This window comes from Numida meleagris, chromosome Z (assembly GCF_002078875.1).
Source record: "Numida meleagris isolate 19003 breed g44 Domestic line chromosome Z, NumMel1.0, whole genome shotgun sequence".
Taxonomy (NCBI): Eukaryota; Metazoa; Chordata; class Aves; order Galliformes; family Numididae; genus Numida; species Numida meleagris.
In genome coordinates, this window is record NC_034438.1 from 3,889,714 (window position 1) to 4,033,892 (window position 144,179).

At 37.5% G+C, this 144,179-nt stretch overlaps 2 long non-coding RNA genes across 5 annotated transcripts; one reads left to right on the forward strand and one right to left on the reverse strand.

Moving 5' to 3' along the window:
• Window positions 25,782-71,040, forward strand: LOC110390302. 4 transcript variants are annotated; one of them, XR_002433678.1, is made up of 11 exons: window positions 25,782-26,044; window positions 33,940-34,004; window positions 53,985-54,077; window positions 58,935-59,067; window positions 59,507-59,611; window positions 59,814-59,869; window positions 60,300-61,084; window positions 61,704-61,871; window positions 63,234-63,337; window positions 63,463-63,661; window positions 66,213-71,040. It is a non-coding gene; the product is annotated as an uncharacterized LOC110390302 (long non-coding RNA). The 4 variants fall into 4 exon arrangements; XR_002433680.1 differs by lacking the exon at window positions 59,814-59,869 and having other exon boundaries at window positions 66,213-71,039; XR_002433677.1 differs by having other exon boundaries at window positions 59,507-61,084.
• On the reverse strand, window positions 101,223-112,181 carry LOC110390152. The gene is made up of 2 exons (XR_002433601.1): window positions 111,952-112,181; window positions 101,223-106,482 (listed from the first exon to the last, which is right to left on the reverse strand). It is a non-coding gene; the product is annotated as an uncharacterized LOC110390152 (long non-coding RNA).

A 144,179-nucleotide genomic window follows, 5' to 3' on the forward strand; every position in this document is an offset into this window, starting at 1 on the left:
TGCCGTTCTAAGTCTAAAACAAAGGATTGCCCCACGGGTGTTAGAAACTTTCCTTTCCACACATCTCACCATATTGCATTCAGCTGCTGAGAAAATGAGAAAAGGATTAGGTCCACGACATCATGAGTTGCATCAATTAATTTGACTGTCATTGTTAGTTGACTGACATTTGATTTCCTACAGGACTCTGCATTTCACCTTTTCTAGGAAGAAACAAAGCCAAGAACACTGATATTTATTTTTTCTCCCTATAAACTATAGTTGGCATGACCTTTATTGGTTTACAGTTTTACCCTTACAGGCATGAGTTTCACCTATACAAACTTTAAGAAGTGAAAAGATGGAAATGTTACACTATTGCATCTATTAGTTGTGATCTAGTCCCTCCATTGCTGTACTGGAGAAAATTAGTGTCATGGTGATGAAATCCAGCTATATCACAATTTCAAGTGATGCAAGAGTAGCCATGGCAACAAGGTATTCCCTTCCAGTAAATGCCTGTAATGGTGCTTTTAAGATTGTACATCAAAGCCAAACCATACCATTGAATCACCCTGGAGCAAGTACTGACTTCAAAGTGAAAAGGTCAGAACAATAGGTTATTCACAAACAGAGAATAATTCTTTTCCAATTTACAATTTTTTTCTTAGGGATATGCTCCAAGATAAAAGTGGGAACAATATAGTGGATGGAGCACTTAGCTGTCTACTCTGAGGTTGCTGTAGCACCCCCTACACTCTCCTGACTTTTTACATGTCTGCTACTGCTCTCCATAGGCATGATGTTCACTGCTGTCCCTTTGAGCTCTACAACAGTCTGTGATTCAGGCTGACAAGAGAGAAGGAGATTTACAGAAATAAGAGGGATCTAGGGCAGATGGTCTGTTTTTTGCTTGTTTGGTTGGTTGTTTTTTTCTAGTCTGGCTAGTTATTCTACTAGCTTTATTGTGAAATGTTAACACTAAGTTAAGAGACTAGCTGTTGAAAAGGCTGTTGAAGGAAAATATATAGGAGACAACTGCTTCTAAAAACCAGACAAGCAAACAAAACACAACCTGTCTGAGGAACATTAGTGTCTTGCAAAGAATGATGAGCTAATTGCTAATTCTGCAACCCCAAAAGTGCAAGGTGAAAAAGAATTCCATCTTAGAGATGGGTTTTTCTTTTTATATCATTAACACAGTAGTGAAGCCTGTTACCTTTCCTGAAAATGAAGTTCCACATTTCTCATTTTAAAAATGATTTCTGTTAAGTATCACAGCAGAAGTTATTCTTTTTTCTCTTTCTTTTTTTTTTTTCCTGTAATATCTTATTTTCAAACTGACATCTTTATAATCCATTACACCTTATCGTGTGATGGTTGTAATGACTAGGACAGGACACTGGTGCTTCAGAGGATTCTAATTAACAATAACCATGGTGAGTCTAATTAACTCACAACAAGAAATATTTGGCTGAATTCTTGAAATGGCTTACTAAGAGATCATGGGTTTTTATGATTGAATTCCTTATGTCAGACACTTTAAATACAGTCTTTTTTTACACGTGTTTATATTTCTTTGTCTATATGTATATACACTTGTGAAAACAAACCATAATTCAGAGATGGAAGCATACAAGTAATGAGAGGATTTCACAGTTAGCTTTTTACATCCTGAGACATCAGTTATGAGTTTGTTTCCAAGATTTGGAAACTTCATGTCAACTGTTGACAAATTTACTAGGTTTGAAAAACTTAGGATAACTTAATAGTTTTCCAGACTACTGGATTATTTTTGTTTCTTTTCCATTTGTTATTGGAAGAAATTTACCAAGACACTAACCGTGTCTTAGTAAAGCCTTTGTTTTCTTTCTTTGCTTGAATCATTAAGATCAGTGAAGAGATAGTAGGAGTTTTGGTGTATGTTTGCAGGGGAAATAAGTAGAAGATCACACAAAGAAAAGAAAGATAATAGCAACAAGTCGGCATGAACTAAAATTTGAATCTTATGTCTTTAAATAATGAAGGAAAAAGAATACATTAGAATTATGTGTCTTTAACCTATGAATCTGAGACAGAATTTCTTAACAACTAAATCACCTATAGTTTCAGAGGGTCTCCAAAGCCAGACTTCTAGAGGCCAACACCCGCTAGCTAAAACTACAGTGAGAAATAAATGCTAAGATTCAGATTTTCACTGATCCTGTCAAGTAGCTGAAGTCTTTCCCCTCAGCCCTTTACAGTGATAAATTTTTTTCTTTTCAGTTCCAGCCTCTAGACTCTCCTTGCCATAGCCTATCTTCTGCAAAGATCTCACACACATGCTGAAAGCTTAGTTTAGAGTGAGGTTTGCATTCATTGCTGATTAATTCTATCAGATTTCTGTGGAGTTTTTCTTGCATGTGTGTGTTTTTCTTAATCAGAGGAGATGAGGATACAATTGATTTTTTCAGAAGGTTAATACCTCATACTGCTTAGTCACCAGACTTTTTTAAAATAAAATATAAAATTAAAGAAATCATGTTCAATTTCAACTATTTAACCAACCTTTTTCAAGATGGCAAATTATATAATTAGAAGATAAACACTGTTGAGAAGACAAACATTAATCTTCATAAAAGCTTTCACTCAAAGGAAATCATGTGCTATTCAGTATTACTTCAAATTGTAGTCTTTTTATCCTTATAAAGGTCAATAACTGTAGTCCAATAATTGTATACTTGTACTGCTGTTTGTCTGGTTCTCATTTGAGAAATGAGATTTAATTAGGATTCCATGTGTAATCCGTTTGTTTCATGGAAAAACTGACAAGCACAGGATCTGACATTCAAAGCAAGATCAATACATTCGTAGAACATTTAAACATCTCAGGTAATATCACAGGACCGAAGTAATCTGTGTTACGTGCAAAGCTCTAATTAGGGATGCAAGAGGAGTACGAATTGTATTTCTTCATTATTTAGTCTGCACTTTACTTTTCTGCTCATACAAGGCTATTGATTAAATGTTCATGTCTCTTATATTTCCCCCCCCCTCCAATCATGAGAAATGAGAGTTAAGAGGGATGAAATATTTTCATTACCTGTCAGGTATAAAAGGTACTCAAGGTCAGATGCAGGAGAAGCAAGGAAATGGAAAGACTTGGTTTGCACAGTGTTGAGCGGTGATTTTTTTTTTTTCAGGAAATATCCCCGAATTTCTGTCAAAGGGATATTAATACTATTCTCATCTGTTTTTAGAGTTTTAGATTTGCTGACCTCATAATATCTGAATCTAAAAGTTTCTTCAGCCCCTGCAAAGAATTCACAGGACCAAACACTGACAGTTCATTAAAAAGCCCAGATACCTCACCCTCAGTAGAGAACTATTCATTCCAGAAGGACAATTCATGAACTAAAATATAATCCAGCACTGAATTGAAAGGCTGACAGATTACAAAACATTATCTTGTCCACCTTTCTTCTTTAACAAGGGAACTTGCTAAGCTTCTTAAATTCATCCAGTGCTGGAATCCTATTCAATAACCTCTGTGGAACTGCAGTGATTAATTTGTTATTAAAAAGAATTTTCTTATATCGCCTTTCTGAAGTTCAAACCTCTTATATCTTGACTGTTCTAACTTGGAGGTAGAGCCCATATTGTTCCATTTCTCTCTGCTGCATTTATTAATGTATCCAAAGCCAATTATCCTGTTCTTATCAAATACTTGTTGGAAAGTGGCTCTTGGTCCTGGGTTCATCTCCTTTCAGAATCTAATTGAAATCTCTATGTCAGAGATCTGGTTGCCAAGTTAAGGTGGGTAGACTAATCCACAAAACTTCCCAGTGTTAAGTGGAATTAATCACGTTACACAGGATGACTCTAGGCCTAAGTGTTTTGTTTTAGAAGGCTTTATACCATGTGGCAATAAAATTCTGAAGAGATGGAGATAGGGAAAAAAGAAAGTACATAGGTCATCCGATTGTCTGCAGCGGAAAGTCAAGAAATGAACAAGTAAGCCCTGATGCATCTTAAATAATTTTGAAGAGGTCAGATATCAACCTTACAGCTAAAACCATTTATTTCAAAAGGCACTGAATGGCTGTTTCAGAGGGAAGAATTGAAGAGAAGGATAAAGACACTGCTAGCAATAGATGAGAGAAATAGCTAAGCTCCTTTCATCAGACTTTCACAGGTTTAAAAGGCTGAAGTCTTATAGTTAACTAGGAAGAGCACCAAGAACAGCACCAAAACAAAACTGATCCTTCTGCTGCTGTTCTCTGGTAAACATGTTTATGCCCAAAACAAAAAATATAAGGCAATTCTGGAGTTTAGGTGTTAAAGACTTTAGTTAGTAACCATTACCTAGATATCTTCCCTGATCTGAGATAACCTAGGCAGTGCCATCTGATCTGCCGTTGTTTCTGCAGGTGTGTACAGTCTCCTTTAGGTCCTGTGTAATATCTGCCAGTGCCATGTGGATGTTTCGGATACTTCAGGTTATCTCAAATAATGCTAGGCCTTCCTGAGTGAGGACGACTGAAAGAAATCCAAAGTCAGTAAAATTCTGCATACTTTCAGAAATGGCCAAATGTGAGTCAAAAGCCATTGCTTTGCTTGAAATTGAATTAATTTTCTTCATAGAGGTTTGCATGATGCTGTGTTTTGGATTTTTTGTGAAAACAGTACTGCTAACACAGGATGTTTTGGTTATTGCAGAACAGTGCTTACACAGAGCCAAGGCTTTTTCTGTTTCTCATGTTGTCCTGACAGCAAGGAACCAAGGGTGCACAAGATGTTGGGAGGGGACGCAGGTAGGACAGAGAGACAGACTGACCAGTGGGGGATATTCCATACCAACTCATTTCATACTCAGCAGTAAAAGCTAGGAGAATGGAGGGGAATGGAGGAGATATTCAAAGCAGCTATGTTTGTCTTCTCAAGAAACTATGATGAACCCTGCTTTCCTGGAAGTGGGTTAAACATTTGCCTGCTGATGGGGAATAATGAAATCTGTGTTTTGCTTCATTCCTGTGTGCAGCTTTCGTTTTATCAAGCAAATGATATTTACCTGAACCCATGAATTCTCACATTCTTACCTTTCTGATTCGCTCCCTCATACATCTGGGGAGAGTAATGCTGAGCTTTCTGCCAGGGTTAAACCACAGAAGTCCCTTTTGATGACCATCACAGGGCATAAAGGGTTGAAATGATGTCAGATTTGATCAGAGTGTGGAGAGTGCTAGGCAAAGTGTATATATGTTATAGCTGTTTATCTGCTAATTGGCAAACTCCTGTGCTTTTCATGGGGCTTGCTTGCCTTTAGAGTCCAGTGCTTGTTAGAATATGGAACACAGTGACAGAGGGACAGCAGCGATGCCCTGGCTGTGTGCCAGCTCAGGCTCATGGCCATGGCTGTTATCAAAATGTTCCCAGGCACAGCAAAGCAAGATGATAAGGAGCAGAGCAAACAGCAGAAGCAAAAGCAGCCAGTAAGAAGCACTGGACTTTAAAATACATGTCAGGCAATTCATTTGCTGCTTCCCGTCAGCAGACAGATTGTTCAGCCACATCCAGGAAAGCAAGGCTCATCACACACAACAGTTCCTTACAAAGACAAATACCATCATTCTGAACATCCCCTTTCTCCTTCTTTCCCCTATGTTTTATTGTTGAGCATGATTCCTTATGGTATGTAATATCATTTGGCCAGTCTGCGTCAGCTGTCCTGGTTGTGCTGCTTCCCAAATCCTCACTGTCAGGGCAGCAAAAGAAGCATAAAAGCCCTTGGCTCTTTGTAATAACTGCTCTGCAACTAAACTAAAATGTTGGTGTGTTATCAACATGCTTCACCAAAATCCAAAACATAGGATCATACTAGTCTCTATGAAGAAAATTACCTCTATCCCAGCCAAAACTTTGATAGCCAGATAGATACAGAAAGAACCAATCACAAAATAATTCAAAATACATCAGTGTAACATTAGAACAAGGATAGCTGTCTATAGCTTGCAGCAAGGAAAGCCTTTTTGAGAATAAATAGTCATTGTTTCTTTGGGGGTTTCCGCATGGTAGTGGAGGCACAGCTAACAGGACCAGACATGAGGCTTCACATGAATACACAGAAGTATGTTTGGACTTAGGAACACAATGTGTGCTATGAAACAGGTGTCTTTATGTACATCATAATGCTATTTTAAGATATGAAATCCTACATAGATTAATGTGGCCTAGTTCTTCAAGCCTTCTTTTAAAATTCAGAAATATTCCTAAAAAATATATTTTCACCTTGAAAATCCAATTTCCTTGAATTTCATTTAGTTTCCCAATGACTTTCAACAAACATATCATGGATGTTAATGTAATTGCTACATGCATATCTACTATTATACAGGTTCAGTGGGAAAAATCTTCTTGCTAAGCTACTTGTGAAGTACCCTGTACACCAACATTCTACTTCAACAACATTTTTTTTTTCCTAATTGGACTCCCATAAAAATAATAAACGCAAAGTACTTTCATCATTTATAACAATGTTAAATACAAGTATTTATATTTCTATATTTCTATGCTTTCTATACTATCATTGATCTTGCATTCTTTTGCTTTCATTCCAAATGTGAGAAAGATGATAAAGTGTACAGCTGAAATTTTCTTTAATGTGTTTAAAGAAAGTATCTTTAATAGCAATGTATTTAAGGAAAATGCAATATATAAAAAAGGTGTTCTAACAAAAGAGGCCTCAGAAAAAGACATTTTTTCTTCCAAGATAACTGGGCTAAAGGTGATAAAGGCTGCTATTTTTTCAAAGAAAATAAGAAAAGAAATAACACTAAGATTTCTCTTGCTAGCAGAAGTAATATTTAATAATAAGCATCAGAAAATGTGGAGTTTTAGGGGTTTGATTTTAGTGATTTTTTTTTATTTTTTATTTTTTTATTTTTTGTATGAGAAGAAATAATATAAAAATGAACATTATGCAACAGCCTTCTGCAATATATTTCCTGATAATGGAAATAAGGCTGGCCTATTCACTGAGGTTATACACTGAAGTGTTCTGTACTGTATTTAAAATTACTGAGTCTTTCAGAAGTAAGCTAATGCAATGCATATAGTCATTCATGTTCTGCTAACCATTAAACTAAATAGAAAACTATTTCATGCATGATTTCATTCAGCTAGATGCAATAGTAGACCCGAAGAGTTCATGGATAATAGCGGAAGTGAAAAAACAAGCAAGCACAAAACAAAACTGTCCTTGTGTTGTGTGTCATTTCCATGTGATTTCAAATTGTAGAATTATAGAATCACAAAGGTTGGAAAAGACATCCAAGATCACCTAGTCCAACCATCCATTTACCACCAGTATTTCTCCATGCCTTATTAGAGGTCATTATGGACACCCTACTCACGTGTGTTAAAAATTATCATGAAAGACAGAACTAGCTGCTAACACTACAATTGTTTGCCACCCTGTTGGGAAGAAAGAAGCAGGTTAAAAGTGACTACTGAATTAGGATCCTTAACCATTTCTTGTGGTAAATTCTTCAGGTTTCTTCAAGGTTCTTCAAAAACATTAGATTGTAGCATCTGGTCAGGCTCCAAAGCCCTGTAACAAATGACAAAATTTACCTGAAATTAGCTGTCATAATATGTATATATATATTTTCCCCCGACAATATTAAACTGCCTTAAATGTTTGACTTCTCCTTGGTCGCTGCTGTATCTCCCCACTAGTTGTCTCATAAGGGGAAATAAATAGGTTTCTTGAGATATTTTTTGCATTTTGAGCTCTGCTGGAGCTATTCCAGTGAATTCACTTTGTAAAAATAGAATATTTAAATGTTTTAAAATTAAGGAAAGGTAATGTAGCAGATAGGGCAGCACGTAACTCACCAGGTCAACAGTCAGAAATTCTTCTGGATGATGAACTGTGGGTTTTAGTGACAAATGAGCTATGGTATGTCTCTTTCTGCTATCAATACTCAGATTAATAGTTTATAGTAAGGCTAAATAAGGCCGTGTGAATTGCATAAGCAATTATGTAACTCTGAAGGCTTAGGAAGAGTCAACTGGGCCTGGAGAGTTTAGTGAAAATTTTGCCATACCAATTATGTCTTTATTTTCAGGCAAGAAAGTGAGTCAAATCCGTATGTTGCAACTGCTCTAAATACACTCAAGAAATGATTTATCTGTCTATGTTGCACATTGTGGCTGCAATTTTAAAAGCACAAATAATTTTTCTGTTTTTTCATTCAAGTAAATGATACTGATATTCAATAACAGAATCTTGAGATCAACTTTTTATTATAACACAAATCATCTCAGAAAAGGAATTTTAAAGTATATTGTGGTGAACACATAACAAGAGAATACATAATACTTTAATGCATTATACCTATTATGACGTTATTGGTAAGCTTCAATGTCAACACTTGTAAACCTAGAATATGCCAGAAAGTGCTTCAACAGACCATGTTACATAAAAAAAAACTACATAAATACATAATCCAGGAAGTTGTGAGAGCTCTTCTGTAAACTATTAGGTTTCTAAAATTTGTTATAGAGCACTTCAAATTTATTTTTAATTATTTATTCATTATTGTTTAATTATTTATTTTTTTGGTGTTAGTGCAGAGTAAGGCTGTTAACTGTATTCCGTACTAGAGTGCAACAACAGACATGGATAAGGCTGAGGTACTGAACTAGTTCATTGCCACAGTCTTCACTGGCAGTCAGACTTCTCATGTCTCTCAAGTCCCAGACATTTAGACAGATGTTAGGGGAGCAAAATCTCTTCCACTATTACAGAAGAGAAGGTTTGAGATCACCTGGTAAGACTGAATATGTACAAGTCTACAGGGCTAAATGACATGTATTAGTGAATGAACTGGCTAATGTGGTTGCCAAGTCACTTTCATCATATTTGAAAAGTTGTGTCTGCCAGGTGAAGTCCCTGGTGATTGGAACAAAAGGAAACAGCATTCCCATTTTTCAGAAAAGGAGAAAGAAATGCCTGTGGAACTAGAGACCAGTGAGCCTCATGTCTCTGTCTGGGAAGGTCAAGGAAGCTATACTAAGGCACATACAAGACAAGTAGGTAATGCACGACAGCAAGGATGGCAGATCATGCCTGACCAGTCTGGTGGCCTTCTATAATGAAATGACATAATTGGTGGACAAAGGAAGAGCAATTGATGGACTTCTACAAGGTCTTTGACATGGTCCCACACCATATCCTTATCTCTAAATTGGAAACGTGGTTTTCAAGGGTGGTCTATTCAGTGGATAAATAATTGGTTGGATAATCACAGCCAGAGTATTGCTGTCAATGAATCTCTGGCCGCGTAGGGGCTGGTCACGAATGGTGTTCCTCAGGGGTCCATGTTGCAATGCTCTTTAATGTCTTCATCAACTACACAGACAGTGACATCGAGTGCACCCTGAACAAGTCTGTAGATGACACCAAGCTGAGTGGTGTGATCGATATGACAGAAGAATGGAATGCCATCCAGAAGGACGTGGACAAGCTTGAAAAGCTGGCCCACTTGAATATAGTGTTCAATGTTTAATGCCAAGGTGTAACACGTGGGTTTGGGCAACCCCAGACTGGAAGAAGAACATCTTGAGAGCAGTACTGTGGTGAAGGACCTGGAGGTTCAGGTGAATGAAAAGTTTCACATGAGTCAACAGTGTCTGCTCGCAGCCCAGAAGACAGAGAGTATCCTGAGCTGCATCAATAGAGGGGTGGCAGAAGTTGCAAAGGAGGTGATTGTCTCTACTCTGCCCTTGTGAGGCCCCATCTGGAGCACTGCATCCAGATCTGGGATCCCTAGCACAAGAAAGATCTGGAACTGCTGGAATGGGTCCAGGAAAAGTCCATGAAGATGATTAGAAGGTTGGAGCACATCTTCTGTAAAGAAAAGTAGAGGGAGTTGGACTTGTTCATCTTGGAGAAGAGAAGGCTTTGGGGGAACCTTATTGACTTGCGAAAGCTTATAAGCAGGAGGAAGACCAAATTTTACATGGTCCAATAGTGATAGGACAAGAGCGAATGACATTTAGGTTAGAAATTATGAGAAAATTCTTTATTCAGAGGCTGGTGGAAGAATGAACAGATAGTCTAATGTTATGAATGCCCCATCCACTGTTCCATTATTCTGTGATTCTAAGATTCTGTATATTTTTCAACAAACAACATTTTTACTGATGAAGATCTATGTCAATTCATTCCTTACACTTTAAGGACTTTTCTAGTGATAAAGTTCTACCTAGATTATCTCTCATATATTCCCCTCGACACTGGAATGGAAACAGCCTTAAAGAAACAATGCCTAATGCATCTCTGGCATGGTGTTAGAAGATTGTGTTGCTGACATTTGACAGCATCTTTTATCTTTGCTTTTCTTTTTAACTTATGATATACTTAACATATTTACAATAGAAATATTTCTATTCCCTTTCCAGTTCTTGGCACAGCATGTCTTCATCTTACTGAATTCATATCTTACTGAGGCTCTTATTTCCTCTTTTGCAATATTAACAAAACATTTGAGTATGACTCTCATACTACTTTCATGCACTTTACAAAGTAACCGGACAATATAACAGAGCAATTGTACTAAATATAACCCAACAAATTAGAGAAGAATATGGTCAGATGGCTTAGAGATTCTACTGGAATTAGGATAACAAGATGGTGTTAATTATTTTTTTTCTGGAGAGGTTAATCTACAAACAAATGACTATGAAAAGGAAGAAAATATTCAATATTTGGCTTTCAGGGAGTTTTCAGAGTATGTATGAGCTGACACTGGAAAATCACTAGGTGATAGACAGTGATGAAGACAATAAGGCAAGAAGATAGATAGTAAAGTCTATTGAAAAGTAACATGTAGAGTTGAATTAGTCTTGCAGCACTTCTTGCACTGTTTATGGATATGCATAGGAATGGTATAAGAATGAAAGATACTTAGTTCCTCTAGGTTGATAAAGCAATGTGCACTGAAAAAGGAGGAAGACTGGACAGGTAGTGCATTTAAGGATCATGTATAAATTCTAGTACCTGCCTACAAAGAAGTACCACTTCTAAAAATACATTAGTCCTTTTTAAGGAAATGAAGATGTTCTAGAAATCAGTGGGAGCAGGAGACAAGAAGCTAGGTTCTGAGCAGGTACAGATATCTTTAAATCTCCCTCTGTGAGTGGTTTCTTCACTTGGAAACCAGGTAGATTCAGGTAAAAAAAAATGTGCTTTCCACTTCACTTGTACAAATATCATTTGATGCACAGCAAGATTATTTATCCTCTGCTAAATTAGTCTCAATCATTGGTGAATTTTCTGATTCTGTGCCTCCTCCCCTTTTTTACCTAGCCACAACATCTGTCTATCATTAAAAGACCCAAGGCAACTACTTTGTTATTTGATTTTGCTTTGTATGGAAGCTTGAAACAGTTATTCTCAATCCTTTTAGGGAAAAAAGGATACCTTTTATACAAAAGAGCAATTTGTTGACTGAAATCTTAATAATATACTCCAAACTATTTTTAATCAATATATATAAATAATCAAAATAATTTGATTATTTCAGCAAGAAAGGAATAATATTGTATAAACAGGCTCGATGTGAACAATACTACTAAAATTAACATCCACAAATTTCTAGGATTTACCTTTTTTTTTTTTTTTCCCATCATGCTCACCCTTCCACTGAATCTTGGTTTCTTGACCTTGATAGCTTCAGTATAGGGAAGAGATATGATGAGTAGTAGCATAGAATAATAGAATCATAGAATGTCTTGGGTTGGAAGGGACCCCAAGGATCATTGCGTTCCAAAATCCTGCCACAAGCAGGGTTGCCAACTTCCAGATCTGGTGCTAGATCAAAATGCCCAGGGCCCCATCCAACAAAAGCAGCCTGGCCCCTCACTTTGGAAAACAGTATTTACACATTATATCCAAAATTACTATCTATATTTGAGTGTATTACTTTTCATTACATTTAAACTTGGTCTTTCATTGTTCCAGTTCTGACATTGTTTAACCAGCCATCAGTGATATGTTCACTGCATGGGATCTCCACTGCCAGCTAGCATTCATCTCTGATCATCCCATTCTAGTATCTCTCTACATTACTGTTTTGCCAGAGGATGGAGTCAGTACAAAGTTCACAGATACAAGATAAAGAAGTAAATTTATCCTTACATAAGTTTTAAGCAGTGAGATAAGAGGTGAAATGGCACAGCAGGAATAATACAGAACAAGGCAATGCCCCTAACCATTACTACATGAGGATAGTGGCAGTGACTAAGAAAGATACATCACAAATTACCCTAATAATTTACCGTCACCCAGATCCGCAGTCACTGGGGAGCTCTGGTTGCAGAGCCTTTCTTGGCAACTGGGAGGTCCTATGCAGTGTGTCCTCTCATAGGTGAGGTCTCCAACTTCGGAACAAGAGGGTCCAGCTTTTATACTGTTGAATAAACAAGTTTAGGTGACAATTAGGTGGAAACATCTGGTTTCATTCTCCCTTTGGATTCCACCTCAAGCCTAGCCAGGGCTCAAGGAGGAAACAAGGAAGTTTGTGTGCAAGTAGGCCTTGACACTATGCTTCTAAACAAGGAAAGGCCAATACATTCTCACAATGCTTTATCTAAGCTACATCACTTGCTAATGAGATGTTTTGTCCAAGATGCATATTATGTCAATGATCATACATATTTCATTAATGATCAGATACTAATGATATATAATGTTGGGTTGTGAGATTCATTTAGAAGTCAGCTTTGGTTCGAGGCCTACTGTTCAGGCCTTAGTACTTCAATTACATGCTGTAACCCCACTCCATCAGATCCTGTGCCATTATATCATATCTGTATCACTACACATTACATCATAACATTGTAAATATCATAAATATACTGACAGATACAGAATAGCTGTCTTCTGCATCTTTCAACTTAAAAACTATTTATGTACTGTGAAAACATAAGTAGGGCAAAACAAATTGGCCACAGTGACCTATTTTTTTTTGGGGGGGGGGGGGGGGGGGGGGGCGGGGGGAGTTGTTCTAGCTAAAGAAACTAAGACAAAATGAGTCTTACAAGCCTTATTTCTGAGACACTGCAAACTCAGTGCAAAGCTCTGTTTCACTCAGAGCAATGACACTATTGTATTACATCACTGGGCTATAAATCAATACTCCTAAAAACTTCATGAACTACTTCATCAGGTCTAGCTTTCAGTAAGATAGCACCAAAATCTGCAGCTTAAAATTTTATTTTTAAAATTATCTCTGAAATCAATGTGTGAAATGCTGAGAAAACTCCATCCGTCAGAAGACAGGAAGGAGATACTAAAGCCACATAATCCAGTCTCCTGAACTGAAGTGAATCCAACTATTCCATGGTCAGTTCTTCCTGGGGCAGATTATTTCTTCTCTGGACATCTCCACTGAATGTGATTGCCTGCAGTATTTCCCTCCAGGTTTTGTCTAGAGATTCCTTGTCCCAGGCAACTTTGCTCAAATAGCTGTTGCCCTCAGGGACACTGTGAGGAGAAAATTATTAACACTCGTAAAACATTATGGTGATGTAATGAGAAAAGCTAGATAAAGGTATTACCAAAAAAATAAAAAATAAAAATCAAGAAGGATTCATTATCGGGGCTGCGGAATCAGCCTTTTAGAACACATTTATTTCCCTGAGTTATTCAACAGTGAAAATTACCACTTTATAATCAGTTCTTAGACTGTCAATTGAGAAGTTAAATGCTTTAGGGGTACTATCATAACTAATCGGTGAATCATTTATTTACAAATAGTTTTCTCCTCTCAAGCAGCTGCAGTGTTGATTGATTTGAGGCTCTCCATCAGACAGTGAGATAAAACTACTTTCATTATATGTTGCTCCAAAGCCCACTGAAGTCAATGAATCTGTTAATTGACTTTCTTGGTCCTTGGAATAGACTCTATTTCTGTAATTTCTAAAAGCTGTCCAGAAATACTGTTTCCAAATTTGCCTCTATTAGACATTTACAAGAAAGGAGATAAATGCCGAGAAACTTTTCAGTTTCTCATTGTACATGAATCCACCCGAGACATAATATTGGCTGGGGAATACTGAAGACATAAATGGAGATGAAAACTTGTACATCTGGAGGGGAAAAGGAAGAACATATCCAGTGTGAATTACTAAGAATGTAACAGAAAATAACTTGGTGAAGCTGAGGGACAAAATAAATTTTAATGAAAAAATATAGAGCCCTAGTCAGTGAAATGGATTGGCAAAATTGACAAAGAGGACACCCACATAAGGAATACTTAATTTTTAAATAATTCCTCTTTTACTGATTTAATGATCACATAAATGATTTTTTTCCTCTAATTTCTCTGCTTTGAACTATATTTTATTCTCATCTTCTAAGGTTATTACTATTTCGTTATTATTTTGGGGGCTTTGTTTCCCCTTTTTTTTTTCTGATTTTTTTTGGATTTTTATGTATGAAATGGGGACTTTCCAGTATAGATGACTACTTGATAGTTAACTCATTGAATCATGAAAGGTATTTACAGAATAGGACAACGAGATGAGGAAGAAAAATAATGAAGCTTAATCCTGGTACAGATTAAGTTTATAAATGTTATAGAACTTTATAGATAACATGCACAATTTTTATTTATTAAAAGATATTCTTTAAATACTTGCTTTACGTATATGAACAATTTTAACATGTTAGATCTTGAGGGCATGTTTTACAACCAAATTTTCCCTCTTCTTTCTTTGTGCATATATAGTATGCTTTGAGATATTACACAACTCTAGGTATTGCCTTACTTTTTGAAATTAAACCTTTTATTTTCAATGTTATTAGCAGGCAAGATTAACCTTCTCCAACACTATATAGCTGATAGTTGAAGCCTGCAATTATTTCTAGGTATGGAAGAAACTAATTCTATGAGGTACCTTGTAACTTATCAGTCATTCTGCTCGTATGACCAGCAGAACTGTACCTCAATTTCTTCAAATACTTCAAATGAGAAGGATTTTCACTTGTAACTTGATGGAATGATATATGTGCTGCAGAGATGACAAATTTCTGGCTTGGTCTTGGTGACTATTAATAATAAAGCATAAGGTATCGGGAACATTAGGTGCTTATTAGTCCCAGGATTCTAAGATCCAGCTTTATTAGCTCCTACTGGTGATCAATACTAATTCTGCTATTACCTAATTTCAGCAGTGCCACAGATGGCTCCCATCTGACATTTTCCGATATGCAGCTGGGTGAGCTGTTTACTCAGAGGAAGTTTATTAATCATAAACTATTCCGAGCAGTTTCAGTTTTGCCTTTAGTTGGTCATGTCTAAACCTTACTGAATTTATAAGAGATGAGCTGTGTAACTGAGGAAAAACTGAGGAAAAAAAATTCATTAATAACGTCTTTAATAGTTTCTTCCTAATGAGGGAGGACTGAAAAGGGGGCAGAACGCGTCAATCAAAACACCTGTATTTTGACGTTAGATAGATCAAATAAAGTGAATTACAGTGAAACGGCATATCATCTGGATCTGGGTTATGAGCTCTTGACCAAGAATGTTCTCTCAACCAGGTGGGATGTCCTGGAGAAGTAAAGTCCCCTGTCTCTTTTCAAAGAAGCTATTCAGTTATTAGGTAGGCCAGACACACTTTAGAATGTCTGAGGATCTCTCACTGTTGTATTCCATCAAATGATTTATTCATAATCATTTGTTCATATCTTAATATTCTGGAATATATGTAATATATTGGAGATTTGCTATATATATATGTATACACATATGTATATACATATATACATATGTGCATATGTGCATATGTATATGTATAAATATGTATATATATACACATACATTTATATACATATTTATATGTTTACACACATATACATATATATGTGTGTGTAGAGACATATACATATGGATATATACATATAAATTTATGTATAGGTGACATATATATGTATATAGAATCATAGAATCATAGAATGGCCTGGGTTGAAAAGGACCTCAAGGTTCATCTAGTTTCAACCCCCCTACTGAGTGCAGGGTCACCAACCACTAGACCAGGCTGCCCAGAGCCACGTCCAGCCTGGCCTTGAATGCCTCCAGGGACAGAGCATCCACAGCCTCCTTGGGCAACCTGTTCCAGCGCATCACCACCCTCTGAGTGAAAAACTTCATCCTAATATCTAACATAAATCTCCCCTGTCTCAGTTTAAAACCATTCCCCCTTGTCCTATCACTATCAACCCATGTAAACAGTCATTCCTCCTCCTGTTTATATGCTCCCTTCAGATACTGGAAGGCCACGATGAGGTATATAGATACATGTATATAGATATACACATGTATATATTACATATATCTCATACATATAAAGCATACATCTCATATGTATGTATATATCCTCTGCAATTTTTTAGAGACACATGCAAAATTACTTCTCATATTTCATCTTTTTATTGCATAGAAATTCAAATATTCTCATCTCAAAGTCAAGTATAAATTTAACTGAAATAACTGTAGCTATGTGCATCCAAAAAAAGTACTTAACAAAAGTTTTGTGTTTAGCACTCAGTAATTATGAAATTATTATGCATTTGGTATTGCTATTATGCTGCTGTTTGTTGCTATATTATTGCTTTTAATCAGTTAATGCTGGAAGCTGTAACTTCAAAGATCTTCTGAACTGGAGAAGACTTTTCAGCATCTCAAGAAAAATATATCCCAAAGTTCTGTGCTCAGCTCTTACATTGGCTGTATTTGTACATAAGATTTGTCACAAATGTCAGTGAACTATCTAATATGTAAACTCATACTTAAGTAGGAAAAATAATGCTCTGAAACACTGACTTTGTGTTCACTTCATCTGCGGTTGTCCAGGTCCTAATTTGAGATTATACTTAAATACACTGGAAATTTGATCGCAAAGTGTCCCCAGGTAAGAAGGGCTGAGTATACATGGCATTTTTGCACAATCTTAAGTACCCTCTAGAGTGGTCAAACTCCATCCATTGGTTAAAAGAATAGTGACCATCATCTGAAGCTAAGATTTTCCTTGAAGTATTTTAAAATCTTAAATGAATTACTGGGACAATGCTTTGGAAACCACTCCTGGCAACAGAGAATTGCAGATAGGTAAGCTTTCTTTGTTGTTAGAAAGCAAGAGATTGAGGATGCTCTTATGTAAAGCACCTAAACAATCCTCATCAGAGACCTATCTGTTATGGTAAATTGATCATATACATCATATACTCATCCCTCTGTAGTTAGAAAAAAGAGAAGTATTTCTAGGATACAATTCATCAAGCTAGAGACAAGATGATTGGTCCATTTGTTATCTGTCTTTAAAAAAAAAAAAAAAAAAAGACTACCTGTATAATTTACATGAAAAAATTATGAAAAAATTAGACTAATACTCTAAAATCTATAAAGCTGAAATAAATTCCCCTTAAGCTGGAATGAATTTTTTATGTAGCAGGTTAATTTTTTTTCTTTTGTTTCTAAGAATGGAAGCATAACTGTTGTATTATACAACTATGTGAGGTATTAAGAAACCGGATTAAAAAGTTCATTGCTTTCCCTTATGAATACTCATTTATCTGTCTCCAGTTATTTCCTCTTATTTGCTATACTTTAGATTCTCAAAGGCAATATGTTTATTTGCCTTTTGTTTATTAAATTGTTATCATAATTCAGTTATGACTTTAAAAGTTCCATGGTGTCATCATCACCATCATCAAATAATGATACCTCTAGAAATCAGTCTGAAATTTTTTATATTGACTCTTTTATTATTTAGTAATTAAAACTAAATCCATGCATTTAGTTGTGATAATGTATTCATATATCATGCATTTTCAGTATACTATGTAGAATGTACTATCTTTTCACCTGATAAGGGTGATAAAGACCGTGAATAGATGTTGTGAAAGACCGGTATGACTGAAGGGAAACATTTCTGAATTCTAGGTGGGGAGGAGGTTTTAGTGAAAAAGCACCCATTTCATGCTTTCTCTGGCAGCCTACATCACTTTTTTCTCCCTAATGCTATAACACTCCTGAGTAGATCTCTGACACAATGACTGCATTAACCACTGGTGGAATAAACAGCTATTATTGGACCATGTTCCTGTATTTGACAAGGGGCAGCTATAACTCTGTGTGTGCATTTCACCTACAGCCCTTATGAAAGTGCTCATCTGTATTCAGTGAGGCTGAGAGCCAGGCAAGGATGCATTCAGACTCCGTCCGATGCATGTCACAATGGCAGCACCTAGGAAATGCATTAATATTTATGGAAAAGGAACAAAGAAATCAAGGCATCACTGCCTGCCTTTCTCAATATATTCTTTTTATAAATTTAATTTTGGAGCAACTTTTGGAGGGATAGACACTACGACAGTTACAGCTAGACAGAAAAGCATGTGTTTAATGTTCAATTGTAATTGAGAATCTTGATGCTGATTTCTGCTCAGTGAGATTGTGATTTTCTCCACCTTTTTGAATTTAACATTTTTTTTTTAAATTGCTTGCCACGGAAAAGACATTTAATAAGCAGTTTCTTCTCATTGGCTGTCTCTGACTTTTCCTTCTTTGAGAAGTGCAAGGATCCCCTCTTCTTCCTGAAGTCCAAAGATTTACTACTCAGTATTGCAACAACAATGTCTATATGAATGAAGTACCTTCTTCACACATGAAACCGTTGTCTGTGAAACAGATTTGTTACCTGGTGTACCAACTCCCACACACCCAGGGGAGCCTTGGTGCTGGTAGAAATTTCCACAAATCAAACACAACAATGCAAATTTCTTCAAACTATTTATAAATTAAATTCACCTGTACTCTGCCTATTTAATACAGAAGAAACACCTACTACATGCATATTCATAAGGTTAAGCAATCATGATACGCCTTCCCATTTTCTCTACTTTCTCTGGCCATCTGCACTGGTGTGAGATTGTACAGAGGTATTACGTGAACTTCAGTGGCCATTTTGAGTGAAGTACCCTTCCTGCTTTTATCCATATATGATCACATGTCACCCAAGAGCCAGCTGGACAATTCTCATCTTGTCAGCTATCCAAGAAAAACTGTCTTTGATTAATTTGATAAGACCAATGGCCAAGACATATATTCATTAGTATAAACTGTACTTGATCAAAGGATTCTATATTTATGTTCATTAAACACAAAAAATGCCCCCTGCTAAAGCAGGTACCCTACAATAGGTTGCACAGGTAAGTGTCCAAATCAGTCTTGAGTATCTCCATAGAAAGAGATTCTACAGCCTCACTGGGCAGCGTGTTCCAGTGCCCCATCAACATTACCGAAAATAAGTTCTTTCACATGTTTGTATGGAACTTCCTATGTTTAAGTTTTAGGCTATTGCTTCTTGTGCTATTGCTACGCTCCACCAAGAAGAGCTTGGCCTCATCCATTTGCATCCCATCTTCCTTTAGATATTTATAAACAAAAATGTACAAATTCTTCTTGAAAATTTATCAGTACTGATCCAAAATCTACAACACTGTGTTTCACCTACAGGGTAAAAGGACAGAAAGAAAAACAAAAAAATAATTCTCAACCCCTCTTGCATATAACACATCTGAATGAGTAATAGTTCAGCAATTCACTGGGATTCTTTTTTTTTTATTTCTCCTAATTGTTTTCCAGAAATGCCTTGAAAACTAAAGGAAAAAGCAAACCAGCTGGTATTTACAAAGAGAAGCTACACGGCACACTGGGAGTTACTGGTAAGGATCGTAAAGTCTTGATCTCTTCAGATGCTCAGAACCAGATTTTCTTTGTTAAAATACACTCTGTCATTGGTGTCTTCTGATCCTAACGTCTGCTCAGTTGTCCTTTCATTTTGCTGTCTTCAATTAAATATAAAACTTTTCAGTGGCTGGATCTTATTTGCCCCCAGAGCTCTGCTGAAAGCTGACTCATGTTGTTTCCAAAAAAAACACCTCAAAGAGAGAGCAAAAATCCACCTGTAGACAAATGTTTTATCTATGGACAGTACTCCATGAATTCTACCTCAAATTTCCTAGCAACACATGAATAAGAAATTCAGTAACAAAACTGTCAGCAGTAATTTAATATTCAATGAGTCCAGGATGAAAACTAGGTTCATCTTCTTTCTGAGGATGCTAGCTCAATGCTTTAACATATTTTCAGCTTTCTTCCATAAAGATAAGTCTTTCCCAAGATTAGTTTCTGTGTGTAATTTGGGAAAATAAGAAAGTAAGAAATCAGTAGCACAGTCTTCATGATGGTTTAATTCTTCATTATTTAAACATCAACATAATATTACTTTTTCTATAAAAATATTACAAATACAGCAAATCATCAATGTGCCTCCACATGCTTGTTAGATATCTTTGGGCAATGGTCATTTAACTTGTTTATTACATTAAATTTCTTTCTCCATTTTTTCCTGATGCAAGGTAGTAAACATTCCAAAATTTAGTATCAAAACAAGCCTATTTTAATTTGCAAAGCTAGGCACTGGAAGAAGGAGCTTAATAATAAAACTAAAAGCTAGTTAATTGCTTTACTTGACTTTCTTTCTGCAGCAATAAACTCGAAACATTCATGAGCGTTGCATTTACTCCAGCTCTGTGGTAAACATTATTGGTTATTGGTGGTAGGTGGATGGTTGGACTGGATGATCTTGTAGGTCTTTTCCAACCTAGCTAATTCTATGAATCTATGATTCTATGAAACAGAAATATTATATTTACCAGAAAAGTTACACATTTTCTTCCATGGAGATCAGTGTTTGAATTGAGTCTGGCAAAAGTCAGCAAAAAAAAGAATGACTCGATAGCAGTAACTAATAGATACATGGGTAAAATAAGTTCAGTGATAAGTTGGGTTCAGTTAAATGTTGAATAAGCTGGAATCCACATCAGAAAACCATTGCATGTTTGACACTTTTGATAGCACATACACCAAAGAGATATTGAAGGTTAACTGAGTACAGAAAGTGAACAGACTTCTCAATATACTGTCCTCTAGTTAAAGGTTGACATGCTCTGGTGAAAACAAAGACAAGTATCTACCATACTGATGTGCGTCTTATGTTAGATGATAACCACAGTTTAAAGCCCAGATATATTAGCATTATAAATATTTTATTAATATTATATAATACACAGTCATGTATGTAATTAATGTATATAACTCAGTATTAATATATTGTGTTGGTATTGCATTATAATAATTACTGTTATCATTAATATTATATTAATAATGTATCACGTTAGTAACATTTGATAGAGAAAAATCAGACAGGCCTTCACCTTCCACTGGTTTTAGCAGACAAGAAGGTGACAATCATCCAGAAATGTTTCCTCAAAAGCAAAGAAAGCCAGCAGTTTCCTGGGCTGTATGAGGGAGAGAAGTACCAGAGCAGAAAGAGAGTTGGAACTTCCCCTCTACTCAGTAGTGGAGAGAGACATTCAAGGTCTTGTGTTGAGTGCTGGAGTCTCCCAGAAGAAAGAAATATAGACACATTAGAGTGAGTCCAGTGAAATCCCACAAAGGTGATGAAGGGACTGGAGCATCTGGATGCATGAGGAGAGGCTGCAAGAGCTGGAGCTGATCAACGTGAAGAAGAGAAGGCTCAGGGGATCTTATCAGTGTGTCTAAACACCTGAAGAAGACACCACAAAGAAGACAGTGGTGCTCTGTGACGGTATAACAAGCCATGAGCAGCAAGTTAAGCTGAATAAATTTTATTTAAATGTAGATGTAAACACATACTTTTTTTTAGTATGAAGATGGACAAACATTGGCATAGGTTGCCCAGAGTCTTTGTGAAGCTATTCAAAATCCGACTGGGCATGGCCTTGAGCAGCCTACTCTTTGTGAATCTGCTAGAGCAGGGGTTGCACTAGGTGGTCATTAGAGGTCCTTCAAGCCCCTGCCAGTGTGGGAAATCAGACTTGCATCTTCAGATACTCTGTCCTGATGGTTTTGTGGTTTTGGAAACACAGAAAATTGTTGATGGAGAAACAAACATGAAAAAGATGTGGTGAAATAATGTTTGTCCTTGTTTCTAGTTGCAGCATGTATTTTGAGGGGATTTGATGGTCAGGAAGTCAGCCAAGTGTTTCTTAGAGCGCTCACAATGAGAGTCCTGCAAGCTTAATCTGAAGACCCTTCTTCAGAAAAATGATTAAAAAATAAATCGGAAAAACGCAACTCAAAGTTAAGAAAATCCTATTGGCAGGGTAGTTTCTTGTTCTTTATATTTGCTTTTTTAAGACAAAAGATTGCAGAAATACATAAATATGGAAAAGTGAGGTTATAAAAGGTAGCATTCAGGTGCCTAAAGGAGGGTGTACACTGCTGTTTTGAGTGAGTGAAAAATTTACCTTGGCCATCAGCTGCTGCTCCAGAGGAACTCATGGTGTCTCATGATTCTTTGTTATACCTGTCATAGCCATGCAAATGTCTTGAGTGGTACAGAGTATCTCAAACAATCCAAAGCACACATTTAGGCAATCTGATTGAGATTCAGCTCAGTGGACAGGCTTCTCAAATTCTATAACAGATCCATAGAAATGCCTTGTTCTTCTTCTTTTTTTTTTTTTTTTTTACTGTGGAATTTTGTTGTTGTTGTTGCTTTTGTTTTTTACTGTGGCCTGGAAACAGTTTGCTTTCTGAATACACATTTACTGAAAATTTTACACTATTTTGCATAATAGATCATGAAAATAGTCTCTGTAACACAGCATTATGCTTTAAATATTCTCAGATCTCCTCTTCTGCTAGTAATACTCATTTGACTATGTTCTTGATAAGTGAATTAATATCAAATAGATGATCTGTGTAACATGAAAACACACTCATACACGTTCCCGGGTTTCGGCACCACTTGAAAACACATTCATTCATACGTTCCCGGGTTTCGGCACCACTTGAAAACACACTCATACACGTTCCCGGGTTTCGGCACCACTTGAAAACACACTCATACACGTTCCCGGGTTTCGGCACCACTTGAAAACACACTCACACACACACACAGACACACACACAATAGCAGCAAGAAAAGCTTTTTTTTTTTATTCAAAGGTATAGCATTACTTTTATAATACTTGTTATCCACTATTGCCATCTAAAGCTTACTCCCTTAATGCTGATTGGATATTTTTGCTGAGGCATGTAGCAGTGAAGCATGAAGCAGTATTTTCCATCTACTGACATATCAAAAGGTAGCTTATCGGATCATCTTAGTTTGCCATTTTCCCTGCGTCACGGGTACATTCTTTGGTCAACTTGTCCCTATTCCTTTGGGGAGGGGGCCTTTCTCGTTACACCTCGTATCCTCGCAACCGCCTAATTACAACAGTAACAGGACATGACAGCATTTTTAAATAGGAAGAAAGGAAAGCAAATAAAGACCATAAAGACCAAGCTTCTCCCACCCTTCATACTCAATTCCTGATCCTAAGATTTAGGGTTATTTCTTTAAATCTGTTTGGAGAAATCACTCCTGGGGAGGGCATCTTTATTGTAGGGATCATTAGATTGAAAAGAAGCATATGAAAAGTAGGGAATTTGTATTTCAGTCACAAAATGGATCAAAGAAAACTTTCCTAGGGCAAGGTGTTGTTGTCTAGATTGTCCTGAAGAGAGGAAAATCATTACAGTGGGTTATCTGTAACAGTGGTTCTCAACCTTTCTATCAGCTTTACATACCCCAAGGCGGAAATATAATATGACTGATTATGATTAGTACACATGTATACAACGACCCATTTTTCTGCTGATATTTTTGCATGTTCTATACGTTTGGTAGGTTCTGTTTTTGTTTTTGTTTTTGTTTTTTCCTAAAAACAGACCCACCACACATGTATACACACACTGTCGTGGTTTCATGATTTTCGGTTATTGGTACTCCACATCATAACATCATGTAGTGAATGTACCTGGTTCTCAGAAGAGAAGGACTACTACATTCCCCTCCTCTGTTTCCATTTTCCAGCCGGAGGGAAAAGATAAAAGCTCGCAGTATAAAAACTTGCAGATCACGAGACCTCGTCCCTTTTTCCACCGTCTCTCGTCTTGGCAGCACCTCGCTCTCCAGCCGTCTTATTGTCGGTAGTAGAGTAAGGCCTACCTTAATTTTGGGACATTCTCTCTCTCTGTATTGGATTTACCAGCTTAAATTGTAATTATATTGTATTATAGTGTGTTGTTTTGCATTCCGATATCTTATTTAGTAAATTGGTTTGTTTCTCCTCAGATTGTTGCCACTGTTCTTTGCTCTCAGGGCCATCTCCTTACCTTTTTCCCCTTTTCCCGGGACGTGGGCCCGTGGGTCCCCTGTCCCCTTTGTCACGGAATCGGGCCGAACACCCATAAACCGTTGACACACACTCAGCTTCAAAACAATAATTCATTATTATTATATTAATTATAAAATTATTAGTTATAATAATAATAATAATGTTGTTTGTTCTTTTCACTGTGACTCAACAAATACAAGAAAGGCATATACTCTGCTTGGAGAAATATGTGACAGGTGATTAATTCCGTATCTCTTTGTCTGCTGCTGCTCATTGGAGCTTCTCAAAGGTTGCCCATTTAAGATATTTCTTCTGGAAAAACACTGATCCTTTCAGAATGAATTGTCCCTAGATGTGATATGACTGATGAAAAGATATCCTTTAATTGTATTAACTTGAAGTTCTCTGGACACTACCTACATATATACTACACCATAACAGAGAAGTATTTGCATGTTTCCCCAACCCCTGCGGCATCCTGCACCTTTACAGAGCCCCATGGACAAGAAAGCACACTTCACACTATGGACAGGATCATCTCCAGTGCCTTGCTTATCATGGCAGAAATATCAGAGTTCATAGAGCTGTATTTAATACCAAAAGCAAGTACCATACCTGAAGACTTTTCCAGAACATGACTCAGTGCTACCCCCACAACACAAATTCTAGTAAGAACCATCTCTTCATGCACAGGATGCAGTACTTAATTTCTTAACATTTTATTTCATTTACCCTCAACTCTAAAGCTAGAAGATATTGATGGTCATGTTATGATTTCTTTGAAAGCATACACCAGCCTGTCACTACAGTTGGCATGAAAGGGTAGGAATCACATGCAATAAATGCATGTCTTCTAGTCCTATTTAAATATTTACTGATGATCTAGATGAGGGGATTGAATCATAGAATGGTTTGGGTTAGAAGGGATCTTTAAGATCATCTAGTTCCAACCCCCCAGTTATAGGCAGGGACACCTCCATCTAGAACATGTTGCTCAAAGCCCCATCCAGCCTGGCCTTGAGTGCCTCCAGGGTGGAAGCATCTACAACCCCTCTGGGCAAACTGTTCCAGTGTCTCACCACTCTCATACTAAAGAATTTCTTCCTAATATCTAGTCTAAATCTACTGTCTTCCAATTTAATGCCATTTCCCCTCATCCTGTTGCTATCTGCCCTTACAAAAAGTCCCTCCCCACCTTTCCTGTATGCCCCTTCAGGTACTGGAAGGCTGCTATAAGGTCTCCTCGGAGCCTTCTCTTCTCCAGGCTGAAGGATCCCATTCATCAAATCCATTTGTTTTTTTTTTTTTTTTTTCCAATTTGGTGACCAGGATGTCATGCAAGACAGTGTTAAATGTTTTCCACAAGTCCAGGTCGATGATGTCAGTTGCTCACAGTTAAGTGCACTGTCAGTAAGTTTGCAGGCAATGCCAAGCTGGGAGTAGTACTGATCTGCCTGAGAGCAGGAAAGATTAAGGAGGAATCTGGATAAGCTGGATCAATGGGCTGAGGCCAACAGTATGAGTTTCAAAAAGATCAAACGGCAGGTCCTTTGGTCACAACAAGCCCAAGCAATGCCACAGGCTTGGGGCAGAGTGACTGGCAAGCTGCATGGAGAAAAAGGATCTGGGGATGTTAGTTGACAGCTGCCTGAACTTGAGCCAGCAGTGAGCCCAGGTGGCCAAGAAGTCCAATGGCATCCTGGCTTGTATCAGAAACAGCATAGCTAAGAGAACTAGGTAAGTGACCATCCCTCTGTACTCAGAAATGGTGAGGACACACCTCGAGTAAAGTATTCAGTACTAAAAAAGGCATTAAGGCCTTGGAGAATGTCCAAATAAGTGCAGCAACACTGGTGAAGTATCTGGAGCACAAGTGGCTGAGGAAACTGGGATTATTTAGTGTGGAAAAGAGGAGGCTTAGGGCTAACCTTATTTCTTCCCAAAACTGCCTGAAAGGAGGTTGTAGAAAGGTGGGGAGTTGGTCTTCTGGGTAACTGGCAATAGGACAACATGTAACAGCCTTAAATGGTGCTAGAGGAGGTTCAGGTTGGATATTAGGAAAAATTTATTCTCAGAAAGAGTGGTCAGGCATTCAAACAGGATGCCCAGGTGTGAGTCACTGTCACTGCAGGTGTTCAAGAAACATGGAGATGTGGCACTTAGGGACATGGTTTAGTGGGCATGGTGGTGACAGGTTGACTATTGGACTAGATGATCTTGGAGGTCTTTTCCAACATTAATGATTCTATGATTCTAAGACAGGAAAGAGGAAATCTTGTTTCTTATTTTCCATCCTATTCATCAGGATTTGTGTGGGATTGCAACAAATCATTTCTCCTTTCTTATTTTTATCATAATAGAGATGTTAATACTTTCCCCACAGTCACAGTATAAAGATACTATCTATAGAATCCTTTTAGAGCTGTGGCTGGAAGTCAGGAGATTGTACTGAATACACTTTCTATGATCTATTATTATGACATTTGTTAAAGGTGTGCTGGTTCACACTCCAGAAAAAAATTCCTTTCTCAAATGATCATTAAAATGAGAGGCAAAGAAAAGTGAAGAATATTTCAATTTCCAGACCAAAATTAGAATGTTCTTCAGCAAAAATACTTAAATCTTTAAAACTAAGTTATATTAATTGAATTTTAAATATAAAACATATAGAGGGCTTAATACAATAAAGAGTAGATATCTGTGTTCTGCAGATATCTGATGTATAAAAGATGTCATGATTTGTTAGAGTATATATCTCTAAAAACAGAAAAGTTTTTCTGGTGACTAACCTGCCACGGTTTTCATTTTTCTTTGTTGCTTTTTACATGTTTTTGCTCTGTTTGTTTAGTTAGTTGTTTGCTTGTTTGGTTGGTTGGTTGGATTGGTTCTGGTTTGTTTGGTTGTTGTTTGGTTGATTGTCTGGTTTGTTTGGGTCCATGCTGTAAGCTCCATTTTGGAGGATGGATGTCTGAATGTGTTTTTTTCCATATGTAAGAACAGCACATTGAACCATGCAACTCTGTCATAAACTCATAGAATGATTTGGGTTAGAAGGGACATTTAATTTCAACTAGTTCCAACCCCCTTTTATAGGCAGGGACACCTCCATCTAGAACATGTTGCTCAAAGGCCCAGCCAGCCTGGCCTTGGGTGCCTCCAGGGTGGAAGCATCTACAACCTCTCTGGGCAAACTGTTCCAGTGTCTCACCACCCTCACACTAAAGAATTTCTTCCTGATATCTGCTCTAAATCTACCCTGTTCCAGTTAAAACCATTTCCCCTCATCCTGTTGCTATCTGCCCTTACAAAAAGTCCCTACTCACCTTTCATGCAGGCCCCTTTCAGGTACTAGAAGGCCATTATAAAGTCCTCCAGGAGCCTTCTCCATGCCGAAGAGCCCCAGCTCTTTCAGCCTGTCCTCATAGAGGATGTGCTCCAGCCCTCTGATAATCTTCAAGGCCCTCCTCTGGACCTGCTCCAACAGCTCCATGTCCTTCTTGTGTTGGGGGCCCTAGAACTGGATGTAGAACTCTAGGTGGGGTCTCGCGAGAGCAGGTGAGGTCTCATGAGAGACCTTGTCTTTGGTAGGGTCTTCTAAACCTGTACAGTATATTATAATGTAAGCAAAATGCTATGTTAACTGCGTTTCCAAATACATACAGACAGATTTTTTACGTGATAAAATCTTGTAATTGTTATTATATCACTAAAATATCCAGATTTGTTATTCCAGAACCAGCTGCTTTATGCTGTGGATTAGAGAGACCATTACTAAAGCTGTGCTTAAAATACCTCTTTCTTTCTGTCATATGAATCCCCTTTAGAGCTTTGCTATCTTGGAGACAAAAAAAAAAGCAGAATGAAATGAAGTTTCCATTACAGCATGCTGTGGGAGACCTCAGTTCATTGGGATTCCAGATTCTACACACTTCTGCACTTCCCCTGGAAGTAAGACAGCTGTGCATGACCATAGAGGCACAGCAGATGCTGAATGCTGATTGTCAAACCCTAGTGGCTATTTTAATTGCCCCTTTCTACCAGTTTGAGACATTGCAATGGTATGAAAGCAACAGAGGTTGCTGTCACTCAAGATCTCTGAACCTACTGTTCTGTCTGAAAATAAAAATGGATGTAATGAAAAAGAAAAGAAACTTCCACAGGTTCCTGACAAGCTCATAAGCAAAATGTAACAGGGAATAAGAAGAGGAGGGGGGATTTCTGGCTCGGCAGTGGATTTGAGTTTATACCTGAAAGTTTCATAAGGCAGCTACGAGTGTTTTATGAGAGATAAGATCTTCAAGAGTCAGGTTACAGCATGATGGACTTTGACATTTTGTAAAACCATAAAACGTGTCAGTAGCTTTAACAAGCACGAATGCTTTGACCTCCTGAGGTTTCTGTCCGATTTAGCCATAGCAACTGTTCAATTCACACAATTAATGGTTACATCCAGTCAAGGGAGGGAGGGAAAAGGGTGACAAGAAACATCGCCATAACACCAAGAAAGAATTTCTTTTTTTCTGCTCTGTCTCCCTCATCAGAGATGCTCCCCTCTCCACTCCATTCTTCACTGTACATCAGATATTTCTGTAGCACTAATTTTCCCTTCACATATATATTGTAGGCCTCATATATTTCTAGGCCTCATATCCAATAATTGTGCCTTAATAGGATAATGCCAAGAAAGTCTGATCCTTTGGCAAAAGAATCATGAAGTTATTTTGCAGACATTTTATTTTATATTTTCCATCTATTACACAAATTCCTTATTAATCTGGTTGGTTTGTTACTTCTTCTGTTTTGAGGATGACACTGCTGATATCGGTAATTTAGGGACTGTGGCTTTTCTCTAAAGATAAAAGGTTGCTTTATCACCTTTCATTTCAAAAAAGCCAGAATAAACACATGGGGAATATAACCTCTCCTTGGAGGATGAATCTTTTTAGTTACTAGAAGAAAGGCGCCAGTTTACAGGCAGCAATACAGGGTGAAATCATCTCCTTTCCTCACGTTGCTACAATACAGATGAAGCATTATAAAGCAGTAGGAGTCATTTATTGCCATCCTTCATGTGTACATTTTCTCATGATGGGAAAAGGAGAGGAAAATTCTCTTCAACACACCTCACAAATATCGGTTTTGAGAAAGAGCCGAATGATCAGACAGCAATGTGTGTTGCAAAGGCAGCTCCAAACTGCGCAGCAGCATTCAGCTTTGCATATGTTCAGTTACATGGGAAGAAAATTCAGATCTCACCCAGGAATCAAGCACTTTTTTACTTCTCTGCTGCCACTACATGATACCATGCATTTGTCCCAGATTTGTGGGATTTAGAACAATCATTACAACTTCAGTGTACTGTCAGTGAATATTTCCTCCTAGGCTTTTATCTTCAGTTTATTAAGAGGGTGGGAGAGATGGAGGTGCAGCCATTACATCTCATGTACAATGACAATACATTGTCATTTTTCATGGGCATGCACTTTTGATGGCTGCTGGAGATCTTTTTGACCCATTCTAGCTGTTTGTTCATAGAGGATCTAGAAATAGGGATTCATTTTTTGAAATGAACAAATACTAGGATACACATTACTATGCCTTTTTGAAAAGTTCATATTAACTGTATGTTGTACCTCTACAATAAAAGTGTAGATGTTGAAGTATTTCTAAGGCTTCCTAATGGAGGGGAAATGTGGCTGAAAACAATGTCTATACAGCTCTGAATAAATAAGTAGAAAGTTATTTATGTAATAACAAGGTCAAACAATCTACAGAATACTACTTTATTTTCACCTTTGAAACATTTTATTCTTAGGGAGAAAGTCACATTAAGAGAATGACGAGAATAAGAGTATACAGGGCAGCAATAAACTCTCTTATCCTCATGGATAACTTTCTCTCAATAAACTCTCCACATTATCTACTTCCATACCTTGTACTTTAAGACAAAACAGATACAAGACAATCTTTACACAAATATCACAAATACACCTAAATGTGCACTAAAACTCAGTTAACAGTTCATCTAATGGTTTCCATCTCTACAGAGAACGTGATTTGGGGAAAGATTTCATTTCTTCAAATACACTCAGGTGGTATCAAGAGGTTAGTTGACTCTTGCATTCAGACAGTCATTGCAAGAAGATAAATTTTCTTTCTTAGAAGAAAATACCTTTCCTGTAGGTATTCATAACAGTTCTATTTTCTCAAAGTAAAAGTGGGAGAAATTCTTTTTTCCTTCCAGTACCTCACTGATCAGGAAATCTACCGAGTGCCATGGAGTAATGTTTGTCAATTTCTCATAAACTTGTATAAATATAACATGAATAAAACTGAAGAACAAATGTTGAAAACTGAAATCCCTGCATTTCATCAATCTTTGTCTATCACAAAGAAATTTATGTCATTCTTCTCAGAGCTGGTAAACCATTTCAAAAGATAACATAGATAACTACAATGATACCTGAAAATAGTAGTTCTTTTTACTTTTTCATTATAGAAATTGGCATATATTCTTTACTAGTTCACACTATTCTAAAAGACAAGATCCAGACATATGCATAAGTTAATAATATATTTTATCTCTGTAACAGTTCCCATACAAAGTATATAAACTAGAAATGTTGGGAGTTAGAGAATAAGCTTTTCCATACCCTCACAAGGGAAGTAAGTATCAGAGTGTTTGTCGTACAGATAGGGAAATTATGTCATGAAGGATATAAGGGCTGTATTTTGGGGATTTAAATTGCTTTGCGTCACTTTTCATCCAACACTTTCCACAAGCCCTTTGTATTAGGTTTTAGAAGCTCTACAATTTCTTTATTAATTAGCATAGAGACATAACTGGTGTTTATATTTTCTGAATGTATCTCAGATTATTTCCATAAAGCAATGAGAAGAATCTGAGATATAATTTGACAAAAATTATGCTTTTAATGAGTGACACTCCTACCAAAATATGTTCTGTTTAGAAACATATAACAATCCCTGAATAATAAAAGTATGGTAAAGATTTTGTAGTGCAAGCCAACTTGTATACTTGTCTCAGGTCAGTATTTATTTTACACTCCCCTCTTTCTTTCTCAGAATTTGTATCATGCCTGTTTACATCTCTTTTCACTGACAGCAGAGGTACATGCTGATCCCAGGCATGAATTTTTCCTTCCAGGTTTACAAATAAAAAAAAAAGTAATTAGCTTTGTTGATGTTCTTCCTCTCATCTGAGATTAATCTCACCTGACTTTAGCCATTAAAAAATTAGTCATTTAATTAAGGCAGTCATCTAAATTTCATCTCTAATGAAAGGAAAGAACAATCCATCTCACCCTTCTTAAATATCTGTTTTAGGGTGGGATGAATTCCTCTGTGGTTGAACCTTGCTCTCTCCTATGACTGTGGAGATAGTTTAAATAGCAGGCTATGCTTAGAAACGCATAGTTTAACCTGAGCAGAATAGAATTAGAGAAGAAAAAAGGCTAGTTGCATGCTTTTTGTTGTTTTTTGTTTGTTTGTATTTTTAAAGATTTTTCTTCATTGTGCTATCTGCTGTATGAGCACAGAGACAGAATCTATCACTTAACCTTTGGTGCACAAATACAAAAAACACTAATTATTCAGAAAGGAAGAAATCACTATGCTGTGCACATGTGTGTCATTCAGGAGTAAACCAGTTTTGTATTTTGAATTTCAAAGACCCAGGAAAAATGTTGTCATAGTATTGTCAACTGATGTTTAAATGAAAGAGATTTCTTCCTTTTCTGCTGCTTTATGGACAGGAAAGGAAGTAATTGTCAGAGAGAGGAAAAAAAAAAAAATTGGATTTTTTCTCATCTTTACTTGCTTTGTTCTTTAAAATCCACCATTCTTTCAACCTTCCAGTGACTTTCTGAAGGCCACACATTTAACATGAATTCCAATGAAACTGCACAATATTATTAATAAAGGATAAGTCACTGTTTTGATTACTAGGAACATACGCATGTTCTGACATTTGGAGTCAGCTATTTGGGTTTGTCATTCAAGTTTATATACACCCACAAACTGCAGCACTTCAGTTACAGACCATGAGAACAATAGAGGGGAAAAGAGATAACACTTTCATACAAAGCTTTAATTAATGTTAAGCTAGTGTTGGCCTATAGGAAATGTCAAGTTCCGCTGGATAAATCAGGACTGCTTCTTGGTTTTGCAACACATCATGTTCTGTGTTCAATAAGATGCCAGTTTTTTTATTTTGCCTGTCATTTATATGCAGTGTTTTTCATGTGGTCTTAGAATAAGGTGCCAAAGTTGTCTGGATCTCTGACTTCACGTGATGATTAATAATTCATTAGCCTAGCAAAATATTTGCTCCTTCTATTACTGTTGGGGTTATGAAATTAAATGTATATAACTGAAAAATACAGTAATTATACAGGAAATAAATTTATCTCTGATCTTCCCTTCCCCGTTTTCATTAAGGCAGATTTTTAGTTATAAGATCAGCTCTTGAATTTCAAAACACATGCAAAAAGGACATCACCAAACTTGCTTGACTCTGCCTTGTCTGTCTCTCTAAGCTTAAAATCCCATTACTGCATAAGCCGAAGTCCTATTCACCACTGCTATATCACAGCTTTATATCACAACAGCTCCATTGACTTCAACAGTTATTTTGTGGTATGCATCACAAGCTTTCATAACATTTTCATTGTTGTTCAATTATGTTAGGTCATAACTTGTATGTAAAAACATAAAGAGAAGTGGAGTTTGATCATGTGTCCTCCTTTCTTTTTCTTCCTTATCTTTTTAAACTGCCCCAGGATCATCCTTTTGTGATAAAACATCTGCTAAGGAGCTGGGCAGCACTGGCTGTAGAAGCCTAGGCAGAAGTGTGCAAGAAACACTGAAACTCAGTATTCTGTCCTGCTTTTTCACTTTCACTCACATCCTTACTATTTTTTACAGGATAAGTTTATTTATACAATCCCATCAAGCAGTTCCCAACTTGCCCTCTAACGTGAAAATTTTTTCTCTGTTTGGGACACTAACACTTCTAGTTCCAGCTGTTTGGAAAGTTGGGGGAATAATCAATCCTTTGGTTCAGCATCTAGCCACAAAATGTTAAGCTTCATGAGAACAAAAAATGGTTTTTGACAGACCCCAAATATTTGTTCTTGTTTATTTCCTTTGTTTTTGTTGTTGTTTTTTTTTCAACTGGAAAAACTGAAAATAGTTTCTGATCTAAGGAAAAGCTTCATTCTGTTGAATACATATAACTTATTTCTAATTTATATTACAAAACTTTTTTTTGTAAGCAAGCAACTGCATATGATAGGGAAGAATTAGAATTATTGATCATGAAAAAAGATTTAAGAAAATTACTTTCCTATTTTTTCTCTTGTACTTTTCAAAGTATGTGTAAAAATTGACTCATAATTTTATCCTTCTTCAAACCGTCACAAAAGTAGTAGTTAAATATTTTTAAGAGGACTACTTCTATTATTTTGACTTTAGATTTCTCTTCTATGATAACCAGATCCTATTGTCCTAAACTTCAGAATAGTGTAATTGCAGATGGAATTATCAGAACTTCTTACTCTATTGACATTTTTCTATATCTATTAGATTTACCTTGTTGATTTTCCTCCTAGGCATTGTTTTATGTGGAGTGTTGAAGACAGAAGATTGTTCTAGATGACGTGCTACTCATCATGAGGTGAGCTCATCATCGTGTTATGTTATTATCTAACATTAATGAGCATGGATGACAAGGAGGATTAGGGTTGGGAGTACGGATACCTTTGTTACAGTCAGAAGACAATCAGTGAGATAATTAGATTGTAAGAGTAACACATCATTAATGCAATATAATGGGACAGATCTAAATTTGTTGCACCAGTGGTAAATCCAGAATAACCCTGTTAATATTAGGTACAGTTGTTTGCATATGTTATACATTGATTTAACTGAGGTTTGATGCTAGCTCATTAAGTGATACATTTTTCACTCAAATAATTTGTACAGGCAAACTGTGGTGATCAGCCTCAGCTTGAATGCCACTATATATTAACAGTTTTAAGACATGCAAATGAATCTCTGACCGGATGCCAAAGATCTCCTAATCAGAATTACATGGAATCTCCCAACTAAATTCAAGGTTCCTTAAGGACAATAGATTCTACTGAGTTATCATCATCATCCAGGGGCAAATCAGTATATTGAAATTAATCAAAACAGAGAATAATATGTTACGTAACTGCAAGCAGGTTTGTTTATTCATTTTATTTTCTATTTGTATGAACAACATAGAAAACATAATTTTAAAGTGGGACAGATTTTAAAGGAAAACAATGAAACTGGGCTCTGGAGTAACGTATTCATCATATTATTTGTAATGGTCTGTTATCAGTTAATGCATGCTAAGGGAAGTTGTGATGAAGCAAGGCACATCACTTTAGATGAGTCACCCTCTCCTGATGTTTGTCTTTCATCTGACAACAGAGAGACTCCAGACACTTGACTTAGCATAAACAACCATCTACTAGACACATGTGTTAGGTATAATGATTTCTAACTGTCATATGATATGTGAAGAGTCAATCTGGCCACGTGTGGCCAGGTGCATCGCTTTGTGAGCAGTCATTTCTTTCAAGCTGTTCAGACTGACAGGGTTAGATGAGGCTATTCTGAGTTCAGTCTCTTTAGGTTGTCTCTGTAAGGGTGAAGTCTACAATTTGCTTGCTGGAGCAAACAAACAGAAAGGTCAGCAATTTATCTTCAAAACAGTGGGACTGAATGCAAAGTGCCTCCTGGCCTGTCCTACTGTCAAAGCACGTTTTTCAGCTAAAGGTTTTTATTAGAGTGCTAGTTAAGATTTATTATTAGAGAGATAACTTACAGCATTCCCTTAAGCATATCAGAGCATAAATGTTGGCAACAGTATTCCTGTGTACACCCCAGAAGTATTCTGGGCTGATGTAAACCAAAGTAGATGTAAACCATAGATGTAAACCAAATGATGATGATTTATTGATATCAAGATTGATTCAAAGACCATTTAAATTAACAGAGAAACTTAGTTGATTTCTTCTGGTCTGAAACAGGCCCCTGAATAGTGTCCACACTGATAACACCCAGTGGCTCATCTCAATATCAGATTCAAAGATAACAGGAAATGTTGCCCTGCATCACAAAGGACTGCAGAGGTGAATTCATGAACGTGTGCTAGATGTTTGGTTACTACAGAGGTGAGCAACACAGAAAAGTCTAATAAGATTTTATGAATGGTGTGATATAAATAAAGGGAAAATAATTTGTGTTATAAAAAGGCTGAGGTATGATGACTGCACTTCCCCACCAATGTACTGAAAGAATCAATGTTTATGGGGAAAAAATTATTCAAGACTAGAATATTAAGGACTATTTTATAATGCAGTCACAAGAAGAAGAACAATTAGCAGTGCATGGGAGACTTTACAGCATTCCTGACTTCTCAGTGCTTATGTTTCCAGTTCAAGGAACATGCCTTAAGTCCAGGGTTTTTTAATTGAAAATTGATGATTTCTCAGAAGCTGAGATTTTGTCATTTTTTCCTTGTTTAGGTTCAGTGCCACCTCTCTCCTTTATCTTGAAATACGAGAAGCTTTGGAAGCTGTGCTAGTTTGAAGGATTCTGTGATTCATAGTGTACTTTTGTCCTAGAGTTTTTCTGTCCTTGCACATGTAACTATAAACCTTTCTGTACTTCCATTACCTGTTATTTTCCTCTTTTGGTAATTTTGTTGGTCATGAAAGCTCTGCAGCATTTAATGGGGTTCTTAATTTGCGTCACACAGATGATAAAATATATTTCTTCTGTTGCGTTTTCCCACTGTCTATTTCCCATTTCAGATTTCTGCATAGTTTTCCTTTCTACTTTTTTCCTTTTTTTAAAATTTTTTCTCCCTTTCCTTTTTTTTTAATAATCTTTCACTTTCTTCCACTTTTCACTGTTTAGCTATAAATCAAAATTCTCTCCTTTGAATCCTTTCCTATTTCTAAAGCAAGATTTTTTTTCCTTTTTAGTAAGCTATGTGATTTCTTGTTCCTGTTTTCCTAACTCAGCTTCTGGATTTCTAATTGCTATTGCTTCAAGCATCTTGACAGCTGTTTGACAATGGTATCTACTTTTACTTACACCTCAAGCATTGTGATAAGCCATAAAGAAAGCTTGGTTTCTCCAGAGAAAAATCATTCTTGCATCTCAAGTTAAATTTGCAGGTCTAACATGACACACAGAAACCAGAAATGAAGCTTTCTCATTATTATTTAACCATGGCAATCATCTTTGCTTTTTTATCTGTGAAGTCACACACTGAGTGTTTGCTTTTTGTTTAGAAACACAATATCAATTCCAATATCATAACGTGCAATTTTCTTTCCCTTTGAGAAAATAATATAAATTCATATGTTTACACTATAGGTCTGATTTTGGTATCAGTTATGTAAAGATGGACCATTCTATAGGCCCCACATGCTGCAGCTTAACAAAATAAATATTCAGTTAAGAAATTTTAAAGACTTCATTTTGTACTGGTTTATCAGTCTTACATCAGACCTCCAAAAGTTTGAATTTTGAGTGGGTACAAAAATTAAATAGTCTTCTCCTACTGCTCTTTTGCCATGAACCTAAACTTGTATTATAGCTTAAAAGTAATAAATAAATTACATAAGTAAGTAAATAATATATAGACTATTATCCAGCTGTGAAGATGGCAAGAACTGACGAACTTCATGCTTTCATTAACAGGTAGTCCCCAAATTAAAATGTTAGGCTGTAGACTGCCTGTTTTATCTTCATTAGTTAGGCTGTGAGAAGGTTTTTGAACCAAACAAAAAACGTTTTTTTTTTTTCCTCCAGTCTTTTTCAGAACTGGAGGAGTTCAGCCTTCAAGCCAAGCATTACACCTTTGTGCTTTCTCTCCCACGTTGCTCATGTCCACATCTCTGACTTGAATTGCTTCCAAATAGGCTGATAAATTTACAACTGCTATTACAGATCTTGTAACGTAGGTTAAACCTGTGTTTACAGCTCAATAATTTGGTTGGGTCTTTACATGAGCAATGATACAGATTGTCTCTCTTTTTATTTGCCAGTAAAAGCAGGGAAGGGAAGCTACAAAACCTTCTACTGCAGCCTTGCTGCTGTACTGCAGTGAGTCTTATGAGCCAGAACCACTCTGTGGCTGCAGCCCTGGTGTAATTAGTTGTTAGCAGTTGTAAGAACTGGCAGAGGAAGTACACAACCAGTAGGTAGGGCAGGAAAAGGCAACTGAGTCACCTTTCAGTGTTTAAATTATCTGGTCATTTTCACTGCTTAAAACAAGTGAACAGCACGTGTAATCTGTCTGTTTCCCTTTCTAATCCTGGGGATAATAAGTACTAAGGATATTCTCAGTAGATCAGTCATTTTGCTACTGTATGAGATGAACTGGATGACCCTTGAAATCTCCAGGCTAGTGAATTAGACAAAGAAGTAAATCACAGAAATCATATTAGGCCATTTTCCTCCCTACCTTTGTGCCACTCTGTGTATGAGAGGAGAAAAGAAAGATAAATATTCCAAGAAATTTAGAAGTTGAAACGCAGAGAACTGAACACAGCTTATAGGTACTGTAATATACAGAGATAAGAACAGTAAGTTATTGCATCTGGATGCTGATCCTAGCTCAGATTTAGTTTGTTGCCTTTGATTTTTTGTGAATTTGCTCTGACATGAAAGAGACCATTTGAGATTTGATCTTTATTGTGCCTCTGTCAATAGTGTTCGAGAATCCCAGCTGTGGGCCAAGACCCTATTACAAGAATTGCTGTACAAACATAAAAACAAACAGATTTATGTCATCTTATATTCAAATCAAGCGAGCTAATTGATTGGTGGGTTGTATCTGAGCCAAAAATTGGTGTGGTTTTTTATTGCTGTTGTTTTTGTTCTTCAGGTCATGATCATGAGAACATGTACGGTATCAGAGTATCTATTTCAACCAGAGGAAAAAAAAAAAGGCAAAAAGAATGCTACTGAAAGCATTGATTTTTTTGTCTATTTATTTCACTTATTTTCTTATTTATGGAGGATATCAACCTGGAATGATTAGAAGTTAAAACATTGTCACCGTTAATCACTATTGTTCGGCAATTTTTTTAAAGAGGTAATTAAATAATTACTGCCAGGTTTTATGAGCTAGGATACCTCTCTTTTGTAAAATCTTGCAAACTCACTTAGTAACATTTGGTAATGTCACAGTTTGCACATAATTTTATGGTGGATTTTTTTCTTCGTGAAAAAAACAAGCTCAAGCAAGGCCTTTCATTATGACTTCAATAATGCAAAATCAGCAAAGCTTTCATGTGTCTTGATTGGTGATAGCCATTGATGAAATAGGAAGAGACAATTTTTTTCAGATGGACACCCACATAGACGCAAGTTGGCGCAGCTAAGCAGCATGTCCATGTAAATTTAAGTCTCAGACAGAAAAGACAGAACAGGGAGGAGGGGTATCAACACCTATTAAATTTGGGCAGGGACAGAAAGAGTGGCCTCTGCTGACTGACAGCCAAGGTTATGTGGCTGAACAATAATTTGAAGGCTTGAATTATTCATGTCCAATTCAAGGTAAAAGGGTTTAACCTGGTGATATCATCTTGTTGCAGTATTTCACTAGGGCAAAAAATGCTGTTCTTACTCCTGACTTCTTTGTTTTACCAGCTTTCATGTCTTATATATGAAAATAGAGGAAGGATAGCCACTAGTTTTTAGATAAAAAAAAAAAATGTGTCTACATGAGGATCCTAGAGAAAGTTGCCATTTAAAATAAAATAAATAAAAATTCAAGAAAAAAACAGCTTGCACAAATTTGTCAATGTAGTCCTAAAGCAGAACATCATTCACACTTTTCTTCCACCATAACCTGCTCACCAGAGCTGTTCCTTTCCTGCATACCTCTTAAAGTAAATAGGGAGAGATAATTATACCACTGCAATTTTGGTCTTTATTTGAAAATAAAGATGAAAAACCCACTGCAGACATATTTGTGTGCTAACAAGAAATAAAACACTATCACTTTATAGTCATGTGTCCTACTTTTAGCTATAACTTCCTAGTTAGGTTTTCCATGTCATTCCCTGAGTATAATAAAGGATTTAGAACTACACAAAATCATCACAAAGATAATTCCTATGGAAAGGATTGACAAAACAATGCAACTCGAACATAAGTTCACATACAGATAAAAATACCATTTGGAAAGTACAATCATAGTCAAGATTCACTTTTTTTTTGTTCGCAGAAAACAATTTATTGATGAATCAGTTTAGCTTAGGACAATATTCATTCACTTCTAATTCCAGTTAAACAGACCTGAAAGTACATATTTAACTATAAGCCCTCATGGAATGTGAGTATTAAGGAAAAACTGAAGATTTCTTACTCAGCCTTCCTCTTCCTAAACTGGAGTGCATTTAAGTTGTTGTTTTATGTGTGGGGGGTTTTTTTGGTGACAAAAAACTTAACAATTCTATACATCCCACAGGCCATAGTATTTTCTATTAGTAATGTCACAGGATTGTTGATATCTTTAAAGAAAGGATCAATTGTAAGACATATCATTTTAGATTCTTTATACAAAACCTCTGATCTTACTAGTACTCCAGGGGAATTTGTGATGCCTCGAGGAGTTGAGACAAGGACACGGTTTGTGATCCTGGGTCGGTGGTGATTTACAGCGGTCATCAACCCTCATTTCCTTTCATCTATTTTATTAAGATAAATATTTCCTAGGACCACCTTTAAGACCTCATTTTAATTCAGCCACACAGGCTTCTTGATTTTGCTTCACAGATTCAGACTTCGTACCAAGTCACTTGCATCATCACCTGCTACTTTCCATAATCTATGCAGAGATGCTCCTCCACCTCCCTGCACATGAAGTGTAACTACGAAAGATCTATTCAGGAAGTTACTTTTCTTAAGTGCTTTACTCTCTCAATGACATCTCCTGTGGGAATTTCAAAGTAATTACCTGTAGTTATTAATCAGTGTTTCTTAGTGTTTACTCCCTTCTTCCAAAGAGTAGCTACCAATTCACCATATGACTGCAGTGCCATGTAGGAGTCTTCAGCTTAACAATAACTGGGGAATGGCTACCTGTTTCAGCGAGCCTTCCAATCCTTTGGATTGAAGGCATAAGAAGAAATAATGGTTATTAATTATTTTTAGGACAATAGTCCTTCTTAAAAATCAGTCTGTGCTTTTGGAGACAGATCTGAAGGATGTTGGAGGGGGGGAATGCTTTTTTTTAAAAAAAAAGATAAAAATTTCAGCTTAACCAGAAATACTCCTTTTCTTAAAAGCTTGGAGATATTCAAGTGATTTGGAATAGCACATTATGGCCATGCAAACACCTATTCTGTGTAATTTCCTTGTTTTATTTGTGTAGAAAACAACAGAGATACTTTCAGAAAACAATTCCTATTGAACAATAAAAGCAATCAGAAAATCAAATATCAGCTTGACTTTCAAGAACCCAAGAGCCTTCTTAGGCATACAGTGTATCTCACATGAATTTCCATAACTGACTGATCTTTTCCATAAATCAAAGTGAGGGGTGCATTCTTCAAATTGGGCAGAAACTGAAATACTGTGAGAGAAACCCCAGAGTAGTAAACACTTTCTAGACATTATCACCCAAGAAAATAAACTCTGTTCTGTATAAAAATAATATCCCCCTGGAAACATAGCAAGCAGAGGAAATCTAATCTGAATGCAAAATCCTACAATGGAGTAAATGCTGTACACAATGACTGCCCTGAAAAGGAACGTATATTTTCCAACCTTCATGTGGGACTAAGTTTAGAAACAACTAGTCTATTTTTTGCTCTCTTCATCCAAAGATAGTTTCACAGTTTTCACTCTTTTATCGTCTCCTTGGGGCATTTTAGCTACTTCTGTGTCATGTAATCCATCACTCACTAAATAATTAATTTACTCAAACAAGCAAGATCTCTTGGGGCTTAGGGTTTCTGAGGCAGGAAGGATGACAGCTGATGTGCTGTTTAAGAAGGAAACGGGAAGAAAAAAAAAGTTTCAGCGCTATGTTATTTCCTTGAATTTTTGTTTTACTTGTTACTCACTTTGCAATCATTAAACTTCTTTCTTGGTTAACTTTCTTTTCCACAAGGCAGATTAGATTTCATTCCTTTGGTATTATTTTAATAAGTAGGGTTGAGAAACTAGCCTGCGTTAATCAATGTGTATGTGAGGCCATTGAGAACCAAGTCCAACTCCCTTTATAATCAATCTCAGGATCATGGAAGAAGGAATATGTTGTTACTAAGGAGATATTTTTTCTCATTTTACTAGTGGCTTTTAGCTGTGCGTCTTTATCACCAGGCTTAAAGAGACCAACCAGAATATGAAGCATGGATAACATAGGTGAAAACATGGAGAAGGTTGCACAGGGACTGGCGTATCTATGTAGAGGAATACAGGCTGTCTGAAGGAATCCACTTATAAAATTGTTTTTTATAAGTATTTTTATATGTAAGTACGTATATACATTGATAAATACGTATATCTGTAAATACATGTACTTTAAAAAATAAATTACTGCAGTTGTTTATAATGAAACAACAAAGGCAACTAAGGAGTATATATATATGTGTGTGTATGTAAATGTGCATACACGTCAATATGTTTATGCATGTATAAATGTATATATCTTGTTGAGTTATTTAGGACAGTGTTTTCCTCAAAAAAAAAAAAAAAATCTTACTGTCAAGCTTAGCTTTTTAGCATCTATAAAAAGTACAATACCATATAGCTCCTACTCCTAACTTGTTAATGAATGACAAGCCCACCTCAAAGCTTCTCACCAGAAACAAACGTCAGCACCATTCCCTCATGGGCTACTCATGTGTTCTATGACCCTCTTTTATATTCTGTTCAGTCTTAATTTGGATCTAATGGTTATCCAATAATTAATCTCTCATGTCTGGTTACTCTTAATAAAAAAGGGTTAATTTACAATTGAACATTTTCCATCTGACACATCCAGCTTCCTTTACCTTTAATGTTTGTAATAGCTCAGATTAAGGGGATGTTTTCATACTGTTTCTAAAATGATCTCAATTCATACCCGTTTGGATAGATTCTTTTTTGTAAATTTTCTGGAGGGGATCTGAAAACTAAGGAGCTTTTATTTTGCATTGTTTTTTTGTGTTTTTTTTTTTTTTTTCGTGGAATGCCAGCCCTATGTGAAGACTTTTCAATGTGTGAGATTTATAGGTGAGTACTGAGAGCTTTGCTTCTTTTATAATGCCTTGACTTTTACAAGTAAGTCACAGAAAATTTCAAACATTTCACTTGCAACTGAATAAATGTAATTGGATATTTTTAAAAAATTCAAAGAGAATTTAGCTCCACCTAGAATTTTCTTCAGACTTTTTGAAAATGGTAATTGTTTGGTGTAGCAAATTCAAAGTTCAGGGTGAAACCATATATGTTAGATTTCTGAAGCTTAAGGCATCTGAACCAGCAAAAGGCTCAGAGGTCAATGATCAAAGTCTTGAGAACTCAAGTGTTTTCCTCCTTGATTCTGCTGGTGAGATGTGCTTTATCCTTGATTCTGAAGAATTGTTCAGGGAGGAATAGATGGATCCTAAATATCACAAACCTGTTGTGCATTTGGTGTTGGCAACAGGGGTATGGTTTTCGTGATCATGGGACCTTATTTGGGGGCTGAGGACTGAGACAAAAAATTCAGGCAAAAACAGTTCTGACAATAGGCTGAATAAATTTGTAATGAGAATTTAAAACTGTAAACAATAGGGAAGTGAGGAGGTCATGGATTATCTTGGCAAGAAAAGGTGGTAAGATAGTATACACAAGAGATCTCCTAATGAACCAGGCAGGGCTGAAAAGGGTGCACTTCAAATTTATGTTAGTAAGGAAGTTCCTGCAAGACTGCAATTTGGGAAAAGATGTTCATACTTCTCATATTTTCCCTGAGAAATCAAGGTGCATGATTACAGTAGCGGCAAAATTCCCAAGGACTTCCAAGTGAGATATATCAGACTTTTAATCTGTCTCTCTTGATAATTTTTCTTATGTTTCTCCTTCCTCTTCAGTAACTATTTACAGATTCCTCCTTTCTTCCTTGGGATGCTTTAAAATTTTTTTCACTTTATTTCTTTTTGAAGTGAGCTAAGCAATACTTTCTTCCTGCTTAGTTAAGATGGATTTGATAATGCTATGAGTCTAATATGAAACCAGCCTTTCTAATTGCTAATATACATTGAGAAGTGAGATGACCCTTTGTAAGGAATAAGATGACCTTGAAGGGTTTGTCAATAAGAATGTGCTGATGAAAAACTATGCATACAGTCAGATGTTATCAGGTAAATCAGATAAAAGTCTTTCAGCTCCTGAGAATAGATGAGAATGTCATGTGTTGAGGATAGCAACACCAAACTTTTGGCCATAACTTTAAGCAGGGAATCAGGTAAATAATACTTGAACAGTTTTTCCAGATAATATTTTCCTGCTGATCAAAAGAAATGAGCCAGTTAAATTAGCTCAGCATTCACTTGCTGAACATCCATATGAAAATAATTTTAGAAATCTCAGAAAGAAAATGTAGAAGAATAGTTGTTTGCTCAGTGGACCAGATGTGATGTCTGCAGGACTGATCTCATCCTAATGAAGTCTTTGGTATCACTGCTGAAGCACAGTGTTATTTGACATGTGTAAATTAATCAAATTCTCCCCTAAAAGAAAATCTTCTCCAAAGCAGTGGTATTTTCATGAAAAGCTTAGAGCAGCACAAGGTTGATATAAAGGTTTTCATTTTTGCTGTCTTTGCTGCATCTGTTCAGTGGATCAGTAAGGAGCAGCATTTTATTTTGCTGAGGGCCAAGTGTCTTTCAGGATAGAAATTCAACTTGTACTAAAATACGGAGCAAGTATATTATAAAGAGCTAAAAAATAAAGAATTAAAAAGTAAAAATACCACGACGAATCATAGAGGGGAAAAGGTGACAATGACATAGAATATTCCTATAATATTTTAGATAGTCTGTATTTACATAGTCCTAGAATGCATTAGATTATGTTTTCTAGGCCAAAGAGTAGCTCAAATGTCAGAGAAATGTTTCCTTGGAAGAAGTGATGAGACTGTTAATTCAGTCATTTGAAGCAAATGGACAAAAAGCCGACTTTGTCTCATTACCGAGCTGAATTGCCTGTAAAATTCATCTAACTAACTAATTTAGGAGGAAGTTAATAAAGTGTTTTTTGTTTGTTTTTGTGGTTTTTTTTATTTTAATTATAAAATAATTGGATTTTTCAGAATCTTTGAAATAAAAAGTACCAATATAGTATTACAGTGGGAATTGAAGTTATATTCAGCTGTGGCTGCACTGTTGTTAAACCTGGTGTGTGATTAGAAAACTATAATAAATGTACTTAAAAGGAGAAGCATTTATTTTCTTTGCTCTGCACAATAATTTAATGTGTTTAACTCCTATGAACAGATTTTCAGCTGGTATAAACTAAGTTCTGTTTATATCCACATAGTTATGATAGCTGATACTATTTAATGAGCTAGCCAGAAAATTTTGATCAGAGATTTTCAGCTTGCTCAATGGAAGCATTTTTGTCCATCTCATAAAACAATGATACTCAAAAAATCAAAAATAACTAAGATACGGGAACACTTACATTGTGAGTTTACCTGTCATTAGCTACGTTACAACTTTACAAGTCATTATTTACTACAGCTTTGGACTGTGGCAGTTGTCACTTTAAGAAAACTAAATCTGTGATTTGTGAGTGTGAAGTATCTCAATTTTTAAAAATTAATCTAGATGTTCTTTTTCATCTGTATGCTATCTACAATTTGCAATATTTTATTTCGTAAAGGTGAAAATATCTACTTTAAGGCTGATTCAAGAATGGCATGACAATGATACTTCTGATATACACTCACATGAGAATTGAAGTTGTCTAACTGAAGCCATCAGAACTCTTGCTGATGTAGCTAGATTTACCAGAATGAATTTTAATTATCATCTATTTTGCTTAGGAGGTGGAAATACTCACTACAAAGACAAGAATTCCCATTTGATATTATTGAGAATAATAGCTCCTCACATGAATAATGATTCCAGGTTAAGGTAGTTTTGAATTTCAAGCTCCTTTGGGGCCCAGTGCCATCAAATATGATATATCTTTGGTGTTCCTTGTAGATAAGCCTATTCAATATTATAGATCCCAAGAAAATCCTCTATCTAAATCAAGGCCCAATACTCCGCCAAACTATGCATATTCTTCTGTTGCCTTTTAAGCTTCCTAACCAAAGTGCTAACAGATGAGGCTTTTGTTCCACTGATATCAGCAGGGTACATGTAAGTCTTCCTGAATTCAAATATTCATTAAAAATTCAGTCTCCATGTTCAACAGATTTAGGAAACACACATTGAAATACTTTATTTACATAGTTCAACGTGTCAGAATTTAAGTTCCTACTTTGATACAGGTTTAAAGTCAGTGAGAAGTAACTTTTACTTACTTATTCAAACAAGAAATAAAGCATATTCAGGTTTTCTACCAAGTCTGTGATATGCAGCATTAATGTCAAGAGTGAATGTTGTGATGTACAATGAGTATATCCACATTCCCTGCTCTCCCCTCAGTCTTAATGCCATGTTTCAGATTTGATAGCTCTCTTACATTTATCACTGGGGACAGTGATTCTTAGGTTCTACAGCAGAACTAAATCTGTGTGCTAGTAGAACCTCGTCTACACTGGATATTCACAACCATAAATTATATGACATTCAGTGCTGACCTATAGAGCACTCTAACAAAAAGATGTAGGCATTGATCCACTGTCTCTCAGAACTGGGGAAGCACTGTTGGGGAAAAAAAAAAAAAAAAGAGTAAGGTAGCATTAATGAAGCCAGACCTTATTATTCTGCTTCAAATTTTTCTGCCGTCTATCAGTCAGAATTTACTAGCTTCCCTAAACAGGAGAGCTCTAGCATGATCTCTTTTCATTCTGGTCACTTCCTCTCTGGAAACGTACAAATGTACCTACTTGATCCTCTTCCACGGCCCTCTCCCTGCCTGGATATTTTGTTGTAATTAAACAGCATGTTAAAAATTTAGTACTTGAGAGAGGGACAGTTAGTCAGAAATCTATTGAGACCACACAAACCTCAGCTCCCCAGAAGTTAGACTGAAAGAAAAATTTAAAAAATGAATGTGGTTAATATGGACAGAAAGACATAAAAGGATTACAAGGTCATGGAGGCAATTCCAGCTTCTTGCATCACTTGCACATGGCACAGGAAAACTACAAACAAGGAGAACTATATAGTGAAACAGAATTATCTGCATTGCTTTCATGCTTGAGATTATCGCTATTATTATTTTTGTCCTTTGCATGATCTTTTAATATATGGCCATTAACTAAAGCAGCAAAGGGGAATAGAGATATTTTTGTTTCACAATTACATTGGAATGTTGTTTTGCTAATTAGTTTGCAGAAGCTGTCATGCTGGTCGATATTCACTTCTCTGCTGAAGACAGCATTATTGTCTGATTTATGTTTTGACTCATCCCCTTGTCCCCTTACATTAATTGTCTGCTGTTGATAGTCATTTAACTAAATGTGTCTGGGGAAACAGGGTGAATAACAGTAATGTGGAAGACAAGGATTATAACCATTGTCTTTAAAGAAAAAAAGATTTTATGCATTCAAAAAAAGATGAGACAAATATTCTCTACAAAAAAAAAAAAACCCTTCTGGCCTCTGGGACACCTCAAGCTTTTCATGATAGATCACATAAGACTTTATAAAAACATATATATAAGTACATACACAAACACATGTAATTATATAGAGAGAGGGATATAAACATAAATATATATTTAAATATATATGTACATGTGTAATTATACATATGCACATACATAGTTTGAGAGATGTTAAATTATGTAGAGAGATTTGGAGAAAAAAGCCTTGTCTTGATTTGTTTTCTTATGCATTTAGAGAAAAAGAAAAGTGAATTTCAGTCTTAGAGAGTGACAGAGGGAACTTACTTCGTTTATTTTCCTTACAAGAAGGGTGGATCTAGGAAATTTGTTCAAGAAAACAGGAATTATGGACGAGGCTCTTCAGTATTTCTACATTAATTATAATGCTCAAGCAGATTGTTTTGGGCTTCTAATCTTGCCTTCTGTTCTCTATACTAGTTTGAAATCTGTTTTTAAGGCACTTAAACTCACAGTGGATAAACATTCAATATGTTCAACAATTAGACTTCACTGGGCCAAGAATATGCATGGCCCTTCAGAAGTCTTCAAACACTTAGATCTGCAAAGTCAGCTGGACAGATCCAGAGAAATTCTAACAAAATCTTTAACAAGGATATAAACAGTGTACAGCACACCTCTAATTAACACGTTTTTTTCTCTTTTCAGTAGTAGGAAAGCCAAAAAAGTGCAAGAATTGAAATTAATTTAATCATCTGTTATTCTTACTTAAATTGAATCAATATTCAAATTTGTTTTAGAACACCGGCCCTTTGACTCCTATGTGGAAATTTATTCTAAGTCATACAGTTTCTTTGGTAACCCCATTTTGTCTTTGTTTTTTGTGTGCATATCTGCTCCTTAGTTCATCCTTTACCTTTGACTCTCCTCTTCTGCTGTAAGTTGTGATGGAGATAGGCTGATAGCTCTGAAACTTGCATTTCTTACAGCCCGTGTTAGACAGAATGGTTGGTCCTGATAAAGCCTGTGCCATTAAAAATCCTCTGTGGTATTTCAGCCCCTTTGTTGGTGTGCAGAGAAAATACTAAGAACTTTACTGATTTAAATCAATTGATGTTTTAACCTGGGAGTTAACATGAAGAGGAAAAAGAAATTTCACCAGTGAAATGAATATTTTAATAAGAAAAGTTCATTACAGGCTAAACAGAAAATGTTCAAATTTTAAATGCATCTTTCAGAGCTACGCTCCAGTTCTAAATGTTGTGAGGAAGAGGCTAAGTGCTTCAATCACGGATTATTTGTCTTTTTTTTTTCCCTTGATAACTGAAAATGGACTTAAACACCAAAACAGAGCTGCAGTTTTCTAACCATAGTTCCCATCAAAAATTATGAGCTTCTTACTTAAAACTAACTATTTGCCACCAAGTACGCAGAACACCAACTCTTTCCACAGATTAATACATATATTACTTATCATAAGTGGCCTTTGCCATTGACATGCACGCATACCAAGCTTCACATATACAAATGAATATAATGCAAGGTGACATCCTTACCGAGTTAGGAAGTTGGCTCTTCAGGAGTTGTAGAAATGTATAAAATGCTCAAAAATTACTTAAAAAGTCACCCGGACAGAGCTGGTAAGAAAGGAGACTTTGGTTTAGGTGTTCGGTTGCACCAAGTGCCTTGAACCTTCTTGTAGGGATAAGGTAAGTACCTGTACAATATTCTCACAGGCAGATATCTTTTATAACAAGTGTCTGAGTTGCAAGAAGAAAATGAAAGTCTTTGTAGTATTAGAGGTGCTGACAGAGAGAAAGATACGTTGTTTAATAATCATATTCCAGCAGAGAACAACACTGAGAAGAAGGCATCTTGGTCCTTGGTGACCCAAAAAACAGGGCTCCATTTCAGACCCTGCCCTTCAGCTTCACTACCAAAACCACATATGATCTTCTTATAGCTATAGACGCCCACGACACCCATGACCAAGATCTACAAGAAGAAACCATACTGGTAGCCTGCTGTAGATATCATAAAAAGAAGCACCACGTGGTTGTGGTGGGTGATTCCCTGTTAAAGGCACTGAGGCTCCCCTCTGCCTGCTCGGCAGGGCGTCTCAGTGGGTTTGCTGTCTCCTGGGAGCCAAGATCCAGGCCTTTGCTGGGAGGGTGCCACAGCTTGTCAAGAACATGGATTGATGTCTGCTGCTGCTCTTTTATGTGAGCATGAAAGACACTGGCTCCAACCTTGTTCACCATCCTTGTCAGTGACATGAATGAAGGAACAGAATGCATCCCAAGCTAGTTTGTTGATGATATAAAGCTAGGAGGAGTGACTACACACCAGAAGGCTGTGTTGACATTCACCCAGACGTGGACAGGGTGAAGAGCTGGAGAGGAACCTGATGAGGTTCAGCAAGGGCAAGTGTATAGTCCTATATCTAGGGAGGAATAACCACATTAATCAGTTCAGGATAGAGGAGGTCCTCCTACAGTGGAGGACCTGAGTGTCCTTGTGGACAACAGGTTGGTCACCAGCCAGCAGTGTGCACTGGTGGCCAAGAAGGCCAGTGGTACTCTGGGGTGCATTAAAAAGAGCGTGGCCAGCACGTCAAGGGAGGTGATCCTCCACCGCTCTGCCCAGGTGAGGCCACATCTGGAGTACAATGTCCAGTTGTGAGTTCCATGTTCAAGAAAGACAGGGAACATCTAGAGAAAATCCAGTAGACAGCTATGAAGATGATGAAGGGCCTGGAGCATCTCTCTTATGAGGAAAGTCTGAGAGACCTGGAACTGTTCAGCCTGAAGAAGAGGAGACTGACAAGAGGGGATCTTATTATTGCTAATAAGTATCTGAAGAGTCAGAGACAAGTGATGAGGCCAGACTCTTTTTGGTGGTGTGCAGCAACAGAACAAAGGGCAGTGGGCATAAACTGGAACACAGAAAGTATCATCTGATCAGGAGAAAGAACTTCTTTACTGTGAAGTTGACAGAGCTCTGGAACATGTTGCCCAGAGATGCTGTTGTACATTCTCCTCCAGATATATTCAAAATTTCCTTGGATGTTTTCCTGTGCAACCTAATGGAGAGAAACTGCTTTAGCAGGCGGGATTGGACTAGATGATCTCCAGAGACTCCTTCCAACTGTTACAATTCTGTGATTCCGTGATTCTGTGAAGAATAGACTAGATTACTGACCATCAAACTTCTTAGATAATACATTCCATCTGTAAAAAATGTTTCTTAGGACAAACTCAATAGTATTTATAAAGCATAAGCACACAATACTGAAATTCCAATATTTTCTTCCTGCACTTCCATAGAATGTTGTTAGGATATGTAGGGAGAAAACTAGAAAGACAAAAGTCTAGCTTGAACTCAACCTGACCAGTTATGCTCAGGATATTCTACCCCCTGACCTGGAAGTTTGAGCAGAATAAACGCCCCATGATTCAGGAGGAATCAGAGACCTGCTACTCCATCTGCTTAGCCACAAGTTCATGGGGCCAGAGCGTTTAGAGGGAGCTGGCTGAGGTGATAGCCAAGCTGCTTTCCTTTATCTATCAGTGTTCCTGGTCAGTCAAAGAGGTCTCAGAGGACTGGAGGCTTGCCAATAAAGGCTAGGGATTTTAATGCCTTCTTTACATCTGTCTTTAAAAGTCAGATCAGTTATCTTCAGGGTACTCTACTCCCTGACCTGAAAGTCTTGGATGGGGAGAAGAATAAAACTCCCATCATTCAGGTAGAAACTATTAGAGACCTACTATCCCACCTGGATTGCCAAGTCTGTGGGGCCAGATGAGATCCACCTGAGGGTGCTGAGGGATCTGGCAGAGGTGATAGCCAAGCCTCTTTCCGCCATCTGTCAGCGCCCCTGTCAAGAGTGGCTGGAAGACTGTATAGAGGAAATGGACCTGGAGGAATTGGTTGGTGCTTGGCTTAACATGAGCTGGCAGTGTGCCCAGGTAGCCAAGAAAGCCAATGGCATCCTGGCTTGTATCAGAAATAGTGTTGTCAGCAGGAGCAGGGAAGTGATCGCTCCTCTGTACTCAGCACTGGTGAGGCCACACCTTGAGTACTGTGTTAATTTTTGGGCCCCTCACTGCAAAGAAGACACTGAAGCCCTGGAGCATGCTCAGAGAAGGGTAAAAAAGCTGGTGAGGGGTCTGGAGCACCAATCTCATGAGGAGCAGCTGAGGGAACTGTGATTGTTTAGTCTGGAGAAGAGGAGGCTTAGGGGTGACCTTATTGCTCTCTACAGCTACCTGAAAGAAGGTTGTGGTAAGGGGGGAGTTGGCCTCTTCTCCCATGTAACTAGCGACAGGACTAGAGGGAATGGCCTCATGTTGTGTCAGGGGAGATTCAGGCTGGACATTAGGAAATACTTCTTCTCCAAGAGAGTGGTCAGACATTAGAACAGGCTGCCCAGGGAGGTGGTGGAGTCACCGTTCCTGGAGGTGTTCATGAAACATTTTTATGTTGTACTGAGGGACATGGTTTAGTGGGGAAATATTGGTGATAGGTGAACAGTTGGACTGGATGATCTTGGAGATCTTTTCCAACCTTCATGATTCTATGATTCGATGAAGCGCAAGTCCTCCCTGATAAACCTGATCTCCTTCTGTGATTGAGTGCTCCTCCTGATGGATGAGGAAAAGGTAATTCATGTAGTCTACCTAGACTTCAGCAAAGCCTTTGACACTCTCTCCCCACAGTATTCTCCAGGAGAAGCTATAGTCCTTTGGCTTAGACAGGTATGGTCTTCGCTGAGTAAAGAACTGGCTAGAGGGCCAGGTGTTGAGAGTGGTGGTGAACGGAGTTAAACCCAGCTGGCAGCCAGACACAAAAGGTGGACAGTTGGCCTAGATCATTTTGGAGATCTTCTCCAATCTTGGTGATTCTATAATTCTGTAATTCCGCGACTGTCTTGTATGGAGTCCAGGATGCATGGATCCTGCTTTGGAGACCACTGGAGTAGACAAAAGATATTTTTAAGAACTTCTCAGAAAGTAGGAAAGGGATCCACTGGGTACTGGAGACAAGATTGCTGGCACTGTTCATACTCAGGCAGGCAGGCAGGCAGGCAGGAAGGAAGGAAGGAAGGGAGGAAAAGGAGAAAATTTTTTAGAAGTAACTTATGTTGGGCATGTCAGGAGGTCACGTCACCGTCTCTCACAGGGTGAGATAGGTAACATATCCTGTTGCAACCCTAGAAGAAAGAAACAGTTCTCCTTACTGTTTGCCTGCATGAATATCCTGTCATCTTTTTTTTTCCCTCCAAGAACTGTATGAGAACAGCTGGTGTCCTTCTTTTGGGACATAAGAGGCTTCTGTTGTTCTGGACACAGAGTTCAAGTCAGTAGCTATTAATAAAATAGTTTAAATAAATTATTGTCTTTCACACATACATTTAGTATATGTATATTTACTTTCACATATATATACATAATATATGTGTGTCTATACATATGTGTATATATATGTGTATATATATGTATATATTTGTATATATATATGTGTGTGTATATATACATAAATATGAAGAAGTTGGAATATTTGTGCTTTGTTTTTGTTGTTGTAGAAAAAATAGTTCTTTCTTTCAGTCCTCATGGACCTGGCTGGTCAAAACTGACCTGGGGAATGTTAATCCAGTTTGTGTTTGTTGCATGTATTATAGTCCTTATCGAATTGACAGAGAAGCCCAGACGATTTTTTTCCTCTTCAGTATGGAGGATTTGTTGTGAATAAGAATGAACCTCTACTTTGCTGATAAATACAAAAGCATGACCTATAAGAATTTTTATCTCTCTCCTTTCATTTTATTGACAAACTCTGGGATATGCATCCCATCTGCTATGAGACAGGAATTTGCATAAGGCAGAGGGCACAGAATAATGCTTTCCTTTCTTCTATTCCTACAAACTAAATGTCTGCAAATAAGCTCACAAACCCTGCTATGATCCAGAGAGGTGATCAAAGAGAGGAAAGATAATGGCTCAACTATAGAACATCCTTGGCCTTATACAGACTTGTGGAGTGAGGGTCTTATTCTTATTCATTTTCGTTTTGTTTTGTGTTTTTTTTATTTTTTTCCAGGCAAGAATATGCAGCCAGATTTTATTTGCTTGATATAAGAAGTTAACATCAAACTGCAAACTTACTGAATGTAGGAGTATAGCTTTCATCTTAAATACACATTATTTATCCCTTATGTAAGCCTTTATATATTTAAACATTATCTACAAACAGCTCCTAAAAATTGCTGAATAATTTAGAGGGACTTTATTAACAATTTTCTGTAAAAATGTAACAGAATTTCATAATAAAATCAAAACAAACAAGAATAACCACAATGACAACAAAACCAGCCCATTTATAGTATAGACTATAGAATTTAGTAGCAAATTAAACTTTATTGATCATTTTATCCCTTTATAAAACTCTTCACAGATTTAAAAAACAAATATCACTCTTCTTCACTTCATTTGAAACTCTATTTTATTATTATTATTATTTAATTTTTTATTGCTTTTATTATTAACAAAATATGCCTTAAAGTATGCATGAAAAGAACAAAGGGAATGCCTTTGCTTAAACTAAACAGATTAGTCACTGTGAAAAATTACGATGGACATGTAGTGAACTATAACCTTGTTAAAGGATTTTTAAATGAAAAAAAATTGCAGTAGGATTTTAATTCTATTACATTCTGTGGTTTTGCAATTATATATATAATTCAAGAGCCACACTCTCATTTACATTAAAGGTTTTCTTTTGACATCCCACAGTGATATATTAAAGATTTTCCATCTAACCCTGATATAAAACATATTAACTTCAGATGAAAATCAGATTAAAAATATTTAAATTTGTCTTCCTACAGGACCCTACAATGAGAAAATTGTTATAAAAACCCTACAAGATTTTTCTGTGCAGAGGAGAGGCATATCTGTTACTAACATTTCACGGAACAGAGGTCAGTGTGGTCCTACTGACAACATTGCCTTAGACAATATGTCAGGATTGATTTCAAATATTCTATCATTGCTTTTAATGAACTTTGTCTCATCTTATGGTTAATCACCCTAAAATACGTTATGGTAATCATCTCTAGAGTCCAAAACCTAAATTCAGATGACCATAGTGTGTGTGTTCATGAATGAGCTAAATAAATTATAAGTCAGTGGAATAATTCAAGATGTACAGAAAGTCAAAACTGTTCTGCTTCTCTACAAATATCAGTAAAAAACTTAGAGCACATATTCCCCATGTATGTATATTTATTTATAAATTACATACATATACTACTGTACTAATATATTATGAACAATACAGAAATGTACAAAAAAAAATAGAAGGAAAAAAAATTAGAAAGCTGAAACAAACACTTTCTTATTGTTATTACTTTATTTATCATCAGTAAAAAAAATTCCTTTCCCACTCCAATGTATTGTCTTGCACATCTCTAGGAATGCATGCAACCCAGTTTCAAGACCATTTGTATAGAGAAATGTGTCAGACCTCCAGCTGCTGATTTACAGCAGTGCGAGCCACACAAATGTCATGCCTAATGTATGCAAGCTCCAGGCAGGTCAGTTGGATAGTTACATGTGCCTACTGTGTTACTGAGAAAAAAAATCCTAGTTTGAGCCTTTTTGACAAATTGACGGAGTGTTTTGTAGGTTTTCTATTTATTTATTTTTGGATATCTAAAATATTTCTTTTCAGTGTTTTAAGCCTTTTCCTTCCCACCAAAAAAAAAAAAAATGAGAGAAAGGAAAGATGAGATGTGGGATCACTACATGTTGCCAGTAAAATCTGAATGTGCTTCTGGTGTCTATAAGTAGCAATCCTTTTGTGATACCACACCATGGGGAGGTTAGCAAAAAAGCAGAGATGAACAGCGTCTAGACCTACGCACATCCACATAGCCTCTGATCAGGCAGCTATGTACGACTGTACCTTGGTCAAGAATGTAATTCACCTTCCAATAGTGAGACACGACATGAGTTTTTATCAACTTTTTACAAAGATGAAGGGTTACACTGCTGTTATCATCAAGGTCATACCATGAGAGTTTTAGCTCAAATCTGCAGGTGTACATTCTTCTCTTTGTGAAGAGAAGAATGATGGAATCATTAGGGGAAAAAAAATACAAACCAACAAAAGCTTAAAAATAGAGCAAATCTCATACAGAATTTATATCTAAACTACATCAAACACTGACGGAGGTAAGGAGAGGGAAGGAATAACACCTGCCTGTCTGTGGACATTTGTACTGTAAAATTCTGAGGCTTGATTCTAACTCTTAGGGATTTCCAGCCCTTTGTGTTGTTATTTGCTCTGGAAATGGGCTTCAACCACAAAGAAAGACAACAGTTCTGTGAAGCAGCTGAATCCTTTACAAAAAAAAAAAAAAAAAAGAAAAAAAAAAGAAAAAGAAAAGAAAAAAGAAAAGAAAAAAAAAACAAGGAAAAAAAGCCTTTTCCAAGCTCAGACAGTTTTTCTCCCTGCTATAGTGCTGATCAGCTGAAAAAGCAATGATAGGGCACTTTATCTAAAAATGCCTATTTACTCTCAGTAATTAACCCCTAATTCAGAAGCTGGACAGATAAAGATAATCAAAGTGTAAAACACCTGGTGTAATTGGAGCTTAAAAATGTCTTCTACCATCTGTATATTTTGCAGTATATGCATTTTCTTTCATCTCCGTGCCACAAATCCTTGCTCAAAGGAGTCATTTGTCTGCATGAAAAGCTGTGGATAAATCTCTCTTTTTTTCTCTCCCCTTAAAGCATTTTTTTTTAAGGCTCTCCATGCTTATGCTGGTTTTCTTATGGAGATGGAACTTACAGCACAATTTCAGAGCTTGAAATACTAGGATTTTCTCCCATAATTGTACTTAATATCTTTCAATGAAAATAAAGTTTAGACAAAGAAATCAGCCAAAGTTTTTATGTGATTTCAAAAAAGATAAATTCCCATCCCAAATCAGTGGAAAACAGAGAATGGTTCAAAGCAAATATATAAAAGGTTTGTTTTCAGAGGAATTAATCCATTGTTTCTATTTAGCTGTTAAGCAAAATGTTCAGATCAACCTGCAGAGCAATAATTCCATCTTTCATATTAGCTTCTCCAGTTCTTATCCAGTGTTTCCTGACAAACACCGTATGGTGATGACAGCAGGGACAAGTGTAGCTGGCAACATGTGTGTTGTTTCCATTAGTGCACTATGGTGACTTCACTGAGAGAAGAAAATAGGAATTGTTTTTGTCCAGGAGTTGGATGCAGTCAAAGGATCATGAAACATTGGTGCTTGGTAAAGAAATACCGTGTTAACAGGTATAAGAAGTAAAGAGTTAAATCCATACAGCCAGTTAGGTGTAAAACAGTAAGTGCCACACTTGCAATGAAGTGAAATAGGATTTAAAAGCCTAAGTATCTTTGGAGGTCTCTGACCAACCTGCCAGTCTCATCTGTCTGTCCCCGGTCTCAAGTCCTTGTCCCTGGTCTTGCAGAACAAAGCAGAAAGTCATACAGCTTGCACAATGTCACTGGAGGGAAAGTAGTAATACAGGATCAGATGAGACCTGGATCACTGAATCCATCCTATACCCATAAGAAATGAGACAAATTCTATTTCAGAAGAGACAACAGAATAGTAGTGCTTTCTCCTCCGTCTGAAACTAAAAGTCACAAAAGAGTTGCTGTCATCCAAATCAAAGAAAAAAAAAATAATGACTATTTTCCTCCAATTGATTTAAGTGTTATGAGTGATTTAGCATCTTAATTGTCTCGTTCTACAGTATATAGAAACGATGCACATTGGAAAACTTGGCAGTGGTCTGCATCTCATTACGAGCACCTCTGGCTGATTTATCAGCTTGAAAATGTGTTTTAATCTGCATAAAAATGGAGTCTGCAAACTGATTTGGATTAAACAGGTCTGACTGTAATTCCTTTTGGTATCCTCATTTGAACAGCACATCAATCATGATGACCTCTTTTGATAATAATGTTACCATAATATCTAATTTCATATTAATTCTATTGTAATTTAGTGGGCATTCATTCTAACAGTAATTCCTATGGAATTACATCTGACATCCCCATGAGTACCAAAATAACTCAACATGATAAATGTTATTACATCGAATACCAAAGCAGGCAATAATGATTTGCCATTTATAATAAAATGTTACCCGCAAACCATTAGTGGACATTACTGCCTGGTGTTAAAGATGTTCCTGTGTAAATCTGTTCACATCCAACTTCATCCAGAATGCCTCCCCTTTGTGCCAACATGAGCTTGAGGAGAGTTGCTCAGACACCCAATTTCTGGACTCGGGATACATATGATTTATCATCAGCTACTGAACACATTCAGTCAGCAATCTCACTGAATCTCACCAGCCAAACCTCAGCAGCCTGTCAATGAGAAAATCCTGAAAGAGCACAGAGAGGGTTTTCAGCAGTGGTTGTGCCAAGACTTTCTGATATCCTCGTCCCTCATTAATGTTAAATTAGTCCCTCCATGTAATAATAAGAGGCACTCTTCTCCTCATGGGCTCTGCCAGTCTATTAAGGCACAGATATGAACTCTTATACATTGCTCCATACATATATAAATGTATATCTTTATATTCACTCAAAGCCCATATATCTCAGTTGATATATATAGCTTAGAAAGGCAGAGGAATGTATGATGGTGTTTGCCAGGACAATCTTACAGAACAAATGAGACATAATTTGTTCTCTGGTTTTAGACATACCATCATTCTTGAAGAAATAAGGCTGGCCAGAACAGAGTACAGGTATCCTTCACTTGTCTGGATGAGAGCCCCAGGCCATTGGGAGTCACTTCCAGGGTTCACAACCACAACATGAGAACAGAATTATATAGAAACTGGTGCCTCGGGCTTTCTACAGCTCAATGCCTGCTATTTCTGGAAAAGCTTCTTGTGAGACTCACCGCAACTTCACAAGGAAGAAGTTTTACAGATTTATATATCAGAAATCTCTGTGCACTTTTTAGCTGGAAGCATTGATAGACCTGATAATTAATATATGGATGTGCTGAGAGGAAAATGAAGAATGCCACATGTATTTTGTCTATTCCTACTGAAAGAGGAGAAATTAAGCCTAAAATTCAGATGAAACATGTTTCCCTCTGCTACCAGTGCCACCCATGAGAAATGCTCCAGTAAGCTTCAAGCACTTGTGAGGTTTTTCCCCAACACAGTGCTCAACCAAGGTATAATAGCAGAGATTTGCAAGCATAAGTCTCCAAGAGTTCCTACAATCATCAGTGTGTTCCCTCAGGATCACCATCAAGACAGTAATTGCTCCAAGGATAGAAAGCAAAAAAACATGTTTTATTTCTTCTATGACAATCAGTGATCAGTCTATTCCAGGATATTCTGCACATTTAGCTTACTGACTGAGAAGCTCCTGTTTGTCCAGAACCACAACTACAACTTGAGCATTCCTTTTGTTGCAGTTTTTCTGGAAGCAGAATATCAGTGAGGATGAACTTAAGAACAGGCTGTTCCTTCTCATTTCCTGCCTGTACAAGTCTATTTTTGTGCACACTCTAGGTATACGGAACTACTTTTGTAGAAAGTGAATTTGGTAGGAAACTGGAAAAAGTATTTGTTTTCCCCCTCCTTTAGATAGACATGGTCTTCTTATAGACTCATTACTCCATATAAAAGGGAGTTGCGTTCTCCAAGCAGCAACTATCATAATCACCTTAAGGAATGGTCTATTCATAAAGTAATTAAATGTCACTCTTTGTTATCTGATTATTTTATTATATTTTATTTGTTTTCAGAAATCTCTTCCTGAATGTGATTGAGGAGCTTCATCCTGGAATTTTTTCAGAACTACATGAATAATTTACAACAGCAAAAACACCACCACCACCAACAACAACAACAACAACAAAATCCACAAGGATCATTCAAGTAAGCAAACACGCAGCTTTCTGCCCTTTCTTCCTTACAGATGGATTTCCCTCCACTGTCACATTCTTATTCTGTTGAGCATTTTTGGAACAGGCTTGTTCAAAAAATAGATGAGTTATGCAATATTTGTTAGCTTCAACCCTTTTGAAGAAACGAATGTCATTAGTATGAACTCTGTAATAGAACTTGCTTCTCAGTAATGGTCATAAGGATGCTAATGTGTTCTGGATAGCACAGGGACTGCTATCCAGAGAGAATGATCACAAACACAAAAAGCATGAAAGCTTTGATGCCTGAAAAAGATAGGAGAGAATAGTTTCATCTCAAGTCTTAAAAGGGAGATGACTGTGTATTCCAAGCTGTATACCCCTAAAAGGAGAGATTAAAACAAAAACAAAACAACAACATCAAACTCATTATTCATTCTTTTTCTTAATAGAAACTTTTATTCCGTTAAAAAAGTAGTAAAGGGACAAGGTCCCTGGAGGAACGCAACACGGAGCACTGAAGAGACAGAAGACAGTACACCAGTATGGCATTAAAGGTATTCCAACCTTAAATAGTCTCAGCTGGAGCCTGGTAACTGACACCACATTTGAGGAAAAACTGTGTGCCGTGTACGCTGACTGAACTCATACATTCATCAACAGTCATGAACAAGGGGAAACTTGTGCTAGTCTCCTGTTTCATGCTGATACAACATACAGGATCTTTATGGTATTTCTTCCTGTTTTCAAACCAAACAGGTCAGATTCCTCCAAGCATTTTATCCATTCCTTCAGTCCCTCTGACATAAAACCAGGTCAGTAAAAAAAAAAAAAAAAAAATCTCAAATGCTGGCAATAATGTAATCAGACACAATATTCCACAGCCAAACAAGTACCACTAAAAAACAAGGCAGAATGGAATATCTTTATTATAATTTCATAATACTCTATAATCCAAAGACACTCTGGAGCTCCTTATTAGACGACAATCCAGCACAAACCCCAGATCTCTTTATATTCAATACGGAAAGTCTTCCAATCAGTAAATGTAGCTTAAAAAATTATTTTCTATGTGCAAAGCTGTATATTTCATCTTATTAAAACAATGATTTTTTTTCCCCAGATAGTCTGTAGAAATACTACGTCCATTCTATTTTCTGCCATTCATCCATCTCATTTCTTTTGTGTGTTCTGCAAACTCAAGTAGTAATTCTAAATATGTATATTTCATTTATTAATAAATAGGTTACTTGGAAGATGGTCAGTCCCACAGGCAACATTCATGATTTTGGACACTGCAAAGAAAAAAACAATTCTCAAGTTGAGCCAATAACTTTGATCAGACTGAAAAGGACAGAGAAGGCTTGGAAGTGGATTGAAAACTCCAACCTGTGAATGTATTTTGGCACGGCACTGGCATGATTTTTTATTCTGTATAGCTCAAGGTTGAGTTTTGTGCTTAGGCTTGCCAATTGCTTTCATATGAACATAGGTAGTAAATGTGAACTGTTAACTGTTACATTCTCCTCAAGCTATCTTCAGGTCTTTCTCACAGTGGTGTTCTTCACTAGTTATATGAACCTAAGCAATGTTAGTTTTAAATTAGCAAACTAATTTATAATTCAACTGTAAAACATGCAATTTAATAAATATAGGCCAGTCAGTCAGTTCTTTGCAACATTTTCGCCATAGAGATAGGATTTATTTTCTGTGCACCTATAGTGTACAACCTGTTCTTGTTATCAATAGTTTAAAATAGTAGCAGACTATAATTACAGCAAGTCTTCAGAAAGGAACAAGCCCTACTCTTGCTACCCTTGAGCACCAACATACACCAAATTAAACATTACTAACTCATTAAAATTCTTTTTATTTTTCTGGATAAAAGTAACTCTGAAAGACCTCTTGACAAAACAGGGCAATTGTAATTGATAAATTAGTACAGGAAATTACTAACACTAGTGTGGTAATAGGAAATGACTCACGGCTTGATGATCACACCATTTCAGAACTCACTAAGTAAATTAAAGGTAAGGTAGTAGCTTCCCACAAGAAGTTTTTTACTTTTCCTGTCAATTTTAAGCACAAATTGGGGGGGGGGGGGGGGGAGACAATAGCAGTAAAGTTTCCACTGTGTGCATGCTGGTAACTCTTGAAATAAAAATTCTCATTATATCAAATGCAGGGCATCATGATACTATACCGATGTCTGCTGACTAAAGATCCTGACAAATGTCCTATCATACTTAATTGATATAGAATTGATAAGCACATTGGGACTTGCAGCTACTGTATTAGAAGCAAAGAATCACATGTAAACAAAAATTGGGGTTATTACTATTATTTAAGAGCTTGTTTATTTTGTTCAATAAAGACACAGAAAAAGTATCTATAAAGGTCTCTATCTATACAACAGTATATGTAAGTATTACTTTATCTTATTTGCCCTTGCAAAGGTGAGATTTAGTCCAATAAGTTGATAGCAGTCCCATTAATTTACTCTGTGTATCTATACAAAGAGAATTGTCATCTAAATACCTTACAGTATACATGGATTTTTATAAAATATCTTCTGACACGAGTGTTAGATTGTTGGCTTTGTTGTGTGTATTTATGTACTTTGTTCTGTTTTTTGATTTTCTTGTTTAGGGCTTTGATGTTTTCATTACAAACACTGGAATACTGTTTTCCACACCATGAGGATTTCTCAGATTTTAAAAAAGCCTTTGGCTGGACAGCAGCTATCAAGATTCATGGAAGACAGAAAACAAGCACCTAAGAGATGGTGACAAAGAAATAATATGAAAAACAAGTGATGTAAGCCTAGATAGCACTTTCACTTATTTTAGGAGAATCATTCATTTTACGTAGTATTGCTGTCTCTGTTTTGGAATTTTGCTTGTTGGTTTGTTTACTTATATCTAATGCTTGTTAAAATCTGAGTCTTTTGCGTAAGTCTGGCAGCAGCACAGGCTCTGCCATCCAGCTGAGATGAATGCGGCATGAGCTACTTCCTATAAATTAAGCTCTCTTGATTAGTTAATCTGTAATAACAGGCTTGGGATGAAAAATAAAATATTCTGCCTGAAACATCCCTATTTCACAGCCAAGTGACACAGTTCTTGCCCACCGCTATAAAACCACATACACAAGGAAACTGTAAATAGCCACCACAGTGACCGGAGAGAGCCAGAAAGCAGGCTGACATCAAGGAATATTCTCATGAATCAAAGTGCTGTGCTTACTTCATAACAGTCTGGAGGTGCTATGGATTTGCTTGTCCTCAAATATTTGAACTATCTGCTAGTATTTATAAAGATGAGTGCATGTTCCCAAAATGTCCTGAAATGTAACATGATAGATTATCCTCCTGAGAGATCATACTGCAAGTGAGATATTAGCATGTATTTATCTTTTCCACATGGGCATTCTACCACTGTGAAAATTCTGCATAGCTGTGTCTGCCCCTTACAATGTGTTCATACAGCATGGAGCACAGTGGGATCTTGATCTTTGCTAGGACATCTTGGCATGAAAACAATGGACATAATTAATGCAGTATCATTTTATTATCCCCCGTTCATAACGTCAGTGTCTGAAATGGAGAGAAAGGAAGAAAAAAATAATAAAGACATTTATCTTGTTAGTCTCCCCTGAGTCACAGTAAGTTTTGAAAATATCATTTGACGCCTTGCTGTGGTTTAACCCAGCAGGTGGCTGAGCTCCACACAGTTGTTTGCTCACTTCCCCTCCTTCCCAGTGGGATGAGGGAGAGAATTGAAAATTAAAAAAAAAAAAAAAAAAAAGGAGTAGAACTCATGGGCTGAGATAAAACTATTTACTAAGATAAAGTATAATAATTAGGACAATAAGTATTATATATATATAAATGTATATAACAAATGATGCACAATCAATTGCTCACCACCTCCCTACCACTGCCCAGCTAGCTCCCTGAGCAATGGAAGAGGGAGAAATTAACTCCCACCCACTTCAAAACTCCTTTCACTTGATGTCATGCAGTATGGAATATCCCTTTGTTCACTTTAAGTCAGCTGTCCCAATCCTGTTCCCTCCCAGCTCCTTGGGCTCTTTGCTGAGAATGGCCTTGGCTCTGTACAACACTGCTCATCAGAAATTATAAACATTGGTGTGTTATCAACATTGTTTTTCTCCTAGAACCAAAACATAGCATCGTGCCAGACACTGTGAAGAAAACAATTCTGTACCAGCTGAAACTAAAACAAGCCTCCAGTTTCAGATGAATTAGTCACACCATTCTGGTAATTATATCTCACATTTCTTTAAGCTATCCATTTGCTGCCTCCCCAAAACAAACAAACAAACAAAAAAAAAAAAAAAAAAACAGGATTTTTCTTGCTTATCTTGAACTTTTGCATTCTCTAAGGGTATGCTTCACTCAAGCTACCAAGACCACCTGAAGCAGAAGATAACACTGAAGGCGTGAAAATAGCAGATTTCTGTTCAACCCTAACTTCAGGGGATAAGAAGCAAAGCCTACCTATCTTCTCATTCACCATCATCCCAGAAAAATACCAAGTACAGGATATTTCTTAGTTGTTTCTGCAGTAAGCTCCGTGCTACAGGTGAGCAAAGTGAAAAAAGAGGGATGGCCCATGGTTTACTTTCTATTTCTATACTGATAAGTTAAACAAGCCCAAAATTGTTCTCTTGCTGAGACCATCCATAAGGGGCCCTCCACTTCCTTTACTCTCCAACAGTAAAGTCTAAAATGTCTGCTGGAGATTGTCACTAGTTTGAGTTAAGTTGTAGGCTGTACCCACAGGTTGTTCAGGAGAGTATGGGTCACACCAAGAGTTCCTTCTACCATTTAGTAGTACAGATAATAGCGGGGCCCTTCCCACTCCCCATGCAATGTACTGGCTGGTACAAGTGCAGCAACTGAGGGTAATTCACATTTAAATTAACAAATTTTGGAACATTCAAAAAGCAAGCGAACTTCCAGGCAAAAATTCTGAAGCCTTAAACTTTAATTCTGAAAAATAACTCTCCATTTTCCCTCACTCCCTCTCTTCTGCATATTGCAAAGCATGTAATAGCATAAACAGAAATCAAATCTTTCTTTTACTAAAGGGACTACCATTCTGCCTGTGAACCATGCCTTTCCAAATGCACTACCATTTGCACTCTGGCAGACAGATCTACTCTGTGTGGAGGTGGTGGCAGTGTGTCCTTAAAATATCCTTTAGACCAGAAAATAAATTCTGCCGGTGTCTGCTGCATTTCTGCCACCATAGCCACAAGCTCTTTTGCAAACGAAACATGCTTGCTGCCATTCCTTCACATCTGTAACATTTAACTTTAATGCCTCTGCCCCTGAGGAGCTGCAGGGTAGCATTTCAATTCACTATCCATGGATTTGTCCTAAAGAATTAGAGACATGTCAGCTTATCAGTTGTGACCTTTTCTATTAACATTGTCTTCAGGTTGACTTGGCAGCACACAAGGAAAATAAATCTTGTTACCCAAACCTAGTCTGGCTTGCCAGAATAGTGCAGCTGTGGCTCAAATTTGCTAATTTTTTAAATTGAAAACATTGCTATGACTACTTAAAATTTATTAGGTAGAACAATCCCTTCAAATGGGCAGAGGAGGAAAGCAATGGAAGATAAACCATTAAAATAGATATGAAGTGTGTGTGTTGTGGGGGGAAGGGGAGATTGTGGCAAAGCCTGGAAAGTAGCTTTGTTTAGCTATTTACAGCCTGGTCTGACACCCTACAGATAACGCACAGTCACCATGTAAATTATATGACCTTTTCATGTTGTAATCTTTGGGAGATCTTAGCAGACACACTTTCAGGCAAGCTGCATGGGCCTTATTTATCACTACCCCCACACTTTTTCAACCTCCTTCGATGCTGTGTTGCTTTAACGATAAAGGAATGAGAAAAAGCATAGTGATTTCACAAAGCAATAACACGGATAAGTCATCTGGCATTTACTTGTCCTGGAACTGCATATCTTATGCTTCCCACTACTTCAATACTCCATGGCTTCTCATCACAGTGTAATGCATATAGTGCCTTCTCCAGGATACTCCCCATTATCACATAAGGACATTAAGGACTTGGCACAGGTGGTTAAACATCTAATAGTTTCTGTGACACACAAGGGTGTTTGAGATATCTACATCAAACTTGCATATTTGACATAGGATCTATGGAAGGGGCTGTTCAGGAGTCCACAATGTGCTTACCAACCATAAACAAGATGGTATTTAGGCAAATGAATTGGGCCTCTATAGTGGGATTCAGCGGCAGATTCATACATTTAATTGTCTGGATTGAATTACGTTCTAAGCTCCAATTTTAGCCAATGAATGCCAATTTAATGCATGCTGTAAAAAAAAACAAGGAGGGCCTCCTTGAAGCAGGGACTGATTTCCTCCCCAAGTTCTTCTGGAAGTAGGAAATACACTGCACAGGTCTACTCTGACTGTAGTGATAGCTTAGATACTCAACATATAATTAGGACACTTAAAAATTGATTAGAATCTCATACTTGAAAATTACAGATAATCACAACAACAACAGAAAAGAAGTAGGAATGGCTGTTTCATTTCTACCTTGGTTTAGTGGAGGAAACGATATTTTTTCTTATAGTATCTAGATATCATTTTCTGTGATGCTGGCCAAATTTTCTTCTCTAAGGTAATACTTTTTTATCTCATTTGTGCTCTCTCAGTATGCTTGTATGTACAAACGTTTGGTCTCATCTGTTGCAATTATGCCCTATTACAACTATAAAGCATCATAATGAATGTATCAGGAAGACACAGAACATTAAAAATTTAAAATTTAAATTATGCTAAATTATGCCAAAATTTAAATTACGCTAAAGCAGAAATAACTGAGTAGTTGGTCCATGCTGGAAAATATTTCTGAGCAAGTCTGTTTCCAAGATAAACAAAGCAGACTTGTTCTGAAATAAGTATACTTACAAAAACATTTGCACAGTGGTAAGTAAATCAATTTGAAAATATTTTCTGTTAATATATTTTTGATAACAACAATTAAAAATATACATTTCTATCATAACAAAAAATAAAAATATAATGTGATCTAGGAATTCTTCTGATTAATTTTATTTCTTTCACTTTATTTCTATATTTCAGAAAGAGATGTTCATACAATCACAGACTCAAAATGGCTTGGGTTGGAAGGGACTTCAAGAATCATCAAGATCCAAAATCCTGCTGCTGGCAGGGTTGTAAACTGCTGGATCAAGTCCTAGATCAGATTGCCGAGGGCCCCATCCAACCTGACCTTTCTGTGCAACCTGCTCCGGCACCTCACCACTTCTCTGCAAAAAACTTCCCCCTGGCATCTAATCTAAATCTCTCCTCCTTTACTTTAAAACCATTCCCTCTTGTCCTGTAACTATCTATCCATGTAAAAAAGTTGATTTCCCCCCTGTTTATCATCTCCCTTTAAATACTGGAAGGCCACAATGAGGTCTCCTTGCAGCTTTCTCTTCTCCAGCGCACACTATTAGCTCATGTTAAATTTTTCATCTACTCACATCCCAATGTCCTTCTCAGGAGGGCTGCTCTCAAGGAGTTCTTCTCCCAGTCTGTATACATATCTGACCCAATTGCAAAATCTTGCACTTCATTTTGTTGAACTTCACTAGTTTTACAAGGGCCCACCTTTCAAGTTCATCAAGGTCTCCCTGGATGGCATCCCCTCCTTCTGCCGTACCAACCACACCACTCAGCTTGGTGTCATCAGCAAACTTGCTGAGGGTGCTCTCAATCTCATAATCTCTGTCATAAATAAAGATGTTAGAGTTTTAAAACAGTCACCTGGGGGGCACCACTCATTATTGGCCTTCACCTGATCATAGTGCCATTCACCACAACCCTCTGCCTGTTACCTTCCAGCCAATTCCTTATCCAACAGTCCACGATTCAAATCCACATCTCTCCAATTTAGAGGTAAGGATGTAAAGAAGGATCATGTCAAAGGCCTTGCAGAAGTCCAGGTAGATGACATCAGCTGTCTTCCTTCCCTTTGTCCACCAATGCTGTCACTCAATCATAGAAGGCCACAAGGTTGTTCAGGCACAGTCTTCCCTCGGTGAAGCCATGCTGCCTGTCTTGGATCATCTGCTCATCCCTCATGTGTCTTAACATGCCTTCCAGGAAGATTTGTTCCATGACCTTCTCAAACACAGAGACAAGGATCACTGACCTGTAGTTCCCCAGGTCCTCCTTCCTCCCTTTCTTACAAATGGGAGTGAAGGGTTTGTTTTTTTTTTTCAGTCACTGGGGACTTCACCTGACAGCAAATATTATGGAGAGCAGCTTGGCAACTACATTCGCTAGCTCCCTTAGGACCTTGAGATGTATGTTGTCCATCCCTATATTCTTGTACACATTAAGTCTCATGAGGCAATCTCAGACTTGCTCTGCCCTTACAGTGGGGGGCATTTTGCTTCCCCAGTTCACACCAAGAGGTTTAGGGATGTGAGTTTCAAGGATGTGAGAAATACAAGAATCCTGTCTGCCATTGAAGACTGATGCAAAGAACTCACTGAGTACTTCAGTCTTCACCATATCTGTTGTAGCCAGTTCTCCTTTCTCATTTATCAGAGGAGGTACACTCTGGCCAGTCTCCTTTGACCTATCTAACTATAGAACTCCTTATTGTTGTTGTTGTTGTTCTTTTAATATCCTTTGATGCAGTCAGTTCCATCTGTGCCTTGGCTTCCTAATCTCATCTCCGCATGTCTGGACAACATCCTTGTATTCTCCCCAGGTCACACATCCTTGTTTCCACGGTCTGCATATGTCCTTCTTTTCTCTGAGTTTGACCAGCAGGTTCTTGCCACACCATGCTGGTTTCCTGCTTCATTTGCTAGTTTTCTTGTACTGGAGGACAGAGAGCTCTTGCGCTCTCAGAAAGGCATCCTTATAAAGTAGTCAGCTTTGCTCCACTCCTTTGTCTCTAATAACAGCTTTCCAGGAGATGTCATCCAACAATTCCTTGGACAGTTTGCTCTCCTGAAGTTCAGGATTCTGACTTGACTTTTTGCCAGGCCCACAATTCTAGAGATCACGAATTCAATCAGGGTGTGCTCACTGTACCCCAGGCTGCCTGTGATCTTAATGTCTTTAACAATCTCCTCAGCATTGGTGAGAACCAGGCCCAGCAACGTTTCACTTCTGGTTGGTCTATCCAATACCTGAACCAGAAAGTTATCTTCAACGCACTCCAGAAGTCTCCTGGACAGCTTGCAGATCAACATGTTGCTTTCCCAGCATATATCAGGGTGGTTGAAGTCCCCCACCAGGACGAGAGCCTGTGAGCATGGCTCCTACAGCTGAAGCAAGAAGGCCTCCTCAACAGGATCCCCTTGATGAGGTGGTCTGAAGTAGACCCCAACCACCAGCTGTCCTTTATTGGTCCCATCCCTACCCTTACCCACAGTCTCTCAACTTGTTCCTGACTGTTACTCAGAGGGGGCTTCTCGCAGACTTCCCACTTTTTAACATAGAGGAACATAATCCACCCCTCCTAGCTTGCCTATCCCTTCTAAAAAGCTTATAGCCCTCAGTGGCAGTATTCCAGTTATGTGAATCATCCCGCCATGTTTCCGTGATGGGAGAAAGATCATAGTTTTCCATGTGCACAAGAGTTTCCTTCTCTTCCTGCTTACTTCCCATGCTGCATGCATTGGTATAGAGGCATTTCATCTGGGCTTTCAGATGCACTGCCTGCTGAGAAGAGCCCTCCCACAAACCTCTGGGACAAATGTGAGGTTCTCCCCTGCTGCTTCCAAACATGACAGTGTTCCCTGGCTTTTCTCTGTCACTCAGCAGTACAACCCCTTCCCCCAGCAGCTTTAGTTTAAAGCGCTGGTGATTGGCCCAGCCAGCTTTTTACCTAGTATATTCTTGCCTCTCCTGGTGAGTTGTGTCCCATCCCATGTCAACATTCCTGGTTTGTCAAAGGAACATCTTAGATCATCAAACCCATAGCCCTCAGCATGATACCACACACAAAGCCAGTCATTCAACTGATCCATTCTCCTATTTCTGCCCGGATCCCAGTTTTCAACTGGGAGGACTGAGGAGAACACTACCTGCACTCCCAATTTCTTCAACACCTTCCCAAGAGATGGTAAGTTTTTCCATTTCTTGGTAAACAGAAGTGATGTCAGTAAAGTAACTCACACAACATGACTATGGAATCATGTATAAGCCTGTACAAGAATACAGGGGAAAAACACACTCAACAAATACACAGTATCTGCCTTTTTTGTGCGTGTGTGTGTTCATAATATTTTTGAAATGGGATCTCTTCCTTAGCATGCATGGAAATACTGGAAACTTCATTTCTATTCTGTTCATTTGGGAGACATTCTAGATTCTGCTGCAAAAGGAGGGATTAATAGAGAAAAATTCTATTAAACAATCAATCAACAGATAAAACAGCATGATCAGGAAATCCTATGGAGCAGATTTCTGGAAGCTGGCAGGGTACAGTCATCGCCTCATTCTTATCCTATTCTCCTGGTTACTGTCAAACACAAGACTTAAGGCTAGATTTTTACAGTAAGTCTGATTCAAAATGTCTGTTCTAAGATAGTAACGAACTAAGTAACCCCCTTTTCACAGAGGCATTTGTGGTTTTCATCAAAGATCTCTTATGCAGACACTGAGCAGCACCCATCAAATGATCCTGTCATGTTCTAAGTGGCAATAAAACTGAAACATGTCTTCAAAAACTCTTTTGGTCCCAGACATTCACATGAATTTAGTCATTTATATTAGTGTCAAAAAAACCTGTTGACTCACTAACCCTGAGAGTATCAGCCTTAATACCTTTGTACCCTAAGCATCAAAATCAAGACATGATGAACTACAGTAATGTTTAATGCCTTGCCAAACTGCAGTTGATGGAATTCAGATCTCTTAACTTCAATACCATGAAACTGCTGAAATCAAACGCTAAGTAAAAAAAATCTAAGCTTCAGAAACTGTTTTAAGTTTTTCAGACTCGAATTGTGAAAAGCCTGGATCTATGCCAGATAACCATGCAAAGCGTGCAAGGAGAAAGAACATTTTAAATTAAATAGCAAGATTTGTGAGTCAAAATCGCAGCTACTGAGTTTTTGGCTCATAATTTTTAGGTGTCACTAGGTTGTAACAGTGTCTCTAGAAAATTATGTAACTGCAGATCGGTGCCACAGATCTGAGCAATCTGTCTTCTCTGTGCAGGTACATGTCAGAGTGTCCTAGGCAATTCTGCAAATGTCGAAGTAGTCAAACAGACAACATTTAATTGGAAGATCAAAAACTAAAGAATGCCAAATTGCTGAGTAGGTGGCTGACTGTCCATTGGGTTTTCACTAAATTATTTGCTGATTTATGACCAGACTGATGGTTACAGATCCTCTCTGCAGCATGAAGCGCCCATGTTTCTCACTGTGTTTGACAAACAGCATCACATTCAACATTTTACATAAACTAAACTAACACTGAGGCTAGTGCTTTAGGCTTATCTTCACAGCTTCTCACCTTCTTGTACACTGGGTAGAATTAGGGCAGACATTAATGCAAAGAGAAAAGGATAGCATGTTTTGCAAACAGGGTTTGCATCTTGTCTGGTAACCTTTCTCTCCTCTCTTCTATACCTTTTAGCACCAGCTTCACCCCTCTTTATTTGTTTACACAGTAAAAAACTAGCCAGTTTCATTCAGGATGTTTAATATCTTTTTCCACTGACAAAGTAAATATAAACTTCCTATATGAGTTAATTATACATATGATTTGATTTACATTCAGTCCATGTAATATATAGTTAAAGGTATACTAATATGCACTGGATTATTAATTTTATCTAACATGCTGTTCAACACGAATTATTGACAAGTGAGATCTTTTAACTCCAATGAGAACCAGAGTCCTTGGCTAACCATGGATTCAGAGGTTCATTTTCATTATCTATTTGCATTTTCTATAAATAATTTACACAGTGTTTTGAAGCTACGTTTTAGTCTTCAGTGGTTATTCACATCATGTGTGATATCTAAGCTATGAATAGTTTTTCAAATTTGTTGTATAATTTTGGAGGTAGGGTTTGTTTGTTGAAGAAAATATTTGACCGCATTGAAGCAGATTCATGTACCTAATTTCAAGCACCCGTGCAATAATCCTCCAACTTCCACGTGGAGCAAAAAGAATTCTTTTAGCATCTTTAAGAGGCATTTGGCTTGATTAAGATCAGCCTCTAGATACACCTCACTGTTCTAGCATAAGAAATGTAGGATTAATAGGCACTGAGCTTATAATATTCTGATAATCTAAGTTTAAGTGAGATGAATATGAGTTTTTCAATATAAATCTTTGAAATCTGATGGCATTGAAAACATGTTTCAGGAACAGTTCTGAACAAATACATGTGAAACACATCCATACCTAAGGAAAATTCATACTGAAGGAGACAGATTTAGTGAAATTAAATGATTAAAAATTTGGAACAAATATTTACAGAAATTTCATGCAGTTTCCTAAGTCAGGGCTCTAATAATAAGAATTAAAAAATATTTTCATAACCTTCTTTTTCTCTATAGACTTTAACTTGTGAGGTAGCCTTCATGTTTTTCAATCCCCACTGGCTTGCTCATCTATTTTTAAACTTAGATTTAGTACATCTTTTCATCAGTACTTAAACACATTAATTACTCTTTTCCTTTGAGATATATATATTTTACTTCTGTAAAATATTTTGGAGAAGAATTTGGATGAAATACCGTAGAGAAGAAATAACATTGTTACCATTAAGCAGTCTCTTCCTATGCTGAACTTCTAATTAAGTCATTCTTGGCTCCTGTAGGGGAATACTAACCATATGTTTCTAGGGATACCAGGGTTAATTGTCAGCCTAGACTATAGGGAGAATTTCCTTAACCAGCAGATTGCTGTAAGAGAATGAGTGAAGCTTTCTGGAACATAATTATAATTTGAATAAATAAGAGCAGTATTCAAAGTATCTTCTTAGAGGTACACAAATAGGTGGAGGAAGATTTGGGCAGCAAAAGGAATGAGGTCCACAGCAGAACAGTTAAAATGAGACTGATACTGAAGGAAAAAGGACAGATGGGGGGGGGGGGGAGGGGGGGGAGTTCAAATTGATAAGAGTTGAATTATTCATTCATTTGGATGTTTGAGTCTTGGTGTCTTTGAATAGTTTCATACACAGGTTCACATGGTGCAACAGATACTAAAAGATGAAGGAGAAAATGCGGGGTTTAGAAGTGCTTCTTTGAAACCATCTAAATAGGAATGAACAATCTTACAGTCTTTCCCTGATGCAGATCAACCAAAGTGCACTTGGATAAAGCATTTCTAAGTAAAAAATATCAACTTCCTACACATAAAGCAATTGACAAATAGGGTGGTATTTCGTACATAATTAGGAGATATTTTATACGCACTGGAAGATAAATCCATAGTGACAGATCATTCATGTGCTGGATGCAGAATGATGGGCCAGCTGGATGTAAGAAGTGGGAAAAGCACTGTACTGAAGGGTCATACCTAATCCAGCTGAAGCCACTGCTGCATGAACTCTTGCAGTGGAAACTCCCTTCACCAGCCAGACAGCTACTAACTAACCCAAGGGATCTGATCTCCTGTGTGAGCTTTTCACTGTGTTAAGATCCCAATAAGTTACGCTTTCATTCTCTCTCTTAACAGCTCCTTAGTATGTGAATACCAGCGCCATATGGATATCCATGCAGATAAGTGCTTACCTCAGCATGGCACTCTGACAAAGCACAGCCCAAGGTACTAGGTGTTAAAAAGTTGACCCAAATTTAAACTAAGGTTTCCTTCCTTCCCGTCACCCTTTAGCAAGCTGTCAGCACACACTGCTGGAAGTAGAGTACAACCATCACTCCTATGATTACATTGTGCTAATTGGCTTCAAGCAGCTTCTACGAATCACTGCAAAGCACAGCTGAAAGTAAACTCCCAGCTCCCAGAGAGCCTGTAACGTCTACAGAGAGAGCATTATTGAGCCGGCCACAGCTTTTCCCAAAACATTAAAGAGCAGCCATGCAAAAGTTTACCTTATTCTCTACAATCCCCGCTTTCAGATTTGTTTGGCACTGACTTGAAAGAGATCATGTCTGACAGCAATCACAGGGCACACCTTGACACGTGAATGGGATAGCTGCTGTTACATCGGCTGGAGAACAACACTCCCAGTCTTTCTTTCTGACCTAGCTGTGTTCTAGCTGTGAAGAACAGGTAGTAAGCTGTGGTGGGTGTCAAGACACTATTTAAACCGAAGCACTGATGCTGTGTTTGCTTCACACCCTGTGGGACTTCACCTCATTTGCTTCGGAAATAAAACTGAATTCATTTCATGATTTAGCAGCATGTTGGCGAGCTCGGTAAACCTACAGGAGTATTCTTCTCCACATGTATTCTGACCACTTAAGGCATGATGCAGAAAATAAGTCCTCTTACAATAACAAAATTGAATAGCTGGCCAGTGTGTTTTTTTTTTTTTTTCCACTAGCTTTTGTTGGCAAGGCTAACTGTAGATTGATTAAGTTCACATTCCTCACTGTATTCAATAAGTTTTTTGCTTAATTAAGCCAAGTTTAGGGAGGCAGATTTTTAAGTTCTGCAAAATATTCTGAGGCACACCCACTAAAGCTCTTTAACAACAAGAGAAAAGTGTTTACATAGCTGAGTGATAGTGTCTTCAGAGATTTAGGCAACGGAGCCAACATTCTGTTGACTTTCAAAAAATTCTAGATCCCTACTTTGTAAAAATTCAGATTAGAGGATTAGTTGAGACCACTAGAACCATAAGATACTCAGTTCTGTCAAGCTGTGACCTATCAGTTTTGTTAGAGCGCAGGTAGAGGTAACCACACACACTATGTTGTCAAGTTTGTTATTTAAGCACACATACCTGTTCTGGAATGAAGTCACCTGACTCAGCTTCATTATAGATTTTACCCTATTCATTTCATGCACACGAAGGCAGCAGAGAAATCTGTATGATGTATGTAAAGCAGAAACAATGTAAAGTAGAACCCTTTCATTAATGCTCATTTCGTCTATGAACTGGAGTTTTATTCAAAAACATGTCTGGAATATATTCTGAGATCTTAATGCTGCTGAGCAGATCTGAACGTCTTAATATATGGAAGTGCATGGTTGCAACTGCATCTTCGTGTGGCTTTGAGACTCTCAAATTTATTTTACAGCATCTTTCAAACTATTCGAAAATTTCTTGGTGACTCAAAATATAGTTAAAAGCTTATTATCTCTAAGGCCTACAGTAGGCAAGTAGCATAAGAAAAATGCTCAGCTTAGAATAATCTCAGTTATAAATTAAATGAAGCTATCTCTTCAAAATAGAGGGACAAAACACAACAATATTAGAGCTCAATTTCAGTAATTCAGATTTGCTTTCTCGCTGTACCCATGTGTTGCAGCACTTACATGCATCTTTCTATACAACAAGCACTTAACTTTATTTATTCTTTATTCATTTCTACAGAAGTTAACATCTTGGAACAAGGAATAAAAAGAAATGCTTAATCTAATTGATAAGTACAGAATACTTTAAGCAAAATATAAGCTTCTGAATTTGAAAAAACAAGAAGTCTGTTAGGCTAATAGCCCCCAGCATCTTATACAAATAAATAATCACTCTCTTCTAATTAATCAGATCATCTCTTTCCCTCACCCTCTTGATTCTCATCAGAATATATTTTTCTTAATATTTATTTAAAAATATACCAGATACAATATAATCCAGCATTTTCTAATATTCTTATTTAATTAAACATAATTGATTCCCTCTGCTACTGTCCTTATGTTGTTAATGTAAATTCATAATTATCTGACTCCTATCCCATTTAATGTGCTTCAGATTAGACCATATGTGGTCTTCTCTGTTCTGCAACAGATCTTTATTTTTTAATAGTAGAATGGCATTTTCTCTTTCCAGAATCTCTAGATATTACCATTAGGGATTTCACAAACTTTTGTAGCTGTTGTGCAAGAGTCCTTATCCTTTTAAAATCCATAACAAACGCTTGTCAGATATTGATGCAACAAGATTACGTATTACCTCTACACTAGGATCAATCAAATCCCAGACCCTGAGATTCAATATATCTTGTCTAAAAAATGTGAAATTTGCTGAATAAATTAAGGAGGAAGCTTACAGACTTTGTGGGCATAAATTAGGGGATGCTGTTTATACACATCTAGGATGCAAATTCCTCATCCAGCGTGTAGATAATAAGCTATATGATTGCTTAAAAAGCAGATAATTTCAGGAACAGAGACAGAGCTGTGGAGACCACACATAATTTTGCTAATTATAATGTTTCTCTTTCTACTGCTGTAATTATGACTTCATTGGCTTTTCATTGGTTTTGCTGTCTATCAGCGTAGCAATCTCATATGAATTCACGCAGCTTCAAGACACTATTACTTGGTACTATATAACTATTTGTACTAATGCATATTTTGGATAAAATGCAGATAAGTAGATACTGCTCTGATTTTGAACTGGAATAAATGGCTTGTCCGGGCAGGAGAAAATTCTTCTACAACTCTTTCTGGTCTTGCTATTAGATTATCATGACTTTTTCTAAACACTCTTCCCTGTCAGTGATTCTTCATTGTAAAGTGAAAATAGATCAACCTTCCTTGAGTGACTGACTTGCTGTAGGATTGGATTCAGTCACTCTTCCTTATCTTGAACTTTCCTTCCGTTTCCTTCCTTTTTTTTTTTTTTTTTTTTTTGGTTTCATCTTCTCAGTAAAACACATAACTTAAAATGAAATCAAATATTAAAAATGACAGACTATATAAGTGCTGTGAGTAACTTCAGGTTGCAGTAAAAATTTCATATCTTCATTAGTTGTTTTTTTTTTTTTTTTTTTTTTTTTTTTTTTGGTTTCATCTTCTTTTAAATACAGGGAAAGAGACTTATCAGCAATTTACTGTGGAGAAAGAAATCAGAGAAGAAGTGGAAGGTTAGCTAGAATCAGTTTGCTCTGCATAATGGGATGTATAGTTTGGATGCAAATTGTATGGCACTTGAAAAGAATCACTGAAATGTGTATCAAGGCAGATATAGCCCTGCTTTTAACCCTGACCCAGCAGTGCTTTTTCGTATCAACACTGACAAGATGATCATGGCTTGAATTACTCTGCGCAAAGTAAGGCAACATCAAAACTAAGAGTCTCAAATCCCACTTACTCTTTCAATGGACAGTGTCAGACTCCTAGAAGAATCTCAGCTCAGTTGTGACCACATGATACTACTGCAAGGACAAAGGGACACAGCAAGGTTAAATCAGTTGTGCTGTACGAAGGTTTTGCATACAAATCTGTTAAAAGGTGGCATTGGTGTTTCTCCTATGCAGTGAGGTGCACACCTATTAAAGATGGTTTTTGCATTCAGCATCAAGCATAGACAAGTATTAGGAAATATTAACTAACTGAACTATTATTCAATATGAGTAAGAGCAGAAGTATAAGGACCCTTTCATTTTGTTGTACATACTAGTCATTTTTGGGTTGCATGAGATTTTTTTTTTCCATTTCTCAGAATAAAGAATTTTTCTTTGACATAAAAAGATGGCAGTAAAAAATTCACTTTTGATATTCTTAGACAATGCTAGCTGTAGAGAATAAAAGCTGGTTCAAACTTGCCTCCCTAACATGTAAAGCTGATACTCTATTTTTAAAAAGTTCATAGTGAACTCAGTAGTTCACCGTCATGGAAACAGCTTCATCACTGGTTATTAAACAATTATCTAAGATCACCAGAGCATGATATGGTGGGGAAAGTGGTCTTAATCTAACGTTTTAATTGAACTCTGTATTCTGAGCAGCTGCTGACCTCCACTGTTCAAGAAGACTCCTTGATTAATAGAATTCAAATCTAGAATGGGCTGTTTCAATAGTCTGTTTTGATTGTCTTTGTTATAAAGAGCTAGGAGCATCACCTGCTAAGTTTTTCATCATGACTGCAGCTCTTACAAGAATTACAGAATCTTTTTCTGAAAATACCTAGAAGTTTTCATATCAAGATTTAAAGCAGCGAATTCATGTTTTTCCAAATTAATTCTTCCAGAAGTTCATTATTCTATTTAAAATGTATGTCTCTGTAGTATACCGGTTGTTCTTAAACTTATTTCCACCAGGATTGTCAAAAGTTTCTCACATGAATAATTAAGAGATTTATTTGTGAAAATCTTTTGTATTAAGCTGTACATTCACTCAGAGGGATATAAAGAAAGATTTACTTAATGATGGTCTTCAAAACATGTTAAATTTCCTTGACAATATCTAATTTAGTTGTCTAATTTGGATATTTAACAGTTAAAGGGAAGGGCCATCAAGCCTTTATTAATTTTCTATAGCCATTTTTGGTTTGTGAGATTATGTTTCACTTTCTAGTATTAAATTTGAAACTCTGTGTTTGCATATGCATGCAGACAGAAAGTACAGCCAGTAAGAAAGAGGAAGATTTTGTGGATGGATGGACGGATAGATACATACATACACACATATATACATACAAATATATATACATTACATACAACATGCATAATTGCTCTGAGTAGGGGGCGAGACCAGTGCATCTGTAGTGTTATTTCTACTCTATGTTATTCAGTCAATTTATGATTTATTCTATTATCACTGATAGAATGTCTGTGTGCTTCACATACAATCAAAGATAGACATTCACTACACTTCTCAGATATTAGACCTTCCTTCCTTCCTTTCTTCCTTCTTTCCTTCCTTCCTTCCTTCCTTCCTTCCTTCCTTCCTTCCTTCCTTCCNTCCTTCCTTCCTTCCTTCCTTCCTTCCTTCCTTCCTTCCTTCCTTCCTTCCTTCCTTTCCTTCCTTCCTCTAGATACATCATTCAAAATGCAAATAATGAAAGATAAATTCAACCAAGTTCTTCAATGCATTTTGTGTCACTTTCTCAAAGCCATGAGGGCAACAGTCAAATCTATCCTTTTATGATATTTCTGTGGAGTTCACAATTTAAAAATGAGATATTTACCCCTAATGTTAGGACATGATGTTACGAGTTGACTTAGACAAATAATCATAAAAAGGTGAGAAGTTTCTTTCATCTTAATTTTTTACTTTTTGGACAAAGCTTTATCTTTCCGCACAGAAATTCTAATATAATTTGATATTTATATGTATGTTTTCCTCCCCAAATACTATTGCCAGAAAAAGAAGAAAATAAATATTTCATAAGCATCATTTGGTCCTAAACAAATTTAATATGAATGTATTTTCAGCTGTTCTTGCTATTCAAAGGATTTTATGGCATCACATATACTTTCTGCTGCTTGACTTTTTCCTCGATAGTGAAACAGATATTGATTGCCCTTGACTCTGCAAAAAAGCTGATCCTTAGAAGGTAGGAAAGCTGTTGTGTTCCACTTTTAAAAGACTGAGATGATGACATGTCAGAAATTGCTTCATAAGGGTGTCTTCCTTGTAAGATTAATGAAAAACCTTAAAAACATTACTCCACATGGAGAAAATGTGGCTTTCAATCACATAGAAAAGTGATTGAAGAGATAAGGAAATTGCTAAGAATTTATCAAGGAAAGAGGCTCTCTGGAAAGATATTTTACCTAACGCATATGTGTATTTGCTTTTTTATTTCTTGTCCATAGTTTATAATTCAGCCTATGTAAGACAATACTATCGTTCTGGTCTAGGTCAATTGGAAGTATGTAAAATACAGTTACCATGTTAAAATAAATAATAATTTAGCTACTCCATTTCAAATAACTAAAAATTTTAAAAAATCAGCAATGAAATAAAATAAGAATATAAAATAGAAACACAAAAATAAAATTGAAAAAAATGTTAAAAATAAGTAAGAAAATTCACAAGACTTTCATTTTAGCCAACTATTGCATGAATTTGAAGACTGTGGTATTTACCTTGATAAAGCAGCATGATGCTAAGACACAGCTTTAACTGTGTTGTTGCTAACAGACAATCTTCAGTTACCTGCAAAATCTGATTTACTTGTCGTCTGTGCAATCAAGCTGTACGTATCAAGGTCATAACAGTAAAAGCATCCAACTTTTGCTGTAGCTTTTTTTTTGCTGTAGTTTTAGAATTAGAAACAAATGCCCAATTTGTTATTCCTTGATAATTACTGAACATATTTAGGATCTACTGAAGTCAAAGAAATCTCAATTTGACCACCCAATTTGAACACTATAACATCTGATTACTGATTAGAATATACCTCCATTGCTCATCAGATGAACAATGTCAGGAAAACGAGAGCTAATGTTCATGACTACTATTCATCCCTGCTAGTATCAATCTCAGATCAGATGAATTCTGTGCAGCAAACAATGAACAACATCTGCATAAAAGGCAGCCTGGGAAATATTTCTTCTGCTGTCAAACAAAGAATTGATAAAGCTGTGTTTTATTACTTCAAAGACATTACAAGAGGAAAAATCTCTTTTACACTAGTCTAGGGAGCTTAGGAATTCCCAGTGTCACTCTTATGGGAGACTAGAGGAATGTTTTATTGTTGCTAAAAGATATATAGAAGCCTCAAAACTGCTGTTTTATTATGGACCAAGACCTCTAAAATTGTTAAATAAAGAAAATCAATTTTTGGTTTTTGTTTGTTTGTTTTGGTTGTTGTTAACTTTGAGTTTATTGCCTCTAAAAACAGTGTATATCAGTTTGTCGCCTGCCCTTGAAGAAAGCAAATTACTTTATTTCTCTTTTTGTTCTTTTTCTTTTCTTAATCTAGACCTACTTTTGGGTTATCATGCCTTTCCCATCCTCCTGGGAAAGATAATAAACGAATGCAGTTACATTTTATTACTGATTTGTGCTATAGGAGGTATTTTGGATTTATCCAAGCACTTCAACATTTCAGATATTAGAAATGAATCTCTCTTGTGTCAGTCCACCACTTAGGTAGAAGCAGTACGATAGATACAAACATTTTAGTTGAAGATTGGATTATTATTAGACTGCAAAAACATAGCTGAAAGAATCTGTTTACTCAAGTCACAGGTGAGCTGAAGGTCAAGATAAAAGAAAGAACGGGGCAGGTTGTCACAGACAATGGATTTGTACTGATTCTCTCTAAGACTGAGCTATACACTACACATTTTTTCAGAAGTTGACAGCCTTGTATAGGCTGAACTCACAGTGTTTCAGCTAGCGGTGTCTTTCCTGAAAATTTGCCCTCTCTCTCCAGTCTCACTGTTCTTACCGCATAACAGTGATTACTGGACACTTCTTGATGTCAGCCCCTCAAAATCCAACACATCAGCATTTGTAAATAGACACTGAGAAGGCACACTCAAGTTTATAAAAGTCTTCACTTGGTTTTAGAACCTCTTGACATATGAATTATTCATATGGCATAACCTTCCTTAACCTCACTGGGACATAAACTTATAACTAGTAAGGATAGTATCTCAACTCTTTGTAGAGGGGAGATTGAGGTGTGTGCTAGTCCTGTTCATCTTCACATAACCGTGCTTGTATATAAATGATTTCCAGCAGCATGGACTAGAAAAGAACAAATTCCAAACTGGACAGTGAATGTGTATCTGTATTAAAATTTTTCCATCTGCTTGCTTTTAGTTGCCTCTGGTTCTAGATCCCTGATGAAGATGAAGGAGAATCTTACTTTTTCTTTAACACATTCGTGGATAATGAACTTGATGCTAAACCCATCATTCACTCACTATGTGTTACCTCATTTCTGCGTCCTAAAATAGAAACTCCAAGATACTTGCTGCCCAAAGGGTCCTTCAGTGGGACAGATAAGTAGGGTCATGTGGAGGCCTTAAAATAGAACATCTCACAATTTATTTTTGATATGTGGATTTCTTTCCTAAGACCAGCACGTTCACAACTGTACCTATCATACATGTGTGACAGAGGGAAGGAAAGGGAGCGAGAGACAGGATGGAAGAGGGAGTGAAAAAAAAGAGAAGTATGTAAAAGCAAATCTCTGTTTATGGGCTAAAATCAAATGTGAAATGTCTTGCCATCATGGAAAGATGAGGCCTTCAGGCAGAACGTGGCTTTTATCTTGAAGAAAGACAAATCTTTTTTTCTCAAGCAGCATGAGTTAGTTTCTTTGCAAATGTCACTGAATAAGATTGTCCCTACTCTGTCTTTAATTTTAATGTCATTATTAGGAGATTATTCAGCGTCCTAAAAACCAAACAAACTAAACAGCCATAAGAAAATAATAGCTGTTAATAAACAGCAGGGTAGGAGGCAGTGCATTTTCAGTTTACATTCATAAATGACTCAAATCTCTTGACAAATATCTAGTTATTAAGCTACAAAGCAGACATGCAAAGTAGTTAAGTATTTTTATCTAGTTCTGCATCACAGGCAATTACAAGAACAGAGAAGCTAAATCAGAAACTTAATCTGTATCAGGGCCAGGAATACAACCTATGAAGTCATCTCTATTCTTCTTTGAGAGGTTAATACTTGAACTGACACTAACCTGAGCTTCTTTTGCCCTTGAGAGCTGAAAGAGGAAAACCTGTCTGCTTAATTTAGATGCCACATCACTAGCTCTATGTGTTTCTGGCCTTAAGGACTACCCAGTCTGCCTAACGCAACTACCAAAGTTTCATACATAAATTCAACTGAGCAAAGCATTAAACTCTGAAGGCTTGTCTGCTTATCTGCCCCTCTCTTTCTATCAAATTCCTCAGGGTGTGAACTCTTCTTCTAAGTATGAAAGCAATGCTTTAAAGTTTGTCCTTAACTTCCTGACATCTTGAAAGCAGCTTGGAAATACTATACACTAAAACAGCTGCAAAACCTTCATTTTTTACTGGTAGCAAGCTACATTGTGTAATGCGGGAAAACATGATGACCACAAACACAGTGGAGATTAAGTCACCACACAAAGACATCTAGTGCTATTTGGGAAGACAGTGGAGTCATCCTGCCTGGCCTTTGGTTGATACTCCAGAAGACAAAAGATTTCCCATAGATCCCGTGTCATGTTTCCTAACTTTCTACAGCCTGCATTCAAATAATAATAAAAAAAGACAGTGGATTCCCAAATATGACTAACTTAAATGAGCTGTTAGGGTGAAATTGATTTTACGCGAGTAAATAAGCTTTCATGTTAGAAATCAGTCTTGAACCTAGTCACCTCAGGCTCACTTAACAGGTATAGAGTAATAAATCATAAAATCATAGAATGGCTTAGTTGGGAGTGGACCTTGAAGATCATATAGTTCCAACTGCACTGCCATGGGCAGAGTCGCCAACCACCAGACCAGGGTGCCCAGGGCCCTACCCAGCCTGGACTTGGATGCCTCCAGGGATGGTGCATCTACAACTTCTCTGAGCAGCCTCTGACAGGACATCACCACATTCTGAGTAAAGAATTTTTTCCAACGTCTAACATAAATTTCCCCTCTTTTAGCTCAAAACTATTCCCCCTTGTCCTATTATTATTTGCCCATGTAAAAAGTCAGCCCCTCTCCTGCCTATATGCTCCCCATAAGTACTAGAAGGCCATAACGATGTCTTCCCAGAGCCTTTTCTTCACCAGGCTGAATAAGCCCCACTCCCTCAAACTTTCTTCATAGGAAAAGTGCTTCAGCATCTCCATAGTCCTCCTATGGGTCTGCTACAACAGCTCCTCATCTTTCTTGAGTGGTCACCACTTTTGATTCAATAGAGCTCTGCGGCTTGCTCTTCCCAGATGAGAAGAAAGTGGTTCACCTAGTGTCCTTCCTACACTCCTCCCCACACAAACTGCTGTGCTATGCTTCACTGACATGCCATGCCCTTACTGTCATACCATGCTCCATTTCTGGGGGCTGCCTATGTACATGTGGGAGTGTTACGCTGCTGCTCCTGACCCATCCCTGACCACGTCAACCGCTCTTGCAAAGACTGGTGTCTACAGGCAGTTCCAAGTGGATCTCTCCTCATTTTGTGATCTCCTCAGTTTCAAGACCCACCTCACACAACTACAACCCCACTGCTTCAAGGCAGAACATGCCTGCAGTGGTACTGATCACCTCAGATCAGCAGATAGTGATTTATCTGAAAGAGGAGTTTAATAGTGATGAGAAGGAGCATCCTTTGGAGATATCTGTATTGCAATCATATTCCCTACAAGGAGATTTTAAGGTAACAGCTAAATTTTAGGAGTTTGTCATTTAATTGTGTAAAGTGAAGACAGAACTTTGATTGTTCCCCAGAGAGTTTTGAGGTTTTCAAGACATTAAAATTTGTATAGAACTTTCCACATCCATCTATTCTTTCACAGCATTTCTTTAACACAAATTACCAGAGTATTTTATTCCTGTAAATGTTACCATTTACTTGTTCACAGGAGCAATGCTTCTAGCAGCAAACCCCATATGTATGTATTTATATTTGTTCGTGTAGCGTTGCTGGTCTCTCATCTCCAGACATAGTTCTTTTCCCATGGCGATTCTAATATCCAAGGGCTACTCCAAAAGTAATGCCTCCTATTTTATTATGTTGGCCCACAATGTCAGAGTTGGATGTCAGTGGTATGGCAGTAGAAGCTGAACTTTCCCAAGTTTCAAGTTTTCCCAAGTTTTCACCAATATCCCATTACATTTTGTTACTGTGTGACTGTTGGCAGCAGAGAGGCAGTCTGACAAAATGGTATCTGACATGGAGTATGTATGAAACAAAGGAGCAAAAATGCACCCCTTTATACTCACTGATGCTTGCTGAAGGTTTATGGAGACCAAACACGAGCACAATGAAGTGACAGATGGTGTGTTTCAGAAACAACGCCATCATAGCCATGTGAAACAGTGGCTCAGCTTCACTGGTGCAGATTTTTACAACCATAACATGCACAATTCTTGTTCATCGCTGGCAAAAATGCTTAGCTAATGGTGGCAACTATGTGAAAAAATAGTGTTTCGCTCTATCAAGCAGTGTTATTGTACTGTTTGTAGTTGTTGTAGTTTCCATGGAAATTTGTGAGGCATTACTTTTGGAAAGACCTAGGTATTTTGTAACAGAAAATGCTGTAAGTTGTCAAAAGTTAATATATTTGCACCAGAAATATGTTGAACTACATTGTGATTCCCAACTCATAGGCTACTGTCATGGTTTTATGATTTTCGGTTATTGGTACTCTACATCATAACATCGTGTAGTGAATGTACCTGGTTCAGAAGAGAAGGACTACTACATTCCCCATGGTACTTTGCTCCTCTGTTACCATTTTTCCAGCCGGAGGGAAAAGATAAAAGCTCGCAGTATAAAAACTTGCAGATCACGAGACCTCATCCCTTTTTTTCTGCCATCTCTCATCTTGGCAGCACCTCGCTCTCCAGCCATCTTATCGTTGGTAGTAGAGTAAGGCCTACCTTGATTTTGGGACATTCTCTCTCTCTGTATTGGATTTATCAGCTTAAACTGTAATTATATTGTATTATAGTGTGTTGTTTTGCATTCCGATATCTTATTTAGTAAATTAGTTTGTTTCTCCTCAGATTGTTGCCGCTGTTCTTTGCTCTCAGGGCCATCTCCTTACCCTTTTCCCCATTTCCCTTTTCCCGGGGTGTGGGCCCATGGGTCCCCCGTCCCCTTTGTCACAGAACCGGGCCGAACGCCCATAAACCGTTGACAGCTACTAAGTTGGAAAACTTGTTTGTTATCTTTACCTCAGAGAAAGTATATAGTAGATGACAGAGAGAGTGTAGGAGGCTTGAAGACTCAGTTATTACACCAAGCCCTGGAGAGCTTCCCATCTTGAAGGAAATAACATGCGTAAATGCCACAAATGCAGGCAGTTTAGATAGGAGTGGAAGAACAGTGCTTGCTAAATTTGGAAGCTGCACTGACATTACAGAACAGGGAACCTATGGGACTCATTTTCATCTCTCTCTGGCAAAATGCCTTTGCTGGGCTCCTGCCAAGGGCACTGCCACTGAGCTGGGAATAATCATTGCTCTTTGGCCCTGTGTGAAAAGGAGAGAACAAGTAGCATGGCAGATCATTTTATAAACCTTTTACAAAATATTCCATGGGAAGAAAAACAAACAAAAAAACCCACAGGTCTCAGCGTTCCTCCTTCTTCCCCATTGCTCCACTTATGTCTGGTCATTTTTTTTCTCACCCTCAGAGAAGGGATCATCTTTCAAAGGGATAGCTTTGTGATTTGTTTTCCACTCAGAAGAAGGTTCTGTTCATGTGATAGAAAACACTGGGCAGGCTGGGGGGAGAGAGAAAATGGTGTACTGAGTGTGGCAATCCTCACTTCTAACCTTAGAAATTCAGCAATAGAAATTACACACACACACACATACACACACACACACAAAAAAAAAACAACAACAACAACAACAACAAAAAAAAACCAGTGTAGGACTTCTTTTATCTTATGCCAAATATTTATTTTGGTTATGATTGGGAAAGTGAAGTAAAGGCAAAGGAAATTAGTTATGAAATATATTCTAAAAAGAAAAAGTAGAACTTACATTTCCGTGAGAGGAATCCAACTCTGTGACCCATATGCCTTACTTTTCATGTGAGCCATCAGGTTGGCTAGAACATATTGTCTTGGTCTAAAATCAAGAAAATTTTCTCAGAGCAGATTGAAACGTATACTGAATTTCCTTAATTTCACAATTTTTAAAGATCTTCAAGGAAAGGTCATAAACAGAAACTTCCATACTGTGATAATCTATATACTACACTTTGCTGTCTCAAGCAGGGAAAATGAAAGACAGATCTCTGCTGGAAGCAGGAGGTGACAAAGGATTGAGTCCTTTGCAGTGCAGGATGATCTCAGGGTTCTCTCCTTCAGCATCTTGGTCCTTCCAAGGGTGTCTCCCCCTCATTCATTTGTTCACTTCATCATGTATGCAGAATCAAGCATTTCAGAATTTTAAGAAATGAGCTGGCATCTTAAGGATTTTAAACTGTGTTGTTGGTATCATGTTGTCTTTATATATCTTTATGGTTTTAGTCAATATTCCTTATATCTTTCTCTCACTCTCTCCAGAGGGGAGAGGATGAAATGACAAAGAGAACAGAGTTCTGGCGAATCAAGTGGGGAAAGCAAGATTTTCTTCTGCAATGTACATACAAAGATGAAACTGAGATATAGACCAGTTTAACTGCCCAGGGACACATAACAAACTGTTGGGAAAAAAATAATAATCTGAAACACCCCATTAAAAATACATATTGGAAGAGACAGAAAGGATGTGGAGCTTTATTCTGCTGTATGGTTTCAGTATGCAGAATAAAACCTGAGAGTCTTCCTTTCCCGTCCTATCCCAAAAGATTTTTTTCATGACTAATTAGAGGAGTTTTCCTTAAATTCTAGATACTGATTTGTTCAGCATCTTATTTCTGTTTTGGATCTCAGAAAATTTGTACAAATATTACCCCTACAAGGGGAACTAGAATCAGTGAGTTTCAGCTACCCTGCTCAGTCACGTAACCAATTAAGAAAAAGGCATTCTTCATGGAAAAGTTGATTGGGAATTGTGTGGAACATCTGAAGGAGTGTATTTCTGGGAAGTAAACAGAAAAAAAAAAGAACAACCGGGATTATTTCAGGCTAGTTTTCCAGCCTTTGCTTATGGCAGGGAGGTTGAAGTAGATGATCTCTAAGTGTCCCTTCTAACCCAAACTATTCTATGATTCTATGTGGACTACATTGTAATGCACAATTATAATATTAAAGGGTTCTGAAGCTATATATGTGTTTAAAACACAAGCATTTTTTAATTTTAAACATTCACACTGGATTCCAGCACTGTTATGACACCAAATCAGTGAGGCTTCCTACTGCCTATTGCCTTAAACCACACTGTGAGCAGGAAGAAGGCATCTGCTTGACAAACATGATCAGGACAAAGTTGCTTTTTGTTCTGTCTTTCCCAACAGCTCAGATCTTTCTCAGTGTGAAGCTATTTCATTATAAAATTGATCAGCTCCACAGCACTCTCTGGGTTCACCAGAACACCCACGTTTGTGGACTACTCAGGTGCCAGTGATGGGGGGAGGAGGCCCCACTAGCTCCAGGAGCTGCTGCCAGGACACCACAGCCTGGACCTACACCCCACCTTGGCTCCAGGAGCTGGCACTATGTTCCACTCACACTGATCCCCCCCAGCAGCTGGCACTCTGGGCACAAAGACTGTAGGATCGTCTCAAGATTCAGAGAGTTTAGCCTCCCACCAACTGATTCCAGGGCCCCACCAGCTTCATTAGCTGGCACCAATTCTGCTCACACCAGTCCCCATGGAAAAGCTAGTAGGAGGGAGAACTGTGCATCTCTCTTTAACTCTTCACCAAAAAATCTGACACAAAGGGTGAGATGCATGATGATTATATTTGAGTTGGTTGCTCCAGGCTCTTTTTATAATTAACAGGGAAAATACAGCATTTTTGTGGCATTAACCGTTCCGCCTCTTTAACACATAAGCTTTAGAAAAATTATCTGTCTCTTAGAAATTCCTGTTGCTTGCCTATTACGGCAAAAAGAAGCTTTGTCTTGTCTGTTCAGATGTGTGCCTTTACTGAGATGACTGTAAACTCAAATAGCTTGCATTTACAGTTAAATATACAGAGTCTTTGTTTTCTTTGCCTGGAAAAGTCACAGGAATTATCTTCACTTGTAGAAATTTCATTGCATTCAGAGCACAGATACTGAAAACAGGATAACCTGTATCCTGTAAAGAACTTAGTCATGGAGAACTGCAATACCAGTGGGTTAATCAGCCCTGTCGCTCCCCTACAGACATAGCCCTGGTGATCCATTAGATGTAACCTTTGTTTACCATCTTGTTAATTAATTCACTATTGATTTAGGATAAAAATTAGATCTCATCTGCCAAGAGCACTGCATGGGAATTGATTTGGTATTGGTAAATTGTACACATTATCAGCAGACGTAACGCTGTCTGCCGTATTTACATCCTCAAAGCTTTATATTTGCGTGTGTAAGTTTCTACATATACATTTGCAGAAATACAAAGAAAGTAAACTCATTAAATAAGAGGAGATGCTTAGTCTTGTTGTTGGCTTAGGTGAAATCAATCTTCACTGTCTGCAATTAGGAAAAAAAAAAAGCAAAACAAGACAAAGACACCAAAACAAATGATGTATGTAATTAACTACTGTGCATACCAGGTGATCTGGTATGGTTTAGTTTGGTTTGGTTTGGTTTGGTTTGGTTTGGTTTGGTTTGGTTTGGTTTGGTTTGGTTTGGTTTGGTTTGGAGGGGAGGATAAGAGGGCAGCTAAAACCAGATTAGTCCTAGACAGTGGATCCTATGACCTAATGCTGTAATTTTGTTCCAAAGTGGCTGTATTTTTTGAATAGTGAGCTTCTAGAAGGAAGCTGCTTCTGAATGTACACGGCAGCATGCATTTCAGATGCAGGGGAGCTTTGTAGTCCAGTAAAGGAATGCCAGCTAGTTTCAGGTGCTTCTAGACCCGAATAATGCTTTTAGGTTCGATGATCTCCATAGCAATTTGGAAGCATAAGTTCTGTAGAACACAATCTCAAGGCAATATTGCAATGATCAGCTTACTCTGGTCATTATTTTATTTTCACATGAGATCTTGAGTTTGAGATTGCTTTGATAATACAGGGTGGAATGGCTTTAAACTAGAAGAGAGAAGATTTAAATTAATTGTTAGGCAGAACTTCTTTTTTCTCAGAGGACGGAGCAGCTTGCCCAGAGAAACTGTGGATACTCCATCCCTGGAGGCATTCGAGGCCAGTTTGGATGAGATGCTGGCAGCCTGATCTAGTGGTTGGCAACCTTGACCATGGCAGGGCCATTGGAACAAGATGTTCTTTAAGGTCACCTCCAAAGTAAGCCATTTGATGACTCTCCGATTAACAGCTGTAAATCAAGCCTTTTTTGCTAGGTATCCGCATGGTTCCACAGTGCAGTCTTAGAACTTGTTCCAGAAAACAGAATTTTACAAAAGAGGTTAAAAAAATAAATAAATTCATCTTGTTTGAGTGCTCAGGATTGCATACTGAAGTTGAAAACTCTTTATTTTTCCTCAGTGAGTCTACTTGCTTTCAGTTTTATGATTGCTAATTTTTGCTGTTTCAGCTCTTCCTCTAAGGATCACACAGTGAACATTTCTGTAAAATGAAGTTTATGTCTTCCATGTATGTCAAGAAAAGCTCAGGGAAAAAAAAAAAAAAAAAAAAAAGGTACATGTAACTTAACAAAAACAAAGCAGGTGTTGTAGCCAGAGGGAGTTTGAGTTATATTCAGTGAATAGATTCTCCATTTCTCAGGTCGTGAGAGCTTTAAATGCTGAATGAGATAATCAGGTACTGCTATAACAGCAGCATCCCTCCCAGAAATGGTACGAATCACTGCTATTATTTTATAAGATATTTTGAGATCATATGATGGAAAGCCCTGCAGGAAGGTAAGACACAATGTCTTATTGTCATAGCCTTCTCTCTCAAAGCTATTCATTCCACTCAGTTAATGACTACCCTAGTCATTATCTTTCCTATATTTCACGATTATTCTACATTACACCAGTCACAGTCTTTCCCCTATTTCACTATTAAATGAGACTTACTTTTGATTCAAATGTTATTAAAGAAGTTAGTGCATCCAGTTGAAGGTTTCTGACTCATTTATGATAGTTTTAAAAGCCTAATCTTCAGTTTTGAGGGCCTGGATGACCTGATTACATGAGCCATGGTACAGAGTATGTCTTTCTGTATTTTCTGTGTCATTAAACCCTCTGATTCATTTGATGGAAGTACAACATATATCTTTGCATCTCTCTGTATATTATGTGTACATGCTCTGACATCAACAAAATAAATTTTGAAACAATGTGCTCAACTCGTATTTCTCATACACTGTTGCTATGTCATTCCTCCTGTTACAGTAGTACCACACAAGCACTTATAATACAGATAAGTGAGCTTAAAATTCAGTACTTTAAAAGTTCATGAAGGAGATTTTGAATATGACTTTCTCTCAGAAGTCATGTGAAGTGAGCATATTGTAAAGGTATGAGGACAGGTAGCAGGCTGTCTGTGAAGAGGATGATGTTTAAAATCATTTAGATTTAGAAAAAAATACTCAGCATTTTTGGAACCTTAAGAGGTTCATTCTTAGAAGTATCTAAAATGAAATCCTATTCCTTTTCACTTAGCTCAATGGGGTAAAAATAAGATCTCCACAGAAGCCTAAAACCAAAAATTTCCAAGTGCTTGTCAAGTCTTGGACGGAGAATTCTGTGGGGGGAGACTTAACAACAAAGAGCCCAACAGACTCTGGTAGATCTTATCTCTATGAGGCCTCCGGAGTCTGGAGACAGGGCTAAGGTGTAAACAGAATACTCTTCAGTATGCACAGCTAATGTGGTCACTTCTGGGATAGTTAAGCAACCCTTTGTTTGTTATCTATGTTGTTGTGAAAAACCTAAGGACAATTAACCACGAGTGGATTTACTGCTTAGGAGTGAAGCATATATAAGGTGTGTGTCAAACACAATAAGGAGAACTTTCTATTCAGAGAACTTGCTATTCTGAGACTTGCTATTCTGATGCCACACTGACTGAGGGAATTCTGTAATGGGACCAAGCGCCGACAATTGGCGCCCAAACAGGGACCTGAACGAACAGGAACTCCAAAGAACAGGGACTCGAATGAAGAGGGACTCAAAAGGACAGGCACTCGAAAGATGACCATAGCTGAAGCTGAGTACCAGACCAGCGTCCAGGAGAAGCTGCCACTTATAACTGGCTCCTCTGCAGCAGGACTGATATTTCTCGTTGCTGTTGTAGTCGTCATTACTGTGGGCAACAGAAGAAGGGGCTCGGAGAAGCCTTGCAGAGAATACGCTGAAAGAAGCGTGGCAGGCTCGGGGAAGCCTTGTGAAATGCATGCTGAAGGGAGCATGGTAGGCTCGGGGAAGCCTTGTGGAATGCACGCCAAAGGGAGCGTGGCAGGCTTGGGGAAGTCTTGTGGAATGCAAGCCGAAGAGAGCGTGGCAGGCTCGGGGAAGCCTTGTGGAATGCACGTCAAAGGGAGTGTGGCAGGCTCGGGGAAGCCTTGTGGAATGCATGCCGAGAGGAGCGTGGCAGGCTCGGAGCAGCCTTGTGGAATGCATGCCGAGAGGAGCGTGGCAGGCTCGGAGAAGCCTTGTGGAAAATATGCTGAAGGAAGCGTGAAAGGCTTAAAAAAGAAGCCGTATCGAGAGGGGACTGAAAGAAGCCTCATCGTCCCCAGCCACTCCAACTGCTTCTCGCTGGACGAAGGTAAGCGCTTGCGCACTATGGGGAACAAAATGACCTTGGAATAGGAAAATGTTTTTGCTACTTTTCAATTTATCCTTCAACAATGGGGGAAGGCAGTGTCCTCTGCTGACCTGCAACAGATCCTCATATGGGCCGCTAAAAACAATCCCTCATTTACAAATCAGACAATTTATGATCTGAAAACTTGGGATGGGATCGGGGTGAAACTGTGGGACGCATCCACTAAAGGTGATAAGGTGGCGTCTGGGTTACTTGAAACCTGGAGAAAAATATTTGAAGCTTTAAAAAGCCATGCGGGTTCATTGTTTGCTACCCCCGGTCCATTCGAGGATGAAGGAGCCACAGGCCCCTCATCTGGCTCACCCGCTGTGCCATCAGCTCCTCCATTGTCACCACCACAGGGAGTCCTTGCCGCCTCCCCTCCTGAGGGTCCCGACAATCCTTTTGAGGGCCCTGACAATCCTTTTGATCCTGGGTCAACAGACCCTGAAGAAGAGCGGGATCTGTCTCCCCCCAGTCCACACGATATGTGGGCGCTTATTCGAAGGGAGGCTAGGAAAGCCGGAGACGCGGACATGTTGGGGGCTTTTCCTGTCATTGTGGCCCCGGACCAAGAGCCATGGTGGGAGGCTTTGTCATATAATGTCCTGCGAGATTTACTGCGTACTGTCACTGACCACGGCATAGGTGCCCCGTATACTATCAATTTGATTCAATCCATATGCGATAGCTCTGTTCTCACACCGCATGATTTCAAAATGATGTGTCGCCTTATTATGACTGATATGCAGTATACTGTGTGGGAATCTAAGTGGAGGGGACTGGCACAGAGTCAGGCAACTGAAAACCTGATGCTACCGCGGAGAAACCTGCTTCGGACTATAGATGTGAGTGCTTTGATGGGTGAGGGAGATTTCTCCACCCCAGCTCAAAAGGTGCGAATTGCTGCAGAAGGGCTACAGCAAGTTAAGCATTTGGCAATGTGTGCTCTCGGGATTGTGTCAGAGGCTGGAAACCTGAAAGCAGAATCGCCTCTGTTCGACCTTTTGTTTTCTCCAACTATGCTCCTTCAATCGTGGGCACTAATAGTGATAGATTGGAAAGACTGTTTCTTTAACATCCCATTGTGCCCTCAGGATGTCCCTCGCTTTGCATTCTCTGTCCCTTCCATTAATGCTGCCGAACCGCATCGTCGTTATCACGGGACTGTGCTGCCACAGGGAATGATACAGGCAGCGACCGCAGCAGGGCAAAAAATTGCTAAAGATAAGATTCAAAAGAACCTCCTTGCTTATACTTGGGCTGGAAGATCTCACAACAGAATATTCAGCCACAGACTCTGACAATAGGAACAAAGACAAAGATGGCTCAACAAGCAGCACACCGCAGAAAGCTACATCAGCCTATTAATGTTTTTGTTATTGACTACTTGTTGCCAGTTTCTAAACCGTCATTAACCTCCCTTGCAGGTGCTTTTACTGTTTTTACAGATGGATCCGGCAGGACTGGCCATGCAGGGACAGTATGGAGGAATAGTGCTGGAATGTGGGATAATGATGTTCATGTCACCACCGGCTCCCCACAAATTGTGGAACTGACAGCAGTGGTTCATGTGTTCGAACGATGGTTTAAACCCATCAGCATCATAACAAATTCTGTTTATTTTGCAGGCATCGTGATGCAACTCGAACATCTGAGTTTCAGAGTTGTGGCATTTCCTGGTATAATTAAACAGAAAAATATACAAATGGCCTCTGTTATGATGATTTTTCTCCTGAGGATTACCTTATAGAAATTAAATTTTCTGGAGGTTATTGAGTTGACAAAGACAGAATTCTTTTAAATAGATAAATAATCCTCACACACTCAGTTCAAACCATGCTATATTACTTAACAGAGGAATAGCATCCTTACCAGATAATGATACAGAATTTGTGCCCAAGGAAGCTTTTAGAGGATAGATAGGCAAGCACAGATGTATTTCTGTACTAACCCATGATTCATTGATTTAGTTCGCTGGTGAAGAGGAGGGTTCCATGCCTGTATTTCCCCTCCAAATTTCTACAGTCATCTTCTATCCATCACGACTCATTTCAAGGGCAAAGTTAGAAATCTCTCAGCAATCAAGGACTGACTGACAGGGTGGTGAATAAAAACGCCTCAGACTTTAGCAGGCCAAAAGCAATACCAGCCAAACTGCAGAAGCTGCAATATTTTTTGATATTTTATTGAATGACACTTTTGACAAGGAAACGATCCGGAACTTAGTATAACACTTACTAAGCTATCTTGAGTCTCAATCTCTTTTCTTGATAGAGAGATAGTCTGTTTTATTTGTTTATTTGTTTGCATGCTATTGATTGTTTACTGGGGGCCTTGAAAACAGGAACGGAGACAAGACCCTTGCTCCAGACAGCAGCATGGTAAGGAAGGTTGTGAAAAAGTGGCATGCTTCAGGAGTTTGTGGGAATAGGCCATACATAATATTTTCCGAAACCTCCAGCAATTTTGAAATAACCTCGTAATTCTATTATGCTAGCTTGTGCTACCATCAAAAGATTCATTTTGACAATGCTGAGCACCTTCCTTTTGAAGATCAGATCAGTCAAGGATGCTTAAAATTACTAGCAATCTTTCTGAAAATAACAGTTATTTTTTTAATGTATTATTTAGTACAATGACTGTGATTCTTGAATAGCTCTAACACCTTGGCAATGAAAATAAATAATGATAGACTGAGGATTAGTGTTCATCTTTTTCAGCTCATTAAATTTTTCTCCTTGTCAAAGGTTTGAGAAGTTTGGGACAATGGATTGTTTAAAAGCAATTTCTCAGGAGAATTTTTGTGACTTGCTTTTGGGAGAGAAGACTTAGTGTTTCAGGGAAAGCATGGGATAAATACTTTTTGCTTTATCAAGTGTGTTTTATTGTTATCTTGGCTTGTCAGTAAAGAAGAGCAGACATCTTTTCTGATCTCATTGATATTCACATGAAAACACAGAATATCACTTGCTATTTTCCTAGAAAAAATGTCATTTCATTAGTCACTCTTACAGATGCAAGTCCTTCAAAGGACAATTGCTCATCCCTTTCCATCACTGAAAGATTTTTCAGTTCTCCTAATGATTAAAGATACCTTGTACAGCCTTTCAAGAGTACTTTGCAGCACCTCAATGTCTTTCCTCATGCAAAGAGAGGGGATTGACATCTATCTTAACAGTACAATTTCTTGCTTTGAGAATTTCTTTTTCAGTCTTCCTAAGCTTTCTGCTGACTCTTAAAATCTTGCATAATTTTGAGACCTTAATGAGGCCATAATATCATAATTGAGATTATAAACTCACTTTGAGACTATAATGATTATCTAGTTTGACCTGAGGCATAAACTGGGTAAAGAATTTTGTGAAATGATTCCTGGAGCAAATTCATCTTTTCTACTGTAGAAACAGAACCCAGGGTGATACTTTGTTCTGTATAGAAACATGAAGAATATGAAGAATATCTAGAACATCCCTTTTCTTTACAATCGTTTCCCTTGGAAAGCTCAAACTACAGGATTTGCATTTTCCATGGCCAGAAAAGAACTGGGCATTTTCTTTTTGTATTTTCTTTAAAAAGGGAACTTACTTTTAAGCCTTCATCATAAAAGGCACAGGAAAAGAGGTCAAACACATCCTCAAATGAAAATGTATGAATAATATATCCTACTGCTAGTTAAAATATGTTTGTCCAAATTCCCCTCACTGCTCAAACCGTGACACATTTTGATTTGCATTTAACAATTGTATTCACCTGTTGAACTGCTATAGCTAGGAAATGTTTCTTATCAGATTTCTTCATATGTAACTGCAGACAGAGATTCACTATTCTGTAGTAATTAATGAAATTTATTTAAGCCAATCTGTCTTCGGCTCCATGCCACTTCAGCTGAACTGTCACATCCAAATCAGAGATAGCTATTTAAAGTGTGAGTACATATCCACTGTACAATAATCTAAAGCAAGGACATGTGGTATGCTGTTTAGATGGTCACAGAACCCAGATATTGCCTTTGTCCCACTGCATCCTTGCAGCTTAGTCAAGGAAGTTGACTTGTGCTGGGCAGTAAACAAAAGCTCAGTTTCTCACTGTTTAAATATACAACCTTGCTTCATGCTTGGTCTGGACTTGCTGTGCTATTGCAGAGTGAATGTTGTAGTCAAGAACCTGAAATGTACTATTCAGAATAGGCAAACTGAATGCGAGTCTTAAAGGAATACTTCTACCAGCACAAGTATATGATTAACAAAGTCATTGCTGTGCAGTGTTTGAAAAACTCTGTTCTGCTTAGCTATCCTTCACTGCCTGGCAGTGAATCGAGCAGGTAAGGAAGAAGTATTCATTTACATCAGTGTTAATATTCTGCAGCCTGCTCTACTTCAGCCATAGGGAAATAGGACAGTATTCCAATTACTGATACCACCAGCCAAGTTGAGGCTTATGAACCCAAAAGTTGGGCAGAATGGGACTGTCAGGATGCCCAGATGGCACTGGGGCACTGAGCCTCACAGGTACTTATTGAGGTGCTGTTCTCCTGCTTTACTAGAGAAGTAACTTGTCACTGTCCACCTTAAGACATTTGTTCATGAGTGACAATACTTTCTATCACCTTCTTAATTGGTCAAAAGTTCTGATCTCATTATTCTTACTGGATTTTGTTTCTCATGTCAGGGTCTGTTTTCTATAAAGTCAAAACTGAATTCTGATAAGTAACATGCCTGCCTCAGAGCAATACTATGAATTGTAATTGGAGCACTAGGAGGACTCTTTGAAAAATATTTACTTGTTTGAAATAAGCTCAGGTCTGTGTGCTTTCATACAGATGTTTAGATACAACTATTTTATTTGACTCTTCCCCCAACATTACACTGTTTGTAAATGGCAAAATAAACACTTTAAAAAGTCCATTTTTTTCAGGTGGAAATACTGGAAAAAGTAAAAATATATCTTTCCCCTCCTTGTGGAAAATTTTTATTTTGTATGCATGCATACACAGACTTAGAGTGTATCCAAAAACTTTCATTCGGAAAATTAATTTCACCAACTTTTGTATAAAACGATTAATCATAACCCAGTTTCATCTCTATTATTTCCTGTAAACCACATATCAACATGTTTTGGTGCCTAAATAACCAAATATTTAGGCAGAAGTATAAGCCTGCAGTCACCACCACCAATTCCGAGTTTCTGAGAGTAGTTCAAAGAGAGAGGAAGAAATTACCTGAGGAAGAGATCAAGTGTCCATATCTTGGGTAAGTTTGCTTAGTGCCACTGGTGGCAAGTAGTGACCAAGGGATGTTACCAAAGTCTTGTTCTTTTCACCATGGAAGGCACGCACGTGACTGTGGCTTTTCCTACAGTCCTGACCTCCTCCAGTCCTGGTGGTAGGACTCACGACATCAGGACATGACTTTCTCTTGGCTCACATGCACAGATCTTCCTTCCACAGAAGGCTTGGCTAAGATACTCCAAGAGTGTTTATGCACTTGCATGAATGCCGGTAATGCCTCTGAGTCCTACTGACAGATTTACATGGAAGTTTAATTGCCTCATTATAGATATTCAAGGTTGGAAAATCTGAAAAAGCTGATGCTATGCTTTTATTTCTTTCATAATAAATACTAGTCATTTTTTTTTTTTTTCACAAGACACCTTTCATATTTGAAGTTTCTTTTCCTTTGGGAGATATTAAAAGAGTTGCTGCTTTTCATATCATCTTGCTTTTCAGTTGACTAGGGGAAGGAGAAACCTGCACACTCTCTTGCTTTATTCACTTATTTTTACAATGTTATTTTCTCTTTTTGCCTGTTTAGAACAAGGCCAAGTTGTTGCTGAAATAAAGTAATTCTTTCATCCTCTTCTATGCAAAATTTACATCAAGAGAAATACAGATAGATGTTGATCCTGAAGAAAAATATGAACTAGACATAGGAATATAGTATTCCTCCCAGGACTACTCCTGGTTAGGATCTGACAATTTTTACAGACAAAAAAAAAAAAAGAAAAAAAAAGTATAGAAGAGAGTTTGATTTTATTTATTTATATATTTATTTAATGATCTTTTCCAGTGTCATAATTTTGTCATAATTTGAAGGAAATTTTTTCCCTTAAGATGTTCACATAAATGTCACTGAAAAGATGTTCCTTTTTCCTTCCAAAACAAAGCAATTGAAGTTTGTAACTTACAAAAAGCAATATAGTGATTACTGTAGTTCTCTCTTTTTCCCACTAGTACTTGCTGAGTATTTTAGCTTTGAGAAAAAAAAAAATTCAATATACTAAAAGCACAAGAAAAAAAAATCAAAAATTTATCCTCAGCTATCTTGTTTCTGTCATGTATTGAATATCCATATTCTCCAAATGAAAGAGTATAGGGACCAAGGGTTCTTTTATTATTGTTCGTTTGCTTTGCATTTTTTTTTTTTTTTGTAATACATATGCATTAAAAAAGCATATGATAAGGAATCTAATTGTTAAAAGAACAACTCCTCAGGCATTCAAAACTTCACTCTATTTCATTCTTAATATGTCTGCCCTTTTCTGTGAATATCTGCAAAATCAAGCTGAAGAGAACAAAAAAAAATATTATCAGTCCAAACAGTTTATTGTCCCTCTTTTGCATCCGTACATTTCTGGCCAAGACCCTATGAGAAAAGGCTGGATATGACCATAGGAAGACTGTACATCTCTGTATACACCTGATACACAGTTATGGTCTCTGCTTCTCAGACATGTCTTTTCCCTGTCACCAGTGGTCGCACATTGTGGTGCTCAGGGACATGATTTAGTAGTAGGCTGTTAGGGTAGTATGGTTAGGTTGTGGCTGGACTTGATGATCTCTAAGGTCTTTTCCAACCTGAGCAATTCTATGATTCTATAATTCAGATATCCTTCTAAAAGACTGCAAAATTGAGGCTGTTCTATCACTTTTTATTATTTTCTTTTTTTATATAATATTCTTTTTCTTTTATTTTTTTTTAATTTTTATTATTTAGGAGGCAGGTTGGGAAAAAAAGGAACATCACATAGTTAAGAGTGATGTAGAATAGGATTCACCTTGTCTGCCTTCAGCTTGGGCACCTGTGCTAAACTAAGGAGGACTTCCCCAATAGCTGAAGAAGAGATGCAGACATCCCCATCAGGTGATTCATCCCACCTGTCACACATACATGACTGAAGAAGGAATATATTGCTTTCTGGAAGTACCTGTGCAATGACTATTGACACAGCTTAGATGACTACTTTTTTTCAAGAGCTAAATTCTTCATGGCTTAAGCCAGGTGAAATAAATTCCTCACAATATGAAAGCTGGCAAAGAGCATGTCTAATTTGACCCATTACAACTGAGAGTTCCACCTCCTTCTTAGTTTAGTTTTTCTTTCCAGAGCTAGCTGTTTGGTTTGGATTAATAAGAAGCTAGTGAATTCACTGAATATTAGCCCTCTTTTATTATTATTTGGGAAACTGCCTTTCTGAATATTACAAGTAACAAAGAAGCCACAGTAAAGTCAAAACATGACTGGTATCATCAACTGAAATTTAAACCCATGGTATGTAACATTTAGTGGTTTAAGTAACTATTTTTTTTCCTCAGCTTTGTTAATTATCATTTCCACCAGAACAGCACACAGGATGATAGGAACAGTGAGCCATCTGATGCAGGTTCTATCAGAAGATGAGAAATACATAGAATTTGCCAGGAAATAAATCATCTTTAAATAACTGAGATGGAGTTTGGAATGCCATCTGAGAAGTGTTCCTGAATCTTGACTGAAATACCAAGGAGTGTAAACCATAAGGAATTTTCCAAAGCTTTCCAGCATTTGTAACCACTTGAAGAGAAAAAAGGAAAAGCATTACATTCATTTGAAAAGCTGGGTGAACAGCTAGCTTAAGATGAACTTTCTTTCACTGTAGGTACATTATTTCTGGTGCTCAAGTTTTCAAACTTAGTGCTAACCCAATAACATCTAGAGAGGGCAGAAACAATCAATGTCATAGATCTCCCAAAGAGATCTGTGATTGTTTATATTCAAATATTCAATTTCTATATGATTTGCCTGTCTACATTTCTAAATATATTTATTTTCAAATCTCTAAGTTAATAATAAATTCCACCTTCTATAGCTTTGGTATACAAATATATGATGGAACCAATCCAAATACAAATTCTCTTCCCCACACATTGTTCAGCTCATACCAGAAACATAATTATAACATTGATTATTGGTATAGCAATTTATAGGTGGATTGGGAAAATTACCGTCTGAACCAAAGCTCATTATTTATTTTGGGCACATGCATTTATTTGAACATCATAAATTGTAGACTAATAAAAAAATCTGGTAGTTTCACAGGAAATTATAATATATCAGTGTGCCTATATACAGGATGTGTGAGAGAATACTGTGACGAAGAATCACCAGGAAAGCAAATGCACATCTGGAAAGCTATGACCTCTGGCTCTATGTGCCTTATCCTAAATTCTACAGAAGTTTAGGATCAGAGGACTGCATTGGAAAGAAACTAAAAAAAAAAATGTCAAACATCATAATATAAATGGTATAAAAATGCATTATTAGTGGAATTTTTAAATGAAAATAATACATCAGCTTTGCTCTCAAGAAATCCTTGTTGAAACTTCACTATGTTTTTCTTCCTTATGGATACTTACGCACATCTGGCTGCTCGTTTAAGAATTCAAGTGATTTGCTGGTACCAGTCTCTGTAAAATATTGGTCACTTCTTTTTCATGGGGTATGATTAGCTATTGAAAATTCTTAGAATTAAGGGGGAAAAAATGTAAGAGAGCACACTGATGAAGAGCTAAAAAACTGAAAGCAGTGTAGCTACAACTTCTATTATACTCTCAAAAGGAAGTGATACTGTGATATGAGTAAGCATAGTCATTTCATAATTATGGGGACTGGAGTTTCTAGCAAAAGGAGATGAAATAGATATCTGCAGAAAAAGATAAGGAGAATACAGGAGTATTTTGAAAGTATATTCTTGTAAAAATGACTGCTAAGAAAGTGTGGTCTTTTATTCCCAGTAGAAGTGATCTTGTCAGGAACATCAACTGCTGAAACCCAGAGGAAGATTTCAATTCCTGAAAGAAGCTGTGACCTGGAAAAGGAAGGTTTGGAACTGTAAGTTGGCCCCTTGGCTTTCACATAGAAGTGAGAGCCTGTCACTGACTCAGCAGCAGCATCTGGCAATACTGGGACTTCAGGGACTTGGGAGAGGGCCACGTGGCTGTGGAGGTATGTGTCAGCTCTGCACATTTGGAAAGGCAAAGTGAGGGAGGCTGCCAAAGAAATCCATTAAAGCCTGGCCTAATTGTTCTCTTTTTCTTTCTTCCTTTTTTTTTTCCTTCTTCTTTCTTTCTTCCTTTCTGTTTTTCTTCCTTCCTTTCTTCCTTCCTTCCTTCCTTTCTGTATTCCTTTCTTCCTTTCTTTCTCTTTCTTTCTTTCTTTGCTTCATTTTTTTGTGTCACTTCCCCCATTCTTCTAACATATAGAAAATTACATTTGCTGCTGATTATTGAGTTTCCCATTCAGCATCTTTATAAACTGCAAACAGCAATGCAAATAGCAATACATAGTGGTCAACCAGCAATGCCTCATCTAATTACACAGTCAATAATGTTAAACTGTGGCTGAATAACCTCTCTATATTAATCTTGAAATAATTCACCAGAGATGAGCATTGTTATTTAAAAAAAAGAAAGAGAGAGAGAGAAAGAAACTCAACACAAGATCAAGAAAGACTGGTCTTTTATTCAGTTCTTACTGATACAGCCTTTTAAATGTTCTCCTAATGAGTTACAAAAACTGCCAGCTAGATTTTACTCTGAGAGTTTCAAAAATTTTGCATAGTTTTCCCCAAATAAATTTCCTTGGCAGAAGGTCTGTGCAGCAAGGTCTCCTATGTATCATGATCCCTTCAATATGTAGTGAGACCTTTGGCTACAGCAGTGGGCAGACACCAGTGAATGTACTAGATTGTCCTGAAGCATTACACACACATACTGAGCTGGGACAGGCTTAGAATAAAGTAACATTATGCTCCAATTTTCATTAGACAATAAAGTACTTGTAAAATATACAAAAACCACCAACTGTACTTTATTTTGAACCCATGACAAATCCAAACACATGTATTTTTCTAAACTACGTAATATATATACAGACTTTATGGACTTGCACAGTGTTTTCAGAAATTGGCTTTTGCTTTGATTTTCACTGAAATGTGTCCAACTTTGTTGATTATGCAGTTTTGCTTCCTGTTGCAAATAATTGCCACTTTGCTAACTCTAGCGAGTGATTAAGGATGAGAGTCTTGTGTTCAGTTCCCTCCATTTTGCTCATATTCTCCAGTATGGCTGCCTCATTTTCACACAAAAATATTTCTGTTTCGCTTTGTTATCCAAAATGACTATGTGACAGCTTTTATGCACTCATTTTACCCATTCCAGCTGGAACTGTGGAAACAGCTAATGCATTACCAAATAACTAAAAACCTGCAATTTTCCACCTCGTGATAGATCAGAAATGATAAGAAACTACTATTTACTGTGTGCCATCAGAGCTCTGCAGTCACACAGAAGCCAGTAGACCATACTTAGCCTTTGTATTAAAAAGTACAAATTCTCATAAAATCAGACCCTAAATAGAACTTCATCCATCAGCAAACAGTAGGAAAGCAAACAAGCAAAACAGAGAGAAAAAGATCTATAATCAATTCTTAGAAGTTGTATGTAAAATAGAATACAATAAATTTGTTTTTTTTCTGTTGAGCAATAATAATCGAAAACAATATATTTTTGATTTTGTACAGAGAAAATCTCAGGAAATTATCCTCAGTTCCATGTTGGGTAACTGAGGAAAGAAGAAGCCTAAATGGTTTGAGTAACTTCTCTTATTAGACACATTCAGAGAGATCTCAGGAGTGGCAAACATCTGATATATTCTAGACATACAAGGTCGTCCAAGACATCCTCAGGAGGTCAGCAAACAACACAGGATCTGCTGGTCTGCTGGCTTTTGAAGCAGCAGCCAAAGGCCAAGCAGAGTACTCTAAAATTATGCTTGAAAGACAGTAGACACCTGAGTTTCCCTTTTTTTCTTCAAAGATGCATGGATTATTTTGGGAAAGGAATCCAGGGCTGAATTCAATGCCAAACTGGGAAAGGAAAATAAATGAAAACATACATCATTTTTATTCCTTTGCCAGTCTGAAGGATGGCAGGTCACTTGTTCAACTGAATTGTATATATGAAAGAAACGTTTTACAACACTGGATATGATTCTGCGAGAGACACGTGCTAGACTTTGTATCTATGCTCACAAACACTTAAGTAGAAGAGGCAAAATTTCCTGCTGGGATTAAGATTTTCTGTTGTTTTTGTTCGTTTTGTTGTTGTTGTTGTTTTGTTTTGACTGGCATTTTGTCTTTTTTTGTTTGTTTGTTTGTGTGTTCTGTTTGTTTGTTTCCATTTACTTAGATTCTTTGAAAGCATTTGTTGCTTTTTGTCTAAAGTGGGGTAAAATAGAGCTAGACCCCATTTGTGCAAGTCATACGTAGGTAGGATTCATTCTCCTTCCTGTTTTCCTGGGTCTGGCAGAGGAAACTAAGAGTTTACCTTAGCTAATACCTGATTTCACTCTACATACTTCTATCTGAGATCATGTTACCAACAGAAATCTGCTCATAACAGCAGGCATAAAAGTTTACCTCATGTATCAGAATGTGGTGCACCAGAAAATATAGCATATTAATTAATTTACTTTACGTCACTTGAACTCTGCAGTAGATCTTAATGATGAGTGTTAACAACTTTATGAGTCTGATTTTGCTTCCTGCTCATATAGAAGTAACCAGATGTTCTAGAAAAAACACATATAAATAAACTGGAAGGTCAACCTGGGCTTTTATTAGTGGATAGAAAGCCAGACCATGCTTTTTCTGGATGATAAAATATTACTGGTTTCTACAGGGGATCTTTTACACTGTCATAAATTCTCCATCTGGCATTTAATTCACTTCACTGTTCAAATATTTGCTATATTCTGATGCATTGAAGTTTCTTTGCTTTTTTAATATCTATTCATTTGTGAACATTTTCTAGGTTCCCCAGTGGAAGGACACTCCCAGTGGCATAGTGTTCAGCAAACTCTTTAAAAAAGAAAGAAAGAAAGAAAGGAAGGAAGGAAGGAAGAAGGAAAGGCAGGAAGCAAGCAAGCATACATTCTCATTTTTTCTTCTTTAGAAAGTGTGTCATTCATACATTGAGAATTTTCTGACTAAGTCCATTTTTATAACATTGGATTTCTGGAATAAAACATGATTTCCACAGACTCATCTAGGAATAGGCAGTTAATGCTGTGTGCAAATCCCAGTTTTTATAATGTTGATACATTCTTCCTTTTTTCTTACTTGAGAGGCAGGAGATCAAGTTCAAATATAGGATGTATCCCCACTTTTAGAATGCGGTTTTGTTGTTGTTGTTGTTTTTCTGAGAGAAGATCCTATTTTAAAGGTTCATATAATTGTTTAAGGCTTGAGAGTTGCAGTAGAAATCCTGCTACAGCTCTCATGTCTGATCTTTTTTGAGTCATTAAGGTTAAGTATTCCAGAACCTCTTCTGGTGAAATTTCTTTCATGCTTCACTAAAAGGAAATAGTTTGTTTTAGGGTAACTTCTGGTGCCGTAGTACCTCAGAAAAGGCATGACCTTATAAGCAATGAGGGTATAGGAATGTCAGACATCCACCTGTTTTTTTCCTGTGTACAGGAAATATAGCTTCAGGTTGTCCAAGGTGATAGGAATATCATGGATATTCTAGCAGATATTCTGTTATAAATACAAAAGATATCTATCTCAATACATATGCAAAAGTCTCCAGATAATTCTGTGTGAATTAAGGCACTGGAGACCTTAGCTCTCCTCTATTCATCTGATAGAATATGTAGTAGGCTCTTGGACTGCTTAAACAGATAGGTTTAACGTAAGTGTGAAAACACTGATTTCCCCAGACTGGAGTATGTAACATATCATACCACATCTCCAGTTTCACCATTTCAAGACCTCAGAATCAAAACAGATCAAAGAATACTCTGTGAAGTTGCCATCACTATAAACTTTGGCTAATTTCTCTTCAGATGAGAAATCCTCTCGTCATCGTGACTATTCTGAGGTTTTTTATTTTCCCTGAGAAATCATTCTCAGGGAAGGATAAGAATTTTCTTTCCTTCTTTTGCCTTCAAAGTAGCACCCAGGAGTGCATTTGCTGCCACAGTTCTATGAGCTTGACACGTTAGCCATGACCTATAAACCCCAAATTAATACAGATGTATCAGATCTTTAAGTCTTTTTAAAAGCTTGTGTGCGGAGCCCATAGTTCTCTGGATGAGGTCTTGAGAATTTATACTGCTTTGGTCACCCTTCAGGTTGCTTCAAAGCTTGTAGTCAGCTGGATCGTACATGTACGACCTCAATCACCAAAGTCCACCATGAGCAGTTCTGCTGAGCATCTAGAACCCTGATCTTAACTGCGCCTTCTACGAGACTGAAAGGATCTCCATGCTTCAGACCTGTTTGAAGAAGTCCATGAGGAGCAAAGACATTTAGAGAGATGGGAGTCTGAGGGTTTGGTCATAGTGTTTCGTTGTTGTTTGTTTTGGTTTTGTTTGGTTTTGTTGTTGTTGTTGTTTGTTTTTCCTATTTAAAATCTATAAAATAACAGAAGTTCTTTTTAAATGTCTTGACATTTCAGAGGGAAATAGAGATAATGTTAAAAACTTCTAATGCTTTTCTTTGCATGTTATCTATACCATTCATTTTTATTTCCTTCTTCAACAAAAACTTCAAAAGATTTTATTATTGCCTTTTGCAAAGGGAACAAACTAGAATTAATAGCAAGTAAAGGATATCGTGAAGGGAACTTCAGGAAGACATTCACTCCTGTCTGCCTTCAGTGTGTATTACTACATGGCCTATGATTTCTTATCCTACCCCTGTTAGACAACAGGGGCCTTCTATAAATATTCAGACTGTTATCTCAAAATCTATGTTTCAGTTGCGTGGTGTAACAGCAAACAAAATTTTTATTACCATTTTAACCTCACGGAACTCCAGAGTCTCTTTACCATCCTAAGAAAATGCTCCTTAATATAGAATTCAAACATTTCTATTTGATTCAACATGCTGAAACAAAGCAGTTTGTTTCAATAATGCTGGAAACATATAATTTTAGTTGAAAAAGTCACTCCAAAATGTTTCAGTGTTATCAAGTCAAGTTTCTTCTTCTTCTTTTTTGTTGTTCCACAACAAAAATTAATACTATAGCCTCTATCCTGGGTTCTGAGATTTTCCATAGCATAGAAATTCAGATTTGATACTACGTTAATAATTTATTCATATTTTCCTTTGTTCTTTCTTTCTATAACTGTGCCCTCCTTGTATTCTCAGTTTTAATTAGATTAATTAATCACGGATAACAAAATAACATGATCTTTTGTACCTTTTATGTGCTATTGAAATGAAAAATAATAATTACTTTAAAAATGGAAATGGTTAAGCATGTTTGCATTTATGACAGAATTCCTGAAAAGCTTGTGAAAGTTCTGAAATATAAATTTGGGGAAAAATTTCCATTCAATATTTTATAAGTTTTCCATTGGTTCTAGATTCTTTGTGGAAATGGCCTTAAAATAAGAGCTAAAAGTCATTTCCAATCCATTCTCACATCAACTGAGCAAATATAATACACACGTATTGCAAAATGGCACCAAAACTGTAGAAACAAAAACACACATCCAAAAGAAAACAAAAACAGAACACAAAGCCCTCTCTCCCAGATCAGATTTTTGGACAAGCTTTAGAGAAGCACTTGAACATCTGGCCGTCCATTTGAAGCAAACCTTTTCTGATGATTGTGCCTCATTAGTTACAGTCCAAAACATGCAGTGCTTTAAATTATCTGCAGAGAATATTTCCATTCTTCCATGTTGTATCACTATAAAATTTGAAGAACAAAACAGATATGAGTTACATTTAAATTTTCATTCTATTTAGTCTCTGAGGTTTATGTCATGTAAGGATACTATAGACTATGCCTAAGTATACATACAGCTATTATTTCATATTTCTATATTTTCATTACCTATTACTGACTCGCAAGACGGTCCATCCGGGAACTGAAAATGGTTTCTCTATAAATGCGGATTTCTTCCCTGTCACGGACATGATCATCTCCTTAACCCTCACCTGAATATGAACCCCAAGTTTTCTTTCTAGAACAGTGCCTAAATTGGAATTTTTGAACCTACCCAGCATCCAGATCCAAACTGGAATGGAAAGGAGCAATGTCTGCCATCTGGCAACAGTTCTGTGGGCTGTGTAACTAGCCAGTTGTGTCAGACCTGTTTCTTCTAGACAGATGCACGCTCTTCATTGACATTCATGGCTAGCATAAGCCAACAGACACAACAGACAGATCTGTCACTGAAATGGCATGAAGAGTGAATTGCTCTCCAGGCTGTACAGTCATGCTTTCATGAACAGTTTCAGTAGTAATGGACAGCACACACGAGTGTGGGATGTCTCCGTCATACAGGAACATAGGATATATTGCTATGGAATCAACAGGAGATTTCCTGTTCCCTTTCAGGACTAGATTTCCACCCACAAGCATTTTATGCGACAAACTGTTATCAAATTCTATAAAATCTAGACTATTCAAATAATGTATTGCTCTTCTCTTTTTCCCTTTTTATTTTTCAGATCATCATGTATCGAAGTGATAACTATCAATAGATACATGGAGATTGCAATAGGGCTTTTCAATAGCGTGCACTTGCTTGATGATTTCCCAGTGTGAATTTTCACAGCATCACTTCCTGATGGCAAAGTTTTGCTTCCAAAACCTACAAGCTGTTTAGTGTTTCAAGAACTGAATGCATTGTTTTTTTCTCTCTTTCTTCTTAACAAAGTGTAACTCTCCTGAATATACGTACCATCTCTTTACTGGGATCCACAGGTCCTAGCTGAGAAGCAATGAGTATCTGAGATAAATCAGAGCCACCCAACTGGAAAACTGTTTCTCAGCCAAGTTCCTTTCTACCAAATGTCCAGTCCAGAGAGGGAGATCCTCTACTGCCCAGCATTTAGAATGTCTGTAGTCATCAAAATCCACTGTACAGGAAGTAGATGGACTCCAACAGCATCACAGAACTCTTGCTCCCTTTATCTAGCAGTGATACCAAGTAACAACCCACGCATTTAATACAGCCTAAGCAAACTGAAAAATATGAGTACAGTGCTATACACTCTTTTTCCTCAGGGGAAACAGTAGAAATGCACAGCCACAGCATGTTACTTCAAGTAAATAAACTCCAAGAAAGATCTGAAATGTAAAACAAAGGCAATATACCAGTCCAGATGGAGGAAGCAAACAAGCAAAAAAAAAAAAAAAAAGAGAGAGTCAATGTTAGATGAAGTGAGATGGAAGTCTCTAATCACTGACTGGCACAATCAGATAAGATCATTGCACTCCAAATATCCGTGTGATATTTCTGTAAGGTAGCTATTAGATGCTTTTCAGATTAAACCAAAAAAAAAAAAAAAAGAGAGAGAGAGAGAGAGAAGAAAGCATTTTATTTTCAGTGGAAAATGCTAACAGTGTTAGATTTGGGGGGAATCCAGAGCAGAGCTGCACTATGATAGATGAAAGCTAATAGGCAGAGAATTGAGAGAAGCCTGAACATAAACACATAAATCAGGAATTACATCAAACTGAGATCATGATAAATATGTTCGGAACATTTCTACTGGGCAAAGTTAAGTCTGAGATTTAGGGAGCATGTAATAGGCTGGAATTAAAAGACAGCAGTATTAAAAACTGACTGTATCCTGAAGGCACAGAAATGTTTGCTTTTTTCTGACTGCTGCTCAAGTGCTATCACCAGGCAGAGTGCATGAAGCTGTGCACTATGAATGTCAAAGTGAAGCAGAGAGGGGGGTTGCAAGTGAACTTTAACAGTGATCAGGAGGACAGTTTGGATGGGAGACTGCTGCTCAGCTGTGTGATTACTTCTTTCTTTGCAATAAGAAATTAAAATGACAAGTACAATGCAAATGACAGACAGGAATATCTTCCTCCTATGGAAGTCAAATTGAAATAGAGATATCTGATACTAATTTGATAACAAACTAATAACCTCCACTGTCTTAATTCAAAACAGCCAGTAATTCTATGGTAATATGTAGTGGAGGAAGACAATACAGGAATGAAATTTTTACAAATCTATTTCAGCAGCTGTCTTTCTTGGTTAAGAGAGAACTGCAGAACGAGAAAAATGCTGCGGATGTGTGGTATACAAAGGCAGCATTTCCTATTATTAAAACTTCCAAATTCTGCCAGAATCTTTAACATCTTTTCTTTTGTTCTATCCTGGGTGTGGTGTGCAAAGGCCAGGAAAAGTTTCACGGGTATCATCTTGTCTTCATCATATCTATGCCTGAATTGAAATGGCTTCCATTGACATATCATTTCATGACGGAATGAAATAGAAAAGAGCACTGAAGAATAGAAATGCCCTATGACAAAGCACAGGAACATTTTTACAAATACACCCACATCCGTGCCATTCCTTCAGCTTACATTGAAAGTCAATGAAACCAGTCAGTGAGAAATACATTACGAGGGGTGGAACAGATGGAGAACACTAGACAATCATCTGGCACAATTCCCAGTGTGGGACTGCTCCCTTAGAATCATTTGCTAACATTCCATCCAGAGTTCTATGAGTCAATAAGAAAACAGAAGTGGGGAGGAGGAAGCCAAAAAAAGGAAGAATGGATCACTTGCAGCAAAAGCAAATCTTTTTAACATGATTCAAAGTCTTCAGTCATTCTATAGCTAACAGGAAAATTTCTGCATTTTATTCTGCCATTTTAGCCAAAATATGTCCATTAGTGAATATTGAGTTCATTTTAAACATTATATTCAGAATTTGATGTTTATTTAATGAAAATCAAGCTAATCAGATTTGAGACGTAAGTATCTTCCATCATGACTGATTTCCCAAATATTTTCTCCCCAAACCCCTGCAATTTCAGGGTATAATTGAAGTATAAAATGCTAAAAATGGAGAGGAGGAGGTGTTGACATCTCAGCCTGTAAACATTCTTTGTAAAGTCAGTGGACACAAGAATGCAATTCAGTTGAGTATATAGGTCTTCTTTAGAAAATGATGAATGTCCTCCAGCAACGTTATTGACAGGACTGGAGCCTTTCAGTGCAGTTACCCTGAGTTAGAAAAGACAAGTTCCATCCTTTGTTCTAGTTCAGTTTAAGCTGTATGATGGACTGAACTAACTAGAAATGTTGGTAGAACAGGAGCTCCAAAACCAGAAAAGCAAGAATGCACTTTTAATGCAATGAAATCTCAGGAAGCCAAAACACAGATGGAATAGCTGTTCCCATCTCCTCTCAGGTCCTGAACTACTCTGTAAATTTGACCACATTAGCTGCTGCTCTAATTAATGGAAGGTCATTCTGTACTGGATTTGTTAAAAGTGTTACTACATCTAAAACACTTGATTTTTTTAAAAGTAATATTGGCCTTTGCTTTAGTTGTAACTTCATTAACAGAGTAAAAATTGTCAGGTGTGTTAGAAGGGTATGGGTGCAGATAAGCTTCTTAAGCATGTTGTAAGCTCTTAGAAAAGAAAATCTTTTGGTTCTGTTCCGTTCACTTTCTGGAAAAGACTGGGAACAAGCTTAAGTCATAGAAGTAAATGCAGCATTTCTTGTGTCATCTGCTAAGTTCCAGGCCAACTGCTGCTGAAGGCTGCAGAGGTACATAGTACTCCACTTCTGTCCACACATCTTAAACAACTTACTGACACTATTTTGCCATCCCCAGCAGCCTATGACCAGTTTCTGGGTTTGAGTTATGATTGGCAGCTCCAAACTAGAACATTCAGCAAAAATCAGACAATCGGACTAAGTAGAAAGGCAAGGATGAGCACTACTGCTTCCTGTTCACCCTATTGTGCAGTGGTAACATGGCAGAGAGCAGATCCTCCTCACAATTTAATTTTAAACCCTTTGATTTTAATTTTTCTTCTTTAAAGGCAAGGATGTGTGCAATTATCATCACATGGCATGAATATTAAGGTCAGGTGCAATCTCCTGCTGTCTGAGTAGGAGTTAACTTATTCACATTTCACCTGCTCTCACAGATTAGATTGCATCAATTACTAACAAAACCACAGCTCTCTGATAGCCAGGTTCCTATATTAGATTTTAAGTTGCAGTGTGACTCCACCCCATCAATTATAATTTCTTCCAGTGATCTGTACAACTGCAACATGTTAGAGTGCTGATTTATAATGCTAATTGCAAAGTTAATTCACCTGGGCAGAAATCTAAGCCACTGGCATTAGATGATAATTACTATTATTTTTCTACCCCTATAACTGAAATCAAGTGTTTTGTGAAGTTTTGTTCTACCATCTATTATCTGTTCTCTTGGCAACAATGAAATCTCTTTGGGAGTCTGAGCTGTGAATTGCTTTTCTTTCCCACAGATCTGTATCTGCTTATGTCAAACTCAAAGCTCAAAGGCAAGGATCCTAGTCAGGATTATCTAGCAAAAACTCCAACTGATATTGATTCATATTGATTCAATATAGACTCTTCAGCTTTGGGGGATTTATTTTTATTAAGCTAAAATCATGTTTACCAGTGTGGAATTCATAATCTTCAGCAATCTACTGGTTGAATTATTCTTTATTCAATGGATATGTTCAGCACATCCCTCATAGAGAGCAGGTCATACTGTGTTATTCTGATCTCTGTTATAACTGGATTTCAGAGTTCTCTAGTAAATGAAATGAAGTTAAAAGGTAAATCAAGTTAATGAAACAACTTGGAGATTTCCTAAAACATCAGGCTTTGGGATACTTTATGGGAAGCTAGTTACTGAATCACTGAAATTTTGGTCATGAATTTAATATGAGCGTATCTTTGGACTGATCTACGATTGCTGGTGCTTGGACTCCTGTCTTGCTCCGATTATCAAAGCGAGAGGAGGTTCTTTGATATATGTATACCCAAGGTGAGATTAAGAAACAACGGTTCAAATGTTGGTCCAACCAGTTTATTACAGATCCTAGGCAATTAGGGTGATGGGGAAGGAAAAGCGGGCGATAGGAAAGATAGGAAAGAGCAAGAATGACGTGAAGCGGGGATAGTCACCACCAAAGATCAAGCAGCGTCCCATTGCTTGCCGTTCCGATGATGCAAGGCCGATACAGGAGCAGGAGCGCAGGAGAAGGCAGCAGCAGAGTGGCTGTCCTTAGGCAGCAAGCATGGAGTCCAGGAGAAATAGGCAGCAAGCAGGTAGCAGGCCCAGGAGAGTCGAGTCCGGCAGCAGAAGGTAGCATGTCACAAGGAATCTGATGTCAGAGACCTCACCTCTCTTGGTTGTAGGTCCCATTTTTAACCTTCTTCTGCCACTGTGACATTCCTGGGTACTTTGGTAAGAGTCATGTGCAGCACCCTGAGATGGCTATCTCCCTCGAGATGAGCCCACACAAAAGACCACTTCCCGGCCCTTAAGCTGCTACTTATCTCTCCTTGCCCCTGGCCTGCAAATCTTCAGACAAAAGATTTTTCCAGCTTTGACCAGGACTTGTCTGGACTTGTCCGTGTTCCTCAGCAAGCTTTGAGACAAAGGTGCAAAAACAAATAATCTCTTACAACTCCTTAATAGAGAATGTTAAAAATGCAAGTGGGGGAGAAAGAGAAAAAAAAAAGAAAAAAGGTTCTAAAGTTTAAAGATTGAAGTGGGGTTTTTTTGTTTGTTTGTTTGTTTGTTTGTTTTTAATGGAAAGCTGTAATTTACCTGTTGTATAGATTGCAGATCTTGCATAAACAAACTGCTCCAACTACAGTCTGCTTTTTTACAGCTTCAGTCCTCTGTACTGTCTTTCCTGAATCTCCATTGTTCTTCGTGGAAAAGACCTTCAAAAATAAATAGATTATTAAAATCAAGATCTGATTTCATATTTGTTCTTTCTCCATGTACAAACAACATTTTCACAAACACAAACAGTGAAACGTGTATCTGCCCAACAAGTTTTGCATCAGATTTGTTGTTTCAGCAGTTGTTACAAACAAAACCTGCCTGTTGCTAACTTTGTTGTAGTTAGGTTTAAAGGAGTTTGAATTCTTAGTCCAGCTTATTGCCATTAGTTATCTCAGCAGGTATAGATGTATCAGTAAGTAGATCAATAGGTAGACCTACACAGATAGACTTAACTATAATCTATTTTTCTGTCTAGTCTCTGAGCCATTCCATTATGAACAAGCTCTAGCCTAAAACCTGTGTACACATCCAGCTTTTATTTTAGCTCAGGCTCTGGCTTCTGCACTACAGATGTCTCAGACCTGTCCAGCTTTGTAAGCGTGGAGAGGACAACAGTTGTTTATATTCAGGTTAGTTGTTAAAGACAACAACAACAAAAATGAGAGACAGATAAGGGAAGCCTTTCCTGAGAGATTTCTGACTGGTTGGAGAAGTGGCATTAGTAGCATCAAATTTTTACTGTATTTTTTTTTTTCCTAAGTGAAATGTCCAAAGTTGCAAAACCAAGCCAAAAAAAATCTCCAACATAATTCAGATGAAGGTAAAATCTGTATTATTTTAAACAGCTACATTTTTGGTTAGGGAATAAAGAAGAAAACCTTTATTTTTCTCATCAGAACATCATATTTACTGAAAAGACTGCTCATATGTATAATGTTTCCTTCGTCGATACTTGTAATATTACAGTAAATCAGAGAACTATTAACAGTTTTCCAAATAGTTCTATGTAAACGTGATTTGGGCCTGAAATTCAGATTGAATAGGGGAAAAAGCAAGGCTACTAACTCTGCTTAACTTTGCAGTTTGCCTAGATATCTTTGGCTGGTCTCTGCAGCCTTAATAGCCTTTGTAGCCTCTGTAACCTTTGTAGCCTTCAAAGCCTTTGTTACCTCTGTAGATATTCAACAATGACGACGACGACAACAAAAAAATCACAATGTAATTCATAGGCCTTAAATTAGACTTCTGCTACCATCATGTATCTATGAAGTCTATGGTTACCAGACACCTAAAACAGATAGAAAAATTACATGCCTAGAATAAAATGCTGTAAATTTTTCTTAAATACAGTTATCATATCCAATATATCCACTGATTTTCCTATGATTTTAAAGGTTACATAATGGCCTAATATAGACTAGGTACTGTACCAAAAGATGTTACTCGTGAGGATTGATAAGGCCAAAGGCCAAATGTAAGCAACTTCAGCCACTGGAAAATAGGAGAATTGCTTTGATTTGCAAGAATTGGAAATGGAAAAAGCCAGAGAGAATGTAATTTATACTTAAGTAATGGATCAAAATGGCACTATGAACATGGCTGTAATAGCTAATGATGATAAAGGATTCAGGGGAATGTTCACATCATCAGAAGGATTTAATAGATTTCATCCAGTTCTCTTTCTCGTCTCATGTAAAATTCATTTACAAAAGGCTTTAAGTGTGAAATTGCTTGTTTTCTAAATAATAGGGATACAAGATCAAACCATTCCATATACAGTGTAGTACTGAAGTAAGAAATAATGTACCTCAAAATGGAAAACAAAAGAAAAAACAATTAATTAGAGTTTTTCAATCTCCACAGGAAATATTTAAATACATGGATTAATTCAAACTTTATCTGTTACAGAATTATTCCTAGATAATAGAAACGAGATCAGAGTCCAGTGTTTTTGCAAAGGTAATGCAAAAACCCCCTGAGATGTGGTACACAATAGATACAGTTTTAATTTTGTTCTGACTTATGTGTTCCTGAGCTCCCAAAATTTCCCCCAGATATGGGTAAAAAAAAATTTCCAGATATGGGTAAAACCTTCCTACCATCATAGTTACAGAGCACCTCCCCTTGAAATTGCTCCTCTGATCCTCACCAGGTCTTTGATTAACCTTTAATGAGTCAACCTAATATGCACAGCTTCAGTTGGCCTGAGAACCTAACAGTCATCTTTACTCAGAGAACATTCATCATTGCAACAGCATGAACAACTTCTAGACATTTATTATCTTAATAACATTTTCAATGATTAACTTTCATAATGAGAAATCCTGCTAGGCCAAGAGGCGTTCTGCATCATTTTGCAAGTTCCTTGTGGGAAAAGTGCTCGTATTAAATACAGGCTTTGCTGTTCTGCAGGAGGCCATGTTGTTCTACCACAAGCATTCTTACCCCACGCTTCCCATGTTCCAGCCTATTGCACTGGATGTGTTGTCAGAGCTACAATGAAATCTGCTATCACATCCTTCCTTCTCCCTCTTAATTGTGGGACATCAGGGAGACAGGAACACAAACAGGTGGGAGAAGAAAAGCTGAAGCATTTTCTGTGTTTCAGTGACTATTTTACTTCCTTTACAACTTTAATTTTGATGAGACACTCCAAATGAACATTCCTGGGGATAGAAAGCTTAGTGATGAACCCTTGCTGCTGCACAACAAAGCAAACTCATTTGTTACCAATTTCTAGTGAAAAAGGTCCAGCCTTCTCTATTTACAAGCACACACGACCTGTGCAGACAAAGCGTACCTTTACCAGCAGCTCATTAACTCCTCAAAGATCATCTCCATCAATAAAACCAAGACCATTTGCTAGAAACCTATTTAATTCTCACTGCTGAACATGATGCAGTTTTAGATATGATACATGCATATTAAGAATGAAAGAAGTGGGCAATGAGTGTACAACCCTTAGTTACTGGTGTCAGGTTATTTTTCCTGCCAAGATAAACTAGCAGAGAAGTGAGACCTTTCTAGCAAAGCTGTTAACCAGTCTTGATGTTGATAATGTTGTTTTGTCTTGCTGGACTTGTCCTGAAAATGAGCCACTCTATTAACAATGAACAATATTCTGTATACGGTAGTAGTCCAGTATTTAGATATTGTTTTTTGAATTCCAGTGTGACAAGTAGAACTCTGTACTTGCAAGTCCTTCCTAATTTTGAAATTTCTTTCTCCTGCTGGACTTCATAGTGTGCAGCAGGAGCTAGCATGTGATTTAAAACAGAAGCAAAAAAGAAAGAAAGCATCCAAGACCTGGACATGAATATTTACTGGGATTTTAAGAATATCACATCTAGACTTCCTGAACCGATACCATCATAAAACAACAAAATATAACAATATAGCAGAAACCTAATTGCAATGGTTAACATCTGTCTTAATTATGTAAATACAAGTCTATTTTCAAGCATCAAGTTCTCTTTAATAAAATGTCAGGTAATTTGTATCACTTAAGGAGTTACATTTCATATGTACAAATTGCACTTAAAAGTATGCATCCTTTATGTAGCAGTCACGAACTGATAGCTATAATGTTAGACTTTCCTGTTATGGAGCATGATGAAAAGCACAGGGATTCCCAGGGGAATTTTGTCACAGTGGGAGAAATTATAGCTTTGCTTTGTTAGTATATTCACCAAGCTATTTTTCCTTCTGATAGTACTGCACATTACATTTCCAATTGAAAGTGTTATTTTAGTTATGTTAGGCTGATCTATCAGCTGTCTGCATGTTACCTATGGTTTGGTTTCAAGTTAAAACATAGTTCTGATTCAATAAATTCTCAGACTGCCTTATGACTTTGAGGAAAAATACTACACTCTGACACAGCTTCTCTTATCCTCCAAACAAGCAGCTTTTGCTGTTTGCAGCAATAAAGTCAGAAACATGCCCACAGAAATCAGTGGTTCCATCACAACAGATAGACTATTTCTGTAGATGTAGCCCCTCTGTAAACAAATGTAACATCATTTTCATTCTGCTTGTATTTGGACAGATTGGCAGATTCTTACCTGATGCAAATTCGCTTTTTGGCATAGATTTTATGCTGTACCCAAGAATCAAAGCACAGAATTCTGACTCCAGGGGGAAGACAGCTGAGCTGGCCTGATCTACCTCTGACACCTCTGGTGCTCTGCAGCTGGTTTGGGATTTCACAACAGATGGAATGGCAACATCTCACTGTGTGTCCCCCTGTCTGAAATAACTGCATCAGCTTATGCTGAACACGTTAATACATTCATGAAAATCAGTGTAGTACTCAGTGTTTGTAGTTAAGATCCTGGCAGTTTAGGTTAAAACTGTAGTTGGACAGTTATTACCCTTTGATAGCATTAACTCTCTGACAGTCTTCACTATTCCCCCACATGCTGTTTCTGGAGAAGCCACAGGCATCCGTACTATCACTGCCAAGCCATGCAACACTAAATGACCTTTGAGGTCAGAGACAGTCTCCAAGCTACAACAAGTAGCTAGTAGTAGTACAAGTTCTGTTCTAGAACTCAGAATCCTCTTCTTTAGTTCATCCATATACATTTGAATAATTTTCCCAATTAGCTAACTGATTTTTAATGGACCAGTTGATTCTCCTTTTGGGTTGTTCTGCAGGCAGGTAAGTTGATTAAGCATGAATGGCTCAGCAACCTGAGGGCTACAGTATGCCTTAGAACAGGCATGTCCAACCCACAAGCCGTGGGCTACATGCAGCCCAGCACAGCTCACAGTGCAGCCCACACCATGCTGCCACATCATGGAGGCTGCTCTTGCAGACAGTGCTGTCAAATAATATGATACTACGCTTAATTTGCAAGGAAATTGTGTCAGTTTTCAAAGATTACAATTTGAAAAGACATAATATGCAGAAACATGATGCCAAATTCAATGCGTATCAAGGAATGCTTCATAGAGACAAAAGAGTGGAACTGAAAAAAGTCTGTCACCTCAATAAGATCTTTTAAAAAAAGTTAAAACTGAAATGGACTCTGATATAAAAACTAGTTATGCAGTAGTAAATCTGAATGCAAAAGCATCAAAACCATTGATTATGAGTTTATTAAGCAATGTATGGAAAGCATGGCAGATATAACGTGTCCTGTTTAAAAAAACAGATTTTTCCAAAATCAGTTTGTGTTACCAGACTATAACCAGGCAAACTGAAGAAACGGGAAAATCTGTCCAAAAAAATGTGGAGACTAAAGCTGCTATTTTCACATTTTATGCTTTGGCGACAGATGAAAATACTGACACCACAGGTATGGCCCAAGTTGCCATTTTCTTTAGAGGAACTGATAATGAATGTAATGTCACTGAAAAAATGGCTTCTTTGGTGCCATTGAAAGACACATTAAATCTTTTGATTTGTCTGAAGCAGTAACAAAAATACATTATAACCTTCGTCAACATATCTGGTATAGCTGTTGACAGTGCCCCAGTGATGGTTGGTTAAAAAAAGGAACTTATCAGATTAATAGAAGATGATGCAATTACCACAACCAACTCATGTTTGATGAAGTATTACTGCATCAAACATCAAGAAAATGTAAGTGCAAATGCCTTAAAAATAGATAATTTCATGCAAATCATCATCAAAGCTGAGTTTCATAAAGTTCAAGGGACTGAATCCACCAATTCTAGGAGTTTCTTGAAAGGATGGATGATGATTATGGGGTCATCACTTACTTTTCTGAGGGAAGGTGGCTAATTCAGAGTAAAATACTAAAAAGACTGTATGATTTGCAAAGTGAGATCAAGTCCTTTATGCAATCAAAAGGAAAATTTGTGCCAGAACATGCAGATTAAAAATGTCTCACAGATTTAGCATTTTTCATGGATTTGACCGCTCATTTAAGATAAACATGCATCAAAATCACCTTATCTGTGCTATGTTTCAATCACTGTTTGAAATGAAGCACAGGAATAGTGATATTTCATCAAAAATCTCTGACAAACACCTAGAGAATTCACTAGGAATGGCGGAATGGCAACCACTGCCATTGAACTAGCCTGATGCATTAGTCTCACAAAAAAGTGTCAATCATCCCACTAAAAAATCCCATGCTTTTGTTGCTGATCTTTATGTTTTAGTACAAAATACATTAAAAAAAAAAAAACAACAGTTTTGTTATTTACATACATTAAATTTATTACATATATTTTATACGCCGCCCCAAACAATTCCTGTTCACTTAAATGCAGGGAAGCCAAAAGGTTGGACAACCATGTGCTCAAACATGGCTAGTACTACACTATATTCTTGAAGACATTTTTATCTGGTTTCTACAGGCAGTCTTATTCTTCTTTGTTATAATGCAGATTAAATGTGGGAAGAACTCTAGCAACCTCTTTTATATCAGAGGCTATCATACATCTTCAGATCTCTTGTGGATCACTTCTGGCACCTTCGCGTTTCAGGACTGATTCTGTCTCTATCTATGCAAAACTCCTATCCATGTTCCAGCTGTACCATTAGTGTGAGGTCCTAGAGTACATACCTGAAATCAATTTGGTCACTCATATACTTAAGATTATCCACTGAATTATACTGCCATCTCTGTTCCTTCTTGTTCTCTACTCACCATAGGAAGTCTACTTTACACCTACTTTGTATCCCTATTTAATATATTTTATCACCTGAATTACCCAAGAAGCTACCAAGATTTTTGCCATGAAAAGAAATCCCATTCCTAGTCTGTTCTCTTAGTTTTCCCCTCTTTCTGTTCATGATTTCTGCTAATGAGTGCAACTAAGTGTTTTTTATATTCCTGTAATAAGACAATTCTTGTTTCAGTTGTTTCTGCACTGCTTGAACACATTTGTCACAGTCCAGAGTCCACTACGCTTAGATATGACTACCTGGGAGAAAGCGAGTGATTTATATTTCCATTTTGGCTAAGGTTAGGTCACTAAGTTTGCAGAGAGATAAGTCCTGGTAAATGGATAAGAGAAGGGTCTAGAGACCTTCAAACAAATCCATATAGCTCCTAGATATAACCTTTACAAAGTACCAGACACACACAGGAAAATGTGAGGGATTAGGGAGGAGTAAGAAAGGTGAATCACAGAGCAAGACAGCTTAATTCTCATCCTTGATAACACAGAGGAATTGAGCCTATGTTGATTAATGGAAGTTCCACCTCAGAAGTGAAAAGTAGATGTACTTCCTCTTGAATTAAAAAATAAAATCAGTTGGTAAATAAAGGAATAGTTTATGATCACTAAGCCTGTGAACACAGTATCTGGAATATGAAAAGGAGAAGAGAGGCACAAATAGATTGTCATTTTGTCAGTGATTCCTTTTCTGCTAGAGAAAATGTGAAAGAATATGTTAAGGAGCTGATAAATTTTTAAGAGCTCAGATGCTTCGGTCAAAGCACTGAAGATAAATTTAAGGAATAACCATCGTTGTAACATGATGTATTTAAACGTGACTTGAAGTATTTAAATACAGCTAGACTACAAGGAACATCAGGAAGATAATCCAGCAAATAGTGGCACTGAGTTGTGAATACGACTGGAAAACCGAACAAGAGAGAGTGAAATATTTTTGATTAACAATTCTTTCCTGTTAGGTTTGCAGGTCACTCACCCATAGAGATTCATTCCTGAAATACATGTATCTACTTTGATTTTCTGTGTGGATGGTTATCTACTCATACATTTCTGACAATGCACACTGTATTAAGAACAGGGATACTCAAGCTGGTTTAAAACTAAAAAGGAGCTATCTTAGCTGGTCAGGTGAGCTGAGTGTGTTACATAGCCTCTCTGTTCCCATAAAAGGAGTTTACATCTACTGACAAAGGAGGGATCTTATGATTTGGTATTGAAAGTAGTACGATCAGTGCTCCCTGATAAACTGCAAGATAAGTTATTTGTGCCATGAAAAGGTACAAAAATGAAAAAAAAAAAAAGAAAAAAATGGGACTTGACCAATCTACAAGATTACCTGTGAAATTATAGAATATCAGTTAAAATTTCATTCACTCCTCATCTTCCCAGATGTTTTGTTTTGTTTTCCAGTGGCTCGGTGACATCCCTGATGCCTTCTTCAGCCAGCATCTGACAAAACAACACCTACTATAGAGGTTGTTTTAGGCACACATTTAAATATTTCCCCTCTAACTGGAGGAAATGGATACTGTCACTATGGTGTTTCTAAAAGCAAGACCTTTAACTGGAGCTTCACAGCAGTACTGCAGAATGTTTTCTTTAGAGGAAACAAAATACAAAATAAAATATAGCTGTTATAAACTGTTAATTATAGTTTATAATAGTAATAATCCCAAAGAATTTGATCATTACTGCAGTTAATGATCAGTTTAGAAGGGTTTAACTGCCTTCAGTTCCATCTAGGGATACCCAATTAGCAAACCAGTTGTTAAATACTAGTAATGACTAATTATTTGAGGATTAAAAGATTAAATATAAATAAAAGCGAGATTGAGACTCTTAAAATTAATGTGCTAATGTTTCCCTTCCTCACCATGAGTTAGAGTACAGTCTGTTCTTATGACTACTACACTTTCTATAGGGGATTCCTTTCCCTCTAAATGAGTTTCTTTTTATGTATTCTCTCCAGATGTTTAACTCACATACATATTGGTCATTGTTTCAAAATGCTTAGATTTTTCCATTTAACAGAGTATCTTCAATGGACCTAAAATTGATAACTTCTTTTCACTGTTCAGTGTGCTGTGGGATTTTTTGGTGGGGAGGACTTTAAAGCTTTGTTTGATTGTCTTTAGTTTCAATTTCCTGGTAATATCAAAGTCAAACTGCCTTCAATTAGCATGAGTAATGTTATTTGACATGTAAGCTATCAAGTATACTTACACAACAGAATCAAGATGGCTAGACCTGTCCATGGAAAACCAATAAAAGATAATTATAGCAGGGATCAGCTTGAGCCTTTTATTTAGTACAGAACAAGGCATTTCATAAGCTGTAAGAAAATGACAATGATAGAAAAGACAAAGACAAAGCAGGTACAATTTGTCTTGACAGAGAAAACCTGAATACATAGATATAGCCCAGCTAGGATAAATAACTATGGAAATATGGATGAATGCAGGGCATAAAATATACCTGCAGAGTGCCAGCAGAGTGTCTGCAGGCCACTGAAGCCTGGCAGATAAAGGTTAAATGTAATTTAAGTGGGGTAAAATATGTATGCTAGCTTCCACATCAGTTTACTTATAGCTTGTATGTATTTAACCAAAGCTGTCTGCTTTACAAATGCAGCACAATTAAACTGCATGTTGTTTTCACCAGGGACCCCTCAGCCAAAGCAAAAGCAAAGTTAAATTCGACAAACCAGGAAATGGCAGCATTTGTTCTCAATCTTACTACAAAACATAACTGTAAACTACATAACCCAGTTATTTAAACACAATGGCTGAATAATCCCAGGACTACTTCATACTTCAGGAGCGGTTACAAATGCCAAGATGATGCATGGAGACAGCTTACATCTCAAGGGAAACCTACGTCTGTGCAATCTTTCTTAATTTTCATGAACTATTCTAAATTATTTCAGTGGGAGTCCCTTGGAATATTTTGTGCCGAAGAATGAAGTTTCTCTTCACCCTCTTTTTGATATGATATTTACTTAATAAACCTCAAGACACCCTCTGTTTATAGAAGCTATAATTGCTCTACTGAAATAGTGGATCCAGGACTTCTTAATCTAGTCATTAACCTAAGCCCTGTGAGTAACACTGTTGGAAATGCACATTGATTTTTTTCATATTTCTATTCCAGGGACTTTTCAAAGCAAATGAGTTATTCACTACATTTAATGATATAGTTGAATTAAAATTAACTTATATTTTATTTTTATGAGACTTAATATTTCCAGAGACAGAAGGCCACTTTTCAATTTGGCCAATTAGAAGGAACATACACACCCATAAATTCGTGCTCTTTCAGAAACCCTCTCTTTGTTACATCTTTCTGATGGGATTTCATATGAATAAATGTAGACAGAAAGCTTGAATGAACCATACTTCAGAAATGATCATTTTTTCCTATTTGACTGGAGTGAATGATTCAAATGTATCTACCTCAGTGGTATTGTGTTTATTTCCAGGATAAATTCTACTACAAAGACTTGGTGCAGTAGAGTTGATTTATTTTCTTTCCATAAAAATAAAAGAGATACTAACTAAAAGTTAATTCTGGTCCATTAATGGAGAAATGGGAAGGAAGGCATGAATATCAAACAAAAGCTATCTTTTTTCTTTTGACACTGAATTATAATATTATGTTCCATGATGGCATACAGAAGCTTGAGACATTTTTAGGCATTGAAAAAGTGTCAGAAAGAGGTTTTAGTTGAATGACTCCATATTTACATTGCAATCAGCTGGTAGGTACAGCCAGCATGTGTGATAGTGACACTTGGTAAAAAATGACAGTCACAAAATCACACTCGCCTCACTGAGCCTGCTGACTCTCATATGTGCATAACTTTATTTTTTCAACATTTACAGTTATAATTGCAGTAAATCTGTGTGCGTGCGAGTGTTTGTACTATAAACAACCTTCAAAGGAAGAGATATCAGTCTTCCTGTCTCCTGCTTGAATGATGTTAGTTGGGGACTCAGAAAAGAGTCCCCCAAAAATCCACACTAATGGTAGATTTGTAGCTGCATATCTTTCAGTTCACCAGGGCTCAAAATTGGGCTCTCTTCCTAGGCCTCTAATGGACTGCACAGCGTTTGTTACCTTCTGAGAGATGTGCAGCATCACAGCAATTCAGCACCATTAGCACTCAGTGCTAGGAGGGAAGAGAGAACTCTTCTACATTCATTGGTCTCTGTCTGATACGCTTAATGAAAAAATACATTAAATATGATAACACTGCCTTAAGAAACAGAGGTAATTATTCAGCTTCTGTGTATTGAGAATAACTTACTTCCTTTTTCAGTGTACATCAGAAAAAAAAAAAAAAGAATGCTATAAGCACACTTTATTCTTTCGTTTTCTTCCTCCCACATCCCCCCCCCTCCAATAAAAATGTCTTAACCACATACAGCCAGTATTGCAACCAGGCCTTATAAACCCATGATTTATGAAACAGGGGAAATGTGAGCTGTAACTAATTGGTGAAGCACTCTGGGCTGCTATAGCTGCTCTGCACACACAATGAGGTTGGCTCGCCTACCATCATGCTAAAAGGAAGCAGCAGACTTTAACTCTTTCCTCCCTTTGTGCAGCATACTTCCTCAAAAGACTAAAACTTCTTTCTGCAAGGGTTTTATGTATTCCCTGAGTGCCCAAAGGCTCTTAACATGTGTGCTTTCACACAGAAGTCTCGAGTGACCTCACATGATGGGGAAATAATGTCTTATATATGGTAACACTGGTGTGAACAGAAGCAGCACGTTGGTCAGGATCACTCAAAAGGTGAGTGAATGAACAGTAAGGAAAGCTTGATTTCTCCTGATCACCCATTGGGATGGTTTTCTCACCATTCTTTATTGATTTGATCAGATTGGAGTTTTGATTCCATGCATTTTGTGAAGACCACACAGAAATAACAGTCAACGTGAGTGAAAAGTGAACTTGGGCAGCTAGCTGCCAGGCGTGTCTAGTAAAGGTCAAGAAAGACCCACAGCTGAGGTCACAGAATTCATGACTTCCTGTAGTGCTGAGCTGAGGCTTGCTTCGCAAAGGTGAAAGCTCCTTACTGAAACATCTTTAGTAACTACTTCAGAGCAGGTTCCTTTCCCTTGGGAACTTGGTTTTATTAGTAGCTGGAGAGAAGCTGAGGCTATGAGACTGAGACTGGTGTGAGCTAAGGACTGAGGATCTCGCAGAGAGGTATTTGCTTCAGAATGGATAGCAATGGATGTGACTTGAACCAATCTTATTTTTTTCTCAAAACTTGTTTCCTTCCCAGACTACATATTTGTATATATATATATTATATATATACATACATTATAAATATATATAATATAGTACATATACTATATAATATAGATTAACAGATAAATATACTTGATATATACTGTCTCTGTCTTTCCTTTAGATATGCATTCATGTATTCAGTACTTATGTTTAGTTATAAACAGGGAGATTCAGTGAAGCTTCTGAATAACTTTGCCTAGTCATAAGGGCCATCAACATGTCTCATTCAGAAGGGCCTAAAATGGGAAACTAGGAATTATTTCATCAGTCTCTACGCTGAGCTTGACTCGAGTTCACATCATTTCTTGAATAGCACAGACCAAAAAGCACACATTTGCCAACACCTGGATAGACAGTACTGAGAAACTAGAGCACTAAAATGACACAGGTCACTAAACAGTCAGAAATCCATAAGCCTTGCTGATAACACATGTGGAGATGATGAAGTGAGCAAGGAAGTCAAATAGATCATGGGATGGAAACAAAATGGTAAGAACAGAGGCAGACACATAGAAGGAGAGGTTAAGAGACTGAACTAGCAATGAAAAAATAGTTAAGGTAGAAGGAGAGAGAGAAAAAAAATCATTGCATTTGATGAGAGAATAGAAAAACATTACAGAAGTCTTGAAGATTCAAACCAACAATTTGATTTGAGCCTCTCCTTTTCTTTAGCAGTCTGGTTTTGAAGTCTCATGTCTTATGAGCAGACATGTCCATGGGTTCAGGCATGCGGACAAGGAGGAAAGATACAGATCTGTAAGATCCAGCTTAACATTCCTTCTCCTCCAGGAGGCCCCTTTTTGAAAATTCCACTTAGCAGGAGAGCTATAAAGAGTGTTAAGGATATTACTCAGCAATTCATCCACAATCCCTCTGAGCTGACACAAAAAGCCGTAACACAGTGCCAGCACAAACCTGCTCTAAGCCCAAAGCAGTATTAGTTTGTGAAACCTGGCTGATTGTGTCAGGACCAGGTCATTCTCACTCAACCCTCTGCATGATCTGTAATACCACTGCATGTTTAGAAAGGCTTTGTACCAGAGGCCAGGCATCAAACTTAGCATTCACCCTGAAAACAAATAGGAGTGGCAGTACCCTTGGAAGATGTGATAAATACTTTTTCGCATCCCATCATTGTATAACCATCTGCTATTTATTGCAGTTGTGCAGATTATAATACCTCGAGCTGATATTTACATGGATGCTGCTTCCACATGAAGTGCATTGCAACTTAACACAGCATTATTTTAATGCTCCATTAAAACAGAGTGCTAGTATGTATATGTATATATGTACATTTAAATTATTATTTTCCTGCCAGCGTTCAGACACTGCTGGGAGACACTCATACTGTAAGAGGAAATTGCTAATTGTGTACAGCAGCAAACAAAGACACAAGGGCTTCTCTATCTGTTCTGTTCCTACTAGTATTATTAACACATTCTTTTGTTTAAAAAAACCTTCAATTTTATTGTAGCTTAGTTCTGCCAACTATGAAATAATAACAGTCAGAAACTTTGAGGCTATCCGTATTAAATACTGTAAAAAAAGACTCGTAATCTGAAGATGGTAGTGAGAGTATCAACAGAAATATTAGACAGAACCCCCAGAATATTGTCTTTATTTTCTGGGAGGCATTTGAACCAGCCAGGATTGGAAAGGAGTAGAGTTGCTTGTTTTTACCCTAATAAAATGCTTTAATCTTAATAATGTTAGTGAAAACCACGGAGGAAATAAACTGAACTGATGGACTAGGGACAGCGGTTCAAATGCCCAGAACACAAAAACCTCTCTATAACTCTGTTGAAGTTATTGAGAGGACCTTGATTGACATCTTGTAATGCTCAGGCCACACACATTGGCAGTTGGCAGTCTGAGGACTTCAGGTTCCCCAGGGAAAGTGCAAATATCGCTCTATTAGCAATAACATGCTCGATAGATCTGACTGCCAGGAGATTATATGAGTGAACTGTACAACAATTTGGGACACTGAGCGGTAGCCAGGCACGCTGAGCTGAACGATCTCATGCTATTAGCAGTAAATGTGCTGATGTCAAACTAACCTTGAAAATGTGTGTTTAAATATGCTAACCAGAGCAAGACCTGTGGAAATGGCACAAAATACCAAAGGAGTATGAGATCGTATAAGTACAGCCTAAGAGTTTCTTTCCTTATGCAAACAGGGTTTTTTTTTGTTGCTGTTGTTCTTTTTTTTTTTCCCACCACTTTCAAGGTGTAACACCAAGCTAAGGAATACAGAATTCTTTTCATTGATTTCCAACTTGCTGAGGGATGCCACCATTGTAAGTTCCTGCTCACCCAGGGCTGACTTCCTTATTGAGTTAACAATGCATAAAGCTGGGATAATACATCCATATCTCAGGCCCATGAACTTTGCTCCCTACAGAACAGGGCTGGTGCTGGGCATAGTGATCTTTCACAGCACTGAAGACACCTACTATTCTTTCCCTATCACCTCCCCTCTCAGTTACCTTTCCTCTGTTGCTCATAAATACAGAATGAGTAACCCTGGCAATCTATAGCTAATCCCCCCTTTTCCCTTATGCAATATGTTTACCATAAATGAGCGTCTGGGGCTTTCATTATTTATCAAAGGAAGGAGTCACACCATTGTACCAGAGACTCTGGGAGCCTGAAATCATTGTGATCTATTGCACGGCATTTGTTGGGCCAAAACAGCCTTAAAACCCATCAAAATCAAGCAATGCAGCAGTGCCAGGGGATCTCATACGGACAGCTGATAGACTGCTGGCTCTGAGCTTCAGGCTCCACATGGGAACGGTGATGAAACCTCCTCTCCGTGCACAAAGCAGTGCTACAGACCAGAGCTGCTCATTCTGACAGCATCCTGCAGCTCTGAAAACTCTGCAAATCTCATTATATGCTGGCATGGCTTGTTTCGCCTAGAGACACACTGCAAGAGCATTTTTTTTAAAGCCCATTTAGCAAAATGATGAATTTATCTACATACGTGGTAATGTAAAAAAAAAAAAAAACAGAAGAAAGAAAAAATGTTACGTGGTTTCTAAGCAAAAAAGAAAGAAAGAAAGAAAGAAAAAGAAAAAGAAAAGAAAAGCAGTCTGTTTGCATATTCTCATTTCCCTGTGCTACATCTCAAGGAGAATACAAGCATTATAAATAGTCAGAAAGTTGATGATTAACCTGGACAGTAATTATTGTGATGGTGCTATCTCCAGGTGCACTAGGATCAGCTCTCTATGGTGCTTCGCTTCGTGGCGTGCAAGTAACTTCTACTTTGAGCAACTTAGCAGAGAAACTCACCCAAAAGGAAAAGGAAATGGGAAAATGAAATGAATGTAGTCATACCATAGGCCAGTGGTAATGTTAGGGCTACAGCTTGTCTCCTAAAGAGACTTGTGTTTCTTAGTGCAACAAATGGGTGTTGAGACTGAGATTGCTCTTCTTCAAAGCAGCCCAGACGATGGAGAACACTCTCCATCACGCTCTACCTGGGGGAAAAACCCTCATGATCTGCATGGCAGAAAAAAACTTGTTGTGCCAGACTCTTCTACCAAGGAAAGCAGAGAGAACGGGTAGGAAGACAGGTTCAAGTCCAGAAGAAATAAATACGGTAAATAAATAAATAAGGAGATGCAACAACTCCAGCTGAGACGCTGGAGAAATCCTCCTTTACATGGCCCAGCCATTGTCTCAGAGAAGGAATGAACCAATTCTTTTCTTTTCACTTCCACCAGGGATGATTACTGCATTTCTCATCTCGGGGGGTGCGGGAGGAGAGAACGATAATGATAAAAAAGCTCGCGGTTGGTGAGCGGCTCCGAGCCGGAGGAGCGACCTGCCGCAGCAAAGCTGCCCGCTCCCACCTCTTGGGCTACCTCGCAGTGCCATCTGCTGGCCCCGCGCCTCGCTCGAGTGGAAATTTCCGAAGGTGCTGCTCGCTGCCAGGCACGCTGCGATCGCTCTGCTGGCTTCGCTCCCCTGAAACCACAAAACCAGCCTAAGGGGCGGGAGAGGTGGGTGCCAGGGCTTCTCGCCCCTCGACAGCGAGCACTCCGACCAAGACTGTTCCCACAGTCACTCTTAGCAGCGCGCAAAGCAGAGATCCTTCCTTTTCATTTGTCAAATACCACGTTTGACTGATGCCTCCCTCGGATGAGAAGCCCCCATTTCTTTTTAGCAAGTGAGAAGTCAGATCTTGAGCGTATGCAGTACACCCAACAACCCTAAACGCGTCTCTTGTCCCATTCTCTCTCCCACCTCTCCCTCTCCAGAAACTCTGTTGCCCTCAGGCAGGGGAGAGCCAACATTAAATGATTAGATAAAAATTAAAGGTCTGAAAAGGCAGCTTTAATATTGGAATTTTGACTGTTTGGGAAACTTGATCGGTACACCAATTTGTTTCTAAAACAGCCAAGCAATGTCCTTCCCCGCTCACCTGTAGTGAGGATGAGGTGCTTACTTGGGCTAACCCCAAACAGGCAGAAACAAACATTGTGAGGACTAAATCTGTGTTAGTGGCTCAACTCCACCCAAGCTTTGCTAGGAAGGACCACGCCAACACAGCTACAGGTAGGAAGAGCTCTGTGTCAGAAATAGTACCGAGGGCTCTGCAGAAAACTGCATTATTCAGTGTGAGCAGAGGTGATCGATCATGATCCCCTTCTTCCCACATCTCTCTGACTGATTGCTTGACGCAGGATTCACAGAGCTGGCAAGGAGGGTCTCCTCTGAAGAAAGGTGAGGGCAGAGGGTGTATGGGATGCTAATGGAGAAAGCATTAGGGTTATTGTTCTGTGTAAAATGGGAGAGGAGTTAAGTTAACAACACTTGGAAAGATAAAAGTCTGTGACTTGGCCATGGGAAGTGGAAATCTGGCTCAAGCAAAACCATCATCAAAACTGATCCTGTACATCTGGTACATCAAAGCTGCCATTTCAGCTAATGCAGGAAAACTGTGGGAGAACATGGGAAAAGTGCAGGGATCTTAAGCAGGGTTTTCCCTCTCCTCACTCAGTGCTGTAACAGCAACACGATCTATGTAATTCCAAGAATAAATTACAGGTGTTTCTGGCCAGAAAAATAATTTTTGTTTTCCTGTCTCCTTATCACAAAGTCTTTATCTTTGAAAAGAGTGGTTATAGAGGAGTAATTTCAGCAGTACTCTCACAGTGAGCACAATTATCTCACTATTAGCACAAATGCCCACTGTTCTTCCACTGCATTTTCTTCAGTTGAAGTACCTTTACCTCAGGGAAGAAGGTCATAATAAACTCTGATTCCTGTTTTTAACCTATTATTTTGCTGGAGTTTGCTGAAGTATCTGTAATCATTGCTGTTTGTCAGTGCCACAGTTATGATGTGACCTCCCAGAACCCTAGCACTGTGCACGAGTTACTCAGCTGGTTCCCACATCACATTTCTCACGGTTCCTATCTCTATTCTTTCAGTAAATGTCCCAACCAGCCTCTTGCTCAAGGATGTCCTGCACTGGCCGCAGTGCCTTTGTGGAGGGCTTTTGCACAGAAATGCACTACTCTCCCCAGCTATAGCTAAGCACCAAGATCATCTGCATTCCAAGCTGGACATGAGCCTCACACAGGCCAGACTTGGCCCTGTTGCCACACTGTAGACTGGGGTGATTTGGAAAAGGTCTTCAAAATGCATCAGACTTATCACAGGCTTTACGAGTACTCCCTTTTTATAAGAGGTCTCCTTATATGTTGCTCCTTGTTCCATTTGACTTATGGCACAGACACAACCTGAAAGTATTGCATGTAGATCCCATTACTGGAGGACACTGGCCAAGAGAACCTCATCCCCATTTTAAGCTGCACACAGGTGGATGAAGGTCCCATCATACATAGCCCTGCCAAGTTGTCTGGTGTTAAATAAATCCCCAATGGCTGCTTGCTGAGCCAAGGAAATGTCATGCTAGGCTGGCTGAGATAAAATGTTTATTGGGATCCCTCCCTCATCCACTACCACCCCACTCTGCTAGCTGACCCCTAAACACCATCCATGAGGTTCCAAAGCCAAGTAATCATGGCTGTCCACTAGAACTGTTGATTTGCTTTCTCATTTCCAAGATTTCTGATCAGGGCTTGGTTATGTTTTAGTCAGATCTGAACGCCATAACGGCTACAAACATAATCCGAATATCCAGCATGCTTTATTTAAAAATGCAGGGAATTTCTGGAGTCAAGACAGTATCTTGGTGAACTCTAACATAGAGCTGTCAGAGAGAAAAGAAGATGCTCTGTTCAAGAGGTAAGAATTACCAGTTTCCTCGCTGTACCCTATGTTACTGCCTGGTAACTCTTTATTATTTTGGATGCAAGATATTACTCTTCATTCTCTCATCAAATGAACCCCTTGAACTTTTCTTCTAATGGAAAATGAAGTAATCCTGAATCATGCTGGATCTCACCAGATCTCACTGTGAGATCCACCCTCAAAATGACAGAGGAACTGAACTGATGTCTTTCCCTTTAGTGATTCACATGATATCTGCCATAAAGCAGCCTCTATTGAAGAAGAATATAAATAACACATCCGTGGAGTAAAGGAAGTTTCCACAAACACTTTGAGCAGCAAAGAAAAATACGCTTTCAGATAACAATGCAAAGGCCCAAGACTTAATTATTTTTAAAAGCTCTGAATCGTCTTTGAGCTGCTGCTGAGATTTAATCATCATTGTAAGCTGCATGTTTCATCACTATTTATTATTAAAACGATTTCTAGCTTCAGTCACTATTTCAAATTGCTTTTAACCCATTGTTGTTCCTGCAAAATACAAAGGTACACACACATGCAATCTAGAGCAAACATGGTCCCCGGAGAACAATTACTAATATTTTGAAGCTGTTTAAAACATCAGAATTTACCTTCACAGTTTGTTAGTATAGTTTTATTTTTCTAGCTGTAAAATCTTAATGCTGACAGATTAAGTATCTCCCCCTGCTTAGTTAATTAGTAGGACGTAGAGTAAGATGTTTGATATTTGAAGCCAAAAACTTGTGAATTTTGACTCAGAGGAGTGGCAGTTATCCAGAAAGTAGCATAGACAGCAGCTACACTGTAACACTGTCCTTCTGCCATAGATTTTGTTTTGTATTTCTGATCACTTACGTCAAAAGAATATGAAGTATTTAACTTGGCCCCTTTGTTTGAATGCATGTTCAACTTTTATGGGAGTTTAACTACTAGATTTAACTACTAGGTTTCCTCAAACTGCTTTCCCTTCACACATTTACTACTAATGTTAACATTAAGGTATGAATTCAAAACATGAATAATTGTAGTTTTCTTAATCTTCTTTTTATCAGCTGAAGCACTGATGGGATACTTCCCTGCTTCTTAACACTACAAGCCAGATGCACAAGTACTGAGGAGGTGCTGCTATGATAAATGAAACTCTCTTCAGTGCTTCTTTGAGGTCACAAACCTTATACCCCCAGAAACTCAACACTGGACAGTTATTCCTGACCAGTGCATGGCTTCCATATGGCAGAGAAGGTGAGTCTTACTTATTTTCTCTTTGTTAGCTTTTTCTTCCTTCTACTTCTTGTAAAGCCGTTTAGCACGCTCTTAGGAACATACAAGGATTTTAACACAATAAGTACTCATATCAGGGTGGGATACTTGAACTGGGATGATTTACCACTTCTAGTAATACCAATATAACAACACTTCTTACCCAAAAGGCATCAAGGAAAAATACTCTTGGATTATCTTTCGACAGCACATAAAAAAGGTGTCCTCCATGCTGGGTGGTGTGTTCAGCAGTGACCTACCTGTGTTTGCAGAACACAGACGAGGATCTACCAACAGCTTACCCTGTATTTGGGTCTTAAACTCAGCTCAGCTGAAAAATGGGAGATTTTGCTTCAGCATGTATTTTCTTGGAAAGAAATAGAGAGAAGGCCAGTGCACTAGAGAAATGCCAGAATCTGAAAAAAAAAAAAAAAAAAAATTATGATAGGACTTTCAACATCTATCCATACAACAGAAAGCATGGGGTTTTAATTTCTAAAATTAGGTGAGAAATATCTCCCATTCAGATTATCTCCTTTAAACCCTAAATCACTAGTACATATGACTAGAAACACTGCTTTAAAACAGTTTATTCTGCAAGCCAGTGTCTTGACCAAAAAGGATGCTTACACTAACAAAACTTGGTCTAACAAATATGCATCTTTCTCATCCATGCCCTCATAACTTTAGCCCTGCTGTAACACAGCCCCACTCCCATCCATCTAAGGTAGTACTCAGCCCCAGCTGACTATTTATCCCATCCCTTACATATGCTCAGCTGTAGCATAATTATAGGCCAATGTCTCTGAGCTGTACATGCTGTAAAATTCACGAGCAGATAGTTTGCAAATATATGGCTGGCCATTTGGAACAGAATAACCTTCTCTGTTTCTGTCAGTGGGGTTTACAATTAAAATATTCCTCTGTCACAACTTAGCAGGAGCATTCAGGAATTTTCTTGTGCCCTTGCTAATAATAAACAGGTGGATGCAATCATTTCAGATTTTCTTTCTTTCTGGTGGGGCAAAATGCTCTGCATAACAAGCTCGCATAAAATTTAAAATGCACAGAATAGAACTATAAGTTAACTTTATTGTCTAGATTTAGTGTTAGCTCGTTGCACTGAAAACGATTTGCATACATCAGAGATTCCTGGACTGTATGTGTCCAGGTCACTTATTCATTATTATAATTTATTTCTAGCACAGCAATACCTAGAGGCCCCAGGGAAAGGCAGTTATACATACATGCATATAATGAAAACACAGTTCTTGCCCTGAAGAGCTCAGTGTAGAACTGCCTACCTGGTACAACAGCACCCCACACAGAGGTGCCAGGGCTGCCTCCAAATGAGAGGAGTGTGGTATAATGCTATGCACAAATACTCTGTCCCAGAAACTGTGTGGCTACATCTCTGAAGACATTCACTTGGCCTAAATTCACTGTAAATAAGGTATAAACTGACAGTTACAAAGCTTCCAGTTTTAGTTATCTCTGAAACTGCATTTTAACCACAAAGACCTATTCTTTAAATTTTTTGCCTAAATAGTGATGGGAAAAATAACAACTCAAAACTGTGAGACTCAGAAGAGAATTCAGGCGAGAAGGCACAGTTTTTTTTTCTCCACAATGGGCACACTTGTCAAATTGGGCTAATGGTTCTGGAAAGCAAACTAAATTAACTTCATTGGGGGAAAAAAAAAAAAAAAAAAACAGAAAAAGAAAAACAAAGCAAAACAAAACAAGAAAAACAGCAAACAAACTCATTATCCAAAATCAATGTATTTTCATTATATATATGCTTCTTTTTTTTTTTTTTTTTTTTTTTTTTTTTTTTTTTTTNCAAAGTAGTCCTGGAATGAATTAATTTTTTCAGGATTGTTTTGAGTTCCTTAAATGACAAAATCAAATTAGGACTAGGTGCTTTTTTTCTTTCAGATCTTTTTTTTTTTTTTTTTTCCTTACTAATAAAGATGTATCTAAGTACAGGCAGGAATTAGTGCAAGGAAATCATATGGTTGGTGCTGCATAGGTGGTCAGATTGCATTAACACAGTGGTCCCTCCTGACTCAACAGTCCATTAACCGAAGTATTAAGTTAGAGGAGAAGGGGGATAAAATTTGACTATGGATGTAATTGATTTTTTCAGGTCAGAAATAAAAAAAAAATTGGAACAGCAAACATCACTTAAGATCAGCATTCTTTTTTTTAATTTTATAATTTGTAGTGAATCTAAACAATTTAGTTCAGACTGAGTATAACCTGAAATAATCTGATTAAATTGATTTTCAAATGTATTTAATATAAGCACAAGTAGGATTAATAAAATCCTGGAGGAAAAAGGGTAGTTTACAGGTTTCTTAGATCCTTTGAGGAAATTGCTGTCAGTGTGATTGTCTAATCCCTTTTCTATCTCTGTATGTCCATATGGATTACATTCATATTCCAACAGACATATAAAATACAAGCAAAATACTTTGTTTCATCCTTCCCAGAACATATTAGTTTTGGATTTGAGAAGGCAAGCAGGATCTTTGTTACAAGACTTAGTTTACACTCTCAATGACAATATGGGGAAGCTAGACAAAAATCAGAGTGTAACAGAAGTAACAAAAATTAAATTGATTTTTGAGATAGGAAGGGACTGCTAGAGATTCAGCCCTGCTGCTCACACAGGGACTCCCAGAGCAGGTTGCCCAGGCCCATGTCCAGGTGGCTTTTCAAGGTCTCCGAGAACGAAACTCTACAAAATCTCTAGTAGCACTCCATCACCTTCCCTTCGGACGTTTGTAGACATTAATAAGATCCCTCTAGGACTCTTCTTGTCCAAGCTAAATAGTCACAGCTCTCTCAGCCCTTTATCACAGGAGAGGTGCTCCACTCCCTTCATTGTTTTCAAGGCCTTTCGTTGGACTCTCTCCAATACGTTCAGGTCTTTCTTGGGCTGAGGAGAGGGAAAGAATCTGACATTCCAGGTACAGGCTCAACAACGTAAAGCAGAGGAGGAAACACTTTAATTATGCATAAAAATATAAGAATTTTCATAATGCAATATTTTGTTCTACTTTGGAACGAAGAGAAGAGACATTCTCTGAGATCGTGACAGTTTTTAGTTATGTCTGATTTTTATCTAGGTTCTCACTGACATTTCTCTAATCTCTCTCTTTTGGGGTCTTTATTGCAATCACTGTTTTAAGGGAGTTTAAATCTTTTTTTTATACTTAGAATTCAGTCTGTCTCTTCAAATGCCTTGTATATTTCAAATGAAATTGCCATGCCAGGAATAAATAAATAAATAAGAATGAGACACAAACAATAGGTCAGGATCTTCCTTTTTCCTCTGGTTAATTTTTTTTCCCCAAAGTTGAAAAAAGTAATTATCATCCTGTTAAACTTTGGAAACGCACTCTTAAATAATTTAGAATGTTACCAGTTTTTTAACGTAATTACTGTAATTATTTTTTTTTAGTATGTGGGAGTGAACTAAGTACCCTCTAAGTCAATAAGTACCTTGGCCTGAAGCCCTGAAAATTTGGTTATCTGTGAAGTGTTTATCTTACTGAAACCTTCTTAGAAAGCAACATAATTATTACTTAATGATAGCACAAATGAGTTTTCCCTTTCAATTACAAGGCAAAATGTTTTAATTTTTTCTGTTCCAGAGAATCATCTCTTGAATCTGGTTGGAAATAGACAAAAGTCTTGGTACATTTTTTCTTCCTTTTACTCATAACACTAGTAGCAACCCAAGAATTAGTCTCTGTCCCCATGAGCCCTGCAGGAACCACTCAATTGCTGCTAGTGAATCAAGCCCCCAGGGAGAGAAAGTTCCCATTTACTAATAAGATTTCAAGGGTCACCAAGGGAAGACTTTCCATTATAATGGTCTTGTTTTTTTGAGCATTGGTAAAAGACTTTCCAAGGTGAGGTACTGAGAGATGTAATCTCTTTCTAATCTCTAGGAAATGCCTTTTTCTGTTAATAATAGTGCTTCCCCAACATAGGGTACAACTCTATCACATGCCCATATTAAGCAACTTTTCAAAATCCCATTGACTTCTATGACATTTGGGCATGTGCTTAAAGTAAAATTATAGTTTCTTATTCCCTCTGGGAAAAAGAAAAACTCCCTGATTTAAAGAACACCATGCATCATACTGGTAAATAATAAATTGAGTTCAAGACTTTCAAAAAGGTATAGTAAATAATTAGCTCATTCTTTGTGCATCCTTCAAAACTTCATATTCAGGACTGTTGCTATTAATGGCTGTTAATCATGAATTTATAAAATAATTAAGGTCAGAAGAGACCTCTGGACATTACCTAATCCAATCTGCTGTGAAATGCAGCTTAAAATGCTGTGAAATCAGGTTGCTCAGGTCCTTGTCCAGTTGAGTTTTGCATATCTCAAAAGATGAAAATTCTATTATTATTTTCTTATTACTGTTCTTACTGCCATTGAAATTATTACCTTGGAGGGAAAAGAAAGAGGGGAAGCAAATTTAAGATCAAGTTTCCTAGATAATCTAGAAACTCTCAGTTCTGTCATGAGTGGTCCTATAAAAACTTTTAATCCTTCTGTAAATGCATTGTTCTGCCCAAAATGCAATGAAATTTCATTATTACAATTGATAAGAAAAGATGTTGTAATCTGAAACTACACAGCAGATGCCAGCTGCAACATAATTTTTTGTTTACCACCATTTGCCCTTCCTGCTCTATCCCAGGTAAATTGGAGAAGGAAATAGGGAGGCGAAGGGGACAATGACAATCAGAAACAACAGGAGAAGATGAGGTACTGAGTTGTGGGAGTTATGAGCCCGTGGTGGGTGGGAGTCTGACTAAAAGTCAGCCACTGATCCAGAAACTATATCATCAAGCAGGGATTTCATGCTTTTCTGAAGCTTAACGTAGAAACAACCCACTATTTCCATTGCTTTAACTCTTACTGCTATAGATTTTCTAATTCCAGTCACTTCTTCAGGGTTTATTTATTCCTTTTGCTTTGTAAAATGAAGATGGGATATATTTCCAGAACACTTTGTTTCTAAGCTAGCACGAGTATCCCTGAGCATACGTGTATCTGGTTCTGATGCATATCCTTAACTGTTTGATATAATCACTGTTTAGTCAAAATTAAATATGCTTTCTTGCACTGTTCTTATTGTTCAGCACTGGCACCCTTATATCTTCCCCTCTTTTCAACTGTTTCCACTCAGACACCCAAATCCCCCAGTCCTCTTTTTTTTTCTCCTCCAGTTCCACATTTTTTAACAGAAGCTTGTCACTGATCTTCCAACCACTGTAAAACTGTGTCTTAGAAATGAAGGCATTTAAACAGCCATTTTCTTAGCATGTTATGTGAAAGAGCAGAATATAAAAGCTACAATTCCAGATTTGGGTCTGATGCTGGGCTCCAGTAAAATTCATGAGGTACAGGAAAAGTACCTTGTGCACATATGTACAACATTGGAAAATGATCCTCTTGCTTGAAAATCTGAATTGGCTCACTAATGTTTTACGGTGAATTTTTGCTTCTTTTCAATAGATGTGAAGAACCACCTGATATCAGAGTGCTAAGTAGTACTTCAGATACTCACCACTTTGCAAATTAGAATTCAAAACATGTTTTCTTCAAAGGTGATTGATTTTCTGATGTGGATTTTATTAGAGTAACTTTAAAAGCTATTTTAGTATAATTCCTTTTTTCCTAAAATTGTGTGATTTTTTACATCAGCGTGTACTAGTTTCACTTTTGCAATTTGTGGCTCTGCTAAGAAATTAACTTCTACTCTGGGAGTAAAAAGTGCATTTTATTAAACTGTTGGAATTGTCCTGGGAACAGTTTTGGTGCCCAAGCATTTCCTGACCATGAAGGTTAAGTAACAGACATACTTTCAGTTTTGAAGCATCAGGGAGTTCAACTGTTTGAGTGCAAGCTATTTCGTGCTAGTAGGTCTGAATGGTGAAGAACAGTCAAGAGTCACATTTAATTTCCTTGAACAGAGCCACTGAGATCCACTCTACCCTCCCTTGTTATTGTAAGTTACTCAAGAAATATATGTTCCATGTGGACCTGTAATATGGTTTGCTTTCCAAATCCATGGATAAAGATTGATGGACATTTAATTTCTGACTTTTGTATTTTCTTGTACTTTCCACTTGACACATGAATTATTTTTTACTTGAATCTATGTAGGCATATCAAGAACTGTAGTAAAAATCTGATAAAAATTTAATAGTGTGCACATTCCTCTTGATAACATCTTCACATTATGTCATATATAATCCAATATATGCTTGTTTATCCTGCTTAGCAGAAGACATTTGCAAAACGTAGATGTACAGTCTTGCAAGATATTGAATGGGGGAATCATGATGCTTCTATGCCCTCAGAAGCAAGAATGCTGTTGGAGTCAACATCTCTTGGCAGGTGCTATGAAGAAAAGGGGATGAAAAGGAAGATTTGAGAGAAAGATTAAGTTATAAACACTGCAAAAGTTTCTATAATGGAAAATCTAGCCTCTGCTTTGCATGGCTCTATTCTGAGTTGTTCAGGTTGGCATTAAACAATATAAGATTAAGTACTCGTCAGATGAACTAATGAGTTTTGGATTGATTTCTGTCTTCTGCAATGCTACTAGCATTTTTGACAGGTATGATTTATAGAGCATTCTTTGGGCCCGTTCATGAGAAGAGCTGTTTATTTTTGTTGATAGACAGGATTTCTAATGTTCCCAGTGGAGTGTGCAGATGGCAGGAAGGACAGTAATCTTTGAGACCATCTCTCAATGTCTAGAGTATGTCTCTTATAAATTTCTAATCAAGATCTCAAGAAACTAATGTGGGCAGGCTGCCTCTGAAATTGTTTTTGCGACCTCTGGCCAATGTAATTCTCCCTGAAAAATTTATGTGTGGTGTTTTTGCTGTTTAGTAAATGGAGCTTGTATAGGCAATCAAGGAACCATACTTTCCTTTTTAACTGATGTGACATATATACACTGATGCAGAGTTTTACACATTTACAGTTCTATTCCCTCTGGCTTAGAAGACCTTTTTTTTTTTTTTTTTTTTTTTTTGTACATTTTGTGTCTGTGGATATTTAGAGTACTAGTATGCTGCAACAAAAAAATCAGTCAGGCAGTCTGTGTTGGAAACCTAATGGAATCTCTAAGGCGTGAAGATAATAAATCTAAGCAACTGCATCAGTGAATAATTTTTATTCTCATCTGCTCTTCTTTCTATTGTCTGATTTCTTTTTTCTGTTGGTACTATTTTTAGTTACATTGCATCATCTTGGGGAGAGAGGAATGTAGGCCATGTCCAAACTGGCATAGTTACATTGATTGAAAAAGCTTTGCAAATATAATATAGACATTTATTTTATCATTTTTTAATTCTTAATTCTATTATAATGAAGGGCATAACATCCACTGAATGACATACTGATTGTATGAATTTAACCATTTGAAATTGATTATTTTCATGATTTTCAGATGATAAATAATGGTTACACTGCATTAAGATGATTCCATGGCACACTTCCGATCCTAGTACTTCACAGATCAGCTGTTAAAATTTTGGCATCCTAATGCTAGGAACCTAATAGGAAGTTTGACATTTTGAAATTTAAAATGCTATCATACGGAACCCTAGGCTTACAAGTTTGAAGCCACTGACCTATTCAATTATTCAGATCCTTTTGTTCTTTTGGGTCCTACTAAGTCCAGTCAAAAGGCTCTCCTTCTTACTTTTTCTCCTTCTTTCTCAATTATCTATACCTCTTAAATTGAACCCGGTTTTTTAAGGTCAGTCTATCCCTGCACTGTTCAGCATGTAAGATGCTGACTTCCCCTCTAGAAGAGCTGTAAACCTTCAACACATGCTGAACATAAGCAGTTACACTTATGCTTTAATGGTTAGCAAAAACACTGAAGTGTTGACTTACAGCTACTTCCATGTAGGCCTATTACACTGTTTGAGTTGCTCTTGGGTGCAAAAGACATTCATACAGGAGAGACAGAGATGACACAGGAACTATAGGACAGCTATGCCCTTCTGAACAGGCAGCTGCTGGGGAAGTCCAAAGGACACTTGACATCTATTAAGCAGCTGAACCAAGCTCTGAGAGTATTACTTCTGAGCCTTCTACTACAATTCTCTGCACCGTAAAAGGCTCCTGTTTTCCACTGTGCTACCCCAGCATGGCCACCAAAGCATACTTGTGATGGCAGCAGTGCTAACAAAAATCACCGTACAGATGAAAGCCAAGTCAGGGAGAAATCTTCAGCAAAGACAGTGAAGGCTGCCAAAGCAGCAGAAATAATCAGACTTGTGTAACTGGCAGAAATAAAAGACGTAGTATTTTCCAAATCGTATCTACTACTAAGATCATTTCCTATTAAAATAAGTTTTTATGCTTTCCAATAAGTACCTATAATGTATAGAAATATCCAAGATTAAAACATGCATAGAACTGGAACAGACCATTGGCATTCAAGTATCAGCATCAAAGCTATCCTTTTATACATTCATTGGACACACTTAACCTGAAGCCTGAGTTGTCACTTGGCTTAAAAATCATGCTTCAGCCTTCTTGTCTTCAATATCTTAAATAGCTTAAGAGTAATTTTGCCACAGCTAAACAAAGCAATGCCTTCTCATGGGATTTTGTTGTGCAAATGTCCCTTTTCCCTCACTCCAGGGAGATGCACTGTCACTCTGCTGATGCTCCAAGTCATTGAATTATATTAGTAATTGGTATCAAATCTCTGTTAAAACACAGTGTCTTCCCACAGCAGGCATAATCTAAGAGAGATGCTTCATGTGTGAGGATATCGCCTCTGGTTCGTTCAGAGCTAAGCATAGTGTGCACTCAGAGCCCTCTGTAAATACAAAGTAGACATGTCAGTCTCTTCATTTATGAATGATAAGATCTTCTTTCACTAAAAATTAATCCCAAAACTTGTTTCAGTTTCATTATTTTTTTTTAAAAACTGCATTGTAAAAGTGTCTATACAATATCTGGTGAGTTCTCACCACAATTTTGTGTGGAGAAATTAATGAGTCCTTACCTCTACTGAAAATACCTCACCAAGCAATTACAGCTTCTTTTCCCATGGCTGCATGTTGAACCCTCTCCTCCTACGACTGATAAGAATATCTTGATCTTTCTTCCCTTAGGATGTTTCTAAGTCATTACCTGGTTGTTTATAAATGAAATCCTTCCTATTACTCCCCCACCTCATGATTTTCCACTTTACAGTAAGAAAGTCTAACATCTTTACATTTGTCCACTACATTATCCTTTTCTTCCCACAAAGTATCTATTTTTTCCTCTGTGCTAATGATGTCCTCTCCTTTCATGCCATCAGCAAATTTCATGAACAATCTCTTATGCTTTGTGCCATAATTATGGTTAAAAAAATAATAATGCATGAATTGTGCCTCTATCAGTAATCTATTTCCAGCCTTCAGTCATCTCTTATAATGTAATATGTATGTATATATTTACCTTTTTAAAGCTCTTAAAGGAATCCCCATTTCCTTCTCCTCAATAGCAAATATCTTAGGTGACAACAATAAATATTTAGCATTATTAGATTCAACATTTTTTTGCTAATAAAGAAACCACAATATTTTATTTGAGAAAAATACCAAGCCTCTACAGAAATTCATATAGTAGCAAGTATAACAAGAGCTATTGAGATTAAATGGATGAAACTGAAGTCCAGAGTCCAGCAGATAATTTGCTTTCACTTTGTTAGTTATAGGTACTGTATAATTATTGGTTTGTAATTTTAAGACGCTTGATTTACCGCTCTAGGAGATGGTCCATTACACCCATTACGAAAATGAAACTCATGACACATTGATTCTATTTTGGTTTTGGTCATTAAAAGACCTATACTATTATTGCCTTAATAACCAGTTCAATAATATTGAAACGATTGAAAACCGTAAAACAAACACATGAACAACAACAACAACAAAACATAAAACTTTGCATCCAGTTTTAGAGTCAGTACTTGGCTTAACATTCTTTTTTTTTTTTTCCTGAAACACTGGGAAATTAGAGATTGAGCCAGGTTCATGCCATCTTCTTCCCATCACCCCCACCATATGCTTGCAGGAGGATGCAGCAACTACTTAGAGCTGCGTGCCCTCCACCCTAGCAGTAAAATGAAGCAGATTTTTCTCTTGTAGGGGTGGGACACTTTATGCCCCTTAGCCGTTCTGTGTCTTTTATGTTTTAACCATAGTTTAGATCTCAGTAAGTAAACACTTTGGGATCTGACTCTTTTGTAGCAAGTTCCTGCAAAGTTCAGAGAATTACTTCAGGACTCAGAATGAAAACTCAGATTGCACCACATTTTTATTGACTCCTGTGCAGTCAATAAATCTCCCTCCCTCAAATGAGTGAGTGAGCTCAGCAGAGAAGCCATTTCTCACTACTGTTTTTCTTTGGTTTGATCTGTTAAGAGCAAAAGCTATTTTGTTTCCTGTTTGGCCCCCCTAGGTTAAAAGGACAGATGAATTTGGGTGAAATAGTACAACTGTCATCTACTGGTTTCAAATGAGGGTCTTGGAAAGAATTATCCAGGACTTCAAATGGCAGATTACTTTTTTTTTTTTTCTCCTCATATTGCAGATCAAAAATTAAGTTGTGGGCAGAAAAAATGCTCTTGAAGAAAAACGAATAAATTTGATGGGATATTGTAGGTAATCCAAAGTTCACTTTCTGTCCTCAAATCCTGCCATTTGCACGCAGTAGCAAATGAATCAATCTATCTCTGCTTATTATGAATTATTATTACTTCTGTGTGTATAACAACAGAACCTTGCAAACGTGATTGTTGCCCTCTCATTTCCTACCTGTGGCTTGGGTCAGCCAGCTGTGCTAGTGACTTCTTCTAAAACCGTGATCATTCTCTGTTCGTACAGCAAATTCCCCACTGTTGCAGTGAAAACAACATCTACTTTCTTGCCTATGGCTTATGAAGATCTGACAGTGAAAGATGCTCCCCAGGACTAATTTGAAGTCCACTGAAGCAGCTGAGAACCTTTCAGCTGAATGCAACATGCGTTTAATCAGGTGCTATAAAAGCCAAATTGTTCTATTATGGAACAATTCTCACAATTATTTTAACCCCATTTATGAGGCAGCAAATCATTTAGCAGTCATTCCTAATTTCTACAAATAGATTTGTTTATTCATTTATTCATCATTTTTTTTTATTCCATATTTTTCAGCCTTTGGCGGATTCCCAGTAAAATTATTCAGTGTTTATTGCCCAGAACATTGTTCGGTGATTGCCTATCTGAATCATATGTCAGTGTGTTTAATCTTCTTGTTGGAATGACTGAAAGAGAAACTTAATCAGTTGTGATGGGTTTGGGTTTTCCCCTCTTTTTTTTCTTTTTCAACAAATGAACTCCCAAAAGTTTTTTGAGTCATGAACAGATCCCTGTAGAAATTTCATTTCTATAGATTACAGTGTGAGATGTCCAAATGTGACCTTTCTCTATGACCTTCAAGGAACATTAAGAATTACGTGATGGATGACAGGTTATACTTATTTTGGTAAATTAGATGTTTCTAGTGCTAATCTTTGTCAGTGAGGCCAACTGTTCACAACAGTAGCATTTCTCACTGTTCAAAACAGAGCATCTGTATGCAAAGTGCCAGATGAAAGTTTTCAGGTTACTCTGGGAATAGTGTGTAAGAATATAATTCAGCCCAGATCAAAATGATACAAGGAAAAATTTTGCAAATAAACAGTTTAAGAGATCAAAATCCAGAATCTGTGAATAACCTCTGAATACCATAACCTCTAAAGCCAGGGGAACGCAAACTGAAAGCCACCTTTAGAAGAATAAACAAATCTACTGAAGATTAGAAAGCTGTTCTGGGCAAATTTAGGCATAGCATTTGTTCATCTAAGGTTATCTTCAGTCTTCACTGATTCTGTGGCTGAGAAAAATATATACCTCCGGGGATGATTACAAATGTTAAGAGATTTTAGCTCTTTAAATAGTTGTAATTTATGAATAACTTTGTCATGTGAAATTTTAGTACATTAAAATATATCTCATTCTGGTTTTCTTTTCACTGTGCTTTTTGGTTTTTTTCATTTATTGTTATTGTTGTCTAAATCTATTCATTTACTTTAAATTCCTGACTTTATAAAGTAAATTTAATTTGAAAAGATTGAAAATTACACCTTAAATGATTTGAATATATATGAAATAAAGGTTTCAGACAAAATCTCATGGCAAACATTGGTGCAGTCTGCCTTGGGAAGCTGTAAATTCTCCAGCACAGGAGATTTTC